The sequence below is a fragment of the Oncorhynchus mykiss genome, chromosome 29 (genome assembly GCF_057628025.1).
Source record: "Oncorhynchus mykiss isolate SJ-2025 chromosome 29, ASM5762802v1, whole genome shotgun sequence".
Taxonomy (NCBI): domain Eukaryota; kingdom Metazoa; phylum Chordata; class Actinopteri; order Salmoniformes; family Salmonidae; genus Oncorhynchus; species Oncorhynchus mykiss.
Window position 1 is genome coordinate 33663808 of NC_143050.1, and position 144179 is coordinate 33807986.

The 144179-nt window shown below is 42.6% G+C and overlaps 1 protein-coding gene across 3 annotated transcripts; it reads right to left on the reverse strand.

The window, feature by feature from the left end:
* Positions 1 to 55418: 55418 nt before the first annotated feature.
* On the reverse strand, positions 55419 to 114742 carry LOC110509691 (tenascin). 3 transcript variants are annotated; one of them, XM_036967369.2, is made up of 23 exons: positions 114671 to 114742; positions 114197 to 114454; positions 89838 to 90394; positions 87055 to 89019; positions 86368 to 86631; positions 85928 to 86043; positions 83608 to 83761; positions 82325 to 82594; positions 81918 to 82103; positions 81618 to 81707; positions 79762 to 80025; positions 76363 to 76638; positions 64026 to 64148; positions 63524 to 63667; positions 61579 to 61698; positions 61261 to 61404; positions 60752 to 60882; positions 60486 to 60618; positions 60189 to 60340; positions 59868 to 59964; positions 56963 to 57124; positions 56619 to 56782; positions 55419 to 56465 (listed from the first exon to the last, which is right to left on the reverse strand). In XM_036967369.2, exons 3-23 carry the CDS (start codon positions 90319 to 90321, stop codon positions 56355 to 56357), a joined length of 5550 nt encoding a protein of 1849 aa, XP_036823264.1. In that variant the 5' UTR covers positions 90322 to 90394; positions 114197 to 114454; positions 114671 to 114742; the 3' UTR covers positions 55419 to 56354. The 3 variants fall into 3 exon arrangements, with proteins under 3 accessions (XP_036823264.1, XP_090083192.1, XP_036823266.1); XM_090227066.1 differs by lacking the exon at positions 76363 to 76638; XM_036967371.2 differs by lacking the exons at positions 76363 to 76638; positions 114671 to 114742 and having other exon boundaries at positions 114197 to 114588.
* Between the last annotated feature and the right edge of the window lie 29437 nt (positions 114743 to 144179).

Genomic DNA, 144179 nt, shown 5'->3' on the forward strand with positions numbered 1-144179 from the left:
ATTCACACTGTAATTGAATTTATAGAGGCGTACGTGGTTTTTGCTATTTTAACACACCACTTAATTCTAGAATGGACTTTCTACTTGCAGAAATAGGATGTTAATTATAATTGTATTAAATTAAACATACATTTAGTCATTTAGCAGACACTCTTATCCAGAGTGACTTACAGGAGCAATTAGGGTTGAGTGCCTTGCTCAAGGGCACAAATATCATTTTCAGTGAGTAGGCTCAGGGATTCGAACCAGCAACATTTCAGTTAATATCTCAGCACTCTTAACCACAAGGCTACCTGCCGCCCCATATACACTCACCGGACAGTTTATTAGGTACACCACCCCATTCACGAAATTGGATCGTTCCTACAGATAGTGAGTCACGTGGCCGTGGCTTGCTATATAAAGCAGGCAGACATCGAAGTGACCTAAGCGATTTTGAGTGTGAGTCGGTGCCAGGCGCGTCGAGTCCAGTATCTCAAATGGCCCCCTTCCTGGGCTTTTCACACACGACAGGGTCTAGGGTTTTACCAAGAATGGTGCGACAAACAAAAAACTTTACAGCGACAGTCCTGTGTGCGAAAACAGCTTGTTGATGAGAGAGGTCAAAGGAGAATGGCAAGAATCGGGTAAACTAACCGGCGGGCCACAAACAGACAAATAACTGCAGTGGTGTGCAGAACGGCAATCTCGGAACGCACACATTGTTGATCCTTGTTACGGATGGACTATTGCAGCAGACGACCACGCCGGATTCCACTCCTATCAGCTAAAAACAAGAAGCGGCTCGATGTCACGTGATTATCAACACTGGACAATTGAGGAGTGGAAAAACATTGCCTGGAACATGACAGCGAGTTTAGTTTACTTGAATGGCCTGGTCAGTCCCCAGACCTCAACCCAATAGAGCATCTTTGGGAAGAGATGGAACAGGCTGTTCGCAGCAAGAATGTATCGCTGTCCAATCTGCAGCAACTGCATGATGCCATCGCGTCAGCATGGACGAACATCCCTGTGGAACGTTTCTAATACCTTGTAGAATGCCCTGAATAATTCAGTCTGTTCTAGAGGGAAAGGGGGTGTGACCCAGTCCTAGATGGGTGTACCTCTATCAGATCTTACTTAATTGTAAGATATTTTATGCATGCACCCCAATAAGCACAGTGTTCCTTTACTTATTAATGCCTTGACCCACCAAAATGGTCTTGTGAATCATTATATTAACAAACCAATGGTTCCATCCATAGCACAATCTTAAACCACAACCCAGTAGGGATTGGCTGCGATCCACCATTTTGTGAAACAAGTTTATCCACACTCTTAACACAAGAGGTCTTCAGTGTTGCAAGTGACATGCCAGCAGGCCATCCCACCCCTGACTCACTGGTAGCAATGAGTCTTGCCCTGGGTTATGTACCATTGCTCCAGCTCAAAAGGCAAATAGTTCCCTGGAGGTTATAGCCATCCCAGCAAACTTGATTTAATCATCTACCGAGAGATGGAGCGTGAGAGAGAGGGAGATCATTCGAGCAATGTGACCCAGAGGAAATATAGACTGGATTCTTCCCATTGTAGTTCCTTGAATTGCAAATAATAACAACCCTCCTGCCCATTACAGTGCCCTTAGTCTGCATTTTAGAACAGGCAGGTTGGAGAATTCTGGAATGCACTGTTCTGAAACATGCTGAAAGGTTTTTTGTTAGAATTAGATCACCTTCGAGAGCTTCCTCTCAACTAAAGTGCCAGAATGCAGAGGTAGCAACGAGAAGAAAGATACAGATGAGGTTGATCAAGCGTATCCTCTGACAACCACTGTCTGCTGTTTGCGTCAGCATCAGAAACGGAAAATGTAAACCACAGAGCACATGACCTTAACCTCTCGATTTGTTCTCCCCTCAGCGGACTGCATCTTTTTCACACTTATGAATAAGGCATTTATAAATAGAGCAAAATGTTTCCATAGTAAAATGAAGTACTATCTAAGACATGACAGAGGTAGACTAGATTATGCATGCATTTAATCACAGCTTGTTTAAGTAGTACATTATAGACCTAATTAATATTACTGAAATAAAACATATTTAGCATTTTGTTTAAGGTATCTTATCAATGACAATGTCAGTCCTAACCCAAAGATAGGTCCATGCACAAAGATGAGCCAATTAGCTTTTGTGGCATCAAAGCTAGACCAGTGAGAGGTCAAAGGGGAGTGTCCATTAGCTAAAGGCCTTAAAGTACCACAATTCACTAGTAGCCTACTGATGGTAGGCTTCTGGGATTTCCACCATAATTTGCAAATAAATTCATTAAAAATCCTACAATGTGATTTTCCCAATTTTTTTTTTTTCTCATTTTGTCTGTCATAGTTGAAGTGTACCTATGATGAAAATTACAGGCCTCTCATCTTTTTAAGTGGGAGAACTTGCACAATTGGTGGCTGACTAAATACTTTTTTGTCCCACTGTATGCTGAGCACTTGTTGGCTGCTTTTCATTCACTCTGCGGTCCAACTCATCCCCAACCATCTCAATTGGGTTGAGGTCGGGTGATTGTGGAGGACAGGTCATCTGATGCAGCCCTCCATCACTCTCCTTCTTGGTCATATAGCCCTTACACAGCCTGGAGGTGTGTTGGGTCATTGTCCTGTTGAAAAACAAATTATAGTCCCACTAAGCGCAAACCAGATGGGATGTCGTATCGCTGCAGAATGCTGTGGCAGCCATGCTGGTTAAGTGTGCCTTGAATTTTAAATAAGTTACTGACAGTGTCACCAGCATCTCACAAAGACATAATCCAAGATGGCGTGGAAGTCAGACGTCTTTGTCTTGTCTTGTCCCATGTATATATCTTTTTATCTTTTTCTTCGCATTCTTTTTAATATTTTTCCTAAACCTCAACTTCAAAATAGTCTCCTGCAACCCGCCTCACCCAATGTGGTGTGCATCTGTTTTTTTTCTAAAGTATTTCTACTTACATCGGAACTCAACTGAAGCTAACAGCTACCAGCTATCAGTCAGCTAACCACTGCTAGCGGTCATCAGCTAACCTTTAGCTCGGAAAGCTCTCGCCAGTTCTTACAACACGTTTCAAACCAGAGCATATCGGACCTATTTTTCTCTCCATATCCCCGGTTTCCTACCGCAAACTCTGAACCTTTTCATCTGGACCATCGCAGCTAGCTAACCGCAACCCGGGTTGACTACTCCTGGCTAACGCTTTTGTCCCGGAGCAAGCACCAATTAGCCTGGAGCTAGCCCATGCTAGGCCAATCTCCCGGTGAGGGCTCCTGGGCTACTCCTGAATCCCACTCCTTGGCTACAATATCCAGACCCTTTCTACTGCCGGTATGGGATACGGAACCCTGGCGATCCTTCACGATTGGAATACCGACATAATCTCCCCGAGGATTCCAACAGGCCCCTCAGGCGCGATGTCCCCTGAAGGCCCATTCTGCTAACCGCGGCCTGCTAGCTATCTAAAGCATATTGGACTGTTAGCTGATCCATCGGCCAGTTTGTTGGACCACTATACACATTTTGCCAATTGGACTTGGACCCCTCTGCTACTTGGAACCATGCTAATTCCACGACTGGTCTATCGACGTCACCGCACGAGGAGGCAAAAACAGACTTCCCCCATCACGATGTCCCTCTAAGGCCCTTCTGCTAATTTGCTAGCCCCGGCCTTCTAACTGCTAGCTTGCTAGCCCCGGCCTGCTAACTATCTGAATCGCCGTGTCCCCAGCCAGCCCAACCACTCACTGGACCCATACGATTCACTTGGCTCCGCATGTCTCTCCCTAATATCAATATGCCTTCTCCATTACTGTCCTGGTTAGTGATTACGGTCTTATTTCACTGAAGAGCCTCTAGCCCTGCTCAATATGACTTAACCAACCATGTTTTTCCACCTTCTACATATGCGATGACATCGCCTGGTTGAAACGTCTCTAGTGACTATATCTCTCTCATCATTACTCAATGCCTAGGTTTACCTCCAATGTACTCCTTCCTACCATACCTTTGTCTGTACGTTATGCCTTGAATCTATGCTATCATGCCCAGAAACCTGCTCCTTTAACTCTCTGTTCCGAACGTGCTAGACAGCCAGTTCTTATAGCCTTTAGCTGTACCCTTATCCTGCTTCTCCTCTGTTCCTCTGGTGATGTAGAGGTTAATCCAGGACCTGCAGTGCCTATCTCCACTCCTACTCCCCAGGTTCTCTCATTTGTTGACTTCTGTAACCGTAAAAGCCTTGGCATGTTAACATTAGAAGCCTACTCCCTAAGTTTGCTTTATTCGCTAATTTAGCACATTCTGCCAACCCGGATGTCTGAATCCTGGCTTAGGAAAACCACCAAAAACCCTGAAATTTCCATCCCTAACTATAACATTTCCCGCCAAGATAGAACTGCCAAAGGGGGCGGTGTTGCAATCTATTGCAGGGATAGCCTGCAGAGTTCTGTCTTACTATCCAGGTCTGCAGCAAAACAATTTGAGCTTCTACTTCCATAAACAAGTCTCTCACCGTTGCCGCTTGTTATAGACCACCCTCTGCCCCCAGCTGTGCCCTGGACACCATATGTAAATTGATTGCCCCCCATCTATCCTCTGAGCTCGTGCTGCTAGGTGACCTAAACTGGGACATGCTCAACACCCCGGCCATACTATAATCTAAGCTGATGCCCTCAATCTCACACAAATTATCAACGGACCTACCAGGTACAATCCCAAATCCGTAAACAGGGGCACCCTCTTAGATATCATCCTAACTAACTTGCCCTCCAAATACACCTTTGCTGTTTTCAAACAATTTCTCAACGATCACTGACTCATTGCCTGCATCACCACCCTTCATCACTGTCAAACCCTCCCTAAAACACTTCAGCGAACAGGCCTTTCTAATCGACCTGGACGGGGTATCCTGGAATGACATTGACTTCATCCCGTCAGTAGAGGATGCCTGGATATTCTTTAAAAGTGCCTTCCTCACCATCTTAAATACGCATGCTCCATTAAAAAAAATTCCAGACCTGTCTGCCCTTGACCAGCACAAAAACATCCTGTGGTGTTCTGCATTAGCGTCAAATAGCCCCCCTGATATGCAACTTTTCAGGGAAGTTAGGAACCAATATGCTCAGTCAGTTAGGAAAGCAAAGGCTAGCTTTTTCAAAGAGAAATTTGCATCCTGTAGTACAAACTCAAAAAACGTTTTGGGGGACTGTAAAGTAAAGAATAAGAACACCTCCTCCCAGCTGCCCACTGCACTTAGGCTAGGAAACACTGTCACTACTGATGAAATCAACAATAATTGAGAATTTCAATAAGCATTTTTCTACGGCTAGCCATGCTTTCCACCTGGCTACCCCTACCCCGGTCAACAGCCCTGCGCTCCCCACTGCAACTCGCCCAAACCTCTCCCACTTCTCCTTCACCCAAATCCAGATATCTGATGTTCTGAAAGAGCTGCAAAATCTGGACCCCTACAAATCAGCCGGGCTAGACAATCTGGACCCTTTCTTTCTAAAATTATCTGCCGAAACTGTTGAACCCCTATTACTAGCCTGTTCAACCTCTCTTTTGTATCGTCTGAGATTCCCATGATTTGGAAAGCTGCCGCGGTCATCCCCCTCTACAAAGGGGGAGACACTCTAGACCCTAACTGCTACAGACCTATATCTATTCTACCCTGCTTTTCTAAGGTCTTTGAAAGCCAAGTTAACAAACAGATTACCGACCATTTAGAATCTCACCGTACCTTCTCCGCTATGCAATCTGGTTTCAGTTCTGGTCATGGGTGCACCTCAGCCATGCTCAAGTTCCTAAAGGATATCATAACCGCCATCGATAAGAGACATTACTGTGCAGCCGTATTCATCGACCTGGCTTAGGCTTTCGACTCAATCACAACATTCTTATAGGCAGACTCAACAGCCTTGGTTTCTCAAATGATTGCCTCGCTTGGTTCACCAACTACTTCTCCGATAGAGTTCAGTATGTCAAATCAAAGGGCCTGTCCGGACCTCTGGCAGTCTCTATGGGGGTGCCACAGGGTTAAATTCTCGGGCCGACTCTCTTCTCTGTATTCATCAATGATGTCACTCTCGCTGCTGGTGATTCTCTGATCTACCTCTGCACAGACGACAACATTCTGTATACCTCTGGCCCTTCTTTGGACACTGTGTTAACTAACGTCCAGATGAGCTTCAATGCCAAATGCAAGTAAAACTTGCAATGCATGCTCTTAAACCATTCGCTGCCTGCCCCTGCCCGCCCGTCTTGCATCAATACGGTTCTGACTTAGAATATGTGGACAACTACAAATACCTAGGTGTCTGGTTAGACTGCAAACTCTCCTTCCAGACTCACATTAAACATGTCCAATCCAAAATTAAATCTATAATCTGCTTCCTTTTTTGCAACAAAGCATCCTTCACTCATGCTGCCAAACATACCCTCGTAAAACTGATCATCCTACCGATCCTCGTCTTCGCCGATGTCATTTACAAAATAGCCTCCAACAATCTACTCAGCAAATTGGATGCAGTCTGTCACAGTGCCATCTGTTTTGTCACCAAAGCCCCATATACTACCCACCACTGCGACCTGTATGCTCTCGTTGGCCGGCCCTCGCTTCATACTCGTCGCCAAACCCACTGGCTCCAGGTCATCTACAAGTCTCTGCTAGGTAAAGCCCTGTCTTATCTCAGCTCACTGGTCACCATAGCAGCACCCACCCGTAGCACACGCTCCAGCAGGTATATCTCACTGGTCATCCCCATAGCCAATTCTTCCTTTGGCTGTCTCTCCTTCCAGTTCTCTGCTGCCAATGACTGGAACGAACTGCAAAAATCTCTGAAGCTGGAGACCCATATCTCCCTCACTAACTTTAAGCTCCAGCTGTCAGAGCAGCTCACAGATCACTGCACCTGTACATAGCCCATCCAATCTACCTCATCCCCATACTGTATTTACACCCTACCACTCCAGTTTTTAATTGCTGTATTGTAATTACTTTGCCAGCCTACTTCATTTGCACATGCTTTATATATATTTTTCTATTGTATTATTGATTGTATGTTTGTTTATTCCATGTGTTCCTATTGTGTTGTTGTATGTGTTGAACTGCTTTATCTTGGCCAGGTCGCAGTTGCAAATGAGAACAACTAGCCTACCTGGTTAAATAAAGTTGAAATAAATAAAACATGGCGGTTGGAACCAAAATTTGCAAATTTGGACCCAACAGACCAAAGGACAGATTCCCAACGGTCTAATGTCCATTGCTCGGGTTTCTTGGCCCAAGCAAGTCTCTTCTTCTCATTGATGTCCTTTAGTAGTGTTTTCTTTGCAGCAATTCGACCATGAAGGACTGATTCACGCAGTCTCCTCTGAACAGTTCATGTTGAGATATATCTGTTACTTGAACTATGTGAAGCATTTATTTGGGGTGCAATTTCTGAAGCTGGTAACTTTCATGAACATACCCCCTACAGCAAAAGTAACTCTGGGTCTTCCTTTCCAGTGGCAGCCCTCATGAGAGCCAGTTTCATCATAGAACATGATTGTTTTTGCGACCGCACTTAAAGAAACTCAAAAGTTTTCCAGATTGACTGACCTTCATGTCTTAAAGTAATGATGGAATGATGTTTCTCTTTGCTTATTTGAACTGTTCTTGCCATAATATGGACTTGGTAGTTTACCAAATAGGCCTACCTTTTGTATACCATTCCTACCTTGTCATAACACAACTGATTGGCTCAAACGCATTAAGAAGGAAAGAAAATCCACAAATTAACTTTTAACAAGGCACACCTGTTAATTGAAATGCATTCAAGGTGACTACCTTATGATGCTGGATGAGAGAATGGCAAGAGTGTGCAAATATATTTCATTTTTTTCACTTTTTTGGTTAATACATGATTCGATATGTGTTATTTCATAGTTTTGATGTCTTCTATTAAATAGTCAAAAATAAAATAAAACGAAAACCTGGAACGAGTCAGTGTGTCCGAACTTTTGACTGGTACTGTATTTATACACTGCTCAAAAAAATAAAGGGAACACTTAAACAACACAATGTAACTCCAAGTCAATCACACTTCTGTGAAATCAAACTGTCCACTTAGGAAGCAACACTGATTGACAATAAATTTCACATGCTGTTGTGCAAATGGAATAGACAACAGGTGGAAATTATAGGCAATTAGCAAGACACCCCCAATAAAGGAGTGGTTCTGCAGGTGGTGACCACAGACCACTTCTCAGTTCCTATGCTTCCTGGCTGATGTTTTGGTCACTTTTGAATGCTGGTGGTGCTTTCACTCTAGTGGTAGCATGAGACTACAACCCACACATGAGTCTACAACCCACACAAGTGGCTCAGGTAGTGCAGCTCATCCAGGATGGCACATCAATGCGAGCTGTGGCAAGAAGGTTTTCTGTGTCTGTCAGCGTAGTATCCAGAGCATGGAGGCGCTACCAGGAGACAGGCCAGTACATCAGGAGACGTGGAGGAGGCCGTAGGAGGGCAACAACCCAGCAGCAGGACCGCTATCTCCGCCTTTGTGCAAGGAGGAGCAGGAGGAGCACTGCCAGAGCCCTGCAAAATTACCTCCAGCAGGCCACAAATGTGCATGTGTCTGCTCAAACGGTCAGAAACAGACTCCATGAGGGTGGTGTATGAGGGCCCGATGTCCACAGGTGGGGGTTGTGCTTACAGCCCAACACCGTGCAGGATGTTTGGCATTTGCCAGAGAACACCAAGATTGGCAAATTCGCCACTGGCGCCCTGTGCTCTTCACAGATGAAAGCAGGTTCACACTGAGCACATGTGACAGAGTCTGGAGACGCTGTGGAGAACATTCTGCTGCCTGCAACATCCTCCAGCATGACCAGTTTGGCGGTGGGTCAGTCATGGTGTGGGGTGGCATTTCTTTGGGGGGCCGCACAGCCCTCCATGTGCTCGCCAGAGGTAGCCTGACTGCCATTAGGTACCGAGATGAGATCCTCAACCCCTTGTGAGACCATATGCTGGTGTGGTTGGCCCTGGGTTCCTCCTAATGCAAGACAATGCTAGACCTCATGTGGCTGCTGGAGTGTGTCAGCAGTTCCTGCAAGAGGAAGGCATTGATGCTATGGACTGGCCCACCCGTTCCCCAGACCTGAATCCAATTGAGCACATCTGGGACATCATGTCTCACTCCATCCACCAACGCCACGTTGCACCACAGACTGTCCAGGAGTTGGTGGATGCTTTAGTCCAGGTCTGAGAGGAGATCCCTCAAGAGGCCATCCGCCACCTCATCAGGAGCATGCCCAGGCGTTGTAGGGAGGTCATAAAGGCATGTGGAGGCCACACACACTACTGAGCCTCATTTTGACTTGTTTTAAGGACATTACATCACAGTTGTATCAGCCTGTAGTGTGGTTTTCCACTTTAATTTTGAGTGTGAAATCCAGACCTCCATGGGTTGATAAATTTGATTTCCATTGATAATTTTTGTGTGATTTTGTTGTCAGCACATTCAACTATGTAGAGAAAAAAGTATTTAATAAGAATAATTTCATTCATTCAGATCTAGGATGTGTTATTTTAGTGTTCCCTTTATTTTTTTGAGCAGTGTATATGACAATTTTATGAATAGTATAATTGCGTGATATGATTGCATTTTGCAATCGACCCAAGATGAATGGTTTTGCCCACTAATTTCTTGCTTCACTGCTTTGCTTGTGTCTAAGTGTCTATTCTGAAAAGAAAATTGAAGGAAGTTGTTTATCTACTTTGTTGTGCTGTTGTGTTTCTATTGGTCGCTCATGTCCGATGGATTCAGAGTGCTGTTACCACATGTCATTTGTGACATGCATCATGAGCAGTCATTGAAGGCTATCATTTCACTTCGCATGTGAGAACGATGACCACGGGCTGACTTGGCTTTGCTGTATGGTAGCCAGAGTCTGCCAGCAGTTAGCTACAGATTGTACTCCAGATAATGTCATGTTACCAAAGATTTTTGGTGACCATGACTGGGTGTTACAGGAAAGCCCCATACAAACTACCGCCATGTATCGAGTGAGATATGCCTTTTGCATGTGTGTAGATCATTGTTTTGGTCACACTGTGTGACGCGCTGTCATCTACTTCTACTTGTGGCCGCAGATAAGATGGCAAGGAACCTCCTCGCTCGGTACGAAACATTGATTGAATTTCTTTCAGTTTTCACTGGTTTTTGTAGATCCACCTGCAATGGAAACTGACATTTCTAAGATACTTTTTTCACCAAATCAAGAACAAAGAAAGTATTGCCAAGAACAGCTTAGTTTAAAAATCTATGGCGGCGATTTGTATGGGGCTTTCTTGTAATGCCCAGGATTGGACACCAAAAATATCTGGTGTACAATCTGTAGCTAGCCAGTAGTTTACCTACTGAAGGTTGCACCATGTCCATTACAATGTAGAAAATGTATGTCTCTTATGGAAGATGCCAAAACTTTGGAGATAACAATAGATACACTGTACAAAAAAATTGTTGATTCAACTTACACATTTTCTTACCAGGCTGCTGTAAAATGTCAAGTCCAATCTGGATTTTGTGTTGTGTTAACTGAATCTATGTTTCTTCAAACTAGTAAATAAGTGGAAATGTAGATTTACTAACTTGAGTGAACATGATACTTTTAGTGAAATCAATAAGCTTCAACAGATTTTTTGCTACGCAATTGGTTTTGACAAATTCCTAAAAGGAGAGGACAAGTGTTTGCTAGTCAGAAAAACAACATTTTGGTTGTTTCAATTTACCAAAGTTTTCTACTAGGCTGTCTTAAAATGTTAAGTTGTCAACTCCCTATACATTTGAAACTAGTGATGTTAAGTTTGATACTGGCGGTCTGAAGCATGCGTCAAAATCGCTATGCAGCCAACTTCGAAGCAGTGTACCAATGCGTATATCAATTTTTCAGAAGTATGTCATCAATAATGTCTGAAGCGTTGCTCGATCACATGCTTTTTCAAACCTTGTGTTGCAAAATGGGAGATTCCACTGATTTCGCCTTGGTTCAGGTGCTTTCTTCGATTCCAAGCTGCTTTCGAACACTGACCTCTACTGGACACCGTACTTACAAATATTGTTAGGATTTTGTACATGTAGTTTCACCTGACTGGTAGCTTAGCAGGTAGAGTAGGGAACTATGCAATATTTAAGGGTATGAGCTTGAATCCTGATGAAGGCACACTATTTAGATTTGTTTTTAAATTGAAACCACACTTTCTGCACTGTTGTTCAAATATATATATGTATATATATATATATATATATATTGGTATAGTATAAGCCTCTGTCTTAAGCTTCCTAAATAATGCCATAAATTTCATTTTTTTAAATAGTAAACTTGAAGACAAAGAAGGGAAGCATGATTTAAGATGCAAACTTCGTATTCCAATATGCTACTAAAGCCAATGACTTTCCACTGCGCCACAGAGTTTTAATGAAAACAGTGGAGATAATCACATGCTGCTATTTATTGCTGAAAGCAGATGTCACTGAAAATGAAGCTTGAAGTAATGAACCGTTTTTCAGCACAATTTGGTGAAAGCTCCAATGCCTTCAGAAAGCCTTGGTTTCCCATCACTATTTGAAACAACTACTGTACATACAAAATGATACATTTCAGAACTGACTAAGTCTTACACGGATAAAAAATATAAACACAACAAAGTGTTGGTCCCATGTTTCATGAGATTAAATCAAATGTCCCAGAAATGTTCCATACACACAAAACGCTTATTTCTCTCTGTTAGTGAGCATTTCTCCTTTACCAAGAAAATCCATCCACCTGACAGGTGTGGCATATCAAGAAACTGATTAACCTCTAGCACTTAGCCATCCCGGATCCGGGATCGTGAATACAGCCTCAAGCTCATTACCATAACGCAACGTTAACTATTCATGAAATGAAATAAATATGCTAGCTCTCAAGCTTAGCCTTTTGTTAACAACACTGTCATCTCAGATTTTCAAAATATATATTCTCAACCATAGGAAAACAATCATTTGTGTAACAGTAGCTAGCTTAGCATTTGGCGTTTGCGTTAGCGTTAGCATTCAGCAGGCAACATTTTCACAAAAACCAGAAAAGCATTCAAATAAAATAATTTACCTTTGAAGAACTTCAGATGTTTTCAATGAGGAGACTCTGTTAGATGGCAAATGTTCAGTTTTTCCTGGAAGATTATTTGTTTAGGAGAAATCGCTCTGTTTGGTGCGTCACGTTTGGCTACCAAAAAAAAATAAAAAATCCAGTCATCAAAACGCCAAACTTTTTTCCAAATTAACTCCATAATATCGAATGAAACATGGCAAACGTTGTTTAGAACCAATCCTCAAGGTGTTTTTCACATATCTCTTCGATGATATATCGTTCGTGGAAGTGTGCTTTCTGTTCTGAATCCCAGGAGAAAATGGCCGCAGCTGAAGATTACGCACCAATTTAGACAAAGGACACCGGGCGGACCCCTGGAAAATGTAGTCTCTTATGGCCATTCTTCCAATGATATGCCTACAAATACGTCACAATGCTGCAGACATCTTGAAGAAACGACAGAAAAGGCAGGCTCGTTCCTGGTGCATTCACAGCCATATAAGGAGACAATGGAAAACAGAGCCTCAGAAATTCTGCTAATTTCCTGTTTGAAGTTTCATCTTGGTTTCGCCTGTAGCATGAGTTCTGTGGCACTCACAGATAATATCTTTGCAGTTTTGGAAACGTCAGACTGTTTTCTTTCCAAAGCTGTCAATTATATGCATAGTCGAGCATCTTTTCGTGACAAAATATTGCGCTTAAAACGGGCACGTTTTTTTATCCAATAATGAAATAGCGCCCCCATAGACTCAACTACAGCACCATAATTACACTGGTGCATCTTGTGCTGGGGACAATAAAATGCTACTCTAAATTGTGCAGTTTTGTCACACAACACAATGCCACAGCTGCAATTGGCAGAGAATTGAATGTTCATTTCTCTACCATAAGCCGTCTCCAACGTTGTGTTAGAGAATTTAGCAGTATGTCCAACCGGCCTCACAACCACAGACCATGTGTATGGCGTAGTGTGGGGGAGCGGTTTACTAATGTCAACATTGTGAACAGAGTGCCCCATGGTGGTCATGGGTTTATAGTATGGGCAGGCACAAGCTACGGACAAAGAGCAAAATTGCATTTTATCGATGGTATTGAGATCCTGAGACCCATTGTGAGGCCCATTTTTTTTTAAAGGTATCCGTGACCAACAGATGCACATCTGTATTCCCAGTCATGTGAAATCCATAGATTAGGGCCTAATGAATTAATTTCAATTGTCTGATTTCCTTACATGAACTGTAACTTAGTAAAATCTTTGAAATTGTTGCATGTTGCATTTATATGTTTTTTCAGTATACAGTTGAAGTCGGAGGTTTACATAGACTTAGGTTGGGTAATTAAAACTTGTTTTTCAACCACTCCACTCCTTGTCAACAAACTATAGCTTTTGCAAGTCGGTTAGGGCATCTACTTTGTGCATGACACAAGTAATTTTTCCAACAATTGTTTACAGACAGATTGTTTCACTTATAATTTTTTTTCCACCTTTATTTAACCAGGCAGGCAAGTTGAGAACAAGTTCTCATTTACAACGACCTGCGACCTGGCCAAGATAAAGCAAAGCAGTTCGACACATACAACAACACAGAGTTACACATGGAGTAAAACAAACATACAGTCGATAATACAGTAGAAAAATAAGTCTATATACAATGTGAGCAAATGAGGTGAGATAAGGGAGTTAAAAGCATAAACAAAAAAAGTAATGGTGGCAAAGTAAATACAAAATAGCAAGTAAAACACTGGAATGGTAGATTTGCAGTGGAAGAATTTGCAAAGTAGAAATAGAAATAATGGAGTGCAAAGGAGAAAAATAAATAAATACAGTAGAGGGAGAGGTAGTTGTTTGTTGGGCTAAATTAAAGATGGGCTATGTACAGGTGCAGTAATCTGTGAGCTGCTCTGACAGCTGGTTTCAGAGATTTTTGTAGTTTGTTCCAGTCATTGGCAGCAGAGTACTGGAAGGAGAGGCGGCCAAAGAAAGAATTGGTTTTGGGTGTGACCAGAGAGATATACCTGCTGGAGCGCGTGCTACAGGTGGGTGCTGCTATGGTGACTAGCGAGCTGAGATAAGGGGGGACTTTACCTAGCAGGGTCTTGTAAATAACCTGGAGCCAGTGGGTTTGGCGACGAGTATGAAGCGAGGGCCAGCCAACGAGAGCATACAGGTCGCAGTGGTGGGTAGTATATGAGGCTTTGGTGACAAAACGGATGGCACTGTGATAGACTGCATCTAATTTAAAGAGTAGGGTATTGGAGGCTCTTTTGTAAATGACATCGCCGAAGTCGAGGATCGGTAGGATGTTCAGTTTTACAAGGGTATGTTTGGCAGCATGAGTGAAGGATGCTTTGTTGTGAAATAGAAAGCCAATTCTAGATTTAACTTTGGATTGGAGATGTTTCATGTGAGTCTGGAAGGAGAGTTTACAGTCTAACCAGACACCTAGGTATTTGTAGTTGTCCACATATTCTAAATCAGAACCGTCCAGAGTAGTGATGTTGGACGGGCGGGCAGGTGCAGGCAGCGAACGGTTGAAGAGCATGCATTTAGTTTTACTTGTATTTAAGAGCAATTGGAGGCCACGGGAAGGAGAGTTGTATGGCATTGAAGATCATCTGGAGGGTTGTTAACACAGTGTCCAAAGAAGGGCCAGAAGTATACAGAATGGTGTCGTCTGCGTAGAGGTGGATCAGAGACTCACCAGCAGCAAGAGCGACATCATTGATGTATACAGAGAAGAGAGTCGGTCCAAGAATTGAACCCTGGGGCACCCCCATAGAGACTACCAGAGGCCCGGACAACAGGCACACTGAACTCTATCAGATAAGTAGTTGGTGAACCAGGCGAGGCAATCATTTGAGAAACCAAGGCTGTCGAGTCTGCCAATGAGGATGTGGTGATTGACAGAGTCGAAAGCCTAGGCCAGATCAAATAATAATAATTCACTGTATCACAATTCCAGTGGGTCAGAAGTTTGCATACACTAAGTTGACTGTGCCTTTAAACAGCTTGGAAAATTCCAGAAAATGATGTCATGGCTTTAGAAGCTTCTGATAGGCTAATTGACATCATTTGAGTCAATTGGAGATGTACCTGTGGATGGATTTCAATGCTTACCTTCAAATTCATTGCCTATTTGCTTGACATCATGGGAAAATCAAAAGAAATCAGCCAAAAACATGGTAGACCTCCACAAGTCTGGTTCATCCTTGGGAGCAATTTCCAAACGTCTGAAGGTACCACGTTCATCTGTACAAACAATAGTATGCAAGTATAAAGACCATGGGACCACGCAGCCATCATACTGCTCAGGAAGGAGATGTGTTCTGTCTCCTAGAGATGAACATACTTTGGTGCGAAAGGTGCAAATCAATCCCAGAACAACAGAAAAATACCTTGTGAAGATGCTGGAGGAAACAGGTACAAAAGTATCTATATCCACAGTAAAATGAGTCCTATATCGACATAACCTGAAAGGCCGCTCAGCAAGGAAGAAGCCACTGCTCCAAAACTGTTTAATAAAAGACAGACTACAGTTTGCAACTGCACATGGGGACAAATATCATACTTTTTGGAGAAATGTCCTCTGATCTGATGAAACAAAAATAAAACTGTTTGGCCATAATGACCATCGTTATGTTTGTAGGAAAATGGGGAAGGCTTGCAAGCCAAAGAACACCATCCCAACCACCGTGAAGCGTGGGGGTGGCAGCATCATGTTGTGGGGGTGCTTTGCTGCAGGAGGAACTGGTGCACTTCACAAAATAGATGGCATCATGAGGGAGTAAAATTATGTGGATATATTGAAGGAACATCTCAAAATATCAGTCAGGAAGTTAAAGCTTGGTTCCAAATGGGTCTTCCAAATGGACAATGACCCCAAGCATACTTCAAAAGTTGTGGCAATATGGCTTAAGGACAACAACGTCAAGGTATTGGATTGGCCATCACATAGCCCTCAATCCTATAGACAATTTGTGGGCAGAACTGAAAAAGCGTGTGCGAGCAAGGAGGCCTACAAACTTGACTCAGTTACACCAGCTCTGTCAGGATGAATGGGACAAGATTCACCCAACTTATTGTGGGAAGCTTGTGGAAGGCTACCCACAACGTTTGACCCAAGTTAAACCGTTTAAAGGCAATGCTACCAAATACTTATTGACTGTATGTAAACTTCTGACCCACTGGGAATGTAATGAAATAAATAAAAGCTGAAATAAATCATTCTCTACTATTATTCTGACATTTCACATACTTAAAATAAAGTGGTGATCTTAACTGACCTAAGACATTGAATTGTTAATACGATTAAATGTCAAGAATTGTGAAAAACTGAGTATAAATGTATTTGGCTAAGGTGTACGTAAACCTCCGACTTTAACTGTATATATGATAGAGATTTCAGAACATTATGCTCCCATCTGTCTCTTGCTCAGAATGTGAATTACATCATGGCATTAGGGGGTTCTCTATTGTGCATGACATTTTTTCTTGGGCCTAATATTAAAGAAGTCATTTAAACTGTAAAAATATATTGACTTTTAATGTGGCATGAACAAAACCAGTCATGATACAGTATTTATCTGATTGTCAAATAAATCACTTCAAAAAGTAGGCTATGTTCATCCACTCAAAAAAAATCCCAGCATCCAAACTGCATGTTGGCTTTCACTCGCACCATTTTATAAACGGAAATAGATATCGACAAAACACCAAAAAGTGTTCCAAATGACATTTAGCTAATGCCATTGATTAGCCCTATATTAATTGATGCGTCTTGCTGACAAATTGACCTTTTTTGTAGCCTGAAAAATTGGGACCCCTAAAATTGGTCTGAAACTGTCCAGGATAAAATGGGATGGTCCACTTACTACACTACTTTATTATTTTTTTATAACAAGGCAAGTTAGTTAAGAACAAATTGTTATTTACAATGACGGCCTACTTGTAAAGCCCCCCCGGCCAAATGCCTAGTGTTTACCCTCCACTAGGCATAGAGCACTGCCGGTAGCCTACCCTAACATTGAACTTAAACCCTGTATGGATCATGGCTCTTGGAGGTCTCTTGGTAAATGCACTGTGAGTGTAACCATGCCTATGTAACATTTCATTATGTTTCACCTGAAAACAGTTCTCATGGGGACACAAATCCAAAATAAAGAAGGTCTATGCCATTGCAAAATTGAATGCTTCTAATCGATAGAGTCAACTATACTGTCATTAACATATATGGATTGGATGCTCATTGGTGTCTTGCTGTATTTAGTTGTCTAGTGATATTGTCAGTTGATCCAGGAAAGAAAACAAATATTGTTCGGAAATAATAAAGCTATATAAAGTCTACTACTTCTGGCCACGGAGAACACCATTACCAGTGCGCACCTGAAAAATAAAAGAATGAGCACTCTAAACAGCTGACTGACAAAGGCAAATAATGATAAATCAACAGATAAATCTAAAGCATTGGAATAAAGGCTATTTTATTACGCATGGCAAACAAATAGCGAAAATTAGGAAGTACAAAGGACAATGTATGCCAGGGATAGGCAACCCTGGTCCTGAGGTGCCGCACTTCATGTTTTTGATTTAACTGATGTGGAATTGTATTTTTTTAATTTAACCCTTTGTTTAACTAGGCAAGTCAGTTAAGAACAAATTCGTATTTACAATGACGGCCTACCATGGAACAACTGCCTTGTTCAGGGAAGACCAGGTGTGTTGAATTTAGGCAATCACTGAACTAATCAATTAGCTCAGTTGGTCAGGTATGGTGCCTATTTGGAACAAAGACCTGCAGTACCTGCGGCACTCAATTATTTTAGAGACCACCCAAAGTTTGACTTTTGTTGCATTTAGGGGTGCTAACGTCTCTGAGCCCTGCTAGCTCCTCTGTAATTTGCATCCTAATCTTGCCAATGTGTGAGCTTTTTCACTAGTTTCAAAACTGGCAGTGCACTCATTAATGTCAACCAACCAGACCACTTTAACTGCAACATCATTCTCAGTAATGGTTACAGAAACCTTTTTACATGTTTTTGTGTATCTACTTTCGTTGAATGCAATAACTGAAGTCGCTCTGGATGAAAATAGAAATGTAAAAATGAAGGTTGCAAGGCATGAGGGGTATTATTCTAATGAGCTCCGCCCCCTATAATAAATTGAAGTCATCTGAACTTGACATTGTCAGTCAACACTGTTGTTAATGTATGTTGATTCAGTTGATTTGACTTGTTGGTTGTGAATTTCTAGGTTGAGTTAACACGTAGATTCAACTTGGTTTCATAAGTTAACTTATGACAATTTGATATGTTTTTGTTATCTTAACCTGATATTTTTCGTCAACACAACTGTTGTGTTGCTTCAGTTGATTGAACTTCATGGTTGTGAATTTCTAAGTTGTGTAAACACATTGTTTTTTGCTAACTCAATTTGATTTAATATACTAAACAAAAATATTAATGCAACAATTTCTGTTACAGTTCATATAAGGAAATCAGTCAGTTGAAATAAATTAATTTGGCCCTAATTTATGGATTTAACGAGTGGGAATACAGATATGTATCTGTTGGTCATAGATACCTTGAAGGGAAAAAGTAAGGGGCGTAGATCAGAAAACCAGTCAGAATCTGGTGTGACCACCATTTACCACATGCAGCACAACACATCTCCTTCGCGTAGAGTTGATCAGGATGTTGATTGAGGCCGGTGGAATGTTGTCCCACTACTTTTCAATGGCTGTGCAACGTTGCTGGATGTTGGCGGGAACTGGAACACTGTCATACACGTCGATCCAGAGAATCCCAAACATGCTCAACGGGTGACATGTCTTTGAGTATGCAGGCCATGGAAGAACTGTGACATTTCAAGCTTCAGGAATTGTGTACAGATCCTTGCAACATTGCTGAAACATGAGGTGGTGGCTGCTAATGAATGGCACGACAATGGGCTTCAGGATCTCGTCACGGTGTCTCTGTGCATTCAAATTGCCAACACATTGACATCAGCTGACCACTCGCCCACGCAACGCAATACACGTGGTCTGCGATTGTGAGGCCGGTTCATAAAGATAAGGGTTGTGCCACCATTAGTTTGTTCTATACTAGGTGTATGAAGGCTGGCTAGAGCTGAGGGCAAGGGTCTCCAACCCTGGTCTTGAAGATCTACCAGCATATATAATACACTTTACATTCAAACACCTGGATAAGAGTCCAATACAGTAGCCTATAGTGCATTCGGAAAGTATTCAGACCCCTTGACATTTTCCACATTTTGTTATGTTAAAGCCTTATTTTTCCCCATAAATCTACACACAATACCCCATAATGACAAATCGAAAACAGTTTTTATTTTATTTTAGCAAATGTATTAATAATAAAAAAAAAACAGAAATACCTTATTTACATAAGTATAAGCTGCATGCAGTTTCCATTGATCATCCATGAGATGTTTCTACAGCTTGATTGGAGTCCACCTGTGGTGAATTCAATTGATTGGACATGATTTGGAAAGGCACAAACCTGTCTAATGAGCATGCTGTTTAATTAGCTTCTTGATATGCCACATCTGTGAGGTGGATGGATTATCTTGGCAAAGGAGAAATGCTCAATAACAGGGATGTAAACAAATGTGTGCACAACATTTTGCAAATTAAGCTTTTTGTGCATATGGAAAATCTCTGAGATCTTTTATTTCAGCTCATGAAACATGGGACCTGCACTTTACACAAAGGAAATAGCATTGAGTTGGGGAGTTAATGGATAAGGAAAATATTCAGACTGCTTATCTTCAAAAGCCCTGATAGAGGGAGGATGGACAGGGCTTTTGGTATTACACAATATTCTGTTAATATTTGCCAGATATATCTGTGGGATTGCAGAGCAACTCTCAGAATCAGATCTCTGGGAAGTCATTGCGGAACAAAGTCCCTCTCCCCGTTGGCCTAGAAAGTAGCTGTTGCAACCCTAACATGCCAACTGACTTACATTTCATACTTAATCCAATTAAAGTCAGCTTGGCGTGTGGTTCAAGGCAGGACAACGTCAACATCTTTCTCTGATGCTTTGCTTTGCTCTGTGTCTGTCACTCACATTCCACTCATTCATTGCAGTCTTTGGACAAATCAATGAAACTGTGTGCATTGAAGATAAGTCACCTACTGTACATGTAGTTTAGATCGGAAGAATGAATCCAATCGTTTTGCCAAACAAATTAAGCAAATAATTAAATTGCTCTGTATATCACAGAAAGTGATGTGAATAGTCTGGGTAGCCATTTAACTAGATGTTCAGGAGTCTTATGGCTTGGGGGTAGAAGCTGTTTAGAAGCCTCTTGGACCTAGACTTGGCGCTCCGGTACCACTTGCCATGTGGTAGCAGAGAGAACAGTCTATGACTAGGGTGGCTGGAGTCTTTGACAATTTTCAGGGCCTTCCTCTGACACCGCCTGGTACAGAGGTCATAGATGGCAGGAAGCTTGTCCCCTGTGATGTACTGGGCCGTTCGTACTACCCTCTGCCATGCCTTGCGGTCAGAGGCTGAGCAGTTGCCATTCCAGGCAGTGATGCTGTAGAACCTTTTGAGGATCTGAGGACCAATGCAAAATGGGGAATAGGTTTTGTCGTGCCTACTTCACGACTGTCATGGTGTGCTTGGACCATGTTAGTTTGTTGGTGACGTGGACACCAAGGAACTTGAAGCTCTCAACCTGCTGCACTGCAGCCCCGCCAATGAGAATGGGGGTGTGCTGAGACCTCTTTTTCCTGTAGTCCACAATCATCTCCTTTGTCTTGATCACGTTGCGGGCCAGATTGTTGTCCTGGCACCACATGGCCAGGTCTCTGACCTCCTACAGGCTGTCTCGTTGTTGTCGGTGATCAGGCCTGTTGTGTCATCGGCAAATGTAATGGTGGTGTTGGAGTTGTGACTGGCTGTGCAGTCATGAGTGAACAGGGAGTACACGAGGGAAATTGTCATGCACCCCTGAGGGGCCCCTGTGTTGAGGATCTGCATGGCAGATGTTACCTACCCTTACCACCTGGGGGTGGCCCGTCAGGAAGTCCAGGACACAGTTGCAGAGGGAGGTGTTTAGTCCCAGGGTCCTTAGCTTAGTGATGAGCTTTGAGGGCACTATGGTGTTGAACGCTGAGCTGTAGTCAATGAATATCATTCTCACATAGGTGTTCCTTCTGTCCAGGTGGGAAAATGGCAGTGTGGAGTGCAATAGAGACTGCATCATCTGTGGATCTGTTGGGGCAGTATGCTAATTGGAGTGGGTCTAGGATTTCTGGGATGATGGTGTTGATGTGAGCCATGACCAGCATTTCAAAGCACTTCATGGCTACAGATTTGAGTGCTACGGGTCGGTAGTCATTTAGGCAGGTCACCTTAGTGTTCGTGGGCACAGGCACTATGCTTAAAACATGTTGGTATCTGACAGGGAGATGTTGAAAATGTCAGTGAAGACACTTGCTAGTTGGTCAGTGCATGCTCGGAATACACGTCCTGGTAATCCGTCTGGCCCTGCGGCCTTGTGAATGTTAACCTGTCTAAAGGTCTTTCTCACATCCGCTGCGGAGAGCGTGATCCCACAGTCTTTCGGTACAGCTGGTGCTCTCATGCATGTTTCAATGTTATTTGCCTCGAAACAAGCATAGAAGTTGTTTAGCTCGTCCCGTAGGCTCGTGTCACTGGGCAGCTCTCGTGTGTGCTTCACTTTGTAGTCTGTAATGGTTTGCAGGCCCTATCACATCCGACGAGCGTCAGAGCCGGTGTAGTACGACTCGATCTTAGTCCTGTATTGACGCTTTGCCTGTTTGAGGGTTTGTCGGAGGGCATAGCGGGATTTTTTATAAGCTTCCGGGTTAGAGTCCCGCTCCTTGAAAGCGGCAGCTCTAGCCTTTAACTCAGTGCGGATGCGTCCTGTAATCTATGGTTTCTGGTTGGGGTTTGTATGTATGGTCACTGTGGGGACGACGTCATCGATGCACTTATTGATGAAGCCAATGACAGATGTGGTGTACTCCTCAATGCCATTGGAGGAATCCCGTAACGTATTCCAGTCTGTGCTAGCAAAACAGTCCTGTAGCTTAGCATCTGTTTCATTTGACCACTTTTTTTTATTGATCTAGTCACTGGTGCTTCCTGCTTTAATTTTTGCATGTAAGCAGGAATCAGGAGGATATAATTATGGTCAGATTTGCCAAATGGAGGGCGGGGGAGAGCTTTATATGCATCTCTGTGTGTGGAGTAAAGGTGGTCCAGAGTTCCCCCTCTGATTGCAAATTTAACATGCTGATATAAATGAAGTAAAACTGATTTAAGTTTCCCTGCATGAAAGTCCCCGGCTACTAGGAGCGACGCCTCTGGGTGAGCATTTTCTTGTTTGCTTACGGTGGAATACAGCTCATTTAATGCTGTCTTGGTGGCAGCCTCTGACTGTGGTGAAATGTAAAACAGCTACAAAGAATACAGATGAAAACTCTCTTGGTAGGTATGTGGTCTGCAGCTTATCATGAGAAACTCTACCTCAGGTGTGCAATGGCTCGAGACTTCCTTAGATATCGTGCACCAGCTGTTGTTTACAAAAATACATAGACCGACGCCCCTTGTCTTACCAGACGCCGCTGTTCTATCCTGCCGGTACATCGTATAACCAGCCAGCTGAATGTTGACATTGTCGTTGTTCAGCCACTATTCCGTGAAGCATAATATTTCTAATGTCCCATTGGTAGTTTAATCTTCCCAATAACTTGTCAATTTTTTTGTCCAAAGAATTCATGTTTGTGAGCAGAATTGAGGGGAGTGGGGGTTTATTCAATCGCCTCGTACTCCTTAGAAGGCAGCCTGCCCTCTGGCCTCGCTTTCTCAGCCTCCTCTTCATGCACATCACTGGGGTTAGGGTCTGTTCCAGAGGGAGCCTTATATCCTCCACCTCGGGCTCGTCAGAGTCGTGACAGAAGAAAAACGATTCTGCTTGTCCGTGGTGAGTAATTGCAGTCCTGACAACATTATATACAAAACTAGATGGAATCAACACTCCTACAGTATAAATGGTAATAGAGTGGCTCAGTTGGTAGAGCATGGTGTTTGCTATGCCCAGTTTGTGGGTTCGATTCCCACGCAGGACCATTATGGGGAAAAAAGTATGAATAATGTATGCACTCACTACTGGTTCCATGCGTTGTGTGAGGTTTAGGAATAGGTGGATTTCTCCTTCTCCAGCTGTTTTATTGGGAAGTTCAATGTTGAGAAATGTCTCAGTCCCTGGAGCAAAAATGTTGTGCTAGCCTGGAGCACGAGCAAATTTTAAACCTGCATCGGGAAATTGAGTCTATCATAGTTAATGTGAGATTCAATGACATTATGAAGGGCAGTTCAGAACAGTTGAAGATGGATTATAAAGAACTGATTAAGTCCTTTTCACAGCATTATAAGGGGGGGATACCTAGTAAGGTTTACAACTGAATGCATTCAACTGAAATGTCTTCCGCATTTAACCCAACCCAACCAACCTTTTGATAGGCTAACATTACTTGATGAAGACATGGTGAGAGCTTTAGCTAGCAATAACTTGTCTTGAAGCTAAAATGTAATGAGTGTTCAGAAAAGAAAATAAACACTTTAATTGTCTGTACATGCTTGTGAATTGTTGCATTATTCAAGTGTGTAATGGTATGGTTTTGTTGCAATAATTAAGAGTGTAATATGGTATATAAATGAAGAGTAACTTGTTTAAAGTTAGCTAGTATTTTGCAATGGCTAGTGGCTCCTTTGCCATTTATGGTACTGTTAGCTGCGAAGCAAGAACTTCAACCGAACCTTCTCAAGGCTTGTGACATTCCTGACGCTAATGTGAATTTGTCCCGATAACTCTACTCAATGAGAATAAGCTTTAACTCAGTCAGAGTGATGATAAGCCTCTAATCTCCTTCTTCTATCCCCTTCTTCTAGGAAATTGATTATTAGAGTCCGTGATGTCACCGCCTGGCAAACTTTCTAAAACATTCCTACCAGCCAAAGGTTTGACACACCTACTCATTCAAGGGTTTTTCTTTGTTTTTACTATTTTCTACATTGTAGAATAATAGTTAAGACATCAAAACTATGAAATAACATATGGAATCATGTAGTAACCAAAAAAGTGTTTATTTTAGTCTATTTTAGATGTTAGATTCTTCAAAGTAGCCACCTGTCATAGGTGGAAGAAGGTGTGGACCAAAGCGCAGTGTGGTACGTGTTCATGAGTTTATTAACTGAACACTGAAATACAAAACAACAATGTGAATAAACGAAAAAAATGAAACAGTCCTGTAAGGTGCAGAAAACAAGAAACAGAAACACCCACAACCAATCAGAGACAACGAACGACACCTGCCTCTGATTGAGAACCATACCAGGCCAAACACATAAATACTACATAGAAAAATAACATAGACTACCCACCCCAACTCACGCCCTGACCAAACTAACACAAAGACATAAAGGAACTAAGGTCAGAACGTGACAGTACCCCCGCCACCGCGGACTCCGGACGCAAAACCTGAACCTATAGGGGAGGGTCTGGGTGGGCGTCTGTCCGCGGTGGCGGCTCTGGCGCGGGACGTGGCCACCTACAGGAGGCCTGGTGCTTGGAGGAGGCACCAAATGGACCGGGCTGTGGGGGAGCACTGAAGCCTTGGTGCGCAACCTTGGAAGCACTCCTCCCGGCTGGATCACCATTTTAGCCCGGACCATCCAGAGTGCAGGCACAGGTTGAACCGGGCTGTGGGTGAGCACTGGAGATCTGGTGCATACCACTTGCACCTCTCCCTTAGGCTCAATACCCACATTCGCCCTCCCAGCGCCTCACATTCACCCTCCCAGCGCCTCAGAGACACAGCACGCAGAGCCGGCACAGGATACCCTGGGCCGAAAAGGCGTACCGGAGACCAAACACGCTGGGCTGGCACAACAAGCCCCACTCTTGCTTGGCACTTGCGGGGGGCTGGCCTATAGCCCACCGGGCTATGAGTGCATACTGGCGACACCGTGCGCTTGACTGCATAACACGGCGCCTGACCAGTACTGCGCTTCTTCCAGTAAGCACGAGGAGTGGGCTCAGGTCTCCAACCTGACTCTGCCACACTCCCCTTGTTTCCCCCAAATTTTGGGGGGGGCTGCCTCTCGTGCCTGCCGTGCTACCTCCTCATATCGCCACCAGCTCTCGCTGCCTCCAGTTCTTCCTTGGGGTGGCGATATTCCCCAGCCTGTGCCCAGGGTCCCTTACCGTCTAAAATCTCCTCCCATGTTCATGAGTCCAGAGAACGCTGCTGCTCGATACCACGCTGCTTGGTCGTTGGTTGGTGGGTGTTTCCGTAACGGTTGTCATAGGTGGAAGAAGGTGTGGACCAAAGCGCAGTGTGGTACGTGTTCATGATTTTATTAACTGAACACTGAAATACAAAACAACAACGTGAATAAACGGAAAAAAACAAAACAGTCCTGTAAGGAGCAGAAGACACTAAACAGAAAAGTAAACACCCACAACCAAAATGGGGAAAACAGGCTACCTAGGTATGATTCACATTCAGAGACAACTAACGACACCTGTCTCTGATTGAGAACCATACCAGGCCAAACACATAAATACTACATAGAAAAAAGAACATAGACTACCCACCCCAACTCACACCCTGACCAAACTAACACAAAGACATAATAAAGGAACTAAGGTCAGAACGTGACACCACCCTTTGCCTTGATGACAGCTTTGCACACTCTTGGCATTCTCTCAACCAGCTTTATGAGGTAGTCACCTGGAATGCATTTCAATTAACAGATGTGCCTTGTTTAAAGTACATTTTTTGAGTTTCTGTCCTTCTTAATGCATTTGAGCCAATCAGTTGTGTTGTGACAAAGTAGGGGTGGTATACAGAAGATAACCCTATTTGGTAAAACACTAAGTCCATATTATGGCAACAACAGCTCACATAAGCTTGTAGTAGTAGTATTCAAGTAGTTGAATATTGGAATGTATTTTGAAATACACTTGGAATGTTTTGGCATGTATTTGAAAATGCTAAAATACACAGATTTAATATTTAAAAACTCATTATGCATTTGAACCCAGATCTCTTTGGACCTATGGGAATTTGAAAATAGTTCCAAAAAGTATTTATTGGAAATGATTTGAAAACAATTTAAAATACTTTAAATAGAAGTAGTTGATATGGCCACATTGTTAAATAAGTTCTCAACTACACAGAAAATGAGTATTTAAAATACAAATACAAAAATGTATTTGTCTGCTGGATATTGGCCTTCACTTGTCCAGTCCTATCACGTTAGTACACCAAATAAAGGAAAGGAGACGGGGATAAAGGAAGCCACTTTACACTACTGAAACACTCTCACAGTCCCTCCAGGCTTTAATTACTGCAATGATTCATCTTCTTATCTCACCACCTGAGCTAAAGTTGGACACTGAAACTGATAAGTCCATGCTTAGATGGTTAAAGGCCGGTAGACGGCTTAATGCTTTGGCTGGATGGAATGCCTGCCTGGATACTATAAGGCTCATTAGTAGCGTCAGGCGTTTCCCTTGACTCATAGATTGTTCCTGGTCAGTTGACATGGACAGGGAAAACAAGAAATCAACGGTCCCTCACTCAAACTGTCGGGCTAGAGTAGAAAACAGCATACATCAGCTCAACCTCTGCTCAACTTTACATCGCTCACACCCTGATGCCCAGATAGCCAACAACCAACTCTGTCACCTGTCATAATAAAATATAATTAAAGGGGAATTAAGATGACTTCAGAACCAACTCACATGCTTGTAATAGAACGCATGTTGTAAATGTTCCTATAGAGTTAACCAGGAAGTGTTTATTGTGCTGACATGGCAGCGTTTCTCAAAGCTATAGGTTACATAGTGTCTGTCTGGTTGGTGCCGTGATAGGACACACCCTTTTTTGACTGCTAACCATTTCATAGGGCAACAACCCAGGGGAGGACGGCTCATAATAACGGCTGGAATGGAGCCAATGGAATGGTATCAAACCCATGTGAACCATGTTTTTGCTGTGTCCTCCACTATTAAGGTGCCCCCAACCTCCTGTGCAACAACCTAAGGTTATTTGAGTTGACTGAACTGACGGTTGATGATTGGCAGTTGGACCAGTAGCCACTTGAATAATTGCGGATGGATATTAAAGACAAAAGAAACATCTATCCAACAATCTTTAGGTTTCTTTGAAATCAAAGCCTTCTGACGATTACCTCATTTCAATTGCTTGGAGAACATATCGTTTCAAAGTCAAAGCCACCATGTATCACTTCTCTGAAAAGGAAGTGGTTTGCGGGTCATAGATGAACAAAATAATGATACACGAGCTATCCGTGGATAATTAATGCCACGTTTTAATTAGAGATCGATATGGGGGAATAATATCATACTTTCCACGGGATAAAAAATGTAAACCTCTGTAATGCTGTAATGTAATTTTGTCTACAGGTGATAGCCTCGATCTCAAGATACCCAGCATTGGTGTTTTTAATTCACTTTCACTGAAAGATTACAGTCCACAAGTGGGCCTGAATATCTAATTGCGCGTGACTGATGGATACAGTACAGCAGGGATCTTTCTCTGGTCTCTGGTAATCAAATAGGCTCTGTGGAAATGACAGAGATGGCATTAGCTCTGATTAGTGAGAGTGAATTGTAGTACTGTATGAAACACGAGTGTGTCGCCATAAATTACGTTTGGTAATGGCGTAATGCATGCATTTCACAGGGCTGACCCGAGATCAACGTGTGCATTGAACAGGACAGAAGCTTTGCTGTTGTCCTACGGTTTTGTAACGTCTGCTTAACAAAAAATCCTGTTTTAAGGGCCGCAAATGATTTTATTGGTCATGTCCGATTTGGAGAATCAAACAGGCTTTTGCAATGACCCTAATTCACAAAGGATCCATAATGTCTAGGAGTGATATCTTAAGGACATAGATCCTTATGTAACCTACCCCAGACACAAACAAATCATCCTACAACACATTTAAGACTGTGTTGAAATTGAACAAAGTACAATTTCATGATTGCATGGCGTGGGATTTCTTGGCTTAAGTCCCCTGCTGGTTTCATGAATTGAGTGCAGACACGGGTTAAATTGGGATTATGGATTAATTGTAGCTGCCTCCACCCAAAAAGGCTGGTTCTTCAAGATACATTTTGAACTGACAGTTTTGTGTTCAACTGTCACCGTAAATCAGTTTTCTCCATCAGAACGTGGCTCCGGATAGCTATCCTCTCCTCCAAGTCAACCAAGACATGGGGACAAGGCTGGGGCTGAGGCTTTGACTATAGGCAATGGTTCTTCTCTGCATGTACAAGTCTAAACTTTTACATTTCTGAGACATTTGCAAATTGCCAAAGGCTGTAGGTCTAACCTTTAAGGAAATGTTGGAACTTTGAATATGAAGGAGGGCGATAGGTCATCAACAGCAGAAGGATCCATGATCAATATACCAACATTCCCCGACCATAACATTAGTATATGGTAAATGATCTCTAAGCAGCTGTCACGAACATCTGAGCTACCCAAAGTCCAATATAGATGTCCTATATTTGCTCTGCAGTATTACAGTATCTCTTACCTCAGACAGACAGACAGACAGACAGACAGACAGACAGACAGACAGACAGACAGACAGACAGACAGACAGACAGAGGTAGGTAGGCAGGCAGGCAGGCAGGCAGGCAGGCAGGCAGGCAGGCAGGCAGGCAGGCAGGCAGGCAGGCAGGCAGGCAGGCAGGGCAGGCAGGGCAGGCAGGCAGGCAGGCAGGCAGGCAGGCAGGCAGGTAACCGATAGGGGAACGAGTTCCATCATTTTATCCAATGTTGAGTGGCATGCTACCTCTTCACCTATTATACCAACTCCTTGCTACTTCCTCTCAATGGGAGATTTGGGTGGACATTTGAGTTATACACATTTCAAATTAGAATTCAGCACTATTTGCCCTGCTCAATACTTGATTATTACCTATTTTTGCATTCCATGGGGTTCTTGAGGCATGGAGCTACGGTGACTTTAAGGAACCTGGGACAGTGGACATGATCTACATTCAGTATCGCCAACAGAGACCGTTGTTGAAAATACTACCTTCTAGCCAATATCCATGGCGCTTGCCTCTAGCATTGTTACGGTGCGTGAATGAGGACCCAAAAGCGAATTAACTTAAACAGAGCTTCTTTAATTACCAAACATAGGTAGGCTCAGACGGACCGGCAGATTCCGACAGGACAAGACAAGGTTACAGCAAACATGACGACAGTCTGGTTCAGGCATGAAACACAACAAACAAGAATCCGACAAGGACAGGAGCAGGAACAGAGAGAGATATAGGGACCTAATCAGAGGGAAAAAGGGAACAGGTGGGAAAAGGGGTGACGAGGTGGTTAGGAGGAGACAAGGCACAGCTGGGGGAAAGAGGAGGAGAAAAGGTAACCTAACAACGACCAGCAGAGGGAGACAGGATGAAGGGAAAGGACAGAGACAAGACACAACATGACAGTACATGACAGTACCCCCCCACTCACCGAGCGCCTCCTGGCGCACTCGAGGAGGAAACCTGGCGGCAACGGAGGAAATCCTCGATCAGCGCACGGTCCAGCACGTCCCGAGAGGGAACCCAACTCCTCTCCTCAGGACCGTACCCCTCCCAATCTACGAGGTACTGGTGACCACGGCCCCGAGGACGCATGTCCAAAATTCTACGGACCCTGTAGATGGGTGCGCCCTCGACAAGGATGGGGGGGGGGGGGGGAGACGAGCGGGGGCGCGAAGGACGGGCTTGATGCAGGAGACATGGAAGACCGGGTGGACGCGACGAAGGTATCGCGGAAGAAGAAGTCGAACTGCGACAGGATTAATGACCCGAGAAATACGGAACGGACCAATGAACCGCGGGGTCAACTTGCGAGAAGCCGTCTTAAGGGGAAGGTTCTGAGTGGAGAGCCAAACTCTCTGACCGCGACAATATCTAGGACTCTTAGTTCTACGCTTATTAGCAGCCCTCACAGTCTGCGTCCTATAACGGCAAAGTGCAGACCTGACCCTCTTCCAGGTGCGCTCGCAACGTTGGACAAAAGCCTGAGCGGAGGGGACGCTGGACTCGGCGAACTGAGATGAGAACAGCGGAGGCTGGTACCCGAGGCTACTCTGAAAAGGAGATAGCCCGGTCGCAGACGAAGGAAGCGAGTTGTGGGCGTATTCTGCCCAGGGGAGCTGTTCTGACCAAGACGCAGGGTTGCGAAAAGAAAGACTGCGTAAGATGCGACCAATAGTCTGATTGGCCCGTTCTGCTTGACCGTTAGACTGGGGGTGAAAGCCGGAAGAGAGACTGACGGAAGCCCCAATCAAACGGCAAAACTCCCTCCAAAATTGAGACGTGAATTGCGGACCTCTGTCCGAAACGACGTCTGACGGAAGGCCATGAATTCTGAAAACATTCTCGATGATGATTTGTGCCGTCTCTTTAGCAGAAGGAAGCTTAGCAAGGGGAATGAAATGAGCCGCCTTAGAGAACCTATCGACAACCGTAAGAATAACAGTCTTCCCCGCTGACGAAGGCAGTCCGGTGACAAAATCTAAGGCGATGTGAGACCACGGTCGAGAGGGAATAGGAAGCGGCCTGAGACGGCCGGCAGGAGGAGAGTTACCGGACTTAGTCTGCGCGCAGACCGAACAAGCAGCCACGAAACGACGCGTGTCATGCTCCCGGGTGGGCCACCAAAAACGCTGGCGAATGGAAGCAAGCGTACCCCGAACGCCAGGGTGGCCGGCTAACTTGGCAGAGTGAGCCCACTGAAGAACGGCCAGACGAGTAGGAACGGGAACGAAAAGAAGGTTCCTAGGACAAGCGCGCGGCGACGGAGTGTGAGTGAGCGCTTGCTTTACCTGCCTCTCAATTCCCCAGACAGTCAACCCGACAACACGCCCCTCAGGGAGAATCCCCTCGGGGTCAGTGGAGGCTACTGAAGAACTGAAGAGACGAGACAAAGCATCAGGCTTGGTGTTCTTAGAGCCCGGACGATAAGAAATCACGAACTCGAAACGAGCGAAAAACAGCGCCCAACGCGCCTGACGCGCATTAAGTCGTTTGGCAGAACGGATGTACTCAAGGTTCCTATGGTCAGTCCAAACGACAAAAGGAACGGTCGCCCCCTCCAACCACTGTCGCCATTCGCCTAGGGCTAACCGGATGGCGAGCAATTCACGGTTACCCACATCATAGTTACGTTCCGACGGCGACAGGCGATGAGAAAAATACGCGCATGGGTGGACCTTGTCGTCAGAGAGGGAGCGCTGAGAAAGAATGGCTCCCACGCCCACCTCTGACGCGTCAACCTCGACAACGAACTGTCTAGAGACGTCAGGTGTAACAAGGATAGGAGCGGATGTAAAACGATTCTTGAGGAGATCAAAAGCTCCCTGGGCGGAAACGGACCACTTAAAGCACGTCTTGACAGAAGTAAGGGCTGTGAGAGGAGCTGCCACCTGACCGAAATTACGGATGAAACGACGATAGAAGTTCGTGAAGCCGAGAAAGCGCTGCAGCTCGACGCGTGACTTAGGGACGGGCCAATCAATGACAGCTTGGACCTTAGCGGGATCCATCTTAATGCCTTCAGCGGAAATAACAGAACCGAGAAATGTGACGGAGGAGGCATGAAAAGTGCACTTCTCAGCCTTCACAAAAAGACAATTCTCTAAAAGGCGCTGGAGGACACGTCGAACGTGCTGAACATGAATCTGGAGTGACGGTGAAAAAATCAGGATATCGTCAAGGTAAACGAAAACAAAGATGTTCAGCATGTCTCTCAGGACATCATTGACTAATGCCTGAAAGACAGCTGGAGCGTTAGCGAGGCCGAAAGGAAGAACCCGGTATTCAAAGTGCCCTAACGGAGTGTTAAACGCCGTCTTCCACTCGTCCCCCTCCCTGATGCGCACGAGATGGTAAGCGTTACGAAGGTCCAACTTAGTGAAAAACCTGGCTCCCTGCAGGATCTCGAAGGCTGAAGACATAAGAGGAAGCGGATAACAATTCTTCACTGTTATGTCATTCAGCCCTCGATAATCTATGCAGGGGCGCAGAGACCCGTCCTTCTTCTTGACAAAAAAAAACCCCGCTCCGGCGGGAGAGGAGGAGGGGACTATGGTACCGGCGTCAAGAGCTACAGACAAATAATCTTCGAGAGCCTTACGTTCGGGAGCCGACAGAGAGTATAGTCTACCCCGGGGGGGGGTGGTTCCCGGAAGGAGATCAATACTACAATCATACGACCGGTGTGGAGGAAGAGAGGTGGCCCTGGACCGACTGAACACCGTGCGCAGATCGTGATATTCCTCCGGCACCCCTGTCAAATCACCAGGCTCCTCCTGTGAAGAAGAGACAGAGGAAACAGGAGGGATAGCAGACATTAAACATTTCACATGACAAGAGACGTTCCAGGAGAGGATAGAATTACTAGACCAATTAATGGAAGGATTATGACAAACTAGCCAGGGATGGCCCAAAACAACAGGTGTAAAAGGTGAACGAAAAATTAAAAAAGAAATGGTTTCACTATGATTACCAGAAACAGTGAGGGTTAAAGGTAGCGTCTCACGCTGAATCCTGGGGAGAGGACTACCATCCAGGGCGAACAAGGCCGTGGGCTCCTTTAACTGTCTGAGAGGAATGTCATGTTCCCGAGCCCAGGTCTCGTCCATAAAACAGCCCTCCGCCCCAGAGTCTATTAAGGCACTGCAGGAAGCTGACGAACCGGTCCAGCGTAGATGGACCGACAAGGTAGTGCAGGATCTTGAAGGAGAGACAGGAGTAGTAGCGCTCACCAGTAGCCCTCCGCTTACTGATGAGCTCTGGCCTTTTACTGGACATGAAGTGACAAAATGACCAGCGGAACCGCAATAGAGACAGAGGCGGTTGGTGATTCTCCGTTCCCTCTCCTTAGTCGAGATGCGGATACCTCCCAGCTGCATGGGCTCAGCACCCGAGCCGGCAGAGGAAGATGGTAGTGATGCGGAGAGGGGGGCAACGGAGAACGCGAGCTCCTTTCCACGAGCTCGGTGACGAAGATCAACCCGTCGCTCAATGCGAATAGCGAGTTCAATCAAGGAATCCACGCTGGAAGGAACCTCCCGGGAGAGAATCTCATCCTTTACCTCTGCGCGGAGACCCTCCAGAAAACGAGCGAGCAAAGCCGGCTCGTTCCAGCCACTGGAGGCAGCAAGAGTGCGAAACTCAATAGAGTAGTCTGTTATGGATCGATTACCTTGACATAGGGAAGACAGGGCCCTGGAAGCCTCCTCCCCAAAAACAGATCGATCAAAAACCCGTATCATCTCCTCCTTAAAGTCCTGATACTGGTTAGTACACTCAGCCCTTGCCTCCCAGATTGCCGTGCCCCACTCACGAGCCCGTCCAATAAGGAGAGATATGACGTAGGCGACACGAGCAGTGCTCCTGGAGAAAGTGTAGGGCTGGAGAGAAAACACAATATCACACTGGGTGAGGAACGAGCGGCATTCAGTGGGCTCCCCAGAGTAACACGGCGGGTTATTGATTCTGGGCTCCGGAGATTCGAAAGCCCTGGAAGTGGCCGGTGGATCGAGGCGGAGATGGTGAACCTGTTCTGTGAGGTTGGAGACTTGGGTGGCCAGGGTCTCAACGGCATGTCGAGCAGCAGACAATTCCTGCTCGTGTCTGCCTAGCATCGCTCCCTGGATCCCGACGGCTGAGTGGAGAGGATCCGAAGTCGCTGGGTCCATTCTTGGTCGGATTCTTCTGTTACGGTGCGTGAATGAGGACCCAAAAGCGAATTAACTTAAACAGAGCTTCTTTAATTACCAAACATAGGTAGGCTCAGACGGACCGGCAGATTCCGACAGGACAAGACAAGGTTACAGCAAACATGACGACAGTCTGGTTCAGGCATGAAACACAACAAACAAGAATCCGACAAGGACAGGAGCAGGAACAGAGAGAGATATAGGGACCTAATCAGAGGGAAAAAGGGAACAGGTGGGAAAAGGGGTGACGAGGTGGTTAGGAGGAGACAAGGCACAGCTGGGGGAAAGAGGAGGAGAAAAGGTAACCTAACAACGACCAGTAGAGGGAGACAGGATGAAGGGAAAGGACAGAGACAAGACACAACATGACAGTACATGACAAGCATTCCCTCCTGTTTCAGTACCTCCCAACCTAAAGGCACTTCAATGACCGTGCCCTCTGATATGTGTAAAACAGTCTGATGCGAGGCGTAAAGAGAGTCACCAGCAATATAACATGATGGAATTTCTATGTGTCCAATAATACAACCTTAAATATTGTAACATGTCTTTTGCTAGAAGCATTTTATGTTTGGTGTCATGCATTGTGGAGTGGGGTCACCTTTGCATTGATTGGTTGGTTTGGCTTTAGTAAGAGCAAAATAGTCCGTGGAGATGTTTACCTCGTATTGAGGATGTACAGTATTTCAAAAGAAAAGGTTTGGCTTGGTGGAGTAAATACGAACTCTGTCACTGACCATGCAGCAATAACTATTGCTCTGCCTCAATGCAGCTGATACATTCCTTCACATACTGCAAGTTCCAATGGAAAATTGTAGTAAGTTATTTATGTGTCAAGCCTACTCCCACTCTCCCACTCAGGCCATCGATGTCACCGGTCTACTAACCATCCGGTTCTGGCAACCCACATTACGCACACCTGGCCACCACCATTATGCACACCTGCTCCCCATCGTTATGCACACCAGGACTTCGTCATTACCTTGATTACTTCCACTTTATTTAGCCCTCAGTAGCCTCAGTCTTCAGGCAGTATTGCTTTTGTTTCCGTTCAGTACGCTACTCCTGTTTTGATATCTTCATGTTTCTTATTATTAAACTCACCTTCTGCACCTGCTTCCTGACTCCCTGCGTATACGTCACAGTATGTCAGAGCATACAATGCTGTGGAGGTCTTGAGGTGGCCATTGGGTCTATCGTAACCTTCTACCGTGCTTATAGGCAGCAATCTCTACCTACTGAGTAATCAATAATCCCTTCAATGACCAGTCCTCACAGACCTGTTTTACTGGAACTTTCTCCAGTGTTACCTTGATTGGTTGGTTATCTTGTCTCTCAAGGTGAAGAATAGCCTTTATAAATTATACCTCAACTTGGCACCTCACATTTGAACCCCTACACACCTATCTGCATTCGTACATGTTTCACCATCACCATTACTCAGTATGTTTTCGAATCAGTATTTCTTAAAGGGTACGTTACTGCGGTTTGAAATGTTTTTCTCTTCACTAAGTGCTGTACTATATATCTTTTGGCGTCTTTATCCTCCATTAAGATGGAGACACACTGAAATGTGACCAGGGTCAGAAGGGAGTTAATTGGCTACTAAAATAAACTAGTTCCACCATAGTGAGTGATCACTGGTCAGTCTCCGTATCCAACCACACCAGCGGAGTCTGCTGGGGGGAAGACGGCTCATAATAATGGCTGAAATGGAGTCAATGGAATAGTATCAAACGCATCAACGACGTGGTTTCTCTATGGTTGATACCATTCCATTGACTCCGTTCCAGCCATTATTATGAGCCGTCCTCTCAGCAGACTCCACTGAACCACACCATTACCGTCAATTACTATCCCTGGGGGAAAAGGCAGTGATTAAGAGCGTCCAATATAAAACCAGTAAAAGGTGGAATCAGAAATATGAAATTGCATCTTCTTTATTTATAGATGCAAAGCCTTGACCCATCGTTAGCTGTGTGTTCAGAAGCCCCCTGAATATGAACGGATTATCGACAAATTGTTGGATAGCCTATGGATTGAATATTTCCCCCCAATGCTAGTACTTAACAGTAAACGGAAAGTGTCCTAACGACACTATCCATGTGTAAACTGACTGCAAGGTGTCTTTTACAAAATATGAACTTTGCACAGAAACTAAATAACGTATTGAGTCTCTGTACCACCTCAACCTCTGAGGTGGCATACATTAATGTATTAGAGACACAAAGCTCTAGATACGCCACTTACAAAAGACACCACTGACAAAAGTGTGTACCAACAAAATTAGACAAATACTATATATGTAAAACATAATTAACATGTTTTCAATGTTTGTTTTCTTTCAGATTGCCTTCAGTACTATACACACTTTCAATCAATAAAACTTAATTTATATAGCACATTTCTTGCAACATATGCAGTCCAAAGTGCTTTAACAAATAAAATATTAAAAGATGAGAAAGATAAAACACAATACATTTCTATACAAATATATACATTTAATTAAGAGACAAATGAAAGTAGCAACCAAAATATAAACTCAGCAACAAAACTGCATTTATTTTCATCGAACTTAACATGTGTAAATATTTGTATGAACATAACAAGATTCAACAACCGAGACATAAACTGAACAAGTTCCACAGACATGTGACTAACATAAATGGAATAATGTGTTCCTGAACAAAAGGGGGTTCAAAATCAAAAGTATCAGTCAGTATCTGGTGTGGCCACCAGCTGCATTAAGTACTGCAGTGCATCTCCTCCTCATGGACTGCACCAGACTTGCCAGTTCTTGCTGTGAGATGTTACCCCACTCTTCCTCCAAGGCACCAGCCAATTTTCTGGACATTTCTCGGAGGAATGGCCCTAGCCCTCACCCTCCGATCCAACAGGTCCCAGACGTGCTCAATGGGATTGAGATGTTCGGATGTACCGATCCTGTGCAGGTGTTGTTACACGTGGTCGGCCACTGCAAGGACAATCAGCTGTCCGTCCTGTCTCCCTGTAGCGCTGTCTTAGGCGTCTCACAGTACGGACATTGCAATTTATTGCCCTGGCCACATCTGCAGTCCTCATGCAGCATACCTAATGCACGTTCACGCAGATGATCAGGGACCCTGGGCATTTTTCTTTGGTGTTTTTCAGAGTGAGTAGAAAGGCCTCTTTAGTGTCCTAATTATCTTTGAAAGCCAGGATCCTGAAAAGGGGACATTTCTTTTTTTGCTGAGTTTATATAACAGTGTCCTAGGTCTGAAGACAACTATATCCACAGTTTAACTCACCAACTACAATACCCCCTAACTAAAGCATTCTTCCCCGATGTCCAGTCGTATGACAGTTGATCAGATCTATATTTAGCCTGTATCTCTCTCTCCTAGAGCCCATGCTGTTGTAGCTTTTACAGTAGGCCTGTAATGTCACAGCTATAGCTATGAGAGAGAGAGAGAGAGAGAGAGAGAGAGAGAGAGAGAGAGAGAGAGAGAGAGAGAGAGAGAGAGAGAACACACAAGATGCCTAGATCTTGAGCTAGGTGGGGGCAGAACATTTTGTTTTTTCCTAATGCTAATGACCCTTTAAAAAAATCTGGTATGTGGTTCTCGGTAACGGCCGAACGGATGATGACGAGTTGATTTGGGAAGTTTAATCGACATTGGTGTCATTTTGGCTTAGATGTGATTGAAGGAAGAATTGCTGTTGCCCCCACAATACCGATGGTGTTGAATTAGAGAGCTTGTAATCAGTGAGAATGCTCTAACATGGAAATTAGGTCAGAAAGGTCACTGCCCCAGATGCCAACTGTGGGACACATTCTGTATAGAAACAGATTGAGGTTGTGAGCCTCCAATGGACTAGTTTTCCGTTATTGGTGGACTTGTAACTATCTGCATGTCATGCTCCAGTTGCAATCCTCTTAGGTAGGCTAACTCTATATTATGTGCATCATGTACAACAGTACTTTGAAGGGCACGTGACATGATATACAGTGCTGTGAAAAAATCTTTGCACATCTGAAATGTGGCAAAAGGTCGCAAAGTTCAAGGGGGCCGAATACTTTCGCAAGGCACTGTACCAAGGGATATTCAGCATCTGCTTTCTTACCTTTTTTTTAACTTGGCAAGTCAGTTAAGAACAAATTCTTATTCACAATGACAGCTTACCCCAGACAACGCTGGGCCAATTGTGCACCGCCCTATGGGACTCCCAATCACAGCCAGATGTGATGCAGCCTGGATTCAAACCAGGTACTGCAGTGACACCTCGTGCATTGAGATGTAGTGTCTTAGACCACTGCACCACTCGGGAGCCCACCAATTTACACATCTACCAATGGGTGTCCTTCTTTGTGAGACATTGAAAAACCTCCCTGGTCTTTGTGGTTGTAATCTGTGCTTGAAATTCACTACTCAATTGAGGGGCTTAATGAATGCGCTGAGTAGTCATATTATTGAACACAGAATGACTCCATGCAACTCATTATGTGATTTGTTAAGCACATTTTTACTTCTGAATTTATTTAGGCTTGCCATAACAAAGGGTTTGAATAGTTATTGACTCAAGGCATTTCCGCTTTTCATTTCTCATTAATATAAAAAAAATGTTCAACAAACAAAATTCCACTTTGACATTATGGGGTATTGTGTGTATATCAGTGACACTGTGGTACTAAAGTGCACAAAGAGTTTTGTCATGTTATGTTGCTAGCTAGTAGATGATAAAAAACTAGGCCATACAAAACGAACTGGACTATTGACACGGATGTAGCATGGAGTTAGGCAATGGAATAAGCTAGCTAGAAAGCAAGCTACAACAACTCCAACAGAATATGGCAAGTTTTGCAGAAATTAGTGGTTAAATACCAATCAGATTAATGTCATTGTTTATTTCAAGGTATGTCTTTATTTTTGCTGAACTGCCCGATCTTTATTTGCAAATATAAAACTTACAGGTTATCATGGCAGCCAATGTTTGTTTTAGCCATTGTACCTGGATTTACTGCTGCAAGAAATAGCACTCATGTTAGCATGTGGCTAGCTATAGCTACCAACAACAGAGTTTTAGCCATTTTGGTTATAGACGCTTAATGTCTACTATAAATGGTAACGGTTTATCTTGATTTTAGTTGCGCACGCGTTGGTTTTCTTGCTAAACAACCAATCCTGTTTTGTTAGACTTCAGTGCGGCTTTTGACATTGTCAATCATAATCTGCTGCTGGAAAAACATATGTGTTGTGGCTTTACATCCCCTGCTATTGTGGAGAAAGAGTGCAATACTTAAGAGCTGCAGTTAGTTTCAGAATGAGTGTCAAGGAATAAGTTAGTCCTAAATATTTCAAAAACTAAAGACATTGTATTTGGGACAAATCATTTACTAAACCCTAAACCTCAACTAAATCTTGTAATGAAAAATGTGGACATTTGTCACAATCGTTTGTATAGACGGACCAGCGTATGTTAAGTTCCACATAATTATTTAATAGTGAAACTTAGCAAAACAAACAATAAACAAAACAACAAACCGTGACAACAGAGGTGCCACATACACTTACTCAAAACAATATCCCATAAATACAGGTGAGAAAAACAGCTACTTAAATATGATCCCCAATTAGAGACAATGATTACCAGCTGCCTCTAATTGGGAATCATACACAAACACCAACATAGAAAAACACACCTAGAACCCCACATAGAAATAATAAACTAGATAACCCCTAGTCACGCCCTGACCTACTCTACCATAGAAAATAAAGGCTTTCTATGGTCAGGACGTGACAAAATTGAGCAAATTGAGGTGTCTCAACTGCTTGGAGTAACTCTGGATTGTAAAGTGTCATGGTCAAAACATATTGATACAACAGTAGCTAAGATGGGGAGAAGTCTGTCCATAATAAAGCGTTGCAATGCCTTCTTAACAACACTATGAACAGGGCAAGTCCTAAAGGCCCTAGTTTTGTCACACCTGGACTACTGTTCAGTCGTATGGTCCAGGTGCCACAAAGGATTTAGGAGTATTACAATTGGCTCAGAACAGGTCAGCTGGCCCTTAAAAGTAGATGGGAGCTAATATTAGGGACATGCATGTCAATCTCTCATGGCTCAAAGTGGAAGAGCGATTGACTTCATCACTACTTGTGTTGACATGATGAATGTACCGAGCTGTTTGTTTAAACTACTAGCACACAGCTCAGACACGCATGCATACCTCACAAGACATGCCACCAGAGGTCTCTTCACAATCCCCAAGTCCACAACAGACTATGGGAGGCACACAGCACAACATAGAGCCATGACTACATGCAATTATATTCCACATCAGGCAACTGATGCAAGCAGTTGAATCAGATTTTCAAAAAATTGGTACAAATACATAATTTTGAACAATGGGGACTGTGAAGAGACACACACAAAGGTACAGACAAACGCATACACACACAAGCGCTAGCACACGCACTCTACACACACGTACATTGCAATATTGTTGTATGGTGGTATTATACATTTTGTATTGTAGATATGTAGATAATAATGTTATATGATGTGCTGTTTTTTATTTTGTTTTATATATAATATAAGTGCCTTAATGGGGTGACAGGTAGAGTAGAGGTTAGAGCGTTGGACTGGTAACTGAAAGATTGCAAGATCGACATCCCAAGCTCACAACGTAAAAAACTGTCATTCTGCCCCTGAACGTGGCAGTTAACCCACTGTTCCTAGGCTGTTATTGAAAATAAGCATTTGTTCTTAACTGGCTTGCCTAATTAAATAAATGTTTTTTAAAAAGTGTTTGGACCCCAGGAAGAGTACCTGCTGCCTTGGCAACTGCTAATGGGGATCCATAATACATTCAAATTGGCTGCTTGTGTAGTGTGTCTCTTTACACTTTTCGACATGACTTTGATCAAATTCAGATCAAATAAAATTCGGATAAAATATCAATTTCTCCCAATACTCAAATGTAAAGTGATATGTTGTATTGGGACTTTTAGTTGGAAGGATGAAACAATCAAAATGTTGAACATGCTACTAGCCCTGATATCAATGTGTGGTATAAAGAAATTGTGGTTGTGGCCCTACAATATACAGTGCATTTTGAACGTATTCAGACCCTTTGACTTTTTTCACATTTTTGCTATGTTACAGCCTAATTCTCAAACGTATTAAAAAAAAGTTAAACATCAATCTACACACAATAACCCATAATGACAAAGCAAAAATAGGATTGTAGAAATGTTTGTAAATGTAAAAAAAACAACAACTGAAAAAACACATTTATATAAGTATTCAGACCCTTTGCAATAAGACTCGATATTGAGCTCAGGTGCATCGTCTTTCCATTGATCATCCTTGAGATGTTTCTATAACGTGATTGGACTCCACTTGTGGTAAATTCAATTGATTGGACATGAATTGGAAGGGCACACACCTGTCTATATAAGGTCCCACAGTTGACAGTGCAAGTCAGAGCAAAAACCAAGCCATGAGGTCGATGGAGTTGTCTGTAGCGCTCCGAGACAGGATTGTGTTGAGGCACAAATCTGGGGAAGGGTACCAAAATATATTTGCAGCATTGAAGGTCCCCAAGAACACAGTGGACTCCGTCGTTCTTAAATGGAAGAAGTTTGGAACCACCAAGACTCTTCAAAGAGCTGGCCGCCTGGCCAAACTGAGCAATCGAGGGAGAAGGGCGGTGACCAAGAACCCGATTGTCACTCTGACAGAGCTCCAGAGTTCCTCTGTGGAGATGGGAGAACTTTCCAGGTACATGTGCCTCAACACAATCATGTATTGCCCTGTGAAGGGAATAACTGCACTCTCTGGGAATATGGCAAAATACAAACAGTGTAGTTATTCCCTCCGCAAGGCAATCAAACAGCCAAAATGTCAGTACAGAGACAAAGCGAAGTCGCAATTCATCGGCTCAGACACGAGACGTATGTGAAAGGATCTACAGACAATCACGGATTACAAAAGGAAAACCAGCCATGTCGCGGACACCGACTTCTTGCTTCCAGACAAGCTAAATACCTTCTTTGCCCGCTTTGAGGATAACACAGTGCCACTAACACAGCCCGCTACCAAGGACTGTGGGCTCTCCTTCTCCGATGGCCCATGTGAGTAAGACATTTAAGTGTGTGAACCCTCGCAAGGCATCCCTAGCCGCGTCCTCAGAGCATACGCTGACCAGCTGGCTGGTGTGTTTACGGACATATTCAATCTCTCCCTATCCCAGTCTGCTGTCCCCACATGCTTCAATATGGCCACCATTGTTCCTGTACCCAAGAAAGGTAACTGAACTAAATGACTATCGTAGCACTCACTTCTGTCACCTTGAAGTGCTTTGAGAGACAAGTCAAGGATCATATCACCTCTACCTTACCTATCACCCTAGACCCACTTCAATTCCATCCCACTGCATACAGCCCTAGCCCATCTAGACAAGAGGAATGCATATGTAAGAATGCTGTTCAGCATTCAACACCATAGTACCCTCCAGGCTCATCATTAAGCTCGAGGCCCTGGGACTGAACCCCGCTGTCACACCCTGACCATAGTTTGCTTTGTATGTTTCTATGTTTTGTTTGGTCAGGGTGTGATCTGAGTGGGCATTCTATGTTGTGTGTCTAGTTTGTCTGTTTCTGTGTTTGGCCTGATATGGTTCTCAATCAGAGGCAGGTGTTAGTCATTGTCTCTGATTGGGAACCATATTTAGGTAGCCTGTTTGGTGTTGGGTTTTGTGGGTGATTGTCTCCTGTGTCAGTGTTTGTACCACACGGGACAGGTTTCGGGTTTTCACATTTATTGTTTTGTAGTTTGTTCATGTATAGTTTTTTTTATTAAAAAAACATGAACTTCAACCACGCTGCGTATTGGTCCGCCTCTCCTTCAACGGAAGAATCCCGTAAAACCCGCCCTGTGCAACTGGGTCCTGTACTTTCTGACGGGCCGCCCTCAGGTGATGAAGGAAGGAAACAACACCTCCACTTTGCTGATCCTCAACACTGGGGTCCTACAAGAGTGCATGCTCAGTCCTCTCCTGTACTCCCTGTTCAACCATGACTGCGTGACCAAGCATGCCTCCAACTCAATCATCAAGTTTGCAGTAGTAGGCTTGATTACCAACAATGATGAGACAGCCTACAGGGAAGAGGTGAGGAATCTGGGAGTGTGGTTCCGGGAAAATAACCTCTCACTCAATGTCAACAAAACAAAGGAGATGGACTTCAGGAAACAGCAGAGGGAGTACCTAACCGACTAACTGAAATGGTACATCCACACAGACAGTGTGGTGAAGAAGGCGCAACAGCACCTCTTCAACCTCAGGAGGCTGGAGAAATTTGGCTTGTCACCTAAAACCTTCACAAACTTTTACAGATGATTTTTTAAACATTTTTATTTCACCTTTATTTAACCAGGTAGGCCATGTCATGCATGTCAATACCTATGTCATGCAATAAAATGCAAATTAATTACTTAAAAATCATACAATGTGATTTTCTTGATTTTTGTTTTAGATTCCGTCTCTCACAGTTGAAGTTTACCTATGATAAAAATGACTGACCTCTACATGCTTTGTAAGTAGGAAAACCTACAAAATCAGCAGTGTATCAAATACTTGTTCTCCCCACTGTATGTACATTGTGTGCAAATGTAGAAGAGTAGGGAGATAAGGCAACAAAGAGGCCATAGAGATGAAATAATTACAATTTAGCATTAACACTGCAATGATAGAAGTGCAGATGATGATGTGCAAGTAGAGATACTGGGGTGCAAAAGACAATAGGATAAGTAACAATATTGGGATGAGGTAGTTGGGTGTGCTATTTACAAATTGGCTGTGTACAGGTACAGTGATCGGTAAGCTGCTCTGACAGCTGATGCTTAAAGTTAGAGAGGGAGATTTTAGACTCCAGCTTCAGGGATTTTTGCATTTCGTTCCAGTCATTGGCAGCAGAGAACTGTAAGGAAAGGCAGCCAAAGGAAGAATTGGCTTTGGGGATGACCAGTGAAATATACCTGCTGGAGTGCGTGCTACGGGTGGGTGTTGCTATCGTGACCAGTGATCTAAAATAAGGTGGTGCTTTACCTAGCATAGACTTATAGATGGCCTGGAGCCAGGGGTTTGGCAACGAATATGTAGTGAGGGCCAGCCAACGAGAGCATACAGGTCGCAGTGGTGTGTAGTATATGGGGCATTGGTGACAAAACGGATGGCACTGTGATAGACTACATCCAGTTTGCTGAGTAGAGTGTTCGAGGCTATTTTGTAAATGGCATTGTCGAAGTCAAGGATCGGTAGGATAGTCAATTTTACGATGGTATGTTTGGCGACATGAGTGAAGGAGGCTTTGTTGAGAAATAGGAAGCCAATTCTAGATTTAATTTTGGATTGGAGATGTTTCATGTAAGTCTGGAAGGAGAGTTTACAGTCTAACCAGACCCCTAGGTATTTGTAGTTGTCCACATGTACTACATCAGAACCGTCCAGAGTATTGATGCAAGTCGGGCATGAGGGTGCTTTCAGCAATCGGTTGAGGAGCATGCACTTAGTTTTACTTGCATTTAAGAGCAGTTGGAGGCCACGGAAGGAGTGTTGTAAGGTATTGAAGCTCATTTGGAGGTTAGTTAGCACAGTGTCCAAATAAGGGCCAGATACAGAATGGTGTTGTCTGCTTAGAAGTGGATCAGATAATCACCAGCAGCAAGAGCGACATCATTGATGTTTACAGAGAAAAGAGTCAGCCCGAGAATTGAACCCTGTGGCACCTGAACTCTATCTGAACTCTATCTGATGAGTAGTTGGTGAACCAGGCGAGGCAGTCTTTTGAGAAGCCAAGGCCATTGCGTCTGCCGATAAGAATGTGGTGATTGACAGAGTCGAAAGCCTTAGCCAGGTCGATGAAGACAGCTGCACAGTACTGTCTTTTATCAATGTCAGTTATGATATCATTTAGGACCTTGAGTGTGGCTGAGGTGCACCCATGACCAGCTCTGAAACCAGATTGCATAGTGGAGAAGGTACGGTGGGATTCAAAATGGTCGGTGATCTGTTTCTAAACTTGGCGTTTGAAGATTTTAGAAAAGCAGGACAGGATGGTTGTATGTCTATAAGAGTTTGGGTCTAGAGTGTCTCCCCCTTTGAAGAGGGGGATGACCGCAGCAGCTTTCCAATCTTTGGGGATCTCAGATGATACGAAAGAGAGATTGAATAAGCTAGTAATAGGGGTTGCAACAATTTTTGCAGATCATTTTAGAAAGAGAGGGTTCATATTATCTAGCCCAGATTGTCTAATCCAGATTTTGCAGCTCTTTCAGAACATCAGTTGTCTGGATTTCGGTGAAGGAGAAGCGGGGAGGAGATGGGGACTTGGGCAAGTTGCTGTGGGGGGTGCTGAGATGTTGGCCGGGGTAGGGGTAGCCAGGTGGAAAGTATGGCCAGCCGTAGAAAAATGCTTAATGAAATTATCGATTATCGTAGATTTATCGGTGGTGACAGTGTTTCCTATCCTCCAGCGCAGTGGGCAGCTGGGAGGAGGTGCTTTTATTATCCATGGACTTTGTCCCAAAACTTTTTGGAATTAGTGCTACACGATGCAAATTTCTGTTTGAAAAAGCTAGCCTTAGCTTTCTTAACTGACTGAGTATATTGGTTTCTGACTTTCCTTAAAAGTTGCATATCGCGGGGGCTATTCGATGCTAATACAGAACGCCATAGGATGTTTTTGTGCTGGTCTAGGGCAATCAAGTCTGGGATGAACCAAGAGCTATATCTGTTCTTAGTTCTACATTTTTTGAATGGGGCATTCTTATTTAAGATGGTGAGGAAAGCACTTTTAAAGAGCCACCAGGCATCTTCTACTGACGGGATGAGGTCAATATCCTTCAAGGATACCCTGGCTAGATCGATTAGAAAGGCCTGCTCGCTGAAGTGTTTTAGGGAGCGTTTGACAGTGATGAGGGGTGGGTGTTTGACCGTGGACCCATTACGCGCGCAATGAGGCAGTGATCACTGAGATCCTGGTTGAAGAGAGCAGAGGTGTATTTAGAGGGCTTGTTGTTCAGGATGATATCTAAGAGGGTGGCCATGGTTACGGATTTAGGGTTGTACCTGGTAGGTTCCTTGATAATTTGTATGAGATTGAGGGCATTTAGCTTAGATTGTAGGATGGCTGGAGTGTTAAAAACCTATTTAGGCTAGGGGGCAGTATTTTCACGTCCGGATGAAAAGCATACCAAAAAGTAAACTGCCTGCTACTCAGGCCCAGAAGCTAGAATATGCATATTATTAGTAAATTGGATAGAAAACACTCTGAAGTTTCTAAAACAATAATGTCTGTGAGTATAACAGAACTGATTTGGCAGGTGAACCCCCGAGCACAATCCATCCAGGAAACATTTTTTTTTAGGTCAATGTGTTTTCCATTAATTTTCTATGGTAAGCCCTTTTTAATAGGAATCTGCTTGCAGTTCCTATGGCTTCCACTAGATATCAACAGTCTTTAGAAATTGGTTGATGTTTTTCTTTTGAGAAATTAAGAAGTAGTCCTGTTCTTTCCATGTGTCACTCAGATGGACTCAAGTCTTTTGGTGCGTGCGACCTGGAACACGCTTCACTTTGTTTTCGTCCGGTATTGACCACAGTACATCCCGTATTAAATTTGAGCAATTATTTACATTTTAGGATACCTAAGGTTGGATTAGGAACGTTGTTTGAAATGTTTGGACCAAGTTTACAGGTAACTTATTAGATACTTTGTAGTCATGTTGGGCAAGTTGGAACCAGTGTAAATTGACATTTTGGGGATGTAAAGAAGGGATTTATCGAATAAAAGGACCATTTGTGATGTTTCCGGGACATTTTGGAGTACCAACAGAAGAAGATCTTCAAAGGTAAGCTATAAATTATATTGTTATTTCTGACTTTTGTGTCGCACCTGGCTGGTTGAAATATGATTTTCATGTGTTTGTTTGCGGGGTGCTGTCCTCAGATAATCGCATGGTCTGCTTTCACCATAAAGCCTTTTTGAAATCTGACACTGGGTCTGGATTAACAAGAAGTTAAGCTTTATTTTGCTGTATTACAAATGTATGTTTTGTGAATTTTTATTGGAATATTTATGTTTTTGAATTTGGCACACTGCAATTTCAATGGATGTTGTGAAGTCAATCCCGTTGTCCGGGATTCGAGCGGGAATGGGGGTGAAGGGATCCCTAAGAGTTTAGCATGTACCAATTTAGGTCACCTAACAGTACGAACTCTGAAGATAGATAGGGGGCAATCAATTCACATATAGTGTCCAGACCACAGCTGGGGGCTGAAGGGGGTCTATAAAAGCGGCAATGTTGAGAGACTTGTTTCTGGAAAGGTGTATTTTTTAAAGTAGAAGCTCGAATTGTTTGGGCACAGAACATAGTATGACAGAACTCTGCGTGCTATCTCTGCAGTAGATTGCAACTCCACCCCTTTTGGCAGTTCTATCTTGTCGGAAAATTTTATAGTTAGGGATGGAAATTTCAGGATTTTTGGTGGCCTTCCGAAGCCAGGATTCAGACACGGCTAGGACATCCGGGGTGGCGGAGTGTGCTAAAGCAGTGAATAAAACAAACTTAGGGAGGAGGCTTCTAATGTTAACATGTGTGAAACCAATGCTTTTTCGGTTACAGAAGTCAATAAATGAGAGTGCCTGGGGAATGGGAGTGGTGCTGGGGGCTACAGGGCCTGGGTTAACCTGTACATCACCAGAGGAACAGAGGAGGAGCAGGATAAGGGTACAGCTAAAGGCTATAAGAACTGGTCGTCTAATGCGTTCGGAACAGAGTCAAAGGAGCAGATTTCCGGGCGCGGAAGAATAGATTGAAGGCATCGTGTACAGACAAGGGTATGGTAGGAGATAAACCTAGGCATTGAGTGACGATGAGAGAGGTTTTGTCTCTAGAGGCACCATTTAAGACAGGTGAGGTCACCGCATGTGTGGGGGGTGGAACAAAAGGCATATTGAGCAGGGCTGGAGGCTCTACAGTGAAATAAAACCGTAATCACTAACCAAAACAACAATAGACAAGGCATATTGTAGCTGAGTGACCATAGAGTCCAGTGAGTAGCTAGGCGATTCAGAAAGCTAGCAGATGGGTCTCCGGGGGACTGGGCCTCCGGGGGACTACCTGCCCTCCAGGACACATGTCACAGGAAGGCCAAAAAGATCATCAAGGACAACAACCACCCGAGCAATGGCATGTTCACCTCACTGTCATCCAGAAGGCGAGGTCAGTACAGATGGATCAAAGCAGGGACCGAGAGACTGAAAAACAGCTTCTATCTCAAGGCCATCAGACTGTTAAATAGCCATCACTAGCACATAGAGGCTGCTGACTATTTATATAGACTTGAAGTCACTGGCCGCTTTTATGCATGGAATACTAGTCACTTTAATAATGTCTACATATACTTTTCTACTGCATCTTATTCTATGTCGCTCTGACATTGCTCGTCCATATATTTGTATTTTCTTAAATCTATTCCTTTACTAGATTTGTGTATATTGGGCATATATTGAGTAATTGTTAGATATTACTTGTTAGATATTACTGCACTGTCGGAGCTAGAAGCACAAGCATTTCGCTACACCCGCAGTAACATCTGCTAAACACGTGTATGTGACCAATATCATTTGATTTGATTTGACAGCCTACTTGGAGTTTGCCAAAAGGCACCTAAAGAACTCTCAGACCATGAGAAACAAGATTCTCTGATCTGATGAAACCAAGACTGAACTCTTTGGCCTGAATGCCAAGTGTCACGTCTGGAGGAAACCTGCCACCATCCCTACGTGGTGGTGGCAGCATCATGCTGTGGATATGTTTTTCAGTGGCAGGGACTGGGAGACTAGTCAGGATTGAGGGAAAGATGAACGGAGCAAAGTACAGAGAGATACTTGATGAAAACCTGCTCCAGACTGGGGCAGGTTCACCTTCCAACAGGACAACAACCCTAAGCACCCAGCCATGACAATGCAGGTGTGGCTTTGGGACAAGTCTCTGAATGTCCTTGAGTGGCCCAGCCAGAGGACTTGAACCCGATTGAATATCTCTGGAGAGACCTGAAAATAGCTGTGCAGCGACACTCCTCGTCAAACCTGACAGAGCTTGAGAGGATCTGCGAATCTGTAGAGAAGAATGAGAGAAACTCCCCAATACAGGTGTGCCAAGCTTGTAACATCATGCCCAAGAAGACTCGAGGCTATAAACGCTGCCAAAGGTGCTTCAACAAAGTACTGAGTAATTGGTCTGAATACTTATGTAAATAAATTATTTCTGTTTTTTCTTTGTCGTTATGGGATACTGTGTGTAGATTGATGAGGGGAAAAAACTCTTGAATCCATTTTAGAATAAGGCTGTAACGTAACAAAATGTGTAAAAAGTTAAGGGGTCTGAATACTTTCCGAATGTACTGTATGTATGACCCTCCCATGGACTAGATTCTCATCAGTAGATTGTCATTTAGGCCTACAGTAACTGCATGCCATGCTCTTCTAATACAGTTGTAATCTTCTTAGGCCACAATCCAACATATACAATTCAAGTACAGCACTTTATATAATGTACTGGGTCAGCTATGTCATCACCTTAGATTAAGTATTGGAAAATGCTTTTATAGAGTCAATGAGTTGAGTCAGGGTACTTTAGGGTATAATGGCATTTAGGTTATGGCCCTGCTGTGTGTAACCCTCAATGGACTGGTTTCTTCATGTACAGCAACTCCATTACAATTTCCTTTGCAAAATGTTTGACTTTATGTGCTCCTTTTTCAGCACATCAAATTTTTTCCATCACCATAGAATATTGGATGTAAAATTAAAGTATTTTATTATCATACATCCTGTAGTGCAAGCAGGAATATTAATTTCACTAGTGCTGTTGTACAACCTAACAAAAGGAATAAGTATACCAATTCAACCAGAACAAAAGGATGAATAGTAATTCAACCAGCATGCAGCGAGAGTCTGAAAAACACTCTCTCTCTCTATCTCTCTCTCTCTCCCTCTATATATATATACATATATATACATCAAGCCCTATAGTGCCTGGGCACAATTGCTCCGCTCCACAAAAATGAACAATAGCAACAGAAATCCATACATTTGATCCTGAACAATTAACTTAATGAGCAGCGTTGTTTATCTCGTATGACACCCCTTTGGTTTATTAGAGGGGATCATTCACCCTTTTGATAGGCAATAACCTCCACGCTTGTGTGTGTGTGTGGTCACTGATACTCTCAGCCACACTGATCATGCAAGGTCTACTCTTATTTTCGTACCCATAATTACGAGCACACATTCGTTATAAATATCCATTTTAAATCTCCATTTTAAATCTCCAATATGTCAGCAGAGGTGATCAGGGGTAATACGTTTGCAATTTTTAAAACTAGGCAAGTCAGTTAAGAACAAATTCTTATTTACAATGACTGCATAGGAACAGTGGGTTAAGTGCCTTGTTCAGGGGCAGAACGATAGATTTTTTCCTAGTCAGCTCGGGGATTCGATCTAGCAACCCTTCAGTTACTGACTCTCTAACCACTAGGCTACCTGCTGCCCCTACAAAATAGTCCTGTAAAATATTCCTCATGGCCCTTTGTGTATCGTGGACAAATTGTCTCATGTTCTCTGTTATCGATTCTTAAGTATGGGAATGGAAAAGCCTCGATGAAAGATAGATACTGATCATGAAACGCTAATGAGAGTGTGTATTTGTAATGTAAAATGTAATATCCTAGCATGTTGTCAGATCATCTTTCACCTATGCCAGCCTATTGATTGCATTATTACTGCACTCTGCCCTTGTAAAACACTCAAACCATCACAGATAACCTTGACTATAAAGCTCCTAGAGACCTCTTTATCTCCAAATACTCCCCCCTTTCATCTGGTGTCTGTTTCTGGTTGGACCAGGATGTCTTTGGGTTGAACATGGGCTCCATCCATCAACAAAAAGGATGGGCTGATGATTCTTGGCAGAGACATGTGAATTGAACAAGTGAGTTCCAAGAAGCCAAATAGTGTTCCTAGATGGCAAATAGTGAGTTCCTTGAATGCAATCATTTCCAACTGGATCCCCAGGCTCAGGCTGTCTTCATGCTCAAACCTGTCATCTATGTTATATATCATTTCATACATGATGGATGGAGTTGTTAAGATTGGGAGATTTAGCTTTGGCTTCAATTCCAACCTAGCCTGTCTAACACTTTCTTGAAGGGGCAAGACAGTGTTCTAAATGAAATATTTTGTTTTTACAAACACACATTTTTAAGCCTTTATGAAGGATGAAATTGAGTATTCCCTGTCTTATTTAGATTTTTTTCTATAAAAAAATGTCTTACAGTAGTGTGGAAAGTGTGGAAGTACAGTGACAGCCCTGTGTCAGATGTGTTGGGCCACAGTGTCAGGGACTCTGGACTGTGAGAGCACAGCCAATTCAAATATAACACAGACATACAACAAACTGTTGGGAAAAGATTTCCTTGGAAAACGTGATTAATGACAATCCAATGAGTTCCACTGAGGACACATGGGATGGCCAATGTAAACAGGTTCCCTGCAGACATAAGCTAACCTTTGCACAATGTGGACTAGTACAATGTGGAAATGTGGAACTACTTCTTCATTGCCCATTTGATTCAATAGGATAAACGATGAAAGCGAAATAGGCTTACATACTGGCATTGCACAACCTCCGGCAAGGCACAAGCTTTTATAGATGAAAACAATTTATTTTGTTGCATTATTTGAGCTTAAAATTTACATTTAGGGGAATTTTATAAGGGAAAAGATTTTCTTTTGGAATTTTCAAAATATTTTCAATATTATTAATTTCCATGTCGGCTCTATGCCTGGAAATGCCTTTGTCCGGAGCGAAGGATCCCCATTCCAAGCTCTCCAAAAATAATGGATATTAACTGAAAAATGTTCTAATGTAGTTTCTTGTAATAGCCCTCTGTGACTTTAAAGCATATTTCTCTCAAAACTGTGATTCCTAAAAGATGTGTCTGGAGATTTGGTCAACTCTGTCAGATTTGTCTAAAATCCTAAATGAATCAGGACTGAGCAGGGTCAGTTATACCATAAGGACCCCTTATTCATGTCCTCAGTACATGTAGCACAACAGAGTTCTCTACTTTGATAGATTTAAACAAACAATATTGGAATCACCATGGTCATAACCATAAACTGTCAACTCCATCTGCCTGATACATTAAGATAGTTGGACCAAAATTCCTGTTCTATGTTACATTAATTTAGGTTTTAGAGTCATAAAGCAACTGAGGAAAGAGACTATTATATACCACTTGAATGAAGAAGACATTTTTTGTCAACTCCGTAAAACATCAACTCTGTCAGATTTTGTCTAACATCAGAGTGCTGAATTGATCTGGTAGAATGGTTATGGTTTTATTGGGGATTATCAAATGAATCATTTTCCAAATTTTACAAATGTTTGTATTGAACTCTTATATTTAGAGGTAAAAATATGTCCGTTTTAAGTATCTGTTGTCAACTCTGTCAGTGGCTGGTCAACGACGTCACTGATAGAGTCAATGTTTTTTTTTGTCAATATTCTGAAAATAGTTTTGAATCACTGTTCTGCAACATATGCTTAAACAATTGAAGTATTTGCTGTGCTGGAATTGCATACAGAGTAGTTTACCACCAATGATAATGTCATCACTAATTTGCTTTTGATGAAGAATGGAAAATATACACACATGTACAACCATTATTATTTGACTCATGTGACATGTGAATGCAGAACAAACTACCAGACGTTGAAACTGGGCTTTCTGAAAAAGCACCACTGTTAGGTTGCTTAGGTCATGAATTACATTACATCCGTAGGAACAGCTTGTGTAATAGACTCTTTGAGCAAATAAGGACATAACTCTGAGTTAACATTGACAGGCACAATACGCAGCGGCGCCACGACGGTTCCTAGAATCATTTTTCTAATTTTATATCACATCCGTTGTATATATTGTGTTTTATAGTGTCCTGAGGGGCCTAGAGCCTTTCAGAGCGAGGCCTGCCTCTGTGAATGACCTAAGGATAACCTTTTGGAGGTGAGACGTTGCTAAACAAATGCGCTTTGTTTCAGGGAATAGAGGGTCAATCTGAAATTACACCCCATTTCTCATATAGTTCACTGTGTTTGACCAGAGCCCTATCATAAGTAGTGCACTATATGGGGAATAGGGTGTCATTTGAGTAGCCATTTTTAGTATAATTATCATGTGTACAATATAATAGACATTACTATCAAATTTAAAGACTGCAATTACATACTGCAAATACCATGTTGTTAGTACAGTGTGGCAGGTAGCCTAGCTGTTATCCTTCGTCTGCGTTTCTGGACTGCCCTCTTCAAGTCAAACCACAGATTTCCAATGAGGTTCAAGTCCGGAGACTGAGATGTTGATTTAGTGGTCAATTAACCATTTCTTTGTGGATTTTGATGTTTGCTTGGGGTTATTGTATTGCTGGGAGATCCACTTGTGGCCAAGTTTCTGGCGCCTGGCAGAGGCAACAAAGTTTTCGGCTAAAATGGCCTAGTACTGGATAAAGTTATTGATGCCGTTGACCTTAACAAGCAAAATAGCGTCACAACATCAAAGATCCAGTATGTATGGGGTTCTTTTCTGCATATGATTCCTCTTTTCGACGCAAAACCCACCACTGTTGTGCGTGGGGCTATTTTGCTTCCACTGGTTCTGGGGCCATTGTTAAGGTCAATGGCATCATGAACTTCCAATCCAAGTGCCAATGCCGTTTATCTAACTCACACTGGCGGTGCTATGGTCAGATTACATGAAAATAGAGGTTTATAGCCACGCAAAGCCAATGCAGAAAAGTACCTCATACTGACTGTAAAATATGATGGCGGATCTTTGATGCAGGATTATATCTTTCTATCTATCTAGCTGGCTGGTCTGAGTGGACTCACATTTCTCATGACCTAGATTGGGATGACAGGAATCAGGTCAGGGCCCAGCTTCACCCAGATTACAATGCAAACACAATGACAAGGATCAAGCAGTAGCAGAAGAAAGACCATGGAGCTGGTTGAGGCCTAATCAGCAAGTAGGACATGGTGTGGTACAGAAGTTATGACTCACGCTGTATGAGAACTGACCTGTCCACAAAAAAAAAGTATATTGGATTTGTTCAATTTTTATTTTATTTTTTGTCCAATTCCTTTGATCTGCCAGTCTGTTGGTATCATCAGAAAGAATAGTGGTTTGGTTCATCACGCTTGCTTCCTAACTCTTTACTATAGCTTAATTTACCAATATCTAATTTAATATTGTAATATTGTCTGGGCCAGTACATATGCCTTCTACATACACAAATTACTCATCATACAAAAGAACTCTGCAAGACTAACCACCTCCTCTAATTACCTGGTTCCATCTGCACCTTTGTTTGAGAAACTCAATATCTTGTCTAGTTATGACATCATTGTATGCCAATTATTCATTTTCATCTACAAATATTCATACCTCCCAGGCAGTCTATCTAAACCCTTCCATGGATTCTTCCAGGTTCATTCTGAAATGCATCTATATAACACAAGACACTGTGATAACCTTCACCCTCCCCACTGCTGCACCTCACATAGTCAATTCTCTATCAGATACAGAGGTACCATACTCTGGAATTCTTATCTTCAAATTGCAAAACCTCATCATCCCTCAATAACTTTTGTATTTTTTTAAATGTTATTATTTAACCTTTATTTAACTCGGCAAGTCAGTTAAGAACAAATGTTTATTTACAATGACGGCCTACCCTGGCCAAACCCGGATGATGCTGGGCCAATTGTGCGCCGCCCTATGGAACTCCCATTCACAGCCGGATTTGATACAGCCTGGATAACTTCAAGCCTTGATGAACCAAACCACACTCACATCCATGCATGCACACATGCATACACACGTTTAACATTTTTGGGGTGATTGCTGATTGGTTAATTTGTACATTTAAGCTTAGTGGGTTTTGTTCTCTGTTTTAACAAACCTTTTATATATTTGTACTTATGTATTGTATTGTTTTTTGTGTGGTGTGGTTTTCATATAAGCCCTTGGGATTCCATCCACACCTGCACACCGTTTACCCTGCATTACAAAAAGACAACATTAAAGAGCCACTTTTACTGAAGAAGCCAAGTTAGTTAATGTGTGCTATTGTTTGTTGAATGCATTTGTTATTCAAATTGTAGACCTATTAGTTAATAAACTCTCAATCTGTGTGACGTTGCACACTGATTAGTACTTTTCTTATGATGAAGGTATGACACATGAAGACTTAACACTGCCACCTGCTGTTAATGGAAAACTGATACTGTATATAAAGGGTACTGGTAAATGTATTATGGGCAGCCAAAAAAAGGGCTGACAGCTTTTAACAAAGTATCTTTTATTGTATCGAGAGGGTTACATATAGACATCTGTTTTTCATTCAGTTGAAAACAAAATCAAAGCATAATTTAAACTGGTATTCAATTATATCCCTGGTTGAAACCCAAAACCATGATCTTCTCAAGAACAGTTGTCACACTTTGTTGAATATGTGGACATTATTCAAATCGGTTGGAAATAATAGAAAATGACATTCTAAATATCAATCACTCAACATGAAACAAATTATGCCTAATTTAGTCGGTCTTTCCCTCAAGTCTGTTGAATGATTTACTGTATGAATAGAGGGGAACTTTGTTAACCCATATAGCTTTATTTTCTCCCTCCTTGGGAAGACTGAGGAATGTGGCATCAAGCCACATTATTATTGTCACGTTTCTCTGAAATTTTGCTAGTTCAATTGTGCTGTCCACAGTAATGTACAATGGGTTCTGAATGCTCAGACGGTTTTTCAATCAATTGCCAGAGAAAGAACGTAAAAGTGTGGGAGATTAGAATGGAAGAGCGAGTGTCAAAATTGGAATAGGACTCTTTTTACTCTTTCCGCAAAAAGAGTAACTGAATTCCCCTTTTATTGTTTCACATTTCATAATCAATCTGCCTTATTGCTAATTGGTATATTTAAATATCTTTGGACCTATAAGGAGCCATGTTTTGCTTGTAAATTTTCCAATGAACACAAACAATAAAATAAATCAAACACACAAAAGTCAATTTATGACGTTTCTGGTATAACGTATCCATCCCAATATTGACAGCTAGTTGGATAAAAACACATCCAGTAACATGATTGTCCTTGCTTGATGTGGGACTTGGTGAACTGAAGATTGAGGGTCAAAAGAGGGTCAAGGGGTGATGCTCCTGGGAGGGTGGGGGGGGGCATGGAGAGAGCTAGGGGGAGGAGGGCAGTATAAAGTCTATGATCTTTTCCTTCGACTTTCGAAGTTTCTGAAGTTGACTGGTCTAATCTTCATTTCGGCGAACTGTATTGAATGCTCGTGTCCCTTCCAATGGAACCAGTTGATACCCTGAAAAGATTATAATTTGTTTTACACACCGCAGTATAACTACAGGCCTGCAATAATCTTGTTTCACACTCTGACCAGAATATAATACTCCCGCACACACGCACACACGCACACACACGTTGATTTTGTTAAGCAGAAAGATGGCTTCCGTACCTTGCTGTGACTATCGTCACCATATCTCCCCATAAGGTTGACACGATGGCAGTTCTTGTACCAGAAGGCACCCTTATAGGACAGTGCACAGTTGGTGACAGCGATGTCATTGTCATTGTCATACGTGGAGAAGGGTCGGCCCTGGTGATAAGTCATAGAGTCACCTAGGAAATAAGTGGCACACAGTGACTGGTGTGAACAAATGTGAATAGGTCAATCAGAGTTATACAGTTTACTGTAAAGTGCATTGGGATATTTAAATGGAGTTGAACAAAATCCAGATAATATTTGATGTTCTATTCAGGAACACTAGTAAATAAAGCTATTATCATCATTGTCCTTACCTGCTGTGCCGCTGTACCCTCCTATGTGGATCTTGTAGCGGCTACGGGGTTCTGCGATCGTGAATTTGTCATACTGAGCATAGGCCGACTCCCCGTTGTCCCTCAGGTCCACACGCAGCTCGTACTGGCCTGCTGTTGTCATCTTGTGGAGGTTAGCCAGACCTGCAACAACAGGAAATTACATCACAGTACCATTCCGTGGTTCCTGGGTTGTGGCCCTAGGTCTGAACTCCACCCTGTGCAACTGGGTCCTGGACTTCTTGACTGGCCGCCCCCAGGGAGTGAAGGTAGGAAACAACATCTCCACTACGCTGATCCTCATCACAGGGGCCCCACAAGGGTGCGTGCTCAGCCCCTTCCTGTACTCTCTGTTCACCCAGGACTTCATGGCCACGCATGCCTCCAACTCAATCATCAAGACACAACAGTAATAGGCCTGATTACCAACAATGACAAGACAGCCTACAGGGAGGAGGTGAGGGCCCTGGCGGAGTGGTGCTAGAAAAATAACGACAACAAAACAAAGGAGCTGATCGTGGACTTCAGGAAACAGCAGAGGGAGCACAACCCCATCCACATTGATGGGTCCACAGTGGAGAAGGTGAAAAGCTTCAAGTTCCTTGTTGTACACATCATTGACGATCTGAAATGATCCACAGATGCAGACAGTGTGGTGAAGAAGTCACAACAGAGCCTCTTCAAACTTAGGAGGCTGAAGAAATTGGCTGGTCCCCTAAGACCCTCACAAACTTTTACAAATGCACCATTGAGATCATCCTGTCGGGCTGTCCAGAGGGTGGTGGGCTCTCCAGAGGGTGGTGAGGTCTGCCCAACGCATCACCGGGGGCACACTGCCTGCCCTCCAGGACACCTACAGCACCCTATGCCACAGGGAGGCAAAAAAGATAATGAAGGACATCAACCACCCGAGCCATGGCTTGTTCACCCCGCTATCATCCAGAAGGCGAGGTCAGTACAGGTCCATCAAAGCTGGGACAGAGAGACTGAAAAACAGTATCTATCTCAAGGCCATCCGACTGTTAAATAGCCTTCACTAGCCAGCCTCCACCCAGTACCCTGCCCTGAACTTAGTCACTGTCACTAGCTGGCTACACCCTGTTACTCAACCCGGCACCTTAGAGCCTGCTGCCCTATGTTCAGAGACATGGAATCACTGGTCAATGTAATAATTGAAAGCTAGTCACTTTAATATATTTATACTCCAGACTATGACATTGCTTGTCCTAATATTTATATGTTTCTTAATTCCATTCTTTTACTTTTATATCTGTGTGTATTGTTGTGAATTCTTATACAGTGGGGAGAACAAGTATTTGATACACTGCCGATTTTGCAGGTTTTCCTACTTACAAAGCATGTAGAGGTCTGCATTTAAAAAAAAATCATAGGTACACTTCAACTGTGAGAGATTGAATCTAAAACAAAAATCCAGAAAATCACATTGTATGATTTTTAAGTAGTTAATTAGCATTTTATTGCATGACATAAGTATTTGATTCATCAGAAAAGCAGAACTTAATATTTGGTACAGAAACCTTTCTTTGCAATTACAGAGATCATACATTTCCTGTAGTTCTTGACTAGGTTTACACACATTGCAGCAGGGATTTTGGCCCACTCCTCTATACAGACCTTCTCCTGATCCTTCAGGTTTCGGGGCTGTCACTGGGCAATACGGACTTTCAGCTCCCTCCAAGGATTTTCTATTGGGTTCAGGTCTGGAGACTGGCTAGGCCACTCCAGGACCTTGAGATGCTTCTTACGGAGCCACTCCTTAGTTGCCCTGGCTGTGTGTTTCGGGTCGTTGTCATGCTGGAAGACCCAGCCACGACCCATCTTCAATGTTCTTACTGAGGGAAGGAGGTTGTTGGCCAAGATCTCACGATACATGGCCCCATCCATCCTTCCCTCAATACGGTGCAGTCGTCCTGTCCCCTTTACAGAAACGCATCCCCAAAGAATGATGTTTCCACCTCCATGCTTCACGGTTGGGATGGTGTTCTTGGGGTTGTACTCATCCTTCTTCTTTCTCCAAACACGGCGAGTGGAGTTTAGACCAAAAAGCTCTATTTTTGTCTCATCAGACCACATGACCTTCTCCCATTCCTCCTCTGGATCATCCAGATGGTCATTGGCAAACTTCAGACGGGCCTGGACATGCGCTGGCTTGAGCAAGGGGACCTTGCGTGCGCTGCAGGATTTTAATCCATGACGGCGTAGTGTGTTGCTAATGGTTTTCTTTGAGACTGTGGTCCCAGCTCTCTTCAGGTCATTGACCAGGTCCTGCCGTGTAGTTCTGGGCTGATCCCTAACCTTCCTCATGATCATTGATGCCCCACGAGGTGAGATCTTGCATGGAGCCCCAGACCGAGGGTGATTGACCGTCATCTTGAACTTCTTCCATTTTCTAATAATTGTGCCAACATTTGTTGCCTTCTCACCAAGCTGCTTGAATTCTTACTGGTTGGTAGGTGATCAAATACTTATGTAATACAGTAAAATGCAAATTAATTACTTAAAAATCATACAATGTGATTTTCTGGATTTTGTTTTAGATTCCGTCTCTCACAGTTGAAGTGTACCTATGATTAAAATTACAGACCTCTACATGCTTTGTAAGTAGGGAAAACCTGCAAAATCGGCAGTGTATCAAATAATTGTTCTCCCCACTGTATATTACTGCACTGCTAGAGCTAGGAACACAAACATTTCACTCTACCCACATCTGCTAAATTTGTGTATGCGACCAATAACATTTGATTTGATGGCTCAATTGGTTGGAGCATGGCGATGCAACACCAGGACTGTGGTTTGATTCCCGCATGGGCCACAAACGCTGAATAAAAAGAGAAACACAAGGAGGGGTGGAGAGATGTGGACCCACCAAACCAGAATTCAGCATTAATGTCCCCAAAGCCACCAGTGTAATTCTTCCAGTTCCTGAAGAACTCCAGCTTTCCACTCTGGCGCCTCAGGAACACCTGCAAAGAGAGTTCACAGGACCTGTCATACAAGCCCTGGTGTCTTTGGCTTTCACAAACATGTAAAGGTAAATCCAATCAAACCTGGTGTTTAGACGTGTGTGTGTGTGTGTGTGTGTGTGTGTGTGTGTGTGTGTGTGTGTGTGTGTGTGTGTGTGTGTGTGTGTGTGTGTGTGTGTGTGTGTGTGTGTGTGTGTGTGTGTGTGTGTGTGTGTGTGCCTCACCATCCATCCACCTCCGTCGGTGGTCATGTCACAGTAGACCTGGATGGGCTGGCTCTCTTCTCCTCCCAGGTAGATGGTGTAGATGCCAGAGGTGGTGTCTCCATTCAGCAGAGCCTGTGAGCAGTCCTTAGGGTATCTGTACAACACTCCGACTACACACGTACGTGCAGGCAGGCACGCGTACACATACACACACTTGTCAAAAACAGTACACTGGGCAGTTGTCAAATTAAATCCTATTTCCTATGCAGTGCAAAGCTGTGAGGAGAAGAAAATGGTGTGTAGCAGTCTACTTACTGGTGGTGAAGACGGTGGTGACGTGGCGGCTCCGCTGGGCTCCAGCGATGGCCTGTAGCCTGACGTTGTAGTCGGTAGTGCCACTCAGCTGAGTCATGCTGTATGATGTGGCTGTAGGGCTCAGGACCACTTCCTGTATTCAATTCAAATCAAATCAATCTTTATTCATCATGTAAAGCACTTTGGAAAATGTACCTGTAAAATAGCCACGGGCGATTGATTGAATTGAAGCCAGAGTGTGCTGACTCATATAAAGACCTACGTACCCGGACTGTGCTGTCAGATGAGGTGAAGGTGAGGACGTATCCGGTGATGTCGGCCCGCGGAGGCTTCCAAGTGAGAGTGGCACTGTCTGTCTGGACGTTACTGGCTGCCAGGTCGCGAGGAGAATCCACATCTACAGACAAAAAAGCGAGGAGGAAGGATCCTATACAGTACGTGATACGTAACACATGTAAAAGGGAACATCCAGTCAAAACTATCTTTTGGTATGTTTTTCATTAGTCCACTGTTGATACAGCAGCTACATGTTTTGCATGTGAGCAGTCAAGTTTTCAAGATATTGGGCTTTCAAGAGGCAAAATGTCACCAGCCACATCATCGTGTTGCAAAATGCAAAATAATATTTTTGAGTGGATTTTATTATTACTTTATTATTGAATTTATGGACAATACAATACTGCACAGAGTCAAGTGTGTGAACAATAAAATACTACACACAGAGTTGAAAATCAGACCCAATGCTCCTGTATAAAGCATCTAATTGGAGCATTACCTGTGGTGAATTCGGTGGTGGTGGTGCCACTCTTCAGTGCCTCCCTCATGGCGTATACCCCAACTGTGTAATGGGTGGCAGGGACCAGAGAGCCCATCTCAAACTCCACTGTGTTCCCAGAAACATGCTCCATCACTGGGGACCCTGCAGACAGCAGAGGACAGAGAACAGTGTTACCACCTGGTTACCACTACCAACACTCCTGTTGTGCTGTGTCTATTTGGCTAATGATGAGGGATACCTTTGATAGATACATCATGTACACAAATACAGGTCAGCTCCTGGCAATCTGTGCCTTGGGACTCTTGCGAAACACACCTGAATCTGCACTGTAGTTGATGACGTAGCCATCGACAGTGGCCCGAGTAGGTTGCCATAGCAGCAGGGCGGTCGTGTCAGTGACGTTGACAGCAGAAAGACCCTGAGGTCTGTCCAGAGCTACGAAGGAGGAAAACACACAGGCTTGTTACAGACACGGGCCAGCAGCCACAACAGCTTCAGCAAACAAAAGTGTACTGACAATACTGTGACTTGTGACTGCCTGGGGCTGTGGCGGTCATGAAATTTAGTCAGCAGCTTCTTGCCATGCAAGCGACTGCCGGTCTCACGCTAATTTACCGTCAATTAACATAAATATGTTAAGCATCTACAGGCCTCCACCCATACAAGCCGCTGATGAGTGCCTTTGGAACATCTACATTTAAAAAATATATAATAAATCAATTGAATGTGGGCTACATCATCACAATAAATCCATTATTTATTTTTAGTCAGCTCTAAAGAAACATTGTGATTGTGAAAATGTATTTCAGAAGAAAATAATATGACTTGGCTTACTATAGGCCTATGTTACAGTATCGGTCTGTACTCCATGACATAGGCTGTAGGCGAGTTCATTTAGCTGACAAGATACAGTATGTTTATAAATCCTGCTGCCACCCAGTGCTTAATTTGGGAAACCAAATTAAATCTGTTCGGGAACATCGATAGTAAGATGTTTTCGCAACGAAACATATTTCACGAAACTGTTGACAGCCCGCCTGCGCGCTCCAGAAAGTAATACAGGAGAGAGAGAAGGAGATGGAAACGCATGAAGGTGAGCTATTCTGTAGGCCTATAGCTAACGGTAATGTGTCACTTAATGAATAATGAAAATATATATTTTTAAATGCCCTATTACTAGGCTATTCATTATCAAATACAAATGCACTAATTGTAGGCTAACTGTAAATCACCCTGCGCAATCAATGAACCAACCGCATCGCCTAGGGCTATACGTTCTCTCCCAGACTCATGGATACACATTTGGAGCGTAGCACAAGGTAACCAGTCCATCCAGTATGCATAATAACACAGTTCGCACTCACAGGTAATTACTCAAATTTGTTTGATTCTGGAGTATAGGCTAGACCAATTATGTACCAAAGACATCTTAAATCAGTTTTGTTTTATATTTCTCTGCCATGCATAATATGCAATAGGCTATGTATTGTATAACGGCACAATCATCATTTTAATACAGTATTTTTTTTAGGGCTCATAAGCCTATGTATGTGCATAAGCTATAATATGCATATGCGTGTGTTTTTGAATGAATCGTTCGTTACCTTAGAAAGCGCTGTCCATTACATTGTGTTAGGCTTTGGAACAACATCCACAACAACCATGTTTTACACCGTTTCAACCTGCTGTTGAACTTCTTCATTTAAATTGATCATCACGGCGAGGTGAGTTTTAAAAGCACTGTAGGCCTACTGTGTTGATGATATGTGTTTGATATCATTTTCAAATGCATTTGCATTGACGTTAGAGTGGTTAGAGGGACAATAGAGCCCTGAGTGCCAGGTGATATGGACCTGATGGTCGTTAGCAAATTGGATACTCACTACAAAAGCATGTCCAGGGTGCATAAAGGAGATTATCGTGACTCAATGGTTACGTGGAATTTTACTGCAGTCATGACTCATGACTGCCTGTGTGTCGGTAATATGGTTTACCGCAATAGCACTACGACTGCCCCTATACAATGATGTGATACTTTTTTCATGGAATAATTGGCTGGTTGGTACAAGTAGAGAAGTACAATATCTGCTACTGAGTAAGAATGTATGAAAGGCTCATAATGTCTATGTATGTCCCAGACATTTCTGTCTATTCTCATCATAGCACTGTGGCTTTAATGTAAATGTATATGTAATTTCATGTATTTAGTAAAAGGTCCATTCAGATTGATATAAATGTAGACTCAACAGAAGTCACACACATGTGGTGATGGTGTCTGTCCCTGGGTCACTCTCCTCCAGGCCCTTCATGGAAAATATGGTCACCTGGTAGGTCACCCCTGGCAACATGTCAGGCAGCAAGGCCTGGGTCTCAGTCCCATCCGCAAGCACTGTCATTGGGCTACCTGTTGATGAGAGAAAATATAGCATTTTTGTCACATTACATTCTTCTACTCAAGAGTCAATCAATTTTCATAAACAGATTTCATTTTTGTTAAATTGTACTGTTAAATCCACTTCAAGTAAATCGTTTCCTTTCTCTCCCTTGGTAGCAGTTGGAGAGACTACTGTGATTGTGTGAAGAAGCCTATGGTCCACCAGAGGGCGTGCTTTGTCCAATTAGAGAGAAAACCAGAGAGACAATTCCTCCTAACCCATCCAACATTAAGCTCTTCTGAGGCCAAAAGTACTATATAAATGCAGTCCAATATCCTTATTAGAATGGGTAGACTTCACTGTCACTATTGAAGCCTGTTCACTCACCTCCTTGGAGGGGCACATAGACGATACGATAGCTGTCCACTCTGGCACGAGGCATGGTCCAGTGGACTATGGCCGAGGACTCGGTCACCTCAGAGAAGCGGATGCCCCTTGGAGCGCCCAGGCCTGGCACAGCGATGGGTTCAGGATTAAAAAGGCAAGCACAAAAACAACAAAAGTTAGATTGATCTGTTTGAGTTTGGCTTTTGATCAGGAATCGATTCTACTGAGGTCAGTTTATTTGATGCAATAGTCCTATGGCCTATGGTATGTCAATATGCACAGTGAGAAATCAGAAAAGCACACAAATGTACTCAAAGACTTTGCTAAAATTATAACTCCAGAAAGACATGAAATTCCAGTGAGAAAACACAGTTCCTGAAAACGTACAAAGGCCCACCATAATCACCCCAGCCAGAGTAGGTTTGAAACATGTGCTGCAACCCACAATCTACATATCAACAGTGGTGCATATCATACATCCCTATTACAGGCTATCAAGGGGAGTCAATTTAATGAGTACATTTCGATGCATGAATACCAATACATTAAACTTTTGTCGAACATGCTGCAAAAAGCTAATATGTTTGTGTCTTTAACTCTTTAACCAGTTTAATCAGTAAAATGTATAGGCAATGAAAATGAATCTACAATGGGCATCAAAACACATGGAATTTGATCTGCATTTCAAGTATAAGAAGCACCACAGATCAAATGCAAGATGGTGTCTCCATATTCCTGAAAATAATATCAAATGAGGAAAAAGAAACATGAAAAACCAATGGTTATGCCCCTTAAAGACTGAAGTATGCTCAGCAGGCCTAGGATTATTAGCACATCAAAGAATGATCAGTGGCAATTAAGGCATTTCCCTGAAGGCATACCTCTTGAAAAAATAAAACCAGTCAAAACAAAATGCATTATCAGAAAACCCAGTCAAACAAAGAACAGTAGCCTATTGTTTCTTGTAGACGCCCGTTTCCAGAGAAACCAGACAGTTAAAAGTTGTGTGAGATATAGACCACATTGTGCTTTGGCACAATAGATCCTCTATTAAAATATCTGTTCGAGCAACAGCGGTAATTGGTTTGGAGCTCCATTCCAATGTAACACTGTACAGCTCGATTTTACACTCGGTGCCTCCAGTGAGTCCTGTTCAATTTAAATATTTGGTTCGCTCATCACCGAGGACATTTCATTCCTGTGGATGCTCAAACTTTGTGGAGTCCCTAATTTTAATCACAAGTCTATCAAACATTTCTTCATCCGCAATCCAGGCCTGGTGTAAACTGTCTGATGTGATGTCCGAGACAAACATGTGCTCCACTTCTTGCTCAGCCTCTGGTTGGAAACGCAAAACACTTAAATTTGTCGAGAAACATACATCCAATTACTAGAAAGCAAAATTGAGGAAGGCATCCTTTCAGCGATCAGACGGAAAAGGTGAGTACACATACCAGTTGTTGGTTACATTCTCATAAACTTGCCGCCACTCTGCCATGCTTTCAAATCGTTAGCGTGCGGTCACAGTCACGATGCTTTGCATTCCTTTGATATAGACATAGACACGCTCATGGTTGTGGAGACATTTATTGAAGTCAGTTAGCAAGTTGACATACACTTACAGGCCCACTATTCTCCATTATTGTTGCATCAAGCCAAGGATGTTGGCTAAACAATCCATCCACACCCGCATGCGTCCATAATGCCAGTTCTACATTCAGTGCATTCAAAGGTAAAGAAAAAAATGACTGGATAGGTCAACTGACATTTCACGCTGAAAATGGCATGTTGATTTGTCTGTGTTTTCCTGGTCCAAAGGCCTAACTAGCTATAAAAAATATTGCCTAGTCAGACCGTTACTCTGTTTAAGATGGTGAATAGGCATTATTAGATAGGTACTGTTTAGCATAGCACAGATAATTTTGTCGATACTTCCTCAATTCCTGACTTGGAATACAACCAATGGCTTCCAAACGTCTGTGTCTAATTGCATGGGGTTCGAATGAATTTAGAAAATTGAGAGAAGAGCAACACCGGTTTTGAAGATAGACAAGATGACGGTGTACACATTGTTGGATTACCTCATGGAGTAAAACATTTATTTAATTTTCTTGGGGGGAGAAGAAGATGGCGTCGAGTGCAGACAATCATTTGTCTTGCTCAGAGTAACCTTAACTTTTATCCCTCTCAAACTTACTTAAATGTAACAAAACTCGGTTTATCGGAAACACAACAGAGAACAACGCTCAGTAGACTGCTAATTTGATCTGAAACTTGGTGGAAGAAAAGCTGACCACTCATAAACCAGAGAGAAACCGCCACCTGACTCGTCAGGAGAAGAAATTGAGGAATCTGGAAATTCAGTTGATTCAGAAACTCCACTCAATAGCCTTGCACCCAAAAATACACAGAAAAAAAAGAAAAAGAAGTGTCTTTGTGCAAACTCCAGGTCAACATAATTGAAGCGGTCACTGCAAAGATAAATGAAAGAGCTGATGGTTTGGAGAAAATCATACACGAAAACACATACAAAAATCGGTGACCTCGAGACCTCTCTGGATCATGCATAAGAGAATATCGAAGATCTTAAATGTGTACTGCACAGGAGAAGACCATGGCTGACATGCAAGAGCACTTGTTGGAAGCAGAGCGATACCGGAGAAGGTGGGTGCTATGGCTATAGGTGTCCCCGAAGACCAGGGTTAGAATGTAAAGCGCAAAGTAAGTGACATTTGTAACCGCGTGGCCCCGGACTTCCCCGAAGGATATATGTACATGGCTGTGAATGTCGCTCATTGTATTGGGAAGAAGCAAGATTCCCTCGACAGCTGCTCGATCCTCATCCAGTTCGATTTCCGCACAGCAAGAGATGCAGTTTGGAAGAAAGTCAAGGAAAGCACCTTTCTGAAAGAGATAACTTAAATTCGGTGAGGATCTGACTGCAGTAGACAAGGCAGCAAGGGAAAAGTTGTGGCCTCTCGTCCGACAGGCCCGAAATCAAGAAAGGGTGGACACTACAGGGGAATCTGACACTTTTTCGTCGACAGGAAAATACATTTGACTTGAGTGATTTGATCCGTCAGTAGGCTAACAAGGTAGCCCCTTCCCCAACAACAAACTGAGTATTCTAGTTTTGAATTGTGCTGCTATTGTTTACAAGGTAAGACTTCTGTTAATACATTTATGAAGCACCTTTTTATAAGAGAGGGTAGAGTAGAGATTGCATAGGGTTTCCCTTTCTATTTTGTATATATGGACCTGAAGTTCATGTCAATCAATGCCAGGGGGATACGAAACCTGCTGAAGTGGAACGTTTTGTTTTGTTTTGGGTAGTAGCGGTCATCAACCATATGGACAGATTATTTGTGTTGTGTAATGTATATGGATACTGTTCTAGTCTTCCAAATGACTTACTTATATAGAGGCAATTGAGGAAATTCTTAAAAGCCTTCTGAGAAATTGTCCATCCAGTCAGATTATAGTTGCTGGGGATTTGAATATGGTTAATTATAATGAGACTGATAGATTGCCCCATAGGCCTAACATTGGTGTGAACAAATTGGTGAATTTCTGCCAAAGCCTGGACATAATTGACTTACGGAGAGTTAAAACCCCTGGAGAGAAACAGTACACATGGAGTAATAGAGATCGTTCAGTACAATCAAGAATTGACTTGTGGGTGATAACCTCTAGCCTTGAGCCCAACACTGTAGAGGTAAAAAATAGTGCCTGCAGTCCTGACTGATCATAAAGTCATATGGCTGACTGTAAGAATATGTATTAACGATGAAAATAAATACTCTGGTGGTTATTGGAAATGTAATAACCTATTGTTAGTTCATGATGATTTAATTTTTTAAATTCAAGAATCAATTTAGTTTTTACTGGAATTTAGCTACCTCTAATGCAGACATGGGAAATACTGAGAACTGCTGAAATTTAAAATCTGTTCAGCCTGTATTGCTTATGGGAAACGGCTTGCTTTAAGGAGGAGATTAGGTATCTGAGCTTTCTAAGTACATTGCTGATATCACAGAAATTGAGCATCTTGATCTTAATGAGAAAGCTAAATTGAATGGTTTACAGTATCAACTAGATACATTTTATGAGGAAAAGGCTATAGGAGCCTTTATAAGGTCCAGAAAACTATGGCTTGAAAAAGGTGAAAACAGTAGATGCAGTTGAAGTCGGCAGTTACATTCGCTTAGGTTGGAGTCATTAAAAGTTATTTTTCAACCACTCCACAAATGTCTTGTTAACAAACTATATTTTTGGCAAGTCGGTTAGGACATCTACTTTGTGCATGACACAAGTCCTTTTTCCAACAATTGTTTACAGACGTTCATCTGTACAAACAATAGAACGCAAGTATAAACACCATGGGACTACGCAGCCGTCATACCACTCAGGAAGGAGACGTGTTCTGTCTCCTAGAGATGAATGTACTTTGGTGTGAAAAGTACAAATCAATCCCAGAACAACAGCAAAAGGACCTTGTGAAGATGCTGGAGGAAACAGGTCCCAAAGTATCTATTTCCACAGTAAAACGAGTCCTATATCGACATAACCTGAAAGGCCGCTCAGCAAGGAAGAAGCCACTGCTCCAAAACCGCCATAAAAAGGCCAGACTACGATTTGAAACTGCACATGGAGACAAAGATCGTACTTTTTAGAGAAATAGATGGAATCATGAGGGAGTAAAATTGTGTGGAAACAACATCTCAACATCTCAAGTTAAAGTTTGGTCGCAAATTGGTCTTCCAAATGGACAATGACCCCAAGCATACTTCCAAAGTTGTGGCAATATGGCTTAAGGACAACAAAGTCAAGGTATTGGAGTGATCATTACAAAGCCCTGAGCTCAATCCTGTAGAAAATTTGTGGTGCAGAACTGAAAAAGCGTGTGAGCAAGGAGGCCTACAAACATGACTCAGTTACACCAGCTCTGTCAGGAGGAATGGGCCAAAATTCACCCAACTTATTGTGGGAACCTTGTGGAAGGCTACACAAAATATTCGACCCAAGTTAAGCTGAGTCTTAATGTATTTGGCTAAGGCTATTCTGGAACATCTGCTACTGTAAGCAAAATCCAGGTGAACAGCATAGGTATACAGGATAAGAAATTCAACAATCGTTTTATTAAGGGATATTTTCTACAGGAATTCTATTTCTTCTGCTATATTTTGTTGGGCTTCATCATTTAATGTGGACTGGCTTGGCTTACTCCACTCAAATTTATAGTGACGAATAAGGTAAAGGAGATCTCCTTGAAGATTATCCATAGATTCTATCCATGTAATAGCTTGATTTCTAAATATATACCTGATTTTACCAGTTCATTCAGTTTTTGTGAACTAGAAACTGAATCTATTGAACATTTATTTTGCAATTGTTTAAATTGTGAGGTGTTCTGGACTGATCTTGGCAACACAATGGATACAACCATTGAAATATCTAAAGTTTGACATTTTATTTTACTACACTGATTCCACAATCGAACACCAGTATGCTGTAAATCTCTTTATTTTATCAAAATTTCTGAAGAAAAAACACTTTTTTTCTGATTTTTAAACGGTTTAGAATATTTAAAACGTATGCATTTTTTTTGTTATTTATTTCTGTAATCCCTCTGGCTGTTCTGTTTTTTTTTTGCGTTTAGCACAATTTTTTTATTTTCTTAATTCAAACGAACCCCCTTCAACTAGACGTGGACGTTTTGAAAATTTAGGTATTAAGGAAGTATCGCTAAGTTAAGTTTGGTCAAAAATTCTCTGCCATGCCCATAGACGTTACATCCAGGAGATAGTGATAGCACTGCAGTCATCTACGTATTCCTATGGAAAACTCTCAATGGCTCATGAAGCCGGAAGTATTTGAATTTGAAGTGGGCCATATTGCTGAATGGGGCTGAATGGCTCCAAAACAATTGCTAAGAATCATGATGAAAGTGGCCGTAACTAACAAAAGGATCATGGTCAATGTAGTCGTTTTCATTCTGCCTGAGAGAGTCAACCCGGAGCCTCCTCTTAGCCTGCCGGCCCGTGATTGGTCTCTGTCAGCACGTGTGACGACAAATGTAGTGCTCAGAATGGATCATTATTTAATGAAATATCTCAATTTGTATCAAACTTTTAAATAATTCACCATGGGGATCGAACTTGATCATAGTACATTTTAGAGCCCAAAATGGCCTCCCAAAAAATGTGTGAGTCTGTTTTGGCAATCATAATTTACATAGGCTTTCTAGGGCAGACCAGGACTTTTGGCATCACTAGGTTTCTATGCCGAAGCCAACAAGCAGAACTCCTGACTTCACGCTCCAGACTGGACCCTGAGGCATGGCTACGCCAAACAGTACCTAACAAAACCTAACCTTACGAGCTAACTCCTAACCATCCTCTGACGTTTTCAACTGGAAACAAAGACATTTTGTTAATGTCTTATCAGTCTAATATTTACAGGTGAAACTTAGATATTGCTTGATTATGTCAAGCAATTCTTAGTGATGTGACAGTGATGTGTCGACTGAAAACAACATCCTTTACACCGTAAAGTTTAGCATCACATTATGATGAATCTGAGGAAAAACATAGTTTAAAATATAAAAACACGTTTTCATATTTTGGAGAGAGGAAAAAGCAGAGCACCACGCACTTCTTCACTGTAACAATTAAGCTTCAAACTGAAAACACAAGCAAAACCTCAAGGAGAAGGAAGAGGATGAAGAAGAGATTAAGAGTAATCAGATCACTCTGGAAAAGGATGAGAAATGTTGGAGGTAGTGAGTTGGGTTGAGGGTTCTCCACCAAAGCAAGGAATTTATGGTATCCATTTCTTATCCTTTCTCAGAAGATTACAGTGGAAAGGCTACTCGTTTTTGTGATAGGCCTACAGTAAAAGTTCAAGTTGGGAATCAATCACCCCATTGAATAAGTCAATAAAGTCTAATGACTTAAATTGTCATCAGAATCAGAACAGTAGGCTAAGTAAAGTTCGCCTGTGTTTTCACTTCAACTGAATGGTGACCGATCCCACAAGCTGTCCCAATGACACCTCACTGTGATGGAGAAGCACCTTTGTACAGGGCCAAATCCTAGAGGGATAGGGCACCCAAATGACAAAATGTCATACTGTACTGGTTTCCTTACCCTGTAAGCAGTCTATAGACAAGGTATAACAGCAATCCATGCCTTGGTTTAGTTTAACTGGCACGGCTTGCAAATGCTAATGTTTTAGCATTTGTGGCACAAATCCCATTCAAGTCATGGGACCGATATTCGTTTTTTTCGCGCATCACATCTAAATAATCCGAAAGTATCTAAAATTGATTGTGAAGCTCACCAAAGTCACACATGATGTCTGAAAAATGCTAATATCGGTCCCATGACTTGGATGGGATTTGAGCCACAAATGCAAAACCATGTGTCTGTCCTTTTGTAATTTGGGTGAACTATTCTTTCAAGTTACTTGTGTTACTTGAGTGTATCTCAGAATTTGGCCTACAGTGTGTAGTGTGGCCAGAGCACCAAATTCAATGTATTTGAATGAATTGCATGTGAAATAATCTCTATAGTTTATCCTACAAATTGATCAAATTGGAAGGGGGCTCATAACCTCTAATTTTCAATGGCCATGCTGCCTCTGTGGGTGGTACCAGTCACTGCTACTGTGGTCAGTGGTCGGGAGACCAGCCCAGAACTGGACACCCCAGTAAGCCTGACCTCATAGGCTATGCCAGTGATCAGGCCCCAGATGTTCAGGAAGCTCTGCTTGCCAGGGACAGTGAACTCCTGGGCCTCCAGTAGCCAGCCTGTCTGACAGCACTATATGAAAGTGGCTGAAGCCAACAGTAGAGGGAGCCCCTTCCTTTTGTCGAGGATGAGGCGGCTCCCAGGACACAAGGAAGCCGAATGAGGTGATCTCTAAAATAGTCAAGTTTTCGACTTTGGGTAATGATGCTAAAGGGAGTGAGAGTTGTTTTGGGGGGAGGGGTGATTATGGTTGGGTAGGGGAAGGATAAGACGTGGTTAGAATAGTTGAACTGTGCAATGATTGCAAAGGTAACCCAAATTCAATAAGCAGAATTTAGTCATGCACATAGCGTAATAGATTGATATCATGTTTAGAAAATGTGTCCAGACAGACCTTTCTGTAATGTTCACTGGAACACTGTATCCAAATCTTGCATTTTAGTCCCTCTTAAACTTGGCTGTGTCCCTGGAGAGGTCATAGGTCATCATCAATTATTTTGCTACTGGGGCTTGTCAGTGTTTCAAAATAAGTTTTAAAGGTCCAATGCAGCCGTTTTTTAAAATCTGATATCAAATTATTTCTGGGTAACAAAAAAGTACCGTACTATGATTGTTTTCAATTAAAATGGTAAAAAAAAAACAACAACAAAAAACTTCTATGCAAAGGGCAATGTAGTGATTTGTCTGTCCTGTGTGTGTTAAACATTAATGAAGATTCTTTCCCCCCACTGGTTTATCGCATCCTAGCTAGCAATGGGGAATTGGCCTAGAAGCGGCCCTCTTCTGGGGGGCCGGAACTGACTAATTCGGCCCAGAAACGGGTGTCGGACTCAACCCGTAATCAAAATGAATGACTGCCCAGTATCGGCCGGACTACATCGGGCCATTTCCGTCTACCGGAATTCAGCCGACTTTGCCGGCATCTTACCAGAATCCCCCCAGAAGCGGCCCGATGCAAATTTAAATAAATGTATAAACTAAAAATGCATGTGTGAGCAAGGAGGCCTCCAAACCTGACTCAGTTACACCAGCTCTGTCAGGAGGAATGGGCCAACATTCACCCAACTTATTGTGGGAAGCTTGTGGAAGGCTACCCGAAACGTTTGACCCAAGTTAAACAATGTAAAGGCAATGCTACCAAATACTAATTGAGTGCATGTAAACTTCTGACCCACTGGGACTGTGATGAAAGAAATAAAAGCTGAAATAAATCATTCTCTCTACTATTATTCTGACCTAAGACAGGGAATTTTTATTAGGATTAAATGTCAGGAATTGTGAAAAACTGAGTTTAAATGTATTTGGCTAAGGTGTATGTAAACTTCCGACTTCAACTGTATATAGTCAGTACTGGGCCTTAGCCCGGTGATGACATGGGACATTGCATTCTGGGAAATGCTATATTCATCTGGCTTCCTCAACCAGTTAGAATCAATCATATCCAGGACATAACCGGCAAACTCTCCCTCAGTGCCAGTCCAGGAGATGGACAAAGTCTCAGATGTTAAGTAAGATACATACAGATTTCCAACCACTTATTCGCTCACTAAAGGGAGAAACAGTTATTGGATTTCCAAATAAGCTCAAATGTGCAATACAATATGCCTATAATGTCACGCTGTTGGCTATAACATACTCAATTATCTATTTAAGGTGAGGAAAACAGATTGTAGATTATTTTGTATATCAAAGATATGAGAATAACAAGTGCAATTTCACATGGCACTTGACTCCCACCTGCCATTCTCTATAGCCTTTGAATATCTTGAAAAATGTATTACATGAACATTTTCATTTTGACAATACAACAGGCAAGCTTTTGGGGGATGTGGTGAAGAATGACGATCCAAATAATGTAATGTTTTGTTTTGTTATAATGTAGGGTTTTGTTCCAGTACAGCACTAACACATCAGTTTCAAATAATTAAATATTCACCTGTACTTCGTGCTGGACTGGAACAAAAGCCGGCAAGCCCACTAGCTCGCCATGACAGGATTTGGATAATTTTTTTGTTGTTGACATTTTTGGTTTTACGCCTCCTGACCAATTGTGCTATTTATATATATTTTTGCAATGATCTTAACTTTATTTGTACTGAATGTTTAATCGGCAGAACAGAACGGCAGCTTTTTGTTCACAACAGCTGATGCACAATCTATAATATTAAGGAAGTCTTGAGGTTCTGCTCGCCCGAGTAAGAATACCTCTTGATAAGCTGTTGTCCATTCTATTTACCAAAATAGTTTTCATCTATATTTTTCATAGTTGTCTATTTACCACCACAAACCTATGCTGGCACTAAGATTGCACTCAATGAGCTGTATAAAGCCATAAGCAAACAAGAAAATGCTCATCCAGAAGCGGCACTCCTAGTGGCCGGGGACTTTAATGCAGGCAAACTAAAATCTGTCTTACCTCATTTATAACAGCATGTCACCTGTGGAACTAGAGGTGAAAAAACTCTAGATCACCTTTACTCCACACATAGAAACACATACAAAACTCTCCCTCACCCTCCATTTGTCAATTCTGACCATAACTCTAGACTCCTGATTCCTGCTTACAAGCAAAAACTTAAGCAGGAGGTACAAGTGCTCAATACAGAAGTGGTCCAATGAAGTGGATGCTAAAACCACAGGACTGTTTCACTAGCATAGACTTGAATATGACCCGCGATTCATTCGATGGCATTGAGGAGTTTACCACAGCAATCACCGGCTTCATTAATAAGTGCATCAACGACGACGTCCCCATAGTGACCGTACATACATATCACAACCAGATGCCATGGATTGCAATCAACATCTGCACTGAGCTAAAGGCTAGAGCTGCCACTTTCAAGGATTGGGACACTAATCCAGATGCTTATATGAAATCCATCTACGCCCTCTGACAAACCATCAAACACAAAGCATCATGACAGGACAAAGATTGAATCCTACTATACTGGCTCTCATGCTTGTCAGATGTGTCAGGGCTTGCAAACTATCACGGAGTATTAAGGGAAACCTAGCTGTGAGGTGCCCAGTGACATAAGCCTACCAGACGAGCTTAATGCCTTTTATGCTCTCTTTGAGGCAAGCAACACTGAACCATGCATAAGAGCACCAGCCGTTCTGGACGATTGTATGATCACACTCTCCATAGCCGATGTGAGTAAGACCTATAAACAGGTTAATATTCACAAGGCTGCAGGGCTAGACTGATTACCAGGACACGTACTCAGAGCATGTGCTGACCAACTGGCAAGTGACACTGATATTTTCAACCCCTCCCTGACCCCGTCTGTAATACCTTCATGTTTCAACCAGACCACCAAAGTCCCTGTGTTACCAAGAATGCGAAGGTAACCTGTCTAAATGACTATCGCCTCGTAGCATTAACCTTGATAGCTAATTTGCCTGTTGGAGTCATGCCTTAACTGAGTGACCAAAATGTCCCAGGTTACTCAGCCGCTCTGTCCACTCAGTTAAGGCATGACTCCAGCAGGCAAATGAGCTATCTATGTCTATGAAGATTGGGGATGTTGATGGTATAAGGATGAATGGATGCTGTTTAAGGTGGAGGGGTGGGATGTTGATGGTATAAGGATGAATGGACGCTGTTTAAGGTGGAGGGGTGGGATGTTGGTGGTACAAGGATGAATGGACGCTGTTTAAGGTGGAGGGGTGGGATGTTGGTGGTATAAGGATGAATGGACGCTGTTTAAGGTGGAGGGGTGGGATGTTGGTGGTATAAGGATGAATGGACGCTGTTTAAGGTGGAGGGGTGGGATGTTGGTGGTATAAGGATGAATGGACGCTGTTTAAGGTGGAGGGGTGGGATGTTGGTGGTATAAGGATGAATGGACGCTGTTTAAGGTGGAGGGGTGGGATGTTGGTGGTATAAGGATGAATGGACGCTGTTTAAGGTGGAGGGGTGGGATGTTGGTGGTATAAGGATGAATGGACGCTGTTTAAGGTGGAGGGGTGGGATGTTGGTTGTTTTTCTTTTGCATTTATTGCAGCACATCAAAACTCACCACAATACATCTAATGGGAGGAGGGGAGGGCTTCATGCATGAAATGTGAGGATGGGGCAAGGAGAGACAGGGTCAGGTTGGTAACTTGCGGGCAGCTTGCCTGTTTTGGTTAAAGAGTTTGTGTGGGTGATGCCCAGTACCCTGCCCTGTGGTGACAAGACTGACACAGTGACCGGAGGGTAAGAAGGGCACATGGCATGGTGTTGGTAGAATGGAGCATTGTCATTGGTGATAAAAAGCTAAATTGAAGGGGGTTGTGTCAGGGATATCGCTTGCTTGCTAGGTACAGAGCTGTGAATGCTTAAGTGTGAAAGGAAACAGGCAGAGGTGTGTGTGTGTGTGTGTGTGTGTGTGTGTGTGTGTGTGTGTGTGTGTGTGTGTGTGTGTGTGTGTGTGTGTGTGTGTGTGTGTGTGTGTGTGTGTGTGTGTGTGTGTGTGGCTCACCGCAGATCCCAACTGGAATAGATAAAAACTGGTCAAAAGGCACAGGGAAGAAAGATAAAGAAGTAAGAAAGAAAGAGCGATAAGGACAGAACCCTGGGGGACACCTCCATTCGCAGGTACCTGTAGTGACTTCGGTATACACTGGCTCCTGGAAGGAGCCCTTGTGGAGCCCGTACAGGCCAATCCTATACGAGGTGTTAGGACTCAGGCCAGAAATGCCCAGGCTGAAGGCATCACCAGACAAGGTGAGGTTCTCGCTCTCTAAACCTTCCTGTAAGTTTGTCACCTCAATGACAAAGCTCTCAAACTCCCCGTCCTCGGGAGTCCAGGACACACTGAAGCTGTCCCATGTCACGTCAGAGACTGTGAGGTTGGCCACCACAGGCCTCAGGTCCTCTAGCAGAGAAACAGATCATGGTAGAGTCAATTAAATATATGTGAAATATATCCTAAATAGATTTTTCACATCATATTATATTGTATATCCCATATACAGTATGTTATATTGACATTTCACATCAACTATACAATGTATTGCAGGGATTAAACTGTGATGTGTTTCAGCAGAACATTCTTAGTCAGTTTTGATGACATGGAACACATGAATACAACGGCAGGTGGATGAATCAGAGGATGTATGAAATGAATACGGATGGGATGGGATGGAGAGAGCGAGAGATGACCGATGGCTATGGATGTCTATAGCAAAGAATCACTGCTATGTGTACCTGTATTGACATAAGCATGACGAGGTAGAGACTGCTCCCCCTCCAACTTCCCATACAATGAAACCTAATATTGTGTCCCAGGGGACAAGCCTTCTATATCGGCCATCTTGGCACTTCATGGTACCTTGGTCACATGAAATTGTGCCATCCCTGACAGAGCATTCACCTCCACCAAAAAGCTATCAATGGCTTCATCTGGGGTTGACCAGGCGGTCCCCTAGAATCTCCAGGCTGGAGCTGGAGCCCTCTGGTTCAGGTTCAGCCCCAGAGAGGAGGTCCACTGTGGAGAACAGAGATGGAGATGGAGGCCCCTCTGTGATCAAAGGAGCCAGGGGAAGGACTGTTGGATGAACAGCTCCTGTGTCAGGAGGCTGTGTCGTCTGAGCACTTTTGACATTCAGAGCGACTACATCAGGTTGAGGTAGACTTGGGTGCTAAATCAAAGTACATCCAAAATGATTAAAAGTGTAACCTGTAACCTCTAGAGGGGCAGAAGAAAAACAAAAAGAGTGGTTAACCTGTTTGAAGAAGATCTGGATAGAAGAAATAACTGGTGGAGTAAAAGCTGAAACATAAATAGCCACACAAACACAATGATTGATTACAGTAACAAAATGTTCATTACCTTTTGTCTAACTTTCTCCTATTGAGGTTTGGAAGTGATAATTCTGTGTTCATCACCATGTTCTCTCTATGGCACTGTGCAGGTTCCTTTGTTGTCAGGGACCATAAACATCCACATGCATCAGAGATGTACGTTTACACTGAGCAGCTAATGCATTAATGGCCCCATGAAGGAGGGCCATTAATTTTTGAAGGTTCAGAGTAGTCCACCGTAGTGACAGTACCCAGTACACTTCAAACAGTTGAAGAAGCCATGCACTGCCAAAGTTATCCTACGGCCATGTCTGCGTTCCAATGTCTATACATACAGTGAGCACTATGTGGTATGCTAATGTCGATATTGCAACAGGACCCTGGTCAAACACCATAGGGTTCAATTTGAGAGTCTTGTTGCTGCAGGCCCTGTACAGTTGGTTCAAGATGCAAAGTACACTATAACATTATTATTCGCAAGTAATATGAACATCTGTTGATGAAAATGTAATGTGAATGGGGGCACAAGCAATGACAATGAAGTGGATGGATTTTTCAGAACTTGGCATATACCTACAGAGAGCAAGTGGTTGCTTTTAAAATTGCTAATGAAGGAGTAAATTGGTGTGCAAATGTAGTCTACTCAACTTTTCTGAATGACATGCTGATCTGCAGGGAAACAGTGGTTGTGACCACTGAAATAGCCATTCCGGGGAAGACGGGTTTTCTTAATGCGTTGTCTCTTCAGCTAAGGTGTCAACTTTTCTATTTTCACAAGGTGTTTTTAAACAACCCATACATATTATTGTTGCTGACATTAAGTTTCAAAAAATGATGCCCTGCAAATTACAGCATTTACAGTCACGGTATGCATTGCTATATTTGCTATTACCAATTTTAGTGATACCCTTCATCTGAATTTCTATGGAATAGAAATGGCATGGATTCCTCTTCATAGTTTGAAAGCAACACTCTCTGTTTAAGGAATGCCATCCTCAGCATGCAAGAAGTGACTAAATGGAATGAAGCCAAATGGCCATTTTGTAAAGAATTGCCATGCTCCATTGCAGTTTAAAATTACAATACCATCATGCAAAACACAAAAGGCTTGATTTTGAACTTTTGAGCAAATCTTTCGTTCAAATCCTAACTTTGTTATCCAAGGTAGACTTAAAATGAGAGATCTTTCAACAACAAAAGGATATCTATCATACTGAAGGCATGCAGACCAAAAGAAAGGACACAGTATACCTGTAACTGTGACTGCTTCAAGTGTCAAGGATCTTTGCTTCCTCCATATGGATTCCCTCAGGCCTCAAATTCTAGAACCGGTGGCATCTCCACAGAGATGGACCTCTTTTAATACCCATAATCCCAGAGTGTCTCTATATTCTACAGTATAACTATCATATACAACATGTGCCTTTGGTTCCCACCAGAAATCAAATCCTTTGGATGTTACAACTGAGACGGCCAGATCATCCAGCTCGAGCTCAACCCCATCCCTGAGATCTGTCGGTCTGGGTTTGTGGCGTCTAACAGACACAAAGCTAATGATATTGTCCTCCGAACATATGAGAGTGGTAAACTCAGGGACCGGGTGGGCTAACTAAAATGTTAAAGATGCCTCAACAGAAACAAAAATGCACAAATTCAGATAAGGGAGCTTTTAGCGGTTGTGTCTTACTGCACTGTTAACCTCATTGTCTCACTGCACTGTTGACCTCAGTGTCTCACTGCACTGTTAACCTCAGTGTCTTACTGCACTGCTACTGTTGACGGCAGTGCTGTCCATTTCTACCCTCCAATTAAAGTAAGTTATAGCCTACATCTTCCGGACCGTTGCCCTCAGTAATTCCACATTCTTCTGTCAAATATTGGTATGTATCTGAGAAAGAGCTTGTGTTCTGACATATGTTTGGATTGGTGAAGCTATTGCATCCCAAGCCAGAAGAGCAGACATCTTCCTTTATGTTTCTCTTAGGATTATAAAATGCAATTCAGAACGGTTAGCGGGTGAAAAAGGATCCTTACATTTAGCACTCAGTATGTTGAATGTTTGCCACCTGATACTATGGTTTTATCCATGCCTGGAACAGAACTAAAACTATTTTCTTTACGGATCACCCACACATATTTATGCCTTGCAATATGAGGGTGGAGTCAGTTGTAGAGATCTTGTTTGAACCCTCACCTGTAGATGCAGACAGGGTTACGGGTGTGCTCTTCTTTGAGCCCCTCTCAGCGACCAGGGTAATGGTGTACAGCATACCGGGGGTCAGGTTGGTCAGGACATAGGTGGTGGCAGTTCCAGGGACCTCCACCTCCTCCCTTCGACCGTCCCTGGAGATGTACACCAGCCTGTAGATGGTGATCTTGGCTCTGGGTCTCCTCCACACCAGGGTCATGCTTGTCTCTGTGGACTCGCTCACTTCCAAGTCCTTGGGCCCATCGAGATCTGTGGGGGAAAGTGGTGAAGTTATCAATCAGCAATGATCAAGCCTTTAGTAAAACGTATAGGATAGTGAAAGGCAGAACAAAGTGTTAGTGTTTACAACGTGGATAGCACAGTTCTTTCATATTTCATTCTCTTCTATCATATCTGCTCCATGTCTTCCTGAGGTTTTAACTTTCTTTTTACAAGTTTCTTTGCCAAACCACGTGGAAATATCAGAACCTTCAAAATCACCAATGTTTGCCTCATATTGCCTCAAATTGTTGCCTAACTTTCACCACCTACATCCTGACTAAACACCTCCCTCTGCAACTGGATCATGGACTTCCTGACGGGCCGCCCCCAGGTGGTAAGGGTAGGTTACAACACATCAACACAGGGGCCCCTCAGGGGTGCATGCTCAGTCCCCTCCTGTACTCACTCATGACTGCACGGCCAGGCATGACTCCAACACCATCATTAAGTTTGCCAGTGACACAACAGTGGTTGTCCTGATCACCGACAACGACGAGACAGCCTATAGGGAGGTCAGAGACCTGGCCATATGGTGCCAGGACAACAACCGCTCCCTCAACATGATCAAGACAAAGGAGATGATTGTGGTCTACAGGAAAAGGAGGACCGAACACACCCCCATTCTCATCAAAGGGGCTGTAGTGGAGCAGGTTGGGAGCTTCAAGTTCCTTGGTGTCCACATCACCAACAAACTAACATGTTCCAAGCACACCAAGACAGTTGTGAAGAGGGCACGACAAATCTTATTCCCCCTCAGGAGACAGAAACCCATTTGGCATGGGTTTTCAGATCCTCAAAATGGTTCTACAGCTGCACCATCGAGAGCATCCTGACTGGTTGCATCACTGCCTGGTATGGCAACTGCTAGGCCTTCGACCGCAAGGCACTACAGAGGGTCGTGCATACAGCCCAGTACATCACTGGGGCCAAGCTTCCCGCCATCCAGGACCTCTATACCAGGTGGTGTCAGAGGAAGGCCCAATAATTGTCAAAGACTCCAGCCACCCTATTTATAGACGGTTCTCTCTTCTGGAGCACCAACTCTAGGTCCAAGAGGCTTCTAAACAGCGTCTACCCCCATGCCATGAGACTCCTGAACATCTAATCAAATGGCTACCCAGACTATTTGCATTGCCCCCCCCCTCCCCCTCTTTTACACCGCTGCTGCTCTCTGTTATGATCTATGCATAGTCACTTTAATAACTCTACCTTCATGTACATATTACTTCAATTACCTCGACTAACCGGTGCCCCCGCACATTGACTCTGTACCGGTACACCCTGTGTATAGTCTCTCTATTGTTATTTTAGTGCTGCTCTTTAACTACTTGTTACTTTTATTTCTTATTCTTATTCATATTTTGTAAACTACATTGTTGGTTAGGGGCTCGTAAGAAATCATACACCTGTTGCATTCGGCGCATGTTACTAATATCATTTGATTTGATTTGATCATGATGTGTTTGTATTGAAAGTTGAATCTACAGCTGCAGAGTGTGTGTGGACACTGTGGTGGTGGGTCCTTGGACAGCTGTTGAACAGTGGCTATCCAATGAGAATGTGTTGACGTATGCTCTCACCAGTGGCTGCGTTTGTAGTGGCAGGCAGGCTCTCCCTCTCGTTCTTCACGGCAGTCACACCAATGCCGTATTCTGTACCTGGTTTTATTCCTATAATTGGGGAGAACAAATATGGATTTGACTACATGATTAGTTTCAGTCCAGTAATCGAGAAGAACATAGATGGATTTCAGTACCTGATTTGATTGACATTAAGAATAACAGTGTTGTGATTGTCATAGCAAATCCTAACGTGCGAAAACCCTTAAACCTTCTACTGACATAATTGCATGTTAGGATTTGGTCATGGTTAACCCTCACCAGTGATGGTGGCCTGAGTGCTGTCTCCTGACCCACGGGAGAACACCTCCTCGCCATGGGAACCCCCAGAGATGGGGCTGTACTTCACCCTGTAGCTGTCAACATCTGCCCGGCTGTTTATCCACTCCAGTGTGACACTGTCGTCTGTCTGGCCCAAGGGCTTCAGGTCTTTGGGGGCGTCCAGGTCTGTAACAATTCAAGAAGAAGAAAGGAGTATAAAAGGGACTGTTTACAGTCAACCCTAGACAAATCCAAGCGTGCACTAAACCAAATCATGCTGTTATCAGGAACACTTTAAAAAATGGACTGGGAAGTGGAATTGGGACTGTAAAAATGTTGTTTAATCAAACACAGTTTACACTTATCAGGAGTGCGCTTATCAGGATTGGATATAATCATGCCCCTACCTGTGGTGAATATCTCAGAGACTGGCTCACTGGTGTAGTCTCCCCTCCTAGAGATCAGGGACACCTGGTACTCAGTGTCTGGGCTGAGGCTGTCAATGCTGTACTGTTTGTCTGAGGTGGATAGGTCCACGCTGGTCCTCTCTGTGGGGTGGGAGCTGGGGCCGTAGGACACGGTGACACCGTCCACCTGAGCCACGGGCTGGAACCAGGTGACCAAGCCTGAGCAGTCCGTCACATCACGAACCTCTACCTGTCTGGGGCCATCAATCCCTGGGGGAGAAAGACACAAGGAGGATGACCGATCTGTGCACAGGCTGTTATGTTCTCTTTGTTATGGACAATGATCCCATGCATTTTTAAGTGATCACTTAGGGCAAAAGACACAAGAACACATATTTTAAATACATTTAAAGACCGGCACAACATGTTATAATTATGGCATGACAAATATCATTAAGTTTGGTTCCTCTGACTGTTTGGTTGTGATGTCACTGTTCTGTGTTCTGATCGGACCTTTGGTAAGTTCCTGTACTTATTTTCACAGTAGAAATTGCGAAATTCTGTGCTGTGGTGACATCAGTGTGTGATATAGGCCATATAGGTTCATATAGCCTAAATCACCAACTCTATTATTCATTATTCCTGAAAACGGTGCTGATCTTAAGCCTGCAAATACGTTATGCAGGAGTCAAAAGGAGAAGATATTTACAGGGTCCATCCGTCATTGAGGAATTGTAAATTAAACAAATTTTCCATGCACAAGTTGGTAGTTCATGCTAGAAAGAAATTAATTTTCCATAAGTTAAGAGGAGAATTTGACCGTAATGTATGGAGTAACAGTGTGCAGGAACTGCTACGGTAACCCCCCATCAAGAGTTTATGGCAGGGCTCCTTGAAAAATACAAAGACTCTATTGCAAAATGTTGGTTGGCCTGAAATTCAGCGTATTTCACTTCTGAAAAAATGCTTACATTTAACTGTGTAAAACGACAATGGGAGTTTAGCCACTTTTTCCATATAGACCTAATACTATGACGGAAAGTTAAATTAATCTATTCAGTTGTTCCTTTGTCTGCTTGTGTGTTTTGTGAGGTGGAAGGATTTTCCTTATCTAACCCATGGGATATGTGTAGTCGCCAGGATGAATGGGAGTAGCCTGGTCCAGATTCATTTATGTAAGGCATGACAATGTCAGAAGTGTTAAGTTCTCAGCTGGGACATGCAGATCTACACCGGGCTGGGAAAAAGCACATCACACACATTAAAATGTGGTGTAAGCTTACTGGTGGTAATGATTTTAGTAGACTGAGGTCCTCTGGTATTGTTCTTGATGACGCCCACTGAGACCTCGTACTCCTGACCAGGACCAAGCCCTGACTGCTCATACATAGTCTGGGAGGATGGAAGGGTTGTCAGGATCTTCCCATTCTCCTCTTTCTGAAAGGTCAAAGACATATATGGTTTTAAAACAACACTACTTCTGGAATCATACATAGCCTACTTACATACCCAACAGTCTGAGGTAAGCCACATCAATTTTTCCTTCGGATCAAGGAAATAAATCTTTCACACAGTTAATGTTGACTTAAACAATACCAATTGTTGCAGCAGAATCATTCGTAAGTCTTTGATTGCTTCACATAAGAATGCTGCAAACAAAGCCCATTTGGACCATGGTGATAGTGATTAAGTGCTGACCATCGATTACAGGTCCTTCCATTTTATGTATGGGGGCAATAAAGCCAAAGTGCACAGGAGAATGGGTTAAGGACAGTGAAAGGAATAACCACCACTGAGAATGTCCTGGCGTCCCGAGACCTCCACGAGGAGTGTTAAAATGAGGTTACACAGCCCTTCGTAAAAATGTACTCATGGACAATAAGAAGGGCTTTATGGCTGCACAGACCTTTGTAAAAATGTACTCATGGACAATAAGAAGGGCTTTATGGCTGCACAGACCTTTGTAAAAATGTACTCATGGACAATAAGAAGGGCTTTATGGCTGCACAGACCTTTGTAAAAATGTACTCATGGACAATAAGAAGTGCTTTATGGTTGCACAGACCTTTGTAAAAATGTACTCATGGACAATAAGAAGGGCTTTATGGTTGCACAGACCTACGTAAAAATGTACTCATGGACAATAAGAAGGGCTTTATGGTTACACAGCCCTTCGTAAAAATGTACTCATGGACAATAAGAAGGGCTTTATGGTTACACAGACCTTCGTAAAAATGTACTCATGGACAATAAGAAGGGCTTTATGGTTGCACAGACCTTTGTAAAAATGTACTCATGGACAATAAGAAGGGCTTTATGGTTGCACAGACCTTTGTAAAAATGTACTCATGGACAATAAGAAGGGCTTTATGGTTGCACAGACCTTCGTAAAAATGTACTCATGGACAATAAGAAGGGCTTTATGGTTACACAGCCCTTCGTAAAAATGTACTCATGGACAATAAGAAGGGCTTTATGGTTACACAGACCTTCGTAAAAATGTACTCATGGACAATAAGAAGGGCTTTATGGTTGCACAGACCTTTGTAAAAATGTACTCATGGACAATAAGAAGGGCTTTATGGTTGCACAGACCTTTGTAAAAATGTACTCATGGACAATAAGAAGGGCTTTATGGTTGCACAGACCTTTGTAAAAATGTACTCATGGACAATAAGAAGGGCTTTATGGTTGCACAGACCTTTGTAAAAATGTACTCATGGACAATAAGAAGGGCTTTATGGTTGCACAGACCTTTGTAAAAATGTACTCATGGACAATAAGAAGGGCTTTATGGTTGCACAGACCTTCGTAAAAATGTACTCATGGACAATAAGAAGGGCTTTATGGTTACACAGCCCTTCGTAAAAATGTACTCATGGACAATAAGAAGGGCTTTATGGTTACACAGACCTTTGTAAAAATGTACTCATGGACAATAAGAAGGGCTTTATGGTTGCACAGACCTTTGTAAAAATGTACTCATGGACAATAAGAAGGGCTTTATGGTTACACAGACCTTTGTAAAAATGTACTCATGGACAATAAGAAGGGCTTTATGGTTACACAGACCTTCGTAAAAATGTACTCATGGACAATAAGAAGGGCTTTATGGTTACACAGACCTTTGTAAAAATGTACTCATGGACAATAAGAAGGGCTTTATGGTTACACAGACCTTTGTAAAAATGTACTCATGGACAATAAGAAGGGGTTTATGGTTACACAGACCTTTGCAGCTAAGCAGATTTGTGATTTGTTATTTTCCATGTACCGGTTCACATCAACATCATTGTGTAATGTGTAAAGTACAGCACACTTTGGTGGTGTGATGGAAATGTGTGGTTTGTTGTGTGTGTTACATTTTTTGACTTTGTTATTCTGAGTTTGCTGAATTGAAAACTGAACTGACCTCGACCCTGATAGCTATTGCTACTTTGCTGGACACGATAACTAGCCAAGCATGCCAAGATCTCACTAAAAGAGCAGCTTGTGCATATCTGTTGTCTTGTCCCTGAGGTTTAGGAAAATCCTAGGCAAGACCTAGCAGGGATCGCTTGCATAGAGATGGATAAATTGCCAGAGAGAGAAGGACAGACTGACCGTGTTACGGACATAGAGCTCCCAGGCATCAAAGGGAATGTCCAGCTGATCCCACAACACCTCTACCGAGGTGTCCCTCACCGATTTGAACTTCAAGCCGTCTGGCTCCGGTAGATCTGACAGGACAGAGTGAGACAAAGGAATATATTATGCCTGATCCCAAAATATTGTATGTTGAGACAGTGTTGGGTTTTAAATGTTGTGAAGCATCAATGAAATGTAGTTTTTATTTTATTTATTTTATCACCTATTCTAAAAGGAAAGCCTTGTGTTAACATTGTGCTGTGAAAGTTTCTCCACTGTACCGGACAGCATTTTGATTATGGTTAATATGTGCAAATGGTATTTTCCTGACAGTCTAAAGAGGACCGCATTCCCATGAACGCAGGCTGCTCAGCGAAGTCTTCAGATCTGAGCTCCATTAAGAAGGTATGACCTACTTGTGGCCACCCTGGCACTGATTGGGATGCTCTTCTTGTTGCTGAGGATGGCATAGACGTTGATCAGGTACTCGATGCCGGGCTCCAGCTCGCTGACTGTGGCAGCAGTCTTGTCTCCGGGCACTCTGAACTCCTGGTACAGACCCCCAGGACTAGTGGGCACATATGCAATCAGATACTCTGTCACCAGCATCTCATTGTTCCAGGTCAGATCCACTGTCTCGGTGGTGACCTCTGTTACAGTCAGGTCCTTTGGAGGTGAAACTAGAGAGAGCGAGAAAGAAAGAAAAAGAGAGAGACAGGAAATAGTCTGACCTTTCTATTGTCTCAGACACTTGGTTTCCTATGCCCTCATCCACTAACAGTCCTCTACACAAAGAAAATGCATTCCCCAGACTTACATCTGGCAGTGGTCTGGACTGCCAAAGATCTTTAAGACAGAGATAGAGACTTAAATGCACAGCTTTTGGAATCAGAGGAAATCATAATGGAACTTTTAATCCTTTTCTCAATCTCTTTCAAAATAATGAAAATAGTTTCTTATTATTTTGAGATTTGATTAAGTTTTGGATTTAATGTGTCATTCAGCAAGCACAAGGAATATCAAACAGAACAATTAGTGAAATGAACTGAACTCAATTATCCATACATGGTTTATTTTTCTCAGTTGATAGAAACCATTCTTACCTTCTGAGCAGTCTTCTCCGATGTATCCCTCATCACAGAGACATTGTCCATTCACACAGCGGCCCATGTCCTGGCAGTTGTTGAGGCAGCTCAGCTCTCCACAGTTGTCTCCCATGTATCGCTCCTCACACATGCACTTCCCATTAACACAGTGCCCCCTGTTGTTGCAATTATCAGGGCAGGTGAGTTCAGAGCAGTCGACACCCGCATAGCCCTCCAGGCAGACACATTTGCCATCCACGCAGTATCCCCTGTCCAGGCAGTCATTGGGACAGTGCTTCTCAGTGCAGTCTTCCCCTGTGAAGCCCTCGTCGCAGACGCACTGCCCGTCAACGCAGCGTCCGCGGTTCAGGCAGTTGTTGGGGCAGCTCAGCTCGCTGCAGTCCTCACCGGTGAAGCCAGCATAGCAGACACACCGGCCATCCACACAATCTCCACTGCCATAGCAGTCTGAGGGGCAGATCTTGATGCTGCAGTCCTCACCACCGAACCCTTCATCGCACACACACTGTCCGTTGACACAGCGGCCCCGGTTGAGGCAGTTGTTGGGGCAGGAGAGCTCAGAGCAGTCCTCTCCCTGGTAGCCTACATTGCAGACGCACTGCCCGTTGACACACTGTCCCCTGTTGTGGCAGTTGTTGGGGCAAGCCAGCTGGCTACAATCCTCTCCTTGGTAGCCAGTATTGCAGATACACATGCCGTTGAAGCAGACACCTCTATCGTTGCAGTCACTGGGGCAGGTGAGCTTGGAGCAGTCCTCTCCAGTGTAGCCAGCGCTGCAGACACACTGGCCGTCCACACAGAAACCATTTCCCAGGCAGTCACTTGGGCAGGTTTTCTCCACACAGTCCACCCCGGTGAATCCTTCTTCGCAGTAGCAGGTTCCATTGACGCAGCGGCCGCGGTCGTAGCAGTCGTTGGGGCAGATGAGTTCGGAGCAGTCGTAGCCCGTCCAGGGCTCTTCACACACACACTCCCCGTCCACACACTTTCCACGGCTTAGGCAGTTGTTCAGGCAGTCTGTCTGAGAACAGTCCTCTCCAGTGTGACCGTTGGCACAGACACAGACCCCACCAATACATTGTCCGTTCCCACCACAGTCCACTTTGCAAACCTTGAGTGAACAGTCATCCCTGCCAAAGCCCTCAAAGCAGATGCACTTCCCATCGACACAGCGACCTTGGTCCTGGCAGTTGTTGGGGCAGGAGAGCTCAGAGCAGTCCTCTCCCTGGTAGCCTACATTGCAGACGCATTGTCTGTTGACACACTGTCCCCTGTTGTGGCAGTTGTTGGGGCAAGCCAGCTGGCTACAATCCTCTCCTTGGTAGCCAGCATTGCAGATACACATGCCGTTGAAGCAGACACCTCTATCGTTGCAGTCACTGGGGCAGGTGAGCTTGGAGCAGTCCTCTCCAGTGTAGCCAGCGCTGCAGACACACTGGCCGTCCACACAGAAACCATTTCCCAGGCAGTCACTTGGGCAGGTTTTCTCCACACAGTCCACCCCGGTGAATCCTTCTTCGCAGTAGCAGGTTCCATTGACGCAGCGGCCGCGGTCGTAGCAGTCGTTGGGGCAGATGAGTTCGGAGCAGTCGTAGCCCGTCCAGGGCTCTTCACACACACACTCCCCATCCACACACTTTCCACGGCTTAGACAGTTGTTCAGGCAGTCTGTCTGAGAACAGTCCTCTCCAGTGTAACCCTTGGCACAGACACAGACCCCACCAATACATTGTCCGTTCCCACCGCAGTCCACTTTGCAAACCTTGAGTGAACAGTCGTCCCTGCCAAAGCCCTCAAAGCAGACGCACTTCCCATCCACGCAGCGACCTTGGTCCTGGCAGTTGTTGGGGCATTCAGACTCTGTGCAGTTGTGTCCCTTCCAGCCAGGCTCGCAAATGCAACCACAGGTGTCAGCACTGTAGTTGCCATGGCCATTGCAATAAGGCTTGGTCCCCACCTCACCTAAAAGAGCAGAGTTTAGAGATTATAACCCTCTGAATCATAATCCCTGTCTTCCTCCTTTTCACTAAGACATTTCATTTTAAAATATTGTAATCAAGACAGGACTGTAATCATAGTCAGGACACCCACTTATGTTCTGAATAACACCCTACAGTACTAATCCGTACAGAATATGTCTATGCCTCTATGTTCATTCCCTTTCCCTGTGGTGTAAAAGAGAAAGTACTGTTAAACCGAATCCCACATTCAATTCCATTGACGCTTCCTAGATGTTGAGTAAAATAGATGTGCCTCTGAAGGAAGGAGAGGTGATGTGTAGAGAACTGTAGCATGGGCTGTGCCATTCAAGACATTCACCATTTTGAAGTAGTCAACTGGCTGGGACTTCCTATGGGTTAAGGAAGGACCACATACTTCCATCCAGGTCATCAGGAGGGATCAGCCAATGAATTATACTTGTGAGCAAACATTCCATAACTGCAGGTAGCAGTAAATCAATAACACTGGCTTTATAACTGTTTAAACACACTCCAGGTGGCAGTATGCACCCTTTCCGTTTGTTTACCAACTCATAGAAGTAGTAGAAGCAGAACATGTACTACCTCAAAATGGAGATGGCATCAATGGCACTGCCCTTGTGCTCACAGATGCCATAATGGGACAGATGCCATAATGGGACAGATTCCGTAGTTGTCTTAAGTTTTGAGTCTTCTATCATTCTCTATAGCTGACATTCATACTAAGTATGCTATACTAGGAGTTGGGATGAATGAGCCAATCAGAAGCTGGGGGTGGTTAGGTTGACATGTATACAGTACCTGTGACTGGCTGAACGCTGCAGCAGCCAGCGTCTCCACTAGCGCATTGATCTCTTAGCGTGGACACCTCTCCCTCCAGCATCTCCAATCTGCTCAGGAGTACCTTCAGATCCGGGAGCCCATCAGTGCATGCACACTCCTGCTGAGGAATGTTAATGCGGTGAGTGAAAACTATCTGGTTCTGCCCATCCAGGGTATGTTCGGTGGTGCGGAGGCTTGAAGGCGGAGCTGCGTCCTGGGGCTCGAGGCTGGTGCTTCCTAGGGCATCCAGGTCCACTGAGCATAGTGAGCCGGAAGGGACGTTGATGTTGTAGACGTGGTTGAAGACCACTGGTTGGTCAGCGCTGGTCAGGGTCACATTGTTTCCGCCGGGGGTTGTCAAGGTCGCCCGTTTATCCCTAAGTAATTTTCTCACCAGCCCAGCTTGGCAGAGGTTGAGAAGGAGAGTCAGGAAGACACACCCTAAAATGCTTTTAGTTCCCATTTTTTGTCTTTCTCAACTGGACTCCTCTGACAAAGCTTGGAAGTCTGGCCAAATCTGGATGAGTGTAGGGGCCCTGGAAGTTAAACAAAAAGACATTGAGTCAAAGACAGCCCCAGTAATGCACGTGGATAACTACAGTGGGGCAAACAAGTATTTAGTCGGCCACCAATTGTGCAAGTTCTCCCACTTAAAAAGATGAGAGAGGCCTGTAATTTTCATCATAAATTCAGGCATAGAAGTAATAGATTGGCTTAGTCCACTATAATCCAAAGCAATGACAGACAAAATGAGAAAAAAAATCCAGAAAATCACATTGTAGGATTTTTAATGAAAGTTATGGTGGAAAATAAATATTTGGTCACCTACAAACAAGCAAGATTTCTGGTTCTCACAGACCTGTAACTTCTTCTTTAAGAGGCTCCCCTGTCCTCCACTCGTTACCTGTATTAATGGCACCTGTTTGAACTTGTTATCAGTATAAAAGACACCTGTCCACAACCTCAAACAGTCACACTCCAAACTCCACTATGGCCAAGACCAAAGAGCTGTCAAAGGACACCAGAAACAAAATTGTAGACCTGCACCAGGCTGGGAAGACTGAATCTGCAATAGGTAAGCAGCTTGGTTTGAAGAAATCAACTGTGGGAGCAAATATTAGGAAATGGAAGACATACAAGACCACTGATAATCTCCCTCGATCTGGGGCTCCACGCAAGATCTCCAAATGCTCTCTAGCAAACTTCAGACGGGCCTGGACATGTACTGGCTTAAGCATGGGGACACGTCTGGCACTGCAGGATTTGAGTCCCTGGCGGCGTAGTGTGTTACTGATGGTAGGCTTTTTTACTTTGGTCCCAGCTCTCTGCAGGTCATTCACTAGGTACCCCCGTGTGGTTCTGGGATTTTTGCTCACCGTTCTTGTGATCATTTTGACCTGTGGTACATCTTTTTTCAAAATGATCACAAGAACAGTGAGCAAAAATCCCAGAACCACACGGGGGGACCTAGTGAATGACCTGCAGAGAGCTGGGACCAAAGTAAAAAAGCCTACCATCAGTAACACACTACGCCGCCAGGGACTCAAATCCTGCAGTGCCAGACGTGTCCCCATGCTTAAGCCAGTACATGTCCAGGCCCGTCTGAAGTTTGCTAGAGAGCATTTGGATGATCCAGAAGAAGATTGGGAGAATGTCATATGGTCAGATTAAACCAAAATATAACTTTTTGGTAAAAACTCAACTCGTCGTGTTTGGAGGAAAAATAATGCTGACTTGTATCCAAAGAACACCATACCTACTGTGAAGCATGGGGGTGGAAACATCATGCTTTGGGGCTGTTTTTCTGCAAAGGGACCAGGACGACTGATCCGTGTAAAGGAAAGAATGAATGGGGCCATGTATCGTGAGATTTTGAGTGAAAACCTCCTTCCATCAGCAAGGGCATTGAAGATGAAACGTGGCTGGGTCTTTCAGCATGACAATGATCCCAAACACACCGCCCGGGCAACGAAGGAGTGGCTTTGTAAGACGCATTTCAAGGTCCTGGAGTGGCCTAGCCAGTCTCCAGATCTCAACCCCATAGAAAATCTTTGGAGGGAGTTGAAAGTCCGTGTTGCCCAGCAACAGCCCCAAAACATCACTGCTCTAGAGGAGATCTGCATGGAGGAATGGGCCAAAATACTAGCAACAGTGTGTGAAAACCTTGTGAAGACTTACAGAAAACGTTTGACCTCTGTCATTGCCAACAAAGGGTATATAACAAAGTATTGAGATAAACTTTTGTTATTGACCAAATACTTATTTTCCACCATAATTTGCAAATAAATTCATAAAAAATCCTACAATGTGATTTTCTGGATTTTTTTTCTCATTTTGTCTGACATAGTTGAAGTGTACATATGATGAAAATTACATGCCTCTCTCATCTTTTTAAGTGGGAGAACTTGCACAATTGGTGGCTGGCTAAATACTTTTTTGCCCCACTGTACATTTTCACACAGTCACTCTGGGGAGATGTCCATGCCTGTAAAATGTGCAAAGGCAGACAATAACCTGTGCACTCTGTGAATTACAAGATGGCAAAATGGGTCAGCAAACATAGTCAAGAAAACTTTATAACTTCAAGCGTTCAGACTAACGCCTAACCCTCAGTATATTTTCCCGCCCAGAAATGTGACCACACACTTACTGTGAGCCACAGTAAGCCATTGAAAGTCAGTGAATTTGTACCTAAACCCTAACATACTGAAGGTTGCTTTTGCCTCAGACTTTATGAAAAATGGAGTGTCAGCTGGATGTTAAACGATTGTGATTAACCTACCCATAGCACTCTGGTAATTGACTTCACAGCACAAACTGAGCTCCATGTAGCCATTAGCCCTTGAAAGAGTGTCCTACAAAGCACCATTTCCTTGCATCAACAATTATATATATACTTCAATATATATATATACACTTGGCCTATGTTTTTGGCACTCTGAACCCCTGCTACGTGTGTTCCTGTGCAATATATTTTGTGTGCAGTCCGTTATGGCCACACTGCCCCACAGAGATTAGAACCTGCTTTTTCCTACAAAACAGTTCAAGAAAAGATAATATGGTTAACATATGCAGATATATATAATGTTGTTACTAGTATGGCCTCAAAGAATGACATCACCCTACCTGAGCCCTAAAATAACTTCCCCCCCTTGCTGAGCCAAAAACCCTGACCATTTCTAGTTTTATGTTGCACCTCTGTACCCATCAAAAATGAATATGTAGCAGGCATTTTCACAGCAAATAGCTAAATATACAGTGAGCTCCAAAATTATTGGAACAGTGACACATTTTCCATAGTTTTGGCTCTGTACTGAAGTACTTTGGATTTGAAATTATACAATGACTACGAGGTTAAAGTACAGGGTATTTTTATTCATATTGGGTGAACCGTTTACAAATGACAGCACTTTTTGTACATAATCCCCCCATTTAAGGGGACCAAAAGTATTGGGATAAATACACTTAAAGTGCCTTTGGGAAAGTATTCAGATCCCTTGACTTTGTCCACATTTTGTTACGTTACAGCCCTATTCTAAAATGTATAACATAAAACATTTTCCTCATCAATCTAACCACAATATCCCATAATAACAAAGCAAAAACAGGTTTGTAGAATTTTAACAAATGTACTGAAAATAAAAACTGAAATACCTTATTTACACAAGTATTCAGACCCGTTGTTATAAGACTCGTAACTGAGCTCAAATGCATCCTGTTTCCATTGATCATCCTTGAGATGTTTCTAAAACTTGATAGAAGTCCAGCTGTGGTACATTCAATTGATTGGACATGATTTGGAAAGGCACGGACCTGTCTATATGAGATCCCACAGTTGACAACTGAACAATCTGGGGAAAAGGGCCTTGGTCAGGGAGGGATGGTCACTGATCTGATCTGATCTGCAGAGAAGAATGGGAGAAACTCCCAAATACAGGTGTACAAAGTTTGTAGTGTCATACCCAAGAAGACTCTGGGCTGTAATCTCTGCTAAAGGTGCTTCAACAAAGTATTGAGTAAAGGATCTGTATACTTATGTAAATGTAATATTTAAGTTTAACATTTTTAATACATTTGCAAAAATTTCAAAAAACTCTTTTATTTCTTTGTCATTATTGGGTTTTGTGTGTAGATTGATAGGGGGGGAAACAAGTTAATATATTTTAGAATAAGTCTATAATGCAACAAAATGTGGAAAAGGTCAAGGGGTCTGAATACTTTATGAATGCACTGTATATGTTTATTAAAGTAGTAAAAAGTTAAGTATTTAGTCCAATATTCATAGCACGCAATGACTACATCAAGCTTGTGACAAACTTGTTGGAAGGATTTGCTATTTGTTTTGTGTTTCAGATGATTTTGTGCCAATAGAAATTAATAGTAAATAATGTATTGTGTCATTTTGGATTCACTTTAGTTGGAGAATAACAAATAATAGAATATGTTTCTAAACACTTCTGCATCATTGTGGATGTTACCGTGATTATGAATAACCCTTAATGAATCATGAAGAATTATGAGTGAGAAAGGTACAGACAAATATCATACCCCAAGACATGCTAACCTCTCACCATTACAATAACAGGGGAGGTTAAAAAAATTTTTTTGGGGGGGGGGTACTTTCTCACTCGTCAGTATTTGACATCAGACAAGACAGGACATAACTGACGTTTTTGTCTGTCACGGCACTCAAAGATGCTCCCTGCGTTACTCCTGTTCCTCTGACACCAAGATAACTCTAGAGTGTCGATAACAGGTTTGTATGAAACATTTCCCTCCACACTGTACATTACATGTTGAAGTCTAACCAGCTGTTTCATGCATTAAATCGATAACTCATGACCAATGCATACCCACACACAACCCACACATAACTTGAGAAATGCATGTGTAACCGAACTTGCATTAATCATGCATTGGGAAGATAGCCAAAGACTGCCAGAAGTGGAGATCCTTTGTTGCTGGCCTATCCACTAAGCTGCCGTGATGGGTATGAGTGAATGAGTGGTGCATTGGGAGCTATAAGCAACAGTTTGTTACTTGCACACATATCCCATGTTAGGATTCAGCCAAAACTCAACATTTCCACTGGCCAATTCAGATCACTCTGATGACTTCATGCAAGAGCCCTGTAATTTGTGGGAGACTGATTGGAACACAACGTGGGAAAGAAGTCAGGGATGACTCTGAGTTTGGGGTTTCCAGTGGTTTGATGGGTGGATGTGAGAGGAGACACAAATGTAGCAAGACCCTGGTTGATCCATTGAATGTATGTGAAACCACAGATCTGGTAGGATTAATAATGCCCAGCCCTATCTCCTAATCCACAATAGACTGCAAATTCTGCAGGTGACATGGAGAGTTACACTCTCCCCCACTGATTTCCACTTTAACATAATAAACCGTACTTGGCAACAACAGGTTAAGTTACAGCCCACATGCTTTCACAGCATTCCTGATCTAAAACAGGTTAATGTTTTATGTACTATAAAAAGCCCTCAGATGAAGCAGAAAAGGCCTGACTAATCAATCAATAGTATAGTGGCTATCAAATCCCTACAGGTTTGAAAAGAATTGAAGAGAAAACATTCATTGCAACTGCGCTTCCCATCAGTGATACGTAGCACAGTAGACTCTGCAAAGTTGACACCTCAAACGGCAAGGGAACGAAGGTTCACACAGTGGCCAACCAATGTAAGCTTACTATACACTCCCTCTTTCAGCTCTTTTGAGAAAGACCATTCCAGAGCATCTCTTTTGCTACTCTCTGGTTTCAGTGGAAATAAAGTTATAGCAGGCCCATGGTCCAGTCAGCAGTCCACGTGTAATGGCTATTCCATATCTCCTTTTCCATTCCTACCTTACCTGCATCTCCAGTTCTTTCATCTCACTGTCTTGCAATGTCATGAGCTACAGTGGCCATTTCTCCGCACTCCAACTCATTGGAGGACTCATTGTATTTTGGGTGATGTTAGTAGTGGATGTCCTGTATACTATTTTAGAATAGCGGTTAGTATACACACATCACAAATTGACCCCATAGTTTGCTAGTCTCATTTATCACATTTGTAGGTAAATCCTTCACCCCTTTAGTTTACCCAGAGATTGTGAAACCAATGACCTCTGCTTCAATATGGAGTCTGTGTTGGTCAGTTCCCAACTCCAACATGCAGTTTATCTATTATGGGAGTGTGATTACAATGACCCCTATTACTCCCTGGTAACAGGGATATTCTTTCATCTGAGACTCGTGATGACTAGCCTTGGTGGATGATGAGTGGCCCACATATATGTAGTTTCCTAGTTTGTACGTCCTAAATACCCAGAAATCTCAGAGCTTAGCAACTGACAGCTGGAGTGTTACCTATCTTGGTTTCTTTTCTAGAAAGGGTTAGGAGTCTGTGTTGGATGACCTCTTCCCTGGTGAGGGTGATAATGGTGGAAAGGGTAGTAATAATGAAATGGGGGAGTCCCCATTAGCTGCTTGCTTTCCATCAGGTACTAATTTACTCCCTGGGGGACATTTCTCTCCTTCTTTTCCTCCCTCGTTCATGAGGGATGACCTCAATTTTACCATCGTGCCTTCTGCAACTCCCAAAGGACTGGAGGATCCATAACATCTAACATCTCTCTTTCTCTCTCCCTCATCCCATTGACGTCCTCAGTCTGCCTCCCCTTTGCTTTTGAAGCACAGGTACGAAATCCAGCTTGGGTTTCATTTTCTGTCTCACATCTGGTGGGAGGCTAGATAAAGGTGGGTCAGGGTTTGGGTCGTAAAAGGGCTTGGGAGAAATAGGCTTGCAACCTGTTTCTGACGTTTCTCCAATAGACTTTACGGAGAAGAGTGAGTCAGCACGTCTCTAGTCATAGGATAAAAGAAGTAGTAACTGGTTTTTAATCAACCAAAGATATATTTTCTATTTGGTTTCTGACAGCACGTCTCATCAAAATTAAACCATGGGTTTCATATTAAAGGATTTGATTCATTAGTCGAGTGGGGTTTCGGTGTGTTTGTGTATGAAATCGAGAGCAGCGGAGAGGTTTTCCCTGTCCTTGGTCCTAATCTCTTGGAGATTATGGGAGGATGTTCAAAGCAGTAAATATTCAAGGTATTTGTGTGTGTGTGTGTGTGTGTGTGTGTGTGTGTGTGTGTGTGTGTGTGTGTGTGTGTGTGAGTGAGTGGTGTGTGAATGTCATGTGTGAGTGTATGTCATGTGTGAGTGTATGTCGGTATGTGTGTGCATGTGTGTTTTAGGTTTGAAAGTGTTTGCAGATATAAAAATGTAATGGATTCCATTTCTACCTTCTAGGAAATAATCTCAGTGGAAGGCTTGAAGTTAACTTCAAGAGTTGGTCAGAAATGTTACTGATATTCACAGTCACTAAAAAAAACTTGAACAAACTATAATATAAGAGTTTTATCATTTGGACATGGGACACCTAGCCGCGATAAAGGACACATAATTCAGTTCAGAATGGGGTTGATCAAGGACATCTCGTTTCACAATGGGAGACATTTGTTGAGAAAAAAAAAAGAAAGAAAAAATCTGTGTTTCTTTCAACTATAATCCAGAATTACTTTAGCTTTATTACTCTTCCCCCGTCCTGGCATGGTCAGGGAACTTTCCCACATGGAAAACGGGGACGAGGAATCTTGGCGCTAGATTCGGGACATCTGTTTTGTCTAGCCCAAGCCCAAGGCATTGATGGATGAGCCAAATGTCCAGACTGGGGCAGTCTTTAAGCGTAAGAGGAACTTTCTCTGCAGGTCCAGAGGGGTATACTATGAATATAGCTAGATGGACACATGATTTTCTGAAATTAGCTAGCTTCAGTTAGCTTTACATTCCAGCTCAGGATACATCCATATTACCAAGGTGGATATATTGATTGTGCACAAGTCGGTTAAGACATCTACTTTGTGCATGACACAAGTCATTTTTCCAACAATTGTTTACAGACAGATTATTTAACTTCTAATTCACTATATCACAATTCCAGTGGGTCAGAAGTTTACATACTCTAAGTTGACTGTGCCTTTAAATAGCTTGGAAAATTCCAGAAAATTATGTCATGGCTTTAGAAGCTTCTTACAGGCTAATTGACATCATTTGATTCAATTGGAGTTGTACCTGTGGATGTATTTCAAGGCTTACCTTCAAACTCAGTGCCTCTTTGCTTGACATCATGGGAAAATAAAAAGAAATCAGCCAAGATTTCAGAAAAAAAAACTGTAGACCTCCACAAGTCTGGTTCATCCTTGGGAGCAATTTCCAAACGCCTGAAGGTACCACGTTCATCTGTACAAACAATAGTACGCAAGTATAAACACCATGGGACGACACAGTCGTCATAACGCTCAGAAAGGAGAGGCGTTCTGTCTCCCAGAGATGAATGTACTTTGGTGTGAAAAGTACAAATCAATCCCAGAACATCAGCAAAACGAGTCCTATATCGACATAACCTGAAAGGCCGCTCAGCAAGGAAGAAGCCACTGCTCCAAAACCACCATAAAGAGCCAAGATTACGATTTGCAACTGCACATGGGGACAAAGATCATACATTTTGGAGAAATGTCCTCTGGTCTGATGAAACAAAGATAGAACATTTGAAGGAAAAAGGGGGAGGCTTGTAAGCCGAAGAACACCATCCCAAACGTGAAGCACAGGGGTGGCAGCATCATGTTGTGGGGGTACTTTGCTGCAGGAGGGACTGGTGCACTTCACAAAATAGATGGCATCATGAGAGAGTAAAATTATGTGGATATAACATCTCAAGACATCAGTCAGGAAGTTAAAGCTTGGTCGCAAATGGGTCTTCCAAATGGACAATGTCCCCAAGCATACTTCCAAAGTTGTGGCATTATGGCTTAAAGACAACAAAGTAAAGGTATTGGAGTGGCCATCACAAAGCCCTGACCTCAATCATATAGAAAATGTATTTGCAGAACTGAAAAAGCGTGTGGGAGCAAGGAGGCCTACAAACTTCGCCCAACGTATTGAGTGTATGTAAACTTCTGACCCACTGGGAATGTGATGAAGGAAATAAAAGCTGAAATAAATAATTCTCTCTATTATTATTCTGACATTTCACATTCTTAAAATAAAGTGGTGATCCTAACTGACCTAAAACAGAGCATTTTTACTAGGATTAAATGTCAGGAATTGTGAAAAACTGAGTTTAAATGTATTTGGCTAAGGTGTCTTCAACTCTACATATTACCATTTACAACCACTTCAATAACGGTGCTCACATGTTTTAAGAATAAATAGAACATGGGATAAACACACACTGAATGTACAAAACATTAGGAACACCTGCTCTTTCCATGACATAGACTGACCGGGTGAATCCAGGTGAAAGCTATGATCCCTTATTAATATCACCTGTTAAATACACTTCAATCAGTGTAGATGAAGGGGAGGAGGCAGGTTAAAGAAGGATTTTTAAGCCTTGAGGCATGGATTGTGTATGTGTACCATTCAAAGGGTCAATGTACAAGACAAAAGATGAAAGTGCCTTTGAACGGGGTATAGTACTAGGTGTCAGGCGCACCGATTTGAGTGTGTCAAGAACTGCAACACATCTGGGTTTTTCACCCTCAACAGTTTCCTGTGTGTATTAAGAATGGTCCACCACCCAAAGGCCATCCAGCCAACTTGAGACAACTGAGGGAAGCATGATACTTTTGACACCATGTAGAGTCCATGCCTCCACAAATTGAGTCTGTTCTGAGGGCAAAAGGTGGTGCAACTCAATATTAGGAAGGTGTTCCTAATTTTTTGTACACTATGTGTATACTTTACAATCAAAAAACTATGCTCTCAAACGCACCCACTGTTTAACTATCTAACATCCGACCAGGGAGACAGACCCCTCTTTAATTATGGAGGATAAACAAGGAAAACATTTGCATTTCTTTAGATTTGCCTTCACGTTTTTTTTTTCTATTCTTTTTTTCATTTTTTTTCTTACATTTTTTTTATATGTTATAATTTTTTTGTAATTATTTAATTGAATATCCAAAACATACAATATACTTGCAGTGAAGCCGCTCAACAACTACACCACACTAGTCATCCAACAGACTCCCATTCAGAGCGACACACAGAAGCATCCAGGGTCAATGCCCTGCTCAAGGGCACGTTGACAGATCTCCCATCAGGCCAAAAAAACGGGGACCCGAACCCTCCAAGATCCCCCCCACAGTTCCCCAATAGCTGTCCCTCAACCATCCGAGACCTCTCCCACAGCCCCCCCCCCCCCCGAAGAAAATTTGATTTAAAAAATCTATTTATTTCCATTTCCCAGCCCCAAGAACCCCCCAATGCACCAACAACCAAGAAAATGAACTCAAGAGAAAAAAGGAAAAGACAAAAGAAAACAGCAAACAACAAAGCAAAAAACAAACAAACAAAGGACATCAAGGACAACTAAAATCATAACAGCAATGCCAACTGTATATGTTTGAGTGCATGTCTGGCACTATTACATGTGTGCGAGTCTGTGTATGTGTGTATTTGAATGAGTGTGTGTGTATATGCATGTGTACCAACACCTGCATGGCATCAGCCTCAGGCAAACCGGCATTAGCTGTAAAAACACTGCCCCTCAGTGTCATTCAAACATACTCTTTATTATGTTTTAGTTTTACTTTATTTGTAACTTTATATTACCTCAGTCACAGGCTTCATCAATAAGTACATTGATGATGACGTTGTCACAGTGACCGTACATACATATCTCAACCAGAAGCCATGAATTACAGGCAACATCTGCACCGAGCGAAAAGCTAAAGCTGCCGCTTTCAAGGAGCGGGACACTAATCCGGACGCTTATAAGAAATCCCCGTATGACCTCAGATGAACCATCAAATAGGCATAGCGTTGATACAGGATTAAGATTGAATCATACTACACTGGCTCCGACGCTCGTCGGATGTGGCAGGGCTTGCAGAATACAACTATTACGGACTACAAAGGGAAACCCAGCCGCGAGCTACCCAGCGATGCGAGCTCACCAGATGAACTAAATGCCTTTTATGCTTGCTGCGAGGCAAGCAACACTGAAGCATGCATGAGAGCAACAGCTGTTGTGGATGACTGTGACCACGCTCTCCGTAGCCCATGTGAGGAAGACCTTTAAACAGGTCAACATTCACAAAGCCGAGGGGTCAGACGGATTACCAGGATGTGTACTCAAAGCATGCGCGGACCAACTGCCAAGTGTCTTCACTGATATTTTCAACCTCTTCCTGACTGAGACTGTAATGTTTCAAGGTGACCACCATAGTCCCTGGGCCCAAGAAAGCGTAGGTAACCCGTAGCGCTCACATTGGTAGCCAGGAACTGCTTTGAAAGGCTGGTCATGGCTCACATCAACACAATCATGTTGTGGAAACCCTCCAATTTGCATACTGCCCCAACAGATCCACAGATGACGCAATCTCAATCGCACTCCATATCTTTTCCCACCTGGACAAAAGGAACACCTGTTGATTGACTGCTGAATGCTGTTCATTGAACACCTGTTCATTGACTGAATTGAATGCTGTTCATTGACTACAGCTCAGCGTTCAACACCATTGTGCCCACAAAGCTCATCACTAAGCTAAGGACCCTGGGACTAAACACCTCCAACTGCCACTGGATCCTGCACTTCCCGACGGGCCGCCCCCAGATGGTAAGGGGAGGCAACAACACATCTGCCAAGGTGATGCTCAACACTGGGGCCCCTCAGGGGTGCATGCTTAGTCCCCTCCTGTACTCCCTGTTCACCCACAACTCCGTGGCCAAGCACGACTCCAACACCATCATTAAGTTTACTGACGGCACAACAGTGGTAGGCCTGATCATTGACAACGATGAGACAGCCTATAGGGAGGAGGTCAGAGACCTGTCAGTGTAGTGCCAGGACAGCAACCTCTCCCTCAATGTGAGCAAGATAAAGGAGCTGATCGTGGACTACAGGAAAAGGAGGGGCGAACAGGCCCCCATTAACATTAGAGCAAGAGCAGGTTGAGAGCTTCAAGTTCCTTGGTGTCCACATAACCAACAAACTAACATGGTCCAAGCACACCACAGTTGTGAATAGGGCACGACAAAGCCTATGCCCCCTCAGAAAACTGAAAATATTTGGCATGAGTCCTCAGATCTTCAAAACGGTTCTACAGCTGCATCATCGAGAGCATCCTGACTGTTTGCATCACTGCCTGGCATGGAAACTGCTTGGACTCCGACCGCAAGGCACTATAGAGGGTAGTGCATACAGCCCAGTATGTCACTGGGGCCAAGCTTCCTGCCATCCAAGACCTCTATACCAGGTGGTGTCAGAGGAAGGCCCTAAAAATTGTCAAAGACTCCAGCCACCCTAGTCATAGACTGTTCTCTCTGCTACCGCATGGCAAGCGGTACTGGAGTGCCAAGTCTAGGTCCAAGAGGCTTCTAAACAGCTTCTACCCCCAAGCCATATGACTCCTGAACATCTAATCACATGGCCACCCAGACTCTTTGCATTTCCCCCCCCCCCACTTTCTTTTACGCTGCTGCTACTGTCTATTATTATCTATGCATAGTCACTTTAATAACTCTACCTACATGTACATATTACCTCAAATGACTCTGTACCGGTACCCCCTGTATATAGCCTCGCTATTGTTATTTTACTGCTGCTCTTTAATTATTTGTTACTTTTATTTTTTATTCTTATTCCCTTTTCATTTAATTTAATTTAAAAAAAATAATAAACTGCATTGCTGGTTAAGGGCTTGTAAGTAAGCATTTCATTGTAAGGTCTAACCCTGTTGTATTTGGCGCATGTGACATAACATTTTATTTTATTTTGATTGACCTGCTGTAAAGTATGGTGGTGGACCTTTGATGTTATGGGGCTATTTTGCTTCCACTGTTCCTGGGGCTGTTGTTAAGGTCAATGACATCATTAACTTTACCGAGTATCAAGCCATTTTAGCTAAAAAAAAACTGGGAGCTTGGCCGCAAGTGCATCTTCCAGGAATGCAATAACCCCAAGCAATAATCAAATTCCCCACAGTAAGAAAATATTTGTTATTAATTTGCTGTTGACTTTCTTTGTCTCAGACTGTATATATTATTTTGCTGAGCAAATTAATCCAAATGTGCAGCCTTGTAGCAGAAGAAACATTTATCTTTCAGCTTGTCCAAAATAACAGTTGGCCAACACTTCAAATGTACCGTCCCCGGAGATCTAGATATCATGACCCTTCCCTTTTTATTCCTGTCACATTATCCAGTAGAGACTGTAACTTAGGTTAGTCTTTTGTATCTCTAACTCTATTAATTGATTCATTGGAAGCTGAGAGAGTCCATTGTCACTAATCCCTACCCCCTACACACAGACACAGTCAATTGACTGTATATCGCACAAAGAAACGAAGAAAATCTAAAGAAAATCAAGGCAGTATGATCTGGTGTCCATAGCGTCTTCAGTACTAGCACTGAAATTCATAACATCATATATCCATTGGAAATGTTGGATGCAGCGTGGCAAGGTGTACCTCTTATGGAAAACGGTCTCGAGAGGCGTAAATAGCGTCAGGACTTTTTTTTATTGTGATGCCAATAAGCAGTAGAAAACTTAACTCTACCTCACCCTAAGGTGAGTTTGAGATATGGCCTGCATTGCAGGGTCATATTGTAATGAAACAGCAGGGAGCAGGTCTCGAACCCTCAACCTTCGAGCCCGAGGTCCGGCACACTATCGACTGTGCCGCAAAAGCATGCTCAAGCGGCAGAGTCGATTTCCTCGCTTATAAACCCAGGGTCGTTACAATATATTTCCTATATGATCTGAGAGGTCACATTATGTTCACAATGCACACCCAATGCAATTGAAAACCTTCACCTCTGAATTGTATCAATTTACAAATATCCACAAAATAATCCCACAAAGAAGTGACAAAATAATATGGAAGCTCAACTGCAGTTGACAATAATGAGGATGCACATTGCCTCATGCGTTTTGTTTTAGTAACGTGTCTTTTTTTTTTTGCTCGGCAGCAGATTTACTACTGCCTCATTGGCAGATCCTCAAGAAAGTGAGAACAGTGAATAAAAAAGCTGGACATTTTCACTGGCCATATGGAACCGACTGCACCATGAGTCCCACACGCAACTCGTTCCACAACCCCGTCTAGATGCCCCAGCAGATTTGTAGTGCAAAGCCCTGATATCAAAGTCTGTATGCGCTCCCTGACACAGATTCTGCATATGTAGGCAATAACTCCTGCCCCACACATGGCTGCATGGGTATTTTTAGATTATCAAATAAAATCAATGAATCCCTCCTCGTTATATCAGTTCATATGAGTAGTGAGGTCATGTTTTGTGTTTTTCCATACAGTGATGTCATTACATTATTCATTAGGATGTTGATCACAGTGACAAGCAGTCAGGGTAAGTAGGGTAGGCAGTGCTTACACTGTGATAATCTAAATAAACAAAGCTGATGAAAAATGTTGTATATACAGGTGAAGTCGGAAGTTTACATACACCTTAGCCAAATACTTTTAAACTCAGTTTTTCACAATTCCTGACATTTAATCATAGTAAATATTCCCTGTTTTAGGTCAGTTAAGATCACCACTTTATTTTAAGAATATGAAATGTCAGAATAATAGTAGAGAGAATGACTTATTTCAGCTTTTATTTCTTTCATCACATTCCCAGTGGGTCAGAAATGTACATACATTCAATTAGTATTTGGTAGCATTGCCTTTAAATTGTTTAACTAATTGCTTTCCACAAGCTTCCAACAAAAGGTTGGGTGAATTTTGGCCCATTCCTCCTGACAGAGCTGGTGTAACTGAGTCAGGTTTGTAGACCTCCTTGCTGGCACACACTTTTTCAGTTCTGCCCACACATTTTTTGTAGGACTGAGGTCAGGGCTTTGTGATGGCCACTCCAATACCTTGACTTTGTGGTTCGTAAGCCATTTTGCCACAACTTTGGAAGTATGCTTGGGGTCATTGTCCATTTGGAAGAACCATTTGCAACCAAGCTTTAACTTCCTGACTGATGTCTTGGGATGGTGTTCTTCAGCTTGCAAGCACCCCCCTTTTTCCTCTAACGATAACGATGGTCATTATGGCCAAACAGTTCTATTTTTGTTGCATCAGACCAGAGGACATTTTTAAAAAAGCGGGCTGTCCCTAAGAAGGCACAGTCAACTTAGTGTATGTAAACTTCTGACCCACTGGAATTGTGAAACAGTGAATTATAAGTGATAAAAAAATTATAAGTGATAAAAAAATTATAAATAATCTGTCTGTAAACAATTATTGGAAAAATTACTTGTGTCATGCACAAAGTAGATGACCTAACCGCCTTCCAAAACTATAGTTTGTTAATAAGACATTTGTGGAGTGGTTGAAAAACGAGTTTTAAGTCACCTGGAATGCGTTTCATTTAACAGGTGTACCTTCTTAAAAGTTAATTTGTGGAATTTCTTTCCTTCTTGTTGTTTTGTGACAAGGTAGGGCTGGTATACAGAATATAGCCCTATTTGGTAAAATACCAAGTCCACATTATGGCAAGAACAGCTCAAATAAGCAAAGAGAAACGACAGTCCATCATTACATTAAGACATAAAGGTCAGTCAATCTGGAAAATTTCCAGAACTTTTAAAGTTTCTTCAAATGCAATCGCAAAAACCACCAAGGGCTATGATGAAACTGGCTCTCATGAGGACCGCCACTGGAAAGGAAGACCCAGAGTTACCTTTGCTGCCGAGGATATGTTCATTAGCGTTACCAGCCTCAGAAATTGCAGCCCAAATAAATGCTTCACAGATTTCAAGTAACAGACACATCTCAACATCAACTGTTCAGAGAAGACCACGTGAATCAGACCTTCATGGTCGAATTGCTGCAAAGAAACCACTACTAAAGGACTCCAATAAGAAGCATGGAGGAGGTGTAATGTGTGGGGGTGCTGTAATGTGTGGGGGTGCATTTCTGGTGAATTCTAAATAAATCAGTGATTTAAAAAATAAGAATAAGAAATAAAAGGAACAAGTAATTATTACTTAATTAATTAATTCTAGAGCAGCAGTAAAATAACAATTTTAGACTATATACAGGGGGTTACCGGTTCAGTGTGCGGGGGCACTGGTTAGTCGAGGAAATATGTAGGTTGTGCTATTAAAGTGACTATGCATAGATTTTAATTTGATTCGATGTTCAGGAGCCTTATGCCTTGGGGGTAGAAGCTGTTTAGAAGCCTCTTGGATGTAGACTTGGCACTCCAGTACTGCTTGCAGTGTGGTAGCAGAGAGAACAGTCTATGACTAGGGTGGCTGGAGTCTTTGACAATTTTTAGGGCCTTCCTCTGACACTGCCTGGTACAGAGGTCCTGGATGGCAGGAAGCTTGTACTGGGCCGTTCGCACTCTGTAGTGCCTTGCGGTCGGAGGCCGAGCTGTTGCCAAACCAGCTCTCGATGGTGCAGCTGTAGAACCTTTTGAGGATCTGAGTCTAGGTCCAAGAGGCTTCTAAACAAATTGTATATGTGTTGTTTCATAGTTTTGATGTCTTCACTATTATTCTACAATTAAGAAAATTTTAAAAAATAAAGAAAAACCCTTGAATGGTACTCTGTATAATAAAAAAATCTTTTTTTTTCTCAATGATTCTGGTGGTTTTTATGCTCAAAATCCCAAAATGTGCTAAAATAGCATCAATTCATGCCTTCATTTCCATCCATTCAAATCTTTGACGCATGCGTCTGTTCCTGACTGTTCCTGACTGTTCCTGACTCCAGTCATTGTTAATGGACAGGGTCAGCACAGGCTGCTTTGCGTGTCTTGAAGTAGATTAATTTGTTCCATTGTGTCGATTTCATATTTTGCGCATGCATATTGCCTAAACATGTTGTGTTGGTAGACTTGGGGAAAGCCCTGCACATTTGGGCATGTCTACATAATTTTGCACTTGCATCCCTTGAACTCAAAACAACCAGACAAATGGACACTGTCCTGCACCTCAAACAATTTTCCAAGTTGGAATTATGTAAAACGCCGTTTGGAGGGTTCGAAGATTGGAACGTCAACTATAATGACAGTTAAGACCAGACAGAGGCAGCAAATCTAGAAGATTCAACTTTATTCATGACAGGCAACCACCATCTCCCTCACTGCTAGCTGTCGGGTGAACAGTGAGTACTGGACTGTCCACTTAAACGTCTCTACCAATTAGTACTTTTTACCAGGACTTTTGCACATCTTGGACATTTACTTTTGCTTTATTTACGTAACGGTAATGGGGCTTCTCCCGCCACTCAATGTGGGCCCAAGCCTTGGCTTCTACAAGATGGCTGCGACTAACAACAACGATTCTCTAAGGGTGTGACTGCATGAGGGTGTACTCGTGCGGGAGGATTCTGCTCTCCGACCGGCTGAATGCCCTAATGGATGGAGCTGCCTGTATTTTGCATGGGAGAACTCTGCTACCAGCTACTGTTTGTGTGTGTATGACTTTTTGTGAAAATGAAACCAAAGGAGGCCTTGAGAATGCGTCTCCCACACGACCGTGGGCCTGCCGTGTCCATGCAGAATAAAATAACGGACATGGTTCTGCTGTGACTTCTACATTGCTGTCAGCAAGAGGTTCACCCTGAAGGACAGACGAATGGACTTAATTTACCTAAATACATTTTCCTTTGCAATTTGCAGGTTAGGCCACTGTTGAATGAACATGAGAATAGACTAAATCCCTTTGATGCATTTCATTTATCAAGCTATAGTTCAATTTGAACGAGACACCTTTTTGACGTTTTGAATTGCATTTTTCAGTCATTTTGATTGTTGATATGGACATTTCGTTAGAGCGTTATTTATTATGTGTGTGTGTAAGAATATTTCACATAATATTATTGTGTGTGTGTCATTCTGGTTGTTGGAGCTATCTGTTCTATGGTGAACTTGGGTTTCATCAAGGTTTATTTGTGTGTAAATCTGACTTTGATAATAGCTAGTGCAATTCAGCCACCAACATCACCGCACGTCACTGGTGAATCAAAGGTTCTGGTTTCGTTCTCTGGTAAATCTAAGGCAGATAAACAGTAGAGAAGGATCAGATGAATTCAAAATACCGATTTTCACCTGAATTGTGTTCGCCTGAAACTACATGTTGAACAATAGTTTGAAAGAGAGCATACAGCAGGCTAGACATGATTGCATATGTACAAAAAATCTAAAGCACCGCTCACCAAAAATGTTTAGCTCATGTAACAGATTTACACTGCTAGCTGATCAGTAATGGTAACCAGAGACAAAAACTGCATATTTGAGGTGTCAAGTTATACTGTACCTATTCTCTCTTCTGTACTGAGTGGAGTTCAAACTGAGAGGGTAATACCTTCTCCAAAGGCAGGACGGACCCTGAGGCAAGGGGCCGGTCACTAAACCAGCTGTCTCCCTTGCAGAGGTCTGTCCATCCACATCACCCATCCCGCCCAACAGAGGAATTTCCCCATTCTCTCTGTTATAGGTTGACAGCAAGGATTTTGAAATGTACTAAACAGCTATGTTATTTGACTACTGTAAAACTTAAATTAAACACGTAAATTAAACGCAGTCTGTCCCCTTTAATAGCCAGGTGATGGCACACATTTAAGCAAAAAAATGCCTATTTCAAATAAATGTCTAAAGTCTAAAGGAATTGTTTATGAGATTACCATTAATTACCATGCATTGTTTACAAGGTTTAATGTTTGATTTATTACATTAAATAATTCAGTATTGACAAAAAAAAGATGTCAATCATCTGTTTTTATCAAGAAACTGCTTGCTATTGGCTGCTAACAGAGGAGAACTGCTAGCTAACTGTCAAGCACATAAACAGTCAACTTCGGAAGTACAGACCCCCAGAAAAAGTACGATTGCTCTAATGGCTAAAGTAAGAACTGCCAAAAATGCACAGTCAAAAATAACAATTATTCTGTCAAGGATTATTATTATTTTTAAATAGAAGCATACTAAGACAAAATAAATGTGACAAAGTGTGTAAACGATGACAAATTAGTGCAGGAAATGAAGAAATTGATTAAAATGCTGGAAGTGAATGCTGGAATTAGACAATTAACTATGCAAATGAGCAAAAGCTGTGTGCATTAAGCCAAGAAAATAGACGCCTACCTCAAATAGAAGCCTGTCTCTAATAAGCGCCTGTTGTGTTCAGTGATTTAGTAAATAAACACCTGGGCTATTATTTAAAGTTTTATGTTAATAACTAGTGGAGTGATTAGTAGATTATTTAGAACACTGCTGAGAACAGTTATTATGTACACACAGCCTTAATGTGTCCATCAGGACCACAGAGTTTAAACCTGAGAGGAGCTGCAGTTCATGAAAATCAACCACTCACACAGCATGGAGGGATTTCAATTAAGCGGAGCAAATGGATTTGGAAATAACTGGACAAGCAGTGTGCCTGTTTTCATCTCACAACTCACACTGGAAAAGAGAGCATCAAAGGCTGCTGCTCATGCTGCATAATCTCCTTAAAGGACAACTAATATAAAATTAGACCATCATTGCGTCGCCCACGGATGGACAATTATTCACAAGACAGCAAAGATTGTATTCAATTGTATTGTTATTTTGGGGAAATGTATGGTTTTTGATGCATGGGAATTAAAATAATGGTAGGCTAAGGAAAACATTAAAACATAGGCCTAATGATTAAACCGATGCATTTGCCGTTGGTAAGGAGTTCCCATAGCAGCATGTAGCCTAATATGTTTCTTTAACTTGTATTATTCAGGCCTTTCGCAGGATATGTCTCTCCTTTTCTGACATTACTGGTTTATTCGCGCTACTCAACAACTATTAGGCTACCATTTATCCATTGCTCATTCAATAGACAAGCATGCTCGAAAGTAAACAGACTGGTAGCCTATTTAAAACATGTGACAGTATGGGTGGGCTACAGAATTGCTGTGCGATAGTAGCGCGACCCTATTTAATCTCAGATCTTATTTTTTATATTTTTTATTTCACCTTTATTTAACCACGTAGGCCAGTTGAGAACAAGTTCTCATTCACAACTGCGACCTGGCCAAGATAAAGCAAAGCAATGCGACAAAAACAACACAGAGTTACACATGGGATAAACAAACGTACAGTCAATAACACAATAGAACATCTGTATACAGTGTGTGCTAATTAAGTAAGGAGGTAAGGCAATAAATAGGCCATAGTGGCGAAGTAATTACAATTTATCAATTAACACTGGAGTGATAGATGTGCAGATGAGGATGTGCAAGTAGAAATACTGGTGTGCAAAAGAGAAGAAAAAGCAAAAAAACGAATATGGGGACGAGGCAGATAGCTGGTTGGATGGGCTATTTACAGATGGGCTGTGTACAGCTGCAGCGATCGGTAAGATGCTCTGACAGCCGATGCTTGAAGTTAGTGATGGAGATGAGTCTCCAGCTTCAGTGATTTTTGCAATTTGTTACAGTCATTGACAGCAGGGAACTGGAAGGAAAGGCGGCCAAAGTAGGTGATGGCTTTGGGGATGACCAGTGAAATATGCCTGCTGGAGTGCGTGCTACGGGTGGGTGTTGCTATGGTGACCAGAGAGCTGAGATAAGGCTGAGCTTTACCTAGCAAAGACTTAAAGATGACCTGGAGTCATTGGGTTTGGCGACGAATATGTAGCGAGGGCCAGCCAACGAGAGCATACAGGTCACAATGGTGGGTAGTATATGGTGCTTTGGTGACAAAACGGAATGCACTGTGATAGACTGCGCCCAATTTGCTGAGTAGAGTGTTGGAGGCTATTTAATAAATGACTTCGCCAAAGTCAAGGATCCGCAGGATAGTCAGTTTTACAAGGGTATGTTTGACAGCATGAGTGAAGGAGGCTTTGTTGTGAAATAGGAAGCCGATTCTAGATTTAATTTTGGATTGGAGATGTTTAATATGAGTTTGGAAGGAGAGTTTACAGTCTTGCCAGACACCTAGGTATTTATAGTTGTCCACATATTCTAAGTCAGAACCGTCCAGAGTAGGGATGCTAGTTGGGCGGGTGCGGGCTGCAATCGTTGGAAGAGCATGCATTTAGTTTTACTAGCATTTAAGAGCAGTTGGAGGCCACGGAAGGAGTGTTGCATGGCATTGCAACTCATTTAGAGGTTTGTTAACACAGTGTCCTAAGAAGGGCCAGATGTATACAGAATGGTGTCGTCTGCGTAGAGGTGGATCAAAGAATCACCCGCAGCAAGAGCGACATCATTGATATATACAGAGAAAAGAGTCGGCCCGAGAATTGAACCCTGTGGCACCCCCATAGAGAGTGCCAGAGGTCCGGACAACAGGCCCTCCGATTTGACACACTGAACTCTATCTGATTGACAGAGTCAAAAGCCTTGGCCAGGTCGATGAAGACGGCTGCACAGTATTGTTTTTTTATTGATGGTGGTTATGATATCGTTTAGGACCTTGAGCGTGGCTGAGGTGCAACTGTGACCAGCTCGGAAACCTGATTGCATAGCGGAGAAGGTATAGTGGGATTCGAGATGGTTGTGATCTGTTTGTTGACTTGACTTTCGAAAACTTTAGAAAGGCAGGGCAGGATGGATGTAGGTCTGTAACAGTTTGGGTCTAGAGTGTCTCCCCCTTTGAAGAGGGGGATGACCGCGCCGCTTTCCAATCTTTGGGAATCTCAGACGATACAAAAGAGAGGTTGAAAAGACTATTAATAGGGGCTGCGACAATGGCGGCGGATAATTTTAGGAAGAGATGGTCCAGATTGTCTAGCTCAGCTGATTTGGAGGGATCCAGATTCTGCAGCTCTTTCAGGACATCAGCTTTTTGGATTTGGGTGAAGGAGATGTGGGGGGGCATTGAGGTGTGGACTGCTGTAGCCTTTTGTCTACATTTAAATAGTTCAAGGAGACAATCAATCTTGCAGAGTGAGTGGCCAGTGTTTGGGACTCTCTACAGGCGGGTTCATGTATTTCCTGTTTGAAAAAGTCACTGCAAAAGATGAAAACATTCTGCCCACACCTCTAAAAATGTGATCGCTTTTGTTTAAAAACTGTCACGGCCCTGTTCCAACATCTCCAAATCATACAGCAAATGAGGACGTTTTTGTTACCACAAAAGGTGAATGGAGGGCGCTTTCCAGGCGGGGTTGTAAATGCCTGTTCACGAGCGCACAAATATAGTAGGGCTTTGATTTATCAATGAAAACACGTGTATACTAAATGTTGTGTGCAACTGTTTGATCAATCCTATTAATATGTTGTACACTCAAATCTTAGAATCTCCACTTACAACAGCATTTAGTGAGAAATGTATGCACGGTTGCTAAATGAGTCCCCAGGTGATCAAAGGTGTGCATGTTCTATCACTCATCAGTCAGTCAACGCAGCTAATGCTCTCCTCATTCTGTCTGTCTTCCAATCCTCCATCTCTATCACATAGACCCAGCCTTGGTTAAAACGGGTAAACCCAGAAGTTGCAGCATGCATAAAGAATGTTAATATCATTCCCTATAAACCATAATCGGTGCCCTTTAGCGAGCAATGAGAGCCGTCTTACGCTAAATAAAGAACAGAGCCCGGCAGAAGGAAAACAATGAAGCTGCAGTTTTTGGATAAATATTTTCACAGGACTGAAGACTTATGGAGTTCATTCTGCTTCTTGCCCATTTATTGCCAAAGTACATTGGCTTCATAGAATGAATTAGTAAATGTTGTATGATAAACTCATTATTCCACATCTGTTTATTCATATTTCATACACAACGTGCAGGTAGCCTATCAATTGGAGCATTGGACCAGTGGCCTAAAGGTTGGTAGTTTGAATCCCAGAAGCAACTAGGTGAAAAATCTGTCGATCTGCCCTTGAGCAAGGCACCTAACCCTAATTGCTGCAGGGTTTCCATTAATAATGGCTAATCGCCAGTGCTGTCATACTTGAGAAAAAGTCAAATTACCTTAATAGAAAATGACTCAAGTAAAAGTAAAAGTCACCCAGTAAAATCCTACTTGAGTAAAAGTCAAAAGTATTTGGTTTTAAATATAGTTAAGTACCAAATGTAAATGTAATTGATGCAATATACTTAAGTATCAACATATACATAATTTCAAATTCCTTATATTAATAAATCAATTAGGCACATTTGGGCAGTCTTGACACAACATTTTGAACAGATATGCAATGGTTCATTGGATCAGTCTAAAACTTTGCAAGTACACTGCTGCCATCTAGTGGCCAAAATCATAATTACGCCTGGGCTGGAATAATACATTATGGCCTTTCTCTTGCATTTCAATGTGTAATGTGTTATATTCTCCTACATTAATTTCACATTTATACAAACTTCAAACTGTTTCTTTTAAATGGTATCAAGAATATGCATATCCTTGCTTCAGGTCCTGAGCTACAGGCAGTTAGATTTGGGTATGTTATTTTAGGCGAAAATTGAAAAAAAGGGTCAGATTCTTAAGAGCAAATCAGACGGCACCATGTTCTTGTTTTTTAAATTTACGGATAGCCAGGGGCACGTTCCAACACTCAGAGATCGTTTACAAACAAAGCATGTGTTTAGTGAGTCCGCCAGATTTTTTTATTTATATTTTTTATTTATCCGTTATTTAGAGGCAGATCAGAGGCAGTAGCGATGACCAGGGATGTTCTCTTAATAAGCTTGTGAATTAGACCATTTTCCTGTCCTGCTACGCATTTAAAATGTAACGAGTACTTTTGGGTACCATGGAAAATTTATGGAGTAAAAAGTACATGATTTTCTTTAGGAATGTTGTGAAGTAAAAGTAAAACTAGTCAAAAATATAAATAGTAAACTTAAGTAGTACTTTCAAGTATTTTTATTTAGGTACTTTACACCACTGCTTATCCCTGGCCATGACCCCCCCCCCTCTCTGAAAGTGTCCCGGGGGAGTAGGATATGCAAAAAAATTCTACATTTCCATTTCACACCACACACTTGTACTTTTTGACGTTATTCAATTACCTTTAAAGACGTCAAAATGAATTAGACAATTTAATTGAGTATGATATGAAGGGTTTGACCTTAATAACCAAAAAAATAAATAAACAAATAATGTAATCTAATCTCCAGGAACAATTAAACACATTACATTTAAGTCTCACATGGTTTGAGCACGTCATCAATAACCACAACTGTCAAGAAGATAGAAAAGATCTCATTTGCAATTTCGAAATAAGGACACAGTAATCATTAGTCACAAACTATACAAATAATAGCAGCAACTCATTCAAAGATCCAAGATCAGTTTCATGCAGATAAATCAATCAATCTCTCATTCTTACCTTTAGCAGACCAGACAGTTCAGAGCTACTACACCACAGCCTTTGGCAGCTCACACGAATTGCCTCATTGGAACCCAACACTTTCAGCAAAGGGGGATGAAAGGATGTCCACCTTGAAGGCAGTTCCGCCACCTCTCTCCTTGTTTTCTAACCAGATGACACTTCTATTCCAAAAAAAAATCAATATTCTCTCTGTTTCTTCTGCCCTGACAGCTCAGCCTACTGCTCTTGTCACCGAGTCTGAGCACCGAGTCAGAGCTAAAGAGAGAGAGAGAGTGGGAAAGAAAGAGAGAGGAGGAGAAAATGCCTTTTAAACTGAGAGAGGAGCCTTCTGTTCAAACCCCCATTCCTCAACTACAGCCCTTAAATAGCAGACACTTTCCCTCCCTCCCTCCCTCCCTCCCTCCCTCCCTCCCTCCCTCCCTCCCTCCCTCCCTCCCTCCCTCCCTCCCTCCCTCCCTCCCTCTTTCTTACTGTTGGATGTAGCTGGACTGCTGCCTTGAAGTGGGATGCCGTTGTTCCTACTGGCAACGCCATACAAAGAGTGAAAAAGAGGGAGAGAGTGACTGTGTGGAAGAGAAAATTAGACGGAGCAAGACAGGGGAATGAGGGAAGGAGGGAGGAAGTCATTATTTTGAGGGGTCACAGTAAAGACGTAGAGCAGTACTACTGTATAGGCAAAGTTAGTCTAAATTCAATCTGGTAACAAACACAAGGGGGTTATTAAAATAATCAGCTCTCACTTACGTGTCTGATTAATATCTAAGACACAAAGCAACACATCTATGAATGCATGATTGTCCTCCATTCATTATGTTGAAAATCCTACCCATGACACACCAACTGCCTCCTGACCTGTGACAAAGCAGGGCTTTCAATGGCGCCGTGGCAACTAGTGTCCATTCCCACTGACCACAGGTCGCCACTCTAAACCTGTGATGACAAAGTCCCTACAGTCATCTGTTCCCCATCTTAACACAGATTCACAAGATGAAATAGAGACCTGGGGTGAGGCAGCCAGCCTCCCACCATAGTCACTCTCTTTATTTTCTAACACAAGCAATTCCTCAAACACAAAAACAGACAGACAGACAAACCGACCGACCGACAGACACACCAGGCGGCAGCCAAGGTTGGTTCTCCCTCTGATACGCCCACTGCTCATCTTCTCCCTCCTTGGTGTGTAGCTGCCCCTTATAAAACAACCAAAATCTATCAGGACAAAATCAGGATAAAATTATAGGTGATTTTCTTCCCTCGTCATCACTGAGGTGTTTTCTGTCTGACAGAGTTAGACTTTCATTAATTTAACAGATGCTGTGTGACTGAAGAAGACAGGAAACAGACACATTTCTAGCTGTTGTGTCGAAGCATCGGGGAATGGGGTAAAAGCCGAGTTTATGGGAATATGAGTGGTGTTTGGTGTCGGTGATTTGGGCTGTAAAATGCAACCCAGCCAACCCCCATTTACTGTATAAGTCCACATCCGATGGACACAGTTAGTTGACATGTAAATGCTGGATAGGTCACATGCCATTAGGACAGTATATAGTATTGTAACTGTAGGCTAAGTCTTAGGGGGGTCACTGTAGTTCATTTATACTGTAGTTTATTTATTTATACAGTATATTTAGGAGGGAGGCATTAGGCAAAAGGAGAATGAAATGTAATTGATAGCTTTTACTTGTGTATTGGCAGGACACATCTCATCATAATCCACTCCTATAGGTATGTACTGTACAATAATTATTATGGCAGTATGCTGCTCTTGTACAGTAAAGCTTCACTTTTTTGATATGGTAAAAAAAAAAGCTGTCTCAAATTGACATGCTTGTTAACAGAGGACTTCTGCGTGTAAGCCAAGCCAAGGGAAACAGCGAATGCCCCAATGATGATTTCCAAAAGGGAGCCAAATTCCACATTATACTGTACACTTATTCTCCGTAATTAACATAACAAAGTCGGTAGCAGAACACATCCCTGAGGATTTCTTTTTCCCTCAGGTTCATCTGATAATCGTATTATCCAAAAGCATTGTGATAGTTATTTAATCAATGGCACCTTTTTGAACGTAAACGCTGTAGCAATTGATTATGACATATCATGAAAAAAGACCTGGCACGTCAACCTGCTAATGATAACTGACCGACTGTCATAGGTCTCGAATAGCCATTGTCATAAACTTGACATCTTTATTTGGATAAGATATGAAGACAGGTTGACATTGTTTCCATAGACTCAGACAGACGTTTCCATCCACTCTAGATACAAACCTCTGTCCTGTTCCTCATCAAATAAAACCGAGTCATTCACAGCTGGGTGCCCATGGCATTAACCCATTTTCCACAACCATGTCTGGTTGAGAGGTATGGACAGAGAGATCTATACAGTCATCGAAATTATGCCACATGCAGTTCTCCATTCAAAGCACAAGGTCTCAGTGAACTTGTATACAGAGTTTCATTTCAAAATGAAGCATTGCAAAGAAAACCTGGTCAACTAGACATGAATTGACGGCTTGTGATTTATGTACCACTTAAAAGATCCCAAATGCACCACAATGGCTGCATTTACATGGGCAGCCTAATTCAGATATTGTTTTCACTAATTAGCGTTTTAACTAATCAGAATAGCTCTGAAAAAGATCTGGGCCGTATCCACAAAGCATCTCAGAGTGGGAGTGCTGATCTAGGATAAGGGATAAGTTTAGCCTTTTTGATCATAATTAATAAGATTATATAGAAACATCCTAGACCACACTCCTACTCTGAGACTCTTTGTGGATACGGGCCCTGATGTGAAAAGATATGATGTGATTGGTAAAAAAGAAAATCAAAATTGGGCGGACGGTGTAAACGCAGCCTATTTATTTGCACAATTAGCTATATCTGCTGTCGCTCCTCACAGGGTTCAGTAAGTCGCCCTAATGCCCTTCACACTGTAGGGGGCACCACAAGAGAGAGGTGTCATCAATCATCTTTTAAACCTATCCAACTCCTACCATCTCCTACCTGGGTGTCATGCTGTAGCATTTGAGACTTCCAACATGTCACCTCCTGCTAATCACAAACAGTTAGCCCAATTAGTTCTATATGTTGACAAATTTATAACACACACACTTTTTTTTACAGTATCTTCTCACAAACGATATAAAGAAGCCATTCATTTAAACATATACTGTAGAGTATAACCTTTTTTTAAGTACTACAATTAATGAGAACACATTACTTTCATTGCCAAAATTGACCTCCTAGTGGCTTTCAAGTGGAGATCTGTCACTGCATTTAACTCAACCTTCTCTCTCATAGATACAAGTCTCTCAACTCTTTGGGGACAACCTTTTCCTCGGTATTGAATGGAGCTTCTATTAATGCACTGTCACTACGTAAACTCAAACAAACTTCAATTAGACACATTACTTGTCTCTGCACCCAACGACCCTCTTTTCTGCAATTGTAAGCATTGGATGCGTGTATCACAAACGCAAACACAACATTGGAAACAGAAGCTTTAACCCAAGACCGCAGAGGACGCTGACACATGTAATCTTATAGTAGTTTTGCTCGATTCCAACTAAAGAAAAACACCTGGACATTGGGCTCTGGATGTGCTTTTCTTGTGTGTATGTTCAGGATTTGTCTGGAATTACTGTAAACTACAGTATAGTATTGCAAAAGAGTTTGACATTCGGCCAAAATAAATATTTACTTGTAATAAACAAACAGTGTCACATAAATTATGTCCCCCTTGGCTGCCTCAGCACAATGGGGATACAGTCTGTTGGAGAGACCTAGTAAGGGGGACGGTCCCTGTGGACATGGGAAGTTTATTTGGTGATGAGGTTAGGGGGTTATGCCCTGGCCTCTTTTACTGAACAGAGGTGAAGGCTCCGTTGACATCACAACAGTCAAGACTCTTGTTGTATGTATTTTCAAGGTGACCATGAAACAAACCCTCATACCAATACAATAACTGATGTCATAGAATGTTGGTTGCCATCCAAGGTTTGGGATTCATTGGGGACCCCCACGGTGTGCACACGTTTGTTCCCACACATTTTTGTTTTAGCCCAGCACTAACACACTTGATTAAGCTCATCACCGCTTGATTAGTTGAATCAGATGCGTGAGTGCTGGGTTAAAACAAAAATGTGTGGCGTTTTTTTCCCCTAATTCCATTGAGGCATGATAGAAAACTACTAACATTCAGATTGATTGTTTCAAAAGAGATTGACACTCTATTTATACTTTTTAAAACATCAACTGCTGGTATTGTTTGCATTAAACAATCATTACTAAAACAAATTATTATGCTGTACAATTATATATACAGTACCGGTCAAAAGTTTGGACACAACTACTCATTCTAGGTTTTTTTTTATTTTTTACTATTCTCTTCATTGTGAAATAACACATATGGAATTATATAGTAACCAAAAAAGTGTTAAAGAAATCAAAATAGATTTGAGATTCTTCAAAATAGTCACCCTTTGCCTTGATGACAGCTTTGTTCATTATTAGCATTCTCTCAAACAGCTTCATGAGGTAGTCACCTGGAATGCATTTCAATTAACAGGTGTGTCTTGTTAATAAAAGTTTGTGGACTTTCTTTCATTCTTAATGTGTTAAAGCCATCAGTTGTGTTGTGACAAGGTATGGGAGTGATATACAGAAGATAGCCCTATTTGGTAAAATACCAAGTCCACATTATGGCAAGAACTGCTCAAATAAGCAAAGAGAAATGACAGCCCTACATTACTTTGTCATAAAGGTCAGCATATCCAGAACATTTCAAGAACTTTGAAAGTTTCTTCAAGTGCAGTCACAAAAACCATCAAGCGTTATGATGAAACTGGCTCTCATGGGGACCACCACAGGAAAGGAAGACCCAGAGTTAACTCTGCTGCAGAGAGTAAGTTCATTAGAGCTACCAGCCTCAGAAATTCAAGTAACAGACACATCAACTGTTCAGAGAAGACAGCGTGAATCAGGCCTTCATGGTCGAATTTCTGCAAAGAAACCACTTCTAAAGTATACAAATAATAAGAAGAGACTTGCTTGGGCCAAGAAACACAAGCAATGGACATTGGACAGGTGGAAATCTGTCCTTTGGTCTGATGAGTCCAAATTGGAGATTTTTGGTTCCAGCCGCCGTGTCTTTGTGAGACGCATAGTAATCTAGGTGTACGGAGGATCTCCGCATGTATGGTTCCCATGTTGGAGCATGGAAGAGGAGGTGTGATGGTGAGGGGGTGCTTTACTGGTGACACTGTCTGTGATTTTTTTTTAAATTCAAGGCACACTTAATCAGCATGGCTACCACAGCATTCTGCAGTGATATGCCATCCTGTCTGGTTTGCGCTTAGTGGGACTATTAATTGTTTTTTTCAATTTTTTTGTGTGATTTGCAAATCTGTGCATAGTTAATGATATCACCTATGATATTTCAGAAATTGTAATACAAAAGTGTTTGATATTTGTGTCAATGTTCAACTGGTAAAAGGTCATGATGATATGATTAAGGGGGGATACCCTGTTAGGGTGTGGTGTCTGGCATTAATTTTTAAAGTATCCAAAATATACATAAAAAAATTCCACAAATTCTGATTTTACCCGTGATGAATTCCAAGGATATGTGGGACCAGGGATGGTGAGGGACAGGCAGTGGTTGCAGAAGACCAGCCGGAGATTCCCGATGAGTCTTGTTCTGAGCACAGAACGTGCAGGCGGCAACAAACGTGGCGACATCCGGAACCATACTAGGCCAAAGGCCAGGGTCTGACGGGAGCCTGGGTGGCAGGCAAGCCTGGAGGAATGTGCCCACTCCAGAACGCGGAGTGGACAGTGTCAGGCACAAACATCTGGTTATCTGGGGCCCCCCAGGGTTCGGATGGGACCGTTGCACCTCCCGGACCTGTTTCTCTATACCCCAGCTGAGTGCCGTCACCAGCTGGAAGGATGGTCTCGGACTCCGGGGTGGTAACTGTGGTTCAATATCGGTAAGACATTGCATCCGGCTTGATGTTCTTGGACCCCGGCCGGTAAGAGAGAGAAAAGTTGAACCGGGTAAACAGCAGGACCCATCTCACTTGCCTGGAGTTGAGGCGGTTGGCAGTGCGGAGATAATCCAGGTTTTTGTGGTCGGTCCATACAATGAATGGATGTTCCACCCCTACCAGCCATTGCCTCCATTCCTCCAATGCCATCTTCACCGTGAGAAGCTCTCGATTCCCCACACCATGGTGCCTCTCCGTAGCATTGAGGCGATGGGAGAAGAAGGTGCAGGGATGCAGATTAAGGTCCAGGTCAGAACGTTGGGACAGGACAGCCCCCACTCCGACATCCGAAGCATCGGCCTCCACCACAAACTGACGGGACGGGTCAGGATGAACCAAGATGGGAGCAGCGGTGAAGCTGTGTTTAAGGTCCCGGAATGCCCGGTCAGCGGCAGAGGACCATGTGAACGGAACCTTGGTAGAGGTGAATGCAGACCAGGGGAACCCCAGAAAACCAGGGAACCCCAGAAAACATTGCAGCTGCACCCTGGATGTAGGCTGAGGTCAATCCACCACCTCTCTCACCTTCCCGGGGTCCATCTTCAAATCAAATCAAAATGTATTTGTCACATGCGCCGAATACAACAAGTGTAGACTTTACCGTGAAATGCTTACTTACAAGCCCTTAACCAACAGTGCAGTTCAAGAAGAGTTAAGAAAATGTATTTACCAAGTAGACTAAAATAAAAAGTAAAAATAAAAAGTAACACAATAAGAATAACAATAACGAGGCTATGTACAGGGGGCAAAGGTACCGAGTCAGTGTGCAGGGGTACAGGTTAGTTGAGGTCATTTGTACATGTAGGTAGGGGTGAAGTGACTATGTATAGATAATAAACAGTGAGTAGCAGCAGTGTAGAAAAGGGAGAGGTGGTCAATGTACATTTTCCGGTGGCGATTTTATTAATGGTTCAGCAGTCTTATGGCTTGGGTGTAGAAGATGTAGAGGAGACTTTTGGTCCTAGACTAGGCGTTCTGGTACCACTTGCCATGCAGTAGCAGAGATAACTTGGGTGACTGGAGTGACTGACAATTTTAAGGGCTTTCCTCTGACACCGCCTATTGTGTAGGTCCTGGATGGCAGAAAGCCTAGCCCCAGTGATGTACTGGGCCGTTCGCACTACCCTCTGTAGCGCCTTATGGTCAGATGCCGAGCATTTGCCATACCAGACGGTGATGCAACCCGTCAGGATGCTCTCGATGCTGCAGCTGTAGAACCTTTTGAGTATCTGGGGACCCATGCCAAATCTTTTCAGTCTCCTGAGGGGGAAAAGGTTTTGTCGTGCCCTCTTCACGACAGTCTTGGTATGTTTGGACCATGATTGTTCGTTGGTGATGTGGACACCAAGGAACTTGAAACTCTCGACTCGTTCCACTACAGCCCCGTCGATGTTACTGGGGGCCTGTTCGGCCCGCCTTTTCCTGTAGTCCACCATTAGCTCCTTTATCTTGCTCACATTGAGGGAGAGGATGTTGACCTGGTCTCTGACCTCCTCCTTATAGCCCGTCTCATCATTGTCGGTGATCAGGCCTACCACTGTTGTGTCGTCAGCAAACTTAATGATGGTGTTGGAGTCGCGTTTGGCTACGCCGTCGTGGGTGAACAGGGAATACAGGAGGGGACTAAGTACACACCCCAGTGTTAAGGATCAGCGTGGCAGACGTGTTATTGCCTACTCTTACCACCTGGGGGCGGCCCGTCAGGAAGTCCAGTCCCGTTGCAGAGGGAGGTGTTTGGTCCCAGAGTCCTTAGCTTAGTGATGAGCTTTGTGGGCACTATGGTGTTGAATGCTGAGCTGTAGTCAATGAACAGCATTCTCACATGTGTTCCTTTCGTCCAGGTGTGAAAGGGCGTGGTGTGCGATTGAGATTGCGTCATCTGTGGATCTGTTGGGGCAGTATGCAAATTGGAGGGTTTCCGGGATGATTGTGTTGATGTGAGCCATGACCAGCCTTTCAAAGCAGTTCATGGCTACTGACGTGAGTGCTACAGGGCGGTAATCCTTTAGGCAGGTTACCGTCGCTTCCTTGGGCACAGGGACCATAGAGGTCGACCGATTAATCGGAATGGCCAAATACCGTAATGGTATTTTTGGACGCCGATTTTGTCGATTTTTTGGGGATTTATTATTGTAATTTTTTTTAATACCTTTATTTATCTAGGCAAGTCAGTTAAGAACACATTCTTATTTTCAATGACGGCCTAGGAACGGTGGGTTAACTGCCTTGTTCAGGAGCAGAACGACAGATGTTCACCTTGTCAGCTCGGGGGACCAATCCTGCAACCTTATATTTAACTAGTCCAATGCTATAACCACCTGCCTCTCGTTGCACTCCACAAGGAGGCTGCCTGTTACGTGAATGCAGTAGAATCCAAGGTAAGTTGCTAGCTAGCATTAAACTTATCTTATAAAAAACAATCAATCATAATCACTAGTTATCTACACATGGTTGATGATATTACTTGTTTATCTAGCGTGTCCTGCGTTGCATATAATCAATGCAACGCTGGGGGATGATTTAACAAAAGCGCATTTGTGAAAAAAGCACAATCATTGGACGACTGTACCTAACCATAAACCAATGCCTTTCTTAAAATCAATACACAGAAGTATATATTTTTAAACCTGCTGTAACAGGATTCTTCTGTTGAAGGAGAGAACCAAAATGCAGCGTGGTTGAAATTCATGTTTGTTTTTTAATAAGAAAAAACTATACATGAACAAACTACAAAACAATAAATGTGAAAACCCGAAACCAGTCCCGTGTGGTACAAACACTGACACAGGAGACAATCACCCACAAAACCCAACACCAAACAGGCTACCTAAATATGGTTCCCAATCAGAGACAATGACTAACACCTGCCTCTGATTGAGAACCATATCAGGCCAAACACAGAAACAGACAAACTAGACACACAACATAGAATGCCCACTCAGATCACACCCTGACCAAACAAAACATAGAAACATACAAAGCAAACTATGGTCAGGGTGTGACACCTGCATATTTAGCTAAAATAAATCCAGGTTAGCAGGCAATATTAACCAGGTGAAATGGTGTCACTTATCTTGCGTTCATTGCATGCCGTTAGATAAAATACCAAACGGTTCCATATTTCACTGAAATAATAAACGTTTTGTTTTTGAAATGATAGTTTCCGGATTCGACCATATTAATGACCAAAGGCTCGTATTTCTGTGTGTTATGTTATAATTAAGTCTATAATTTGACAGAGCAGTCTGACTGAGCGATGGTAGACAGCAGCAGACTCGTAAGCATTCATTCAAACAGCACTTTAGTGCGTTTTGCAAGCAGCTCTTCGCAAGCACAGCGCTGTTTATGACTTCAAGCCTATCAGCCTAATGGCTTGTGTAACCGATGTGAAATGGCTAGCTAGTTAGCGGGGTGCGCACTAACAGCGTTTCAAACGTGACTTGCTCTGAGACTTGGAGTAGTTATTCCCCTTGCTCTGCAAGGGCCGTGGCTTTTGTGGAGCGATGGGTAACGCTGCTTCGAGTGTGGCTGTTGTCAATGTGTTCCTGGTTTGAGCCCAGGTAGGGGCGAGGAGAGGGATGGAAGCTATACTGTTACACTGGCAATACTAAAGTGCCTATAAGAACATCCAATAGTCAAAGGTATATGAAATACAAATCGCATAGAGAGAAATTGTCCTATAAATACTTTATTAACTACAGCCTAAAACATTGGAATATTGAAGTCTCATGTTAAAAGGAACCACAAGCTTTCATATGTTCTCATGTTCTGAGCAAGAAACTCAAACGTTAGCTTTTTTACATGGCACATATTGCACTTTTACTTCTCCAGCACTTTGTTTTTGCACTATTTAAACCAAATTGAACATGTTTCATTATTTATTTGAGGCTAAATTGATTTTATTGATGTATTATATTAACTTAAAATAAGTGTTCATTCAGTATTGTTGTAATAGTCATTATTACAAATAAATAAATACAAATCGTACGATTAATCAGCTTTTTTTGGTCCTCCAATAATCGGTATCGGTATCGTTATCGGCGTTGAAAAATCATAATCGGTCGACCTCTATATTACAGACTCGGTCAGGGAGTGGTTGAAAATGTCAGTGAAGACACTTGACAGAGCATGCTTTGAGTTCACGTCCTGGTAATCCGTCTGGCCCAGCGGCTTTGTGAATGTTGACCTGTTTAAAGGTTTTGTTCACATCAGCTACCGAGAGCGTTATCACACAGTCATCCAGAACAGCTGGTGCTTTCATGAATGCCTCAGTGTTGCTTTCCTCGAAGCGAGCCTTGAAGGCATTTAGCTTGTCTGGTAGGCTCACGTCACTGGGCAGCTCGCGTCTGGGTTTCCCTTTGTAATCCGTAATAGTTTTCAAGCCCTGCCACATCCAATGAGCGTCACAGCCGGTGTAGTACGATTCAATCTTAGTCCTGTATTGATGCTAAGCGTCCGGATTAGTCTCCTGCTCCTTGAAAGCAGCAGCTCTACCCTTTAGCTCGATGCGGATGTTTCCTGTAATCCATGGCTTCTGGTTGGGATATGTACGTATTGTCACTGTGAGGACGACGTCGTCGATGCACTTATTGATGAAGCCAATGACTGAGGTGGTGTACTCCTCAATGCCATTGGATGAATTCTGTAACATATTCCAGTCTGTGCTAGCAAAAAAGGCCTGTAGTGTACCATCTGCGTTATCTGACCACTTCCTTATTGAGCGAGTCACTGGTATTTCCCGCTTTAATTTTTGCTTGTAAGCAGGAATCAAGAGGATAGAATTATGGTCAGATTTACCAAATGGAGGGCGGGGGAGAGCTTTGTATTTTCATCTCTGTGTGTGGTCTAGGATTTTTTTCTCTGGTTGCACATGTGACATGCTGTTAAAAATGTGGTAAAATGGATTTAAGTCCGCCTGCATTAATGTCCCCGGCCACGAGGAGCACCACTTCTGGGTTAGCATTCTCTTCTTTGCTTATTGCCTTATATAGTTAGTTGAGAGCGGTCTTAGTGCCAGCTTCATTCTGTGTTGGTAAATAGATGGCAACGAATAATATAGATGAGAACTCTCTTGGTAGATAGTGTGGTCTACAGCTTATCATAAGGTACTCTACCTCAGGCGAGCAATACCTCGAGACTTCTTTATATTAGACATTCCACACCAGCTGTTATTGACACCCCTCGTCTTACCAGAAGTAGCATCTCTGTTCTGCCGGTGCATGGAAAATCCCACTAGCTCTATATTGTCTGTATCATCGTTCAGCCATGTCTCGTGAAACATAAGATGTTACAATTTTTGATGTCCCGTTGGTAGGATAATCTTAATCGTAGGTCATCCATTTTTTCCCCCAATGATTGCACTTTAGCAAGAAGAACACATGGAAGTGGGAGTTTACTCTCTCGCCTATGGATTCTCAGAAGGCTGCTCATCAATGTCCCCTTTTCCTGCGTCTTTTCTTCACGCAGAAGGCGTGGTTCTGGGCCTGTTCCAGTGAAAGCAGGATATCCTTCTCATCGGACTCATTAAAGGAAAAATATTATTTCAGTCCACGGTGAGTAATCGCTGTTCTCATGTCCAGAAGATATTTTCTGTCATAAGAGACGGTAGTAGCAGCATTATGTACACAATAAGTCAAAATTAAGTTCCTTAAAAGGCTAAAAAACTACCAAAATAGCACAATTGGTTGGGAGAATGTAAAACGTCAGCCATGATCTTCGGCGCCATCTTTGAAACTCTTGACACTCCCAGCAGAGATGATGTAACCCAGAAAGGGGATGGTGGAGCAATGGAACTCGCACTTCTCCTCCTTCACAAACAGCTGATTCTCCAGAAGGCTTTGAAGAACCTGCAGGACGTGGCACATGGGTTCTTGGGGGGAGCAGGAGAAGATGAGGATGTCATCAATGTAGACAATGTCATCAATGTAGACGAAGACGAACCGGTTCAACATGTCGCAGAGAACATCATATCACATTTAGGCTAGGACCCAGATGCAATCAACGTCGAATTAACAACAGTTTAATAATCAAAAAGGGTCAGGCAAAAAACAGACAGATAAGTGGACGGCAGGCAGGCTCAGGGTAGGCAGAGGTCAGTAATCCAGATACAGTTGCAGTTGGAAGTTTACATACACTTAGGTTGGAGTCATTAAAACTCGTTTTTCAACCACTCCACAAATTTCTTGTAACAAACTATAGTTTTGACAAATCAGTTAGGACATCTACTTTGTGCATGTCACAAGTCATTTTTCCTACAGTTTTTTTGCAGACAGATTATTTCACTTATAATTCACTGTATCACAATTCCAGTGGGTCAGAAGTTTACATATGGGAGCAATTTCCAAACGCCTGAAGGTACCACGCTCATCTGTACAAACAATAGTACGCAAGTATAAACACCATGGGACCACGCAGCCGTCATACCGCTCAGGAAGGAGATGCATTCTGTCTCCTAGAGATGAATGTACTTTTGTGCGAAAAGTGCAAATCAATCCCAGACCAACAGCAAAGGACCTTGTGAAGATGCTGGAGGAAACAGGTACAAAAGTATATATATCCACAGTAAAACGAGTCCTATATCGACATAACCTGAAAGGCGGATCAGCAAGGAAGAAGCCACTGCTCTAAAACAGCCATAAAAAAGCCAAACACGGTTTCTAACTGCACATGGGGACAAAGATTGCACTTTCTGGAGAAATGTCCTCTGGTCTGATGAAACAAAAATAGAACTGTTTGGCCATAATGACCATTGTTATATTTGGAGGAAAAAGGGGAGGCTTGCAAGCTGAAGAACACCATCCCAACCGTGAAGCACGGGGGTGGCAGCATCGTGTTGTGGGGGTGCTTTGTTGCAGGAGGGACTGGTGCACTTCACAAAATAGATGGCATCATGAGGGAGTAAAATTATGTGGATATATTGAAGCAACATCTCAAGACATCAGTCAAGTTAAAGTTTAGTCACAAATGGGTCTTCCAAATGGACAATGACCCCAAGCATACTTCCAAAGTTGTGGCAAAATGGCTTAAGGACAACAAAGTCAAGGTATTGGAGTGGCCATCACAAAGCCCTGACCTCAGTCCTATAGAAAAGTTGTGGGCAGAACTGAAAAAGTGTGTGCGATCAAGGAGGCCTACAAACCTGACTCAGTTACACCAGCTCTGCCAGGAGGAATGGGCCAACAGGGAATCTTTACTAGGATTAAATGTCAGGAATTGTGAAAAACTGGGTTTAAATGTATTTGGCTAAGGTATATGTAAACTTCCGACTTCAACTGTAGGTTGTGCAATGGTGCAGCACAGCAGTCAGGCTCAGGGTCAAGGCAGGCAGAAAAGGTCAAAACCGGGAAAACTAGAAAACAGGAACAATCGAGAGACAGGAACAGAGGGAAACCGCTGGTAGGCTTGACGAAGGAAAACAAACTGGCAACAAACAAACAGAGTACACAGGTCAAATACACATGGGAAAATCGGGAAGATGGGTGACACATAGAGGGGGTGGAGACAATCGCAAAGACAGGTGAAAAAGATCAGGCTGTGAAACTAACTATTAAGGGATTTTAACGTCTTAGTGTTGTTACATGGAATTACACCATAACAACAGCACTACTCATTTGGAAATATATAGTTTCAACTCTAATAAACAAATACAAATGTTTGTCTACATTAGCAGGCAAATAAATTGCTCTAGCCACTTTATGTTCAGCATAAACACATGCAATTGAAGTAGCATTTGCTCAGATACATTTCTCATTGACTTCGAGGACATGGTCAGAAGGCTACGTTGACAGAGACCAGATGTTTTAAGTATAGAGTGCGAAAACTAATACTTTGGCCAATGGAGTTCCAGCTCCAGTCTTTCATCACCAACACACTGCAATTAGAACAGTGGAAACAAAAGGCATCTGACACAACCTCAGGACCAAGTTGTCATTATCAAGCAGCATTGGTCGTACAGGGTGTTCCACTACTGTCATTGGTCGAATGAGGAGATACTGAACACCTGTACGACTTGTGGTAAAAAAGTGCATCATGAAGGATTTATTAACAGAACCAACATAGATTATCTGTGAAAACAGTTGACTCTTGAAACACAGAGCTTTGCCAGACTCTTGGCCAATGACTCTGTCCAGAAGGTGGACTAACTGTAAATTACCAAAAAATAACCAGTTATTCATGAACAATGTGACACAGGGAGTCAGATAGAGAGAAATCACCTTGCCAAGAAGCAAGTCATACAACAATATAAGGAACATGTAGAGAAAGAGACAAATCTCAAACTTGGTATCTGTATTGGATGTGTGACATGATGGATTTTAGAAAGTTCTTCTCTAAAACCTTGATTTAGAACGTCATTACTAAGACAAATAGTTGAAATGTTGAGATTACAATTGGGTGAGGTCCAAAATCCTCAGTGTGTCACTTTCATAGTAAAGACAAAGAAATATGACACACATTCCCAGAAACCTGTTATGACATCATATAGAGAACACAACACATAAATCTCATTATCAAAATTTACTGTGGGTCATAAAACTGTAGCAGGAAAGAGCAGAGGGAAAAAGAACAAGCAAGGGGAGCTTCAACGTGTGAAAAACTAACAAAAGTGCCTTCCTGGAAGGGGTAATACACTATAAAGTGCATTCGGAAAGTATTCAGACCCCTTGACTTTTTCCACATATTTTTTACTTTACAGTCTTATTCTAAAATGGATAAAATACATGTTTTCCCTCATCAATCTACACACCATATCCCATAATGAGGAAGTGAAAATAGCTTTTTAGAAATTTTAGCAAATGTATTAAAAGAAAAACATAAATTCCTTATATATATAAGTACTCAGACACTTTGCTATGAGTCTCAAAATTGAGCTCAGGTGCATCCTGTGTCAATTGATCATCCTTGAGATGTTTCTACAAAATGATTGGAATCCACGTGTGGTAAATTCAATTGATTGGGCATGATTTGGAAAGGCACGCACCAGTCTATACAAAGTCCCACAGTTAACAGTGCATGTCAGAGCAAAAACCAAGCCATGAGGTTGAAGGAATTGTCCATAGAGCTCCGAGACAGGATTGTGTCAAGGCACAGATCTGGGGAAGGGTACCAAAACATTTCTGCAGCATTGAAGTTCCCCAAGAACACAGTGGCCTCCATAATTCTTAAATAAAATAAGTTTGGAACCACCAAGATTGCTCCAAGAGCTGGAAATCAGGGGAGAAGGGCCTTGGTCAGGGAGGTGACCAAGAACCTGTGCCAAGATTCACAAAACCTTCTTAATTACACTCAGGGCAGTGAGAGAAAAAAGCTCATGAAAGCAATTGAACATGTTTAATTCACACACAAACTTCATCTGAACATTTCAGTATTGACTTTTTTAAACCCAAGAACATGTTTTAGAACAGTAATCTCAGTTGGAAATTTGCTAACATGATTGCCATTGCCAGCTAGATAGCTAGCTAAATCGGTTGCCTTGCAACAAACATCTTAAGAAGATACGTAAGAACATATTTGAGGAGTTAGTAAGAAAAATATTACATCTTAAGATATTGTTGAGGAATTCCACGTATTTTTTTTCTTAAGCAGCTTCTTATGTTTTTGCGTAAGAAGTGTTTTGTGAATCTAGGCCCTGATGGTCCCTCCGACAGAGCTCCAGAGTTCCTCTGTGGAGATGGGAGAACCTTCCAGAAGGACAACCATATCTGCAGCGCTCCACCAATCATGCCTTTATGGTAGAGTGGCCAGACGGAACTCACCCCTCTGTAAAAGGCACATGACAGCCCGCTTGGAGTTTTCCAAAAGGCACCTAAAGACTCTCAGAAACAAGGTTCTCTGGTCTGATGAAACCAAGAACTCCTTAAATTATATATTTTTAATTTAACTAGGCAAGGCAGTTAAGAATAATTTTTTATTTACAATGACGGCCTACCTACTCCAGCCAAACCCGGACGATGCTGGGCCAATTGTGCACCGGATGTGATACAGCTGGGATTCAAACCAGGGAATGTAGTGACACCACTTGCACTGAGATGCAGTGCCTTAGACCGCTGTGCCACTCGGGAGCCCATGTGTGTATGATGTATGTATAAATATGGAGGAAGTGGGTGTAAGGGAAATAGAAAGTTAACGTAAAGGAGAGAGAACGACAATGATAGAGAGCGAAAGCTGAATTGAGTGAGAGCGAAAGATACACAAAAGGAAAGACGAGGCATTCTTGCATTATGACGATTCAACTACAACAGTCAAACACACTGACTCATCTGCAGATGCTAGGCAGAGACGTGGTGACAGAACCTGCATAAACATGAACAAATATGGGTCTGAAGCCACCAGTCTCCCTCCCAGGTCACACCCAGACCTGTAAACGTGCCAGCACGTTTACTTCCCATTTCCACCAATGTCTTCTGGTACCCAAGACTGGCATGCTGTCTAACCACCATCCAAAACAAAAACAATGAGTTTGAAATGGGCACAAAAGTTCCTCTGAGCTTGGCATGATGATACATTTTACAGTTGAGGTCGGAAGTTTACATGCACCGTGCCAAATGCATTTAAACTCAGTTTATCACAATTCCTGACATTGAATCCTCGTAAAAATTCCCTGTTAGGTCAGTTAGGATCACCATTTTATTTTAAGAATGTGAAATGTCAGAATAATAGTAGAGAGAATGACTTATTTCAGCTTTTATTTCTTTCATCACATTCCCTGTGGGTCAGACGTTTACATACACTCAATTAGTATTTGGTTGCATTGAATTTAAATTGTTTAACTTGGGTCAAACATTTCGTGTAGCCTTCCACAAGCTTCCCACAATAAGTTGGGTGAATTTTGGCCCATTCCTCCTGATAGAGCAGGCATAACTGAGTCAGGTTTGTAGGCCTCCTTGGTCGCACATAGTTTTTCAGGTCTGCCCACGCATTTTTTATAGGACTGAGGTCAGGGCTTTGTGATGGCCACTCCAATACTTTGAATTTGTTGTCCTTAAGCCATTTTGCCACAACTTTGGAAGTATGCTTGGAGTCATTGTCCATTTGAAAGACCCATTTCCGACTAAGCTTTAACTTCCTGACTGATGTCTTGAGATGTTGCTTCAATATATCCACATAATTTTACTCCCTCATGATGCCATCTATTTTGTGAAGTGCAGCAGTCCCTCCTGCAACAAAGCACCCCCACAACACGATGCTGCCACCCCCGTTCTTCACGGTTGGGATGGTGTTCTTCAGCTTGCAAGCCTCCCCTTTTTCCTCCAAATATAACAATGGTCATTATGGCCAAACAGTTCTATTTTTGTTTCATCAGACCAGAGGACATTTCTCCAGAAAGCACGATCTTTGTCCCCATGTGCAGTTGCAAATCGTAGTCTTGGCTTTTTATGGTGGTTTTGGAGCAGTGGCTTCTTCCTTGCAGAGGTCTTTCAGGTTATGTCGATATAGGACTCGTTTTACAGTGGATATATATACTTTTGCACCTGTTTCCTCCAGCATCTTCACAAGGTCCTTCGTTATTTTTCTGGGATTGATTCTCACTTTTCGCGCCAAAGTACGTTCATTTCTAGGAGACAGAACGCATCTTCTTCCTGAGCGGTATGGCTGTTTAAAGGCACAGTCAACTTAGTGTATTTCAACGTATGACCCACTGGAATAGTGATACAGTGAAACAAGTGAAATAATCTGTCTGTAAACAATTGTTGGAAAAATGACTTGTGTCAAGCTCAGAGTAGATGTCCTAACCGACTTGCCAAAACTATAGTTTGTTAACAAGACATTTGTGGAGTGGTTGAAAAACGAGTTTTAATGACTCCAACCTAAGTGTATGTCAACTAAGGTCATTGTATTCCTAAAGTGAGATCTGCTTGATCACAGCTCCTTCCAAGACTACTCTTCAGTAGTTCTATGAATATTACAAAGCAAACTCTCTACCAAGTCTTTCCTTAAACACCACATCAGTGACACTGATGACTGGCAAAGTTTGGCTATGAAATGTGGTGCATTAATTGTCTGACAGCCACCTCACATCTGTTCCTCTGTACTTTGGATGGCCTGGTCTTTCCTGTAAATAAACACTTATATTTTCCATAGTAATTACTGTACATTTTCAACGTCTTCCCAAATAGAAGGTTTGGACATCATCTCTCGAAGTCTCTGTCATTGGTCACCAGTAACATAACACCAGGGCTGTGCACAGACCTTTCAAGGGGCATGTGCTACAAATGAAAAAAGGGGATTTTTTTACTGATTGTGATTTATCTTCAATGCTCTTAAATAATAACTTCTTAATAATATATGCATAATCTACAGTGAGTATCATAAGTATTCAACCCCTTGGATTTTTTAAAACATTTTGTTGCTTTACAAAGTGGGATTGAAATGGATTTAATTGTAGAAAAAAAATTGTCATTGATCTACACAAAATTCTCCATAATGTCAAAATGAATATAACTATCCAAATGTTTGCAAATGAATACAAATTAAATAACTAAAATATAGCTGTTGCATAAGAATTCACCACTTTCTTTAGGCAAGCCTACATTTGTTTAGGAGTAAAATGTGGCTAAACAAATCACATAATAAGTTACATGGACTCTCTGTGTGAAATGATAGGGATTGACATGATTTTTTAACGACTAGCCCTTCTCCCCCATACATACAACATCTGTAAGGTCTCTCAGCCATGTATTGAATTTCAAGCACAGAATCAACTACAAAGACCAGGGAACTTTTCGAAAAGCCCCATAAAGAATGGCAGTGATTGGTAGATGGGTAACAATAAAAACAATCTGACATTGAATATCTCTTTAAGCATGGTAAAGTTAATAATTATGCTGTGGATGATGTATTAAACCATCAAGACAGAACAAAGACACAGTCATCCTTCTGAACTGAGCTGCAGGACAGGAAGGAAACTGCTCAGGGCTGTGACCTTGAGGCCATTGGTGATTTTAAAATAGCTACAGTTTAGAAGCTGACATATATACAGTGCCTTGCGAAAGTATTTGGCCCCCTTGAACTTTGCGACCTTTTGCCACATTTCAGGCTTCAAACATAAAGATAGAAAACTGTATTTGTTTGTGAAGAATAAACAACAAGTGGGACACAATCATGAAGTGGAACAACATTTATTGGATATTTCAAACTTTTTTAACAAATCAAAAACTGAAAAATTGGGCGTGCAAAATTATTCAGCCCCTTTACTTTCAGTGCAGCAAACTCTCTCCAGAAGTTCAGTGAGGATCTCTGAATGATCCAATGTTGACCTAAATGACTAATGATGATAAATACAATCCACCTGTGTGTAATCAAGTCTCCGTATAAATGCACCTGCACTGTGATAGTCTCAGAGGTCCGTTAAAAGCGCAGAGAGCATCATGAAGAACAAGGAACACACCAGGCAGGTCCGAGATACTGTTGTGAAGAAGTTTAAAGCCGGATTTGGATACAACAAGATTTCCCAAGCTTTAAACATCCCAAGGAGCACTGTGCAAGCGATAATATTGAAATGGAAGGAGTATCAGACCACTGCAAATCTACCAAGACCTGGCCGTCCCTCTAAACTTTCAGCTCATACAAGGAGAAGACTGATCAGAGATGCAGCCAAGAAGCCCATGATCACTCTGGATGAACTGCAGAGATCTACAGCTGAGGTGGGAGACTCTGTCCATAGGACAACAATCAGTCGTATATTGCACAAATCTGGCCTTTATGGAAGAGTGGCAAGAAGAAAGCCATTTCTTAAAGATATCCATAAAAAGTGTAGTTTAAAGTTTGCCACAAGCCACCTGGGAGACACACCAAACATGTGGAAGAAGGTGCTCTGGTCAGATGAAACCAAAATGGAACTTTTTGGCAACAATGCAAAACGTTATGTTTGGCGTAAAAGCAACACAGCTCATCACCCTGAACACACCATCCCCACTGTCAAACATGGTGGTGGCAGCATCATGGTTTGGGCCTGATTTTCTTCAGCAGGGACAGGGAAGATGGTTAAAATTGATGGGAAGATGGATGGAGCCAAATACAGGACCATTCTGGAAGAAAACCTGATGGAGTCTGCAAAAGACCTGAGACTGGGACGGAGATTTGTCTTCCAACAAGACAATGATCCAAAACATAAAGCAAAATCTACAATGGAATGGTTCAAAAATAAACATATCCAGGTGTTAGAATGGCCAAGTCAAAGTCCAGACCTGAATCCAATCGAGAATCTGTGGAAGGAACCAAAAACTGCTGTTCACAAATGCTCTCCATCCAACCTCACTGAGCTCGAGCTGTTTTGCAAGGAGGAATGGGAAAAAATTTCAGTCTCTCGATGTGCAAAACTGATAGAGACATACCCCAAGCGACTTACAGCTGTAATCGCAGCAAAAGGTGGCGCTACAAAGTATTAACTTAAGGGGGCTGAATAATTTTGCACGCCCAATTTTTCAGTTTTTGATTTGTTAAAAAAGTTTGAAATATCCAATAAATGTCGTTCCACTTCATGATTGTGTCCCACTTGTTGTTGATTCTTCACAAAAAAATACAGTTTTATATCTTTATGTTTGAAGCCTGAAATGTGGCAAAAGGTCGCAAAGTTCAAGGGGGCAGAATACTTTCACAAGGCACTGTAATTGTTTTAAGAATTTTAGGACCCCTTCAGGTATCAAAATAATATATTGAAAAAATGGTGGTCATATTAGTTTGCAGGCCAAACCATTCGGACGCTACAGCCATTTTCGCGATGTTTCATAGTCTGACAAACACAGCTGTTGCTCGGCCACCTTCCACCACTGATGCGGAAGGCCACCATAGGTGGATGCATTGGATTGAGATGCCGCCCATGCAAAAGATACCTCTAGTTTAAAATTACAGATTTTTATGGGGATGGTTTCATTATATTACTTAGATTGACGCACCTGAGGTCTGGGCACCGTCAATAGACTCTACGGCGTTTTAACAGCTGTGATAGGAGAAAACTGAGGACAGATCAACAACATTGTAGTTACTCCACAATAATTACCTAAATGACAGAGTGAAAATAAATATACAAATATAAAGAACACTAATATTCCAAAACATCCGTCCTGCAGTACAATAACCTACAACACAAGGCCAAATCTACACTGGACATACAGTGAATGTTCCTTATTGGCCAAGTTACAGTTTCGACTTAAATCTGCTTGAAAATGTATGGCAAGACTTCAAAATTGCTATCGAGCCATGACCCACAATACTTTGACAGAGCTTGAAGAATTTTGAAAAGAATAATGGTAAAATACTGCACAATCCAGGTGTGCAAAGTTCTTCAAGATTAAACCAAGAAGACTCACAGCTGTAATCTCTGTCAAAGGTGTTTCTAACATGTACGTGCATTCAGAAAGTATTCAGACCCCTTTTCTTTTCCCACATTTTGTTACGTCACATCCTTGTTCTAAAATTGATTAAATTGGGTTTTCTCCTCATCAATATACACAATATACCCCATAATGACAATGCAAAACAGGTTTTTAGACATATCAGCAATTGTATTAAAAATAAATACTGAAATATCACATTTACATAATTATTCAGCACCTTTACTTAGTACTTTTGACAGCGATTTCAGCCTTGAGCCTTCTTGGGTATGACACTACAAGCTTGGCACACCTGTATTTGGGGTTTTTCCCAGATCAGGTTGAATGGGGTGTGTGCTGCATAGCTATTTTCAGGTCTTTCAATCGGGTTCAAGTCTGGGCTCAGGCTGGGCCACTCAAGGACATTCAGAGACTTGTCCTGAAGCCATTCCTGTGTTGTCTTGGCAGTGAGCTTAGGGTTGTTGTCCTGTTGGAAGGTGAACCTTCGCCCCAGTCTGAGGTCCTGAGCGCTTTGGAGATGGTTTTTATCAAGGATATCTCTGCACTTTGCTCCCTTCATCTTTTCTTCGATCCTGACTAGTCTCCCAGTCCCTTCCGCTGAAAAACATCCAAACATCATGATGCTTCCACCACCATGCTTCACCATAGGGATGGTGCCAGGTTTCCTCCAGACGTGATGGTTGACATTCAGGCCAATGAGTTCAATCTTGATTTCATCAAACCAAAAAATCTAGCTTCTCATGGTCTGAGAGTCCTTTAGGGGCCTTTTGGCAAACTCCAAGCAGGCTGTCGTGCCTTTTACTGTCGTGCCTTTGGCTTCCATCTGGCCATTTTACCATAAAGACCTTATTGGTGGAGTGCTGCAGATATGCGTGTCCTTCTGGAATGTTTTCCCATCTCCACAGAGTAACTCTGGAGCTCTGTCAGAGTGACCATCAGATTCTTGGTCACCTCCCTGACCAAGGCCCTTCTCTCCCGATTGCTCAGTTTGGCCAGCTCTAGGAAGTAGCTTGGTGGTTCCAAACTTCTTCCATTTAAGAATGATAGAGGCCACTGTGTTCTTGGGGACCTTCAATGCTGCAGCACTTTATTTTTACCCTTCCCCAGATCTGTGCCTTGACACAATCCTGTCTCGGAGCTCTATGGACAATTCCTTCAACCACAAGGCTTGGTTTTTCTTCTGACATGCACTGTCAACTGTGGGACCTTACATAGATGGGTGTGTGTCTTTCCAAATCATGTCCAATAAATGTAATTTATCACAGGTGGACTTCAATCAAGTTGTAGAAACATCTCAAGGATGATCAATGGAAACAGGATGCACTTGAGCTCAATTTCAAGTCTCGTAGCAAAGGGTGTGAATACTTATGTAAATAAGGTGTTTATTTATTTAGAACAAATTCTAAAAACCTGCTTTTCATACATTTTAGAATCAGGCTGTAACGTAACAACATTTTAGAATCAGGCTGTAACGTAACAACATTTTAGAATCAGGCTGTAACGTAACAAAATGTGGAAAAAATCAAGGGGTCTGCACTGCATTCAGAAAGCATTCATACCCCTTGACTTTTTCCACACTTTATTCAAATTCAGGCTGTAAGCCTGTTGACTTACAGCCTGAATTTGATTAAATTGAGATTTTGGGTTACTGGCTTACACAAGGTGAAATTGTTTTTAGACATTTTTACAAATGAATAAAAAATGAACATCTGAAATGTCCTGGGTTGTGTGCTTTTGTGTGCTTTGTTGAGATGTTGACATCACTGGTGGGATCCACCTGTTCCAGGACAGTTGTGGCCAGGCCTGTGTTTGCATACACTGTGGCTGGTGTTTGCATTTGTTTGTGCTCTGCGGTTGATTGTGCAGTTCTGGACAGGAAGTCATCTACATTTAGTTATTTGCCTTGTTTGTATTGCAGATGGAGTTGGTATCTTTGTAGCCTTAGCAACATTCTCTGCAGTCGCTTGGGTGTTGTGAGTAAGGATTTCTTGAAGATTGTCTCGAGCGGTTTGTGGTTGCTGTGCAGATACTGGTCAAACTTGTCATGTGCAAAAACAATGGTGATTTGTGCATATCTCTGTTCGGGAACACTTTAATTGGATATTCCTTCTGTAGATGCTCTACAGACTATCATAAAAATGTCAACTATCTACTAACCATAACCTTAACCCTTATACTAAACCTTTATTCTAAACCTAACCCTAACCTTGGCAAGCAGTTGCTTATCAACAGATAGTTTGTTGATAGTATGACCATCTGTAAAGCATCTACAGATGAAAAATCCGAACCATCCAAATAATGTGTGGCCCCCTGTTCTGTCTGAGTCAATGTTTTGGAGGCAAATGCCACAGGTTGTCCTTTCTGTAGAAGGGCTGTGTCCAGATCTGCCTCACTGGCGTCACATTGCAGTGTGAGTTCATCATTCAGGTTGTAATATTTGAGCACTGGTTGTTCTGTGACTAACTGTTTTATAGTCTCAACTTCTGCTTTATGCTGTGGTAGCCATGTCCATACAAATACATTCAATGTCTTTGTCTGTCAGCCTTGTTATTGTCTCGCACACATCACATAGGTGGGGCATGAATTTTGCAAGATAGTTCACAAACCCCAACATCCGCTGTAGTGACTTGATGTCGGTCGGTGTCTGAACGGCTGTTATCGTCTTTGGTTCGTGTGGTGAGAAGATTACCCATGTACGTCACGCTAGATAGCTTTATCCTGAGTTTCTTTTTGTTCAGCTTCAGGTTTTTGTCATGATCTGCCATCGCCTCTTTGTTTGTGTCGCCACATACATAGAGTAGAATGTCATCTGCGATCACACTCACTCCAATTTGTACCTTTAGTGCTTCACACTGTCTGTGCTGGTATTCTTCAGCTGCTTGCTTGATTCCAAATGGCATTCACAGCCATCTATACCTGCACACAGGTGTGCTGAAAGTTAGATAGCTACTCGCTTCATCAAGTTTGACTTGCCAATATCTATCTTTAGCGTTGAGTGCAGAGAATACCTTTCAGTTGGATATCTCTGGTAGAATCTCTTCTAAGGTGGGAATCTGGAAGTGCGATCTCAGTAAGGCTTTGTTGAGTGCGCTGGGGTCCATGCATACTCAATGACGACCATGTTGCTGATCCACAGGGTTGGTTCTGGGACTTTTGTGATGATGTCTGCGTTGTCCATCGAATGTATGGCCTTTGTGATCCTTTTCTTCAGTGGAATAGGTGTCAGTCTTGGTGGCTACTGCACAGGCCGGGCTGCGGTGTCTACTTCTAGGTGTAGCTCTCCAGGAAGGCAGCCAAGCCTGTCTAACCTGTCACTGTACTTGGATATAGCTGTGGCTGTAGTTTACGTGTAGTAGGCTGGGTCTCTTACACGTGTCAACTGACAACAGAGGAATATGGGATGTCTCCATGACCTAAAACTTGAGATTACATTTTTTTCCATCATGATCTGCTTTGAGATTGCATTCTCCTGTTGGCTTTATCCATTTGCCATCATATAGCTTGAGTATAGCTTTGATCAATAGGAGAGCTGGATTGTCGTCTTACATGACACACTGTAGGTCTCCATAGTTTCTGACACTGTTGATCCTGTCTAGTTGACATTTAATTGTATGGCAGGGGCGATATGTCAATGGCTCATCACTGTGTGGAGCTTGTTTAAGGTTAATGAACCATTAGTTTTCCTTGTCTTCCATAGAATTAACATTTGAGATGCGCCACATAAAATAATATGTGTGAAATGCTTGATAGTGTATGTGATGTAAACAGAGAGGTCTACCTTCTTGGGGTATTGACTGGTTTTCATCAAGCTGCCCACTCAAGACGACGCTTCCTACTATAACCAGTGCCAGTAATCTGGTTCAGATTATTAATCAACCTACCAGGGTGTTCACAAACACTACAGGAACAAGGTCACCCACATATATCAACCCCTATTTTTACTAATGCTGTAGAACTTTGTTCTAAGCTGTATCCGTACCCATTGGATGCAGTGATCACAATATAGTGGCTATATCCAGGAAAGCCAAAGTTCCAACAGCTGGGCCTAAAATAGTGTATAAGAGATCATGCAAAATATTTTGTTGTGACTCTTATGTGGATGTTGTTAAAAATATTTGTTGGTCTGATGTGATTAACGAGGATCATCCAGACGCTGCACTTGATGAATTTATGAAATTGCTTCTTCCAATTATTGATAAACATGCACCTGTTCAGAAACTGACTGTTCGAACTGTTAAGGCATCATGGATTGATGAGGAATTGAAAAACTGTATGGTTGAAAGAGATGGGGCAAAAGGAGGGGCTAATAACTGGCTCCACATCTGACTGGCTTACTTACTGCAAATTGAGAAATTATGTGACTAAATTCAACAAAAAGAAGAAGAAATGTTACTATGAAGACAAGATCAATGATACAAAGAATGATGGGAAAAAACTTTGGAGTACTTTAAATGAAATTATGGGCAGAAAGTCAACTCCATCTTTCATCGAATCAGATGGCTTATACATCACAAAACTATTTGATGTTGCCAATTATTTTAATTATTATTTCATTGGCAAAGTGGGCAAACTTAGGCAGGAAATGCCAACAACGAACAGTGAGCAATTGTATTCATGCATTTTAAAAAAGTATGAAAGGAAAGCATTGCAAGTTGAATTTTGTAAAGTTAGTGTGGGAGAGGTGGAAAAATTATTGTTATCGATCAACAACGACAAACTTGGCATGGACAACTTAGATGGAAAGCTACTGAGGATGGTAGCTGACTCTATAGCCACTCCTATCTGTCATATTTTTTTAATCTGAGCCTAGAGAAAAGTCTTTGTCCTCAGGCCTGGAGGGAAGCTAAAGTAATTCTGCTACCCAAGAGTGGTAAAGTGATCTTTACTGGTTCTTACAGCATACCTATAAGCTTGCTGCCAGCTCTAAGCAAACTGTTGGAAAAAATTGTGTTTGACCAAATACAATGCTATTTCTCTGTAAACATATTAACAACTGACTTTCAGCATGCTTATGGAGAAGGGCACTCAACATGTACTGCACTGACACAAATTACTGATGATTGGTTGAAAGATTGTGGGAGCTGCCCTTTTAAATTTCAGTGCATCCTTTGATATTATTGACCATAACCTGTTGTTGAAAAAACATCTCTAAAACTAAGAGCATTGTATTTGGTACACATCATTCCTTAACTGCTAGACCTCAGCTGAATCTGGTAATGAATGGTGTGGCTGTTGACCAAGTTGAGGAGACTAAATTACTTGGCGTTACCATAGATTGTAAACTGTCATGATCAAAACATTGTAAAGATGGGGAGAGGTCTAGCCGTAATAAAGAGATGCTCTCCTTTTTTGACACCACACCCCAAAAAGCAAGTTCTGCAGGCTCTAGTTTTGTCTAATCTTGATTATTATCCAGGCGTGGTCCAGTGCTGCAAGGAAAGACCTAGTTAAGCTGCAGCTGGCCCAGAACAGAGCGGCACGTTTTGCTCTTAATTGTAATCAGAGGGCTGATATAAATACTATATATGCCAGTCTCTCTTGGCTAAGAGTTAAGCAGAGACTGACTGCATCACTTCTTTTTATAAGAAACATTAATGTGTTGAAAATCCCAAATTGTTTGCATAGTCAACTTACACACAGCTCTGACACACACACTTATCCCACCAGACATGCCACCAGGGGTCTTTTCACAGTCCCCAAATCCAGAACAAATTCAAGAAAGCGTATAGTATTATAAAGAGCCCGTATTGCATGGAACTTCCTTCCATCTCATATTGCTCAAATAAACAGCAAACTTGATTTCAAAAAACAGATAAAGCAATCTCGTGGCACAACACCTCTCCCCTATTTGACCTAGATAGTTTGTGTGTATGCATTGATATGTAGGCTACAAATGCCTTTACAAAAAATGTATGTAGTAGTGTCCTTGAGCTGTTCTCGTCTATTGATGTTCTGTATTATGTCATTATGTATTATGTTTCATGTTTTGTGTGGATCCCAGGAAGAGTAGCTGCTGCTTTTGCAACAGCTAATGGAGATCCTACTCAAATACCAAATGCCACATTGCCTCTGTTGTTTAGTTATCTGACTCATTGTCTTCCTTGACTAGATTGAGTTGAGGTTTGTGCTGTGCTTGTTTACAAACTCTGGCAAAATGGTTTTGTTTGCCACATGTTTTATAGGCGATACTGTGCATTTGGCTTTGGCATGTACTGAACCACAGAAATGACGGGGTAGGTTTTTTTGGCATTCTATTTGTATTAGTATCCCCTGTAAACTCTGTCTGTTCACAACCATATGTTTGGCTTTTTGATTCTGAAAGTTGCTCACGGTAGTTAAAATGTACAGTCTCTGGTTCACCTCCACCAATTTTCTTGATTTGCATTTGTGGTTGTTCACTTGAACAACATGTCTATGGCTTAGTTCAGAGTGAGGTTCGGTTCTCTGAGCATGCTCATTAACAGGTGGCATTCCTTTCCAATCACTGTTAGCAGAGTTGCTAAGCGGACTACTGCCTCCTTGTTGTTGAGACCGGTACCGATCTCATAGTTTTCTCCTTGTGCTTAAATTGTTCTCCAGTTGTTACTGTATGTGTCACCTTTCATGTCCATACCCTCTGGGTACAGACATCAGATCAACATCTAGTTTTGATATGTTTGACGACCCTCCCACTCTGTCTGCCGAATTCTCTCTCTTTGCTCTTGTTTTCCTTAATAGGATGTCGGTGGAATGAGCCGGGAGGGTCGTCAGCGAAATGGGACACACCTGGGCTCTTCCCCATTCATTGAGGAGGCTCTCTCCATGCAGACACACTGTTAGATTTTGTTTGTTTGTTTGTTTACTTGCTTGCTTTGGCACCTTTCAACACCCCTCATTATCACATCTATGCATGCAACCACTCACTTACACTACTGATTACTGACTACACACACCATTGTTAATTGTATTTAGGCTAATTCAGTTAATAAATATATTTTTGTTATTCCTTATCTCCACGTTGTCTCCCTTTTGTTACGGACTTCGAGCCGGTTCGTGACATATGCATTTGGTTGAGTTGTCAACCAAATGTGAATTCCACATGAAATCAACCAAAAATGTCACCATGTCATTGGATTTAGGTTAAAAAGTTAGATGAAAAAGATATGAAATTCCCTTACGTTGATGACTTTTTGCAAATCCAATCAGTTTTTTCACTTTCATTGAAAGTCATTGCATTCAAACAGTTTTAGCCCAGTGGGTAGGCTCCGGTACGGGAATTAACAGGTAAGCCATATTTTTTGCTTTCATCGTAGCTGGCTAGCTAGTGGGCAAGTCTGTTCCTAGAGAGTGCTCTTCTCTGTGTATTCTTTTGATTCAAGGACATACCTATTTGGTTCTGACTTCTGACATGTTTTATGGACTGATTATTCAATACAGAGCAAGGTAATGTTCATAAGAATGTATTTACTTCAGCATCATTGGTTAGCATGTATACAGCTCCCTTAAGTGCATAGTAGGTAATGCCTAAATTGGCTCATTGATACAGAGAGTACCACAACAGCAGCGCCATCCATTGGCTTGGTGACATCTCATCACAAGTACCAACCCAATACTATAAAACTCTGCAACCGTATTTTATTGCCATAATCAGAGAGGGTATAACTGAAGAAATGTAACAATTTTAGCTGTATTCACTGCTTATCTAAATTATCTTTGTTGTTTGAGAAGCAAAGTTCTGTGAGGAAACTGTTATAAGTTGGATTCAATTTGACCGATGTGCAAAAATACATGGATGAATTCTTAACCTAACCTTAACCTTAACCTTCTTAACCCTAGTTATATGATAGTGTGTTAAGACATGGCCAGAGGGCAGAGACCTCCTTGGGGCAAAGTAAAGAACTGTCTCAGTGTCATGTGTGACAAATTGATATAATTGGATTGTCTGCTGCAGTGACATGTGGCGTGGCGTCGCTGTGACAATGTGCTTTTTAAGGTATGAGCAGAAGTAGTTGGCTGTAGTCATGGTTACAGTGCATCACATTTGTGTGTGTGGGACCATTAACAAGAGAAAGAAATCTGGCCATAGAATGCTTCATTTTTCTAGGATTTTTTTTGCATGCAATTGCGGGTGTTGGACATCTTGCAGGTGATAGATTGTGTTGAGTGATGCCTCCCTCGGTCCCCTACTAGCACGCAAGCTGTGCTGTTTCCTACCACTTAATGTTTACCACATTTACTTCTCTCTGAATTTGCTAATCAAGCACCCTGGTGAACAAAGACTTTTAAGTATAAGTGAAGTATATTAAGTGTTCATATGCTAAAGTGTTCAAGTGTTCATCTCCTCTTTTTATTATTCGCTCTGCTGTACAATCATGCACCTTCTTGTGTTGAACATCCTAGACCCAGACGAGATGATGATGATTCCCAGGAGTCTACTGTAAGTCTATCCTGCTGTCTACGGAAACAATGTTCCCTCGCCATCTTTTGACAGCTAGAAATACATCTGCACTCTGTGTTTATCTTAACTTGATATATGTCCTATTTACATATTTTGCATTCAAGGGAGCTTTGCCATATACAAATCAGCTAACACAATATTGTTTGGAATAAAATGATTTAC

Excerpts from the sequence above, each read along its gene's own strand:
- LOC110509691 (XM_036967369.2), bottom strand. The coding sequence starts at position 90,321 with ATGGGAACTAAAAGCATTTTAGGGTGTGTCTTCCTGACTCTCCTTCTC. Across the intron at positions 81,708-81,917 it reads CACTCAGGCCACCATCACTG|GAATAAAACCAGGTACAGAA; the intron begins GTGAGGGTTAAC and ends CCCCAATTATAG. Across the intron at positions 59,965-60,188 it reads CCGACGGAGGTGGATGGATG|GTGTTCCTGAGGCGCCAGAG; the intron begins GTGAGGCACACA and ends CTCTCTTTGCAG.